General features: G+C 38.7%; 12 protein-coding genes, 2 long non-coding RNA genes and 1 pseudogene across 19 annotated transcripts; 6 read left to right on the top strand and 9 right to left on the bottom strand.

Annotated features, from left to right (window-relative positions):
• The first annotated feature begins 13,843 nt into the window (after positions 1–13,843).
• Positions 13,844–16,582, top strand: LOC121748634 (guanylate kinase 2-like). The gene is made up of 11 exons (XM_042143108.1): positions 13,844–14,035; positions 14,285–14,320; positions 14,432–14,533; positions 14,629–14,705; positions 14,795–14,924; positions 15,032–15,394; positions 15,475–15,596; positions 15,672–15,807; positions 15,897–15,945; positions 16,028–16,133; positions 16,209–16,582. The coding sequence occupies exons 2-11, from the start codon at positions 14,318–14,320 to the stop codon at positions 16,324–16,326; spliced, it is 1,206 nt and encodes a 401-aa protein (XP_041999042.1). The 5' UTR covers positions 13,844–14,035; positions 14,285–14,317; the 3' UTR covers positions 16,327–16,582.
• A 5,680-nt stretch (positions 16,583–22,262) lies between these two features.
• On the bottom strand, positions 22,263–22,666 carry LOC121748641. The gene is made up of 2 exons (XR_006039502.1): positions 22,566–22,666; positions 22,263–22,433 (listed from the first exon to the last, which is right to left on the bottom strand). It is a non-coding gene; the product is annotated as an uncharacterized LOC121748641 (long non-coding RNA).
• A 617-nt stretch (positions 22,667–23,283) lies between these two features.
• On the bottom strand, positions 23,284–26,433 carry LOC121748635 (bromodomain adjacent to zinc finger domain protein 2B-like). 2 transcript variants are annotated; one of them, XR_006039500.1, is made up of 4 exons: positions 26,132–26,433; positions 25,982–26,021; positions 24,084–25,883; positions 23,284–23,646 (listed from the first exon to the last, which is right to left on the bottom strand). XR_006039500.1 is itself a non-coding variant. In XM_042143109.1 (3 exons), the coding sequence occupies exon 2, from the start codon at positions 25,175–25,177 to the stop codon at positions 24,419–24,421; it is 759 nt and encodes a 252-aa protein (XP_041999043.1). In that variant the 5' UTR covers positions 25,178–26,021; positions 26,132–26,433; the 3' UTR covers positions 23,284–23,646; positions 24,084–24,418. The 2 variants fall into 2 exon arrangements, 1 of the variants encoding a protein (XP_041999043.1); XM_042143109.1 differs by having other exon boundaries at positions 24,084–26,021.
• Positions 26,434–27,534: 1,101 nt separating this feature from the next.
• Positions 27,535–29,494, bottom strand: LOC121748633 (alpha-1,6-mannosyl-glycoprotein 2-beta-N-acetylglucosaminyltransferase-like). Its single transcript, XM_042143107.1, has one exon. The coding sequence runs from the start codon at positions 29,176–29,178 to the stop codon at positions 27,877–27,879; it is 1,302 nt and encodes a 433-aa protein (XP_041999041.1). The 5' UTR covers positions 29,179–29,494; the 3' UTR covers positions 27,535–27,876.
• Positions 29,495–36,201: 6,707 nt separating this feature from the next.
• Positions 36,202–38,954, bottom strand: LOC121748632 (adenylosuccinate synthetase 2, chloroplastic-like). The gene is made up of 4 exons (XM_042143106.1): positions 38,575–38,954; positions 37,084–37,776; positions 36,653–36,964; positions 36,202–36,565 (listed from the first exon to the last, which is right to left on the bottom strand). Exons 1-4 carry the CDS (start codon positions 38,896–38,898, stop codon positions 36,395–36,397), a joined length of 1,500 nt encoding a protein of 499 aa, XP_041999040.1. The 5' UTR covers positions 38,899–38,954; the 3' UTR covers positions 36,202–36,394.
• Positions 38,955–43,882: 4,928 nt separating this feature from the next.
• Positions 43,883–45,686, top strand: LOC121746613 (small nuclear ribonucleoprotein SmD3b-like). The gene is made up of 5 exons (XM_042140513.1): positions 43,883–44,218; positions 44,861–44,913; positions 44,989–45,055; positions 45,142–45,198; positions 45,377–45,686. The coding sequence occupies exons 1-5, from the start codon at positions 44,060–44,062 to the stop codon at positions 45,437–45,439; spliced, it is 399 nt and encodes a 132-aa protein (XP_041996447.1). The 5' UTR covers positions 43,883–44,059; the 3' UTR covers positions 45,440–45,686.
• A 620-nt stretch (positions 45,687–46,306) lies between these two features.
• Positions 46,307–48,597, top strand: LOC121746520 (H/ACA ribonucleoprotein complex subunit 4-like). The gene is made up of 2 exons (XM_042140398.1): positions 46,307–47,077; positions 47,440–48,597. The coding sequence occupies exons 1-2, from the start codon at positions 46,364–46,366 to the stop codon at positions 48,421–48,423; spliced, it is 1,698 nt and encodes a 565-aa protein (XP_041996332.1). The 5' UTR covers positions 46,307–46,363; the 3' UTR covers positions 48,424–48,597.
• Positions 48,598–49,852: 1,255 nt separating this feature from the next.
• Positions 49,853–52,217, top strand: LOC121749718 (H/ACA ribonucleoprotein complex subunit 4-like). Its single transcript, XM_042144317.1, has 2 exons — positions 49,853–50,594; positions 50,923–52,217. The coding sequence occupies exons 1-2, from the start codon at positions 49,881–49,883 to the stop codon at positions 51,943–51,945; spliced, it is 1,737 nt and encodes a 578-aa protein (XP_042000251.1). The 5' UTR covers positions 49,853–49,880; the 3' UTR covers positions 51,946–52,217.
• An 8,323-nt stretch (positions 52,218–60,540) lies between these two features.
• LOC121749701 (serine/threonine-protein kinase Nek6-like) lies at positions 60,541–64,572 on the bottom strand. The gene is made up of 14 exons (XM_042144294.1): positions 64,303–64,572; positions 64,099–64,223; positions 63,553–63,619; positions 63,351–63,416; positions 63,223–63,269; positions 63,088–63,133; positions 62,921–63,001; positions 62,796–62,838; positions 62,651–62,703; positions 62,268–62,349; positions 62,144–62,193; positions 61,955–62,028; positions 61,799–61,850; positions 60,541–61,718 (listed from the first exon to the last, which is right to left on the bottom strand). Exons 2-14 carry the CDS (start codon positions 64,215–64,217, stop codon positions 60,759–60,761), a joined length of 1,740 nt encoding a protein of 579 aa, XP_042000228.1. The 5' UTR covers positions 64,218–64,223; positions 64,303–64,572; the 3' UTR covers positions 60,541–60,758.
• Positions 64,573–82,031: 17,459 nt separating this feature from the next.
• Positions 82,032–84,514, top strand: LOC121748442 (zinc finger A20 and AN1 domain-containing stress-associated protein 8-like). 2 transcript variants are annotated; one of them, XM_042142808.1, is made up of 2 exons: positions 82,032–82,160; positions 83,703–84,514. In XM_042142808.1, exon 2 carries the CDS (start codon positions 83,714–83,716, stop codon positions 84,233–84,235), a length of 522 nt encoding a protein of 173 aa, XP_041998742.1. In that variant the 5' UTR covers positions 82,032–82,160; positions 83,703–83,713; the 3' UTR covers positions 84,236–84,514. The 2 variants fall into 2 exon arrangements, with proteins under 2 accessions (XP_041998742.1, XP_041998743.1); XM_042142809.1 differs by lacking the exon at positions 82,032–82,160 and adding an exon at positions 82,167–82,394.
• A 310-nt stretch (positions 84,515–84,824) lies between these two features.
• LOC121747276 lies at positions 84,825–86,428 on the bottom strand. The gene is made up of 2 exons (XR_006039171.1): positions 86,293–86,428; positions 84,825–85,023 (listed from the first exon to the last, which is right to left on the bottom strand). It is a non-coding gene; the product is annotated as an uncharacterized LOC121747276 (long non-coding RNA).
• Positions 86,429–102,157: 15,729 nt separating this feature from the next.
• Positions 102,158–104,618, top strand: LOC121748579 (zinc finger A20 and AN1 domain-containing stress-associated protein 8-like). Of its 3 annotated transcripts, none has more exons than XM_042143029.1 (2): positions 102,158–102,292; positions 103,835–104,618. In XM_042143029.1, exon 2 carries the CDS (start codon positions 103,847–103,849, stop codon positions 104,339–104,341), a length of 495 nt encoding a protein of 164 aa, XP_041998963.1. In that variant the 5' UTR covers positions 102,158–102,292; positions 103,835–103,846; the 3' UTR covers positions 104,342–104,618. The 3 variants fall into 3 exon arrangements, with proteins under 3 accessions (XP_041998963.1, XP_041998965.1, XP_041998964.1); XM_042143031.1 differs by having other exon boundaries at positions 102,194–102,292; positions 103,838–104,618; XM_042143030.1 differs by lacking the exon at positions 102,158–102,292 and adding an exon at positions 102,334–102,524.
• Positions 104,619–104,743: 125 nt separating this feature from the next.
• Positions 104,744–107,154, bottom strand: LOC121748578 (annotated as a pseudogene).
• Positions 107,155–107,437: 283 nt separating this feature from the next.
• LOC121748626 (transcription factor bHLH48-like) lies at positions 107,438–111,353 on the bottom strand. Of its 2 annotated transcripts, none has more exons than XM_042143095.1 (7): positions 110,387–111,353; positions 110,088–110,222; positions 109,912–109,977; positions 108,504–108,581; positions 108,149–108,220; positions 107,859–108,051; positions 107,438–107,775 (listed from the first exon to the last, which is right to left on the bottom strand). In XM_042143095.1, exons 1-7 carry the CDS (start codon positions 110,834–110,836, stop codon positions 107,738–107,740), a joined length of 1,032 nt encoding a protein of 343 aa, XP_041999029.1. In that variant the 5' UTR covers positions 110,837–111,353; the 3' UTR covers positions 107,438–107,737. The 2 variants fall into 2 exon arrangements, with proteins under 2 accessions (XP_041999029.1, XP_041999031.1); XM_042143097.1 differs by having other exon boundaries at positions 108,504–108,572; positions 110,387–111,351.
• Positions 111,354–126,127: 14,774 nt separating this feature from the next.
• Positions 126,128–129,676, bottom strand: LOC121749649 (protein cornichon homolog 1-like). Its single transcript, XM_042144232.1, has 4 exons — positions 129,445–129,676; positions 127,913–128,094; positions 126,960–127,082; positions 126,128–126,607 (listed from the first exon to the last, which is right to left on the bottom strand). The coding sequence occupies exons 1-4, from the start codon at positions 129,517–129,519 to the stop codon at positions 126,535–126,537; spliced, it is 453 nt and encodes a 150-aa protein (XP_042000166.1). The 5' UTR covers positions 129,520–129,676; the 3' UTR covers positions 126,128–126,534.
• Between the last annotated feature and the right edge of the window lie 1,139 nt (positions 129,677–130,815).

The following is a 130,815-nucleotide window of genomic DNA, read 5'->3' as shown; positions in this document are numbered from 1 at the left end:
CTGGGCTCTGATACCACTTGTTAGGATCGTCGACTGCAACATTAGTTTGATATTGTCCGCTTTGGGTCAAGCCCGCACGGATTTGTTTTTGGGTCACTCCCAAAAGGCCTCAAACTAATTGGGGTTGGACAGGTATTATATGCACCTTCCAACTTCCCTCACTCATCCGATGTGGGATAGGTTTGTAACCCAACATCTAGCACCGGCCAAGTTGGCGACAATGATGAGGAGGAGGCCGATCCTCCTCCTTCCGCAGGACGACAAAAGAAAAAGATGCCTCCCAAGTTGAAATCCGAGATTTTCACCAAACATTTCAAGAAGGTCCCGGTGGTAATTTCAAATCCTAATGATCCGACCACTACCGTAGAGACAAGTGAGTTCAAAGCATATTGCAACTATTGCGATAAAGTCTATCCATTTGTTATCGGTGGGGGATATGGTACTCTCCATCGCCATTTGAAGTCAAAACACCCCGTGGAATATGGGCATACTAAGTCTCAAAGCCAAATAAACTTCCCCGCCGGCTCATCGTCTCAAACAGGTACGCCGCTATTTAAATATGATCCGAAAAATGTTACCGATGCTATGGTAAGATGGGCGGCAATGAAACATTTGCCGTTCAATTTTTTTAATGACAAAAAATATGAAGTTAATATGCAAACCGCTTTTAATGTTGCTACAAAGAGAATTCCCCCCTCTACTGCTCAAAGATCTAACAACCGTCAGTTTTTTGACAAAAAACGAGAGGTTGGAAAATTCCTCTCCACCTTGGGGCACAAAGTTAATATTTGCTCCGATGTGTGGACGGATTCTTTCCAACGAAATTCTTACATGGGAATTTCATGTCATTTTATAGACAATAGTTGGTCTTTAAATAAACGTTTAATTGGTTTTAGATAATTTCCTTCCCCACACACCGCACAAGCAATTGCATATTTAATTATTCAAGTTTTGAATGAGTATGAGTTATGCAACAAGATATTTTCGGTTGGTTTTGATAACGCAACCGCTAACACCGCAAGTATAGCCGATTTAATTGCGGCTTGCTCCCCGGTGATAAGTGGTAAGTATTTTTCACCAACGATGTATTTGTCATATTTTAAACTTATGTGTACAAGATGCTTTGTCTTTATGACAAAGACATATTCAACCTATTACTACAGTTGTATCCTTGATCCACTGGAAGCCTCAAATTGGCAAGGCGTGGAAGAAGTATTGCCACTCGAAGAAAATAAGGTACACAACTTTTATTTTAGACGTGTCTACTAGATGGAACTCCACATATGATATGTTGCAATCTACATTGGAGCATATAGAATATTTAGTTGATTTTTATAGAACTTACCATGTTGATGATTTATATCTAACATCTTCTTGTTGGGATCAAAGCATGAGCTTGTTTAAGTTATTCAAAGGTTTTCGAAATGCCACTATTGAGTTATCGGGTGTGTATTATTGCACATCTGTTCGTGTTTTAGAACATTGCATGATCATATCACTTGGTTTTAAAACTACAATGAAAAATTCCACAAACAATCTTGAGTTAATGTGTGTTTTATATTATATGGTTGAAAAATGGCTCAAATATTTCAACGAGATCCCCACGGTTTTTTTGCTTGCCAAAGTTTTGGATCCAAAGTGGAAACTTGTTGGTACTTTCAAAATTTTAGAATTTTATTACAACAATTTGGCTTCTATTGATCTTGAACCACTCCGAGCTTTGCAAACTGACGAGGACGACGACAACTACATAAACCTAGCCCAAACATTCCAAATAAACATCCCCCACCTCCCAAGCCTCCAAAGAAGTTTTGAGTTTGACTTGCGGGCTCTCTTTCACGATTACGAAGCCAAGTACAACCGTACCCACCAAGTGAGACCTAGACCCCCCGTCAAACACATAACTTTGGCTTCTTCCAAGTTGATGACCCCGACGCCCAATCCCAATTGACCTATACGACTTCAGCAGCGGAGGAAGGACGACAAATTCGACAAGTGAGTTAGACTTATATTTTGACTCACACTTTTCATTCAATGAAGAAGGAGGTCCCGTTCCCCAACAAATCGACGTCCTAGATTGGTGGGGATCACACGAGAAAGATTTTCCCATCCTTGCATCAATGGCCAAGGAGATCTTTTCGGTTCCGGCTTCCACTGTCGCCGTCGAGTCCGCCTTTAGTGTTGGAGGCAACGTCTTGGACGATAGAAGAAGTAGACTCACCGTGCAAAACATGGAAGCCACCATGTTACTTGATGATTGGTGCTCCGCCGAAATTAGAGACCAAGAACCGGATTGGAACAATCAAGTAGTACAACCCGACCAAGACTACTTCCCCGACGAAGAAGAGTAGGCGCGCCGCCAATTCCTCCGATCAAGCCAAATAGGTAAGCAAGGTAAGAGAACTACGTGGACTTTGATTCCAAAATGCAATTGAGCATTGAGGATACGTAGGCATCTCAACTTAAATTTTAAATTTAAGTTGAGCTCGAGTCCTTTTCCGTTATTTTTTTTCTCCCCTTTGTTTCGAATATGCAATTTGTAAATTGTAATCAAGACTAGGGGTGTGCATTCGGGTTTCGGTTCGGTTTTTTGCCAAAACCGAACCAAAACCGAAAACCGAATTTAGTTCAAAATCCAAACCGAACCGAACCTGAAAAACTGAAAAACCAAAACCGAAAAACCGAAAACCGAAAACCGAACTTAAAAACCCGAAAAACCCGAACAAAACCGAAAAACCTGAAAAAAATAAATATAATATAAATATATATTTATATATGTGTATTTTATTTTATTTTATATATACTAATAGAATATTTATATATAATATAAAAGTAATAATACATATAATATATATTATATAGTAGAATATATTAAAGAATATATATATTATATATAATATAATATATTAAATTAATAGAATATATATATTATATATAATATAATATATTAAATTAATAGAATATATATATAATTCGGTTTTTCAGTTTTTCAGTTTTTTTCTTCGCCCGAACCGAACCGAACCGAAAAACCGAAATTTTTTTTATTTTTAAAACCGAACCGAACCGAAAAACCAAAAAAACCGAACCGAATTTCAAAATTTCGGTTTGGTTCGGTTCGGATATTCGGTTTCCGATTTTTTTGCTCACCCCTAATCAAGACTTTAAGTCTTTTGTAATTTATAATTTTTAAGTTGTAATTTGTAAATTTTAAGTTGTAATTTATAATTTTAAAGTTGTAATTTGTAAATTTTAAGTTGTAATTTGTAATTTTAAAGTTGTAATTTGCAATTTTAAAGTTGTAATTTGTAATTTTGAAATTGTAATGTGTATCAATAAAATTGCATTTGTACATCGTTTTATTCTAATTTTATTTATGCAAATATATTTACATTTTTTACATGAATTTCAAATTTACAATTAAAAAAAATCGAACCGTCGAACCGGACGAACCGGCCCGGAACCGGATTTGCACGGCGGTTCCGGCGGTTCACATGAACCGGCGGTTCACGGTTCACGAACCAGAACCGCCGAACCTTGGCCGGGCCGGTTCAGGTTCATCCAAATCTTGAACCGGAACAGGCGATTCCGAACCGTGAACCGCCGGTTCCCGAACCGTGGTGACGTCTATTAATGGGGAATAATGTCCAAGTTGTAAGAGATAAAAACTTTTCGAAAATAGAGGTGGGCTAATTTTATTGAACGGATCAAAATGGAAAAATAGACTATTGGGGACGAAAGAAATATAATAGTATATATCATGTGGAATGATTTAATGAATCTGTAGGTTGATGGCTCAATTGCATCAGCACAGATCAAGGAAGAAAAAGAGAAGCTCAATCGAGCATCACAAACTCAGTAACACTCAGCAGCCGTCCGATGGAGTGTTAGTTTGAAGATTAGGTCGTAGCCGTTGGATCTAACTAGCCGTTAGATTTGTTAGGTTAAATAGTGGTTAGTTCTGTTCTTCCCTAAGTTTTTTCCTTTCTTGATTGTAGCTCGTTTTTTCTCTCCAGCAATATACAATATTTTTCTTCGCACATTTCTCTCAACCTTCTTCAACTTCATACAAATTGCTCTCAATCCTTACAAATTGGCGCCGTCTGTGGGAAGTCGAAGTAAAGTTCTTGAGTTTGAGCTGATTTTACGTCTTTGGAAGCGAATCCGCGAAGATTGATGGCCTCTAGGTTTGAGGCGGAAAAGTTCACGGGCAAGAATGATTTTGCCCTCTGGAGAATGAAGATGCGAGCCATGTTGATCCAGCAAGGCTTGGCATCGGCGCTTGCGGTCGACGATAAGGATGAGAAAGGGAAGGAGGTCTTAGATGAAAAGGCCATGGCCAAGAAGGCTGAGATCGAGGCAAAAGCGCACAGTGCGATTGTGCTTTGTCTCGGTGATAAAGTGCTGCGTGAAGTGGCAAAGGAGAAGACCGCGGCGAATATGATGACTCAGTTGGAAGATCTTTATCTCACGAAGTCTCTCGCGAACCGGCTGTTTATGAAACAGCGCCTCTACTCATATAAGTTCTTGGAGGGAACTGGGGTTTTGGAGCAATTAGAAGAGTTCGATAAAGCGGTTGATGATTTGGAAAATATCGATGTATCGATAGGTGATGAAGACAAGGCGATCTTGTTGCTCAATGCCCTGCCGCATTCCTATGATCAGTTTCGTGATGCTTTCTTTTATGGACGGGACAGAACTATTACATTGCTTGAAGTTCAGACGGCTTTAAGAGCAAAGGAGCTTCAAAGGGGTGAGTTGAAGGCCGCGGCATCAAATGCAGAGAGCCTCACTGTAAGAAAGTTGAAGCCGAAGAAACCATTCAAGAAGCCTCAAGAATTCTTCAAGAACGCTTCTCCTGGGCAGAAGGAAACCCGCTCCTGCCATTGGTGTAAGAAGCCGGGCCACTTGAAGAAAGATTGCTTCGCATGGAAGAGGAAGCAAGAGAGTGAAGGAAAAGCGATCAACTCGGCTGAGGGGGTAGAAGATGAGGAGATCAATGAGGTTCTAAACGTTGTTGATGATCGAGTTCTGGGGTCTTGGATCATGGACTCCGGTTGCAGCTTCCACATGTGTCCAAACATTGAGTGGTTTGAGGAGATAGAAGAAGCCACTGGTTCAGTCATTTTGGGAAATAATCAGGTATGTTCGATCCAGGGGATTGGCTCAGTAAGGTTGAAATCTGATGATACAAAGGCTTCAATTGTTCTAAGCGGCGTAAGGTATATTCCTGATGTAAAACGGAACCTAATATCACTAGGATTCCTGGAAAGAAAAGGGTGTTCATTCAGGTCTGCCAATGGAAGGATGGAGGTGTGTAAAGATGGAAAAATACTCATGAGAGCAGAAAGGAGAGGAAGTCTTTACTATATGACTGCATTGATCTGCAACAAGAGATCTGGGGAAGCACATATGGTAACATCTTGCACACTGAGTCAGTGGCATACCAGATTGGGCCATCCATCAGCCGGGAGTGTGAAAGAATTGGTGAAGAAGGGAGTTCTGAGATGTTCGGACAGTAATGAGACCATATCTTGTGAGGAGTGTGTTCTGGGAAAGGCCAAGAAATTGCCCTATCCTAGAGGCACTCACTCATCCTCTCAACCTCTAGATTATGCACATAGTGATCTTTGGGGACCCGCTCAAGAGAGATCGATTGGAGGAGGCAGGTACTACATGAGTATAATCGATGACTACTCAAGAAAGTTATGGCTGTACATATTGAAGGAGAAATCTGAAGCCTTCAGCCGATTTAAGGAGTGGAGTGCAGAAGTAGAGGCAGAGAAAGGGACATGTTTGAAGTGTTTCAGAACCGACAATGGACTTGAGTACTTATCTAAGGAGTTTGATGAGTATTGCAAGTCTAAAGGCATCAAGAGGCATAGAACGGTGCCATTGAACCCCCAACAAAATGGGGTGGCCGAGAGGTTCAATAGAACAGTGTTGGAAAGAGTTAGATGCATGCTTCTTGCTTCTGGATTGGGAAAAAGATTCTGGGCAGAGACAGCTTCTACCACGGCCAAGCTCATGAATAAATGCCCTTCTTCTAGCCTGAATGGGGAGACCCCTGATTTCAGATGGTATGGGAGCTATGGTGGTTACTCTGAACTTAGAACTTTTGGGTGCAAAGCCTTTGCTCATGTGAAGCAAGGCAAGTTGGAAGCCCGGGCATTGAAGTGTGTCATGCTCGGGTATCAGCCAGGTGTTAAAGGATATAGGCTTTGGTGTATAGAGCCTGGGAATGGTAAGATTGTAATTAGCAGGGATGTGATTTTTTGGGAGCATGATCTACCATTCAAAAGAAAAGACACACAACAGTGACAGTGCAGTAACTAGTTCCACTTCAGCTATTGAGGTGGAGCCTTCAACTAAGGTGGAGCTTGAACCATTAAATGATACTCCTGAAGCATCTAATGATCCAGTGATAGATGGAGAAAATGCACAACAACTAGAGCCAGCACCAGCAAGTCTGGAAAATTGGAGACTTGCGAGGGACAGAACCAGGAGAACTATCAGGCTGCCAGCTAAGTATTCAGACGCTGAGTTCCTTTTCTATGCTCTGTTGGTTGCGGAGGAGGTTGAGTATTCAGAGCCTTGCTCCTACAATGAAGCCATGGAGAGTAAGGAATGGGAAAGGTGGATGCAAGCTATGATAGAAGAGATAGAATCTCTGTTAAAAAATGGCACTTGGGTATTGGTGGAGAAACCGGATGGAAGGAGAGTTGTGAGCTGCAAATGGATCTTCAAGAAAAAGATTTAAGCTTCAGAAAATGAAGGGATAAGGTTTAAAGCTAGATTGGTGGCTAGGGGCTTTACACAAGAGCAAGGGATTGATTTTGATGAGGTTTTCAGCCCGGTGGTAAAACACTCATCAATCAGAATATTGCTGGCTATTGTGGCAAATAGAGGCTGGGAATTAGAGCAGCTTGATGTAAAAACCGCCTTCTTGCATGGTGATCTTAGGGAGACAATCTACATGCAACAGCCTGAGGGCTTTATCAAACCAGAAAATAAAGGAAAGGTTTGTCTCCTTAAGAAGAGCATATATGGATTAAAGCAAGCTTCGAGGCAGTGGCATAGGAAATTTGATGATCACATGGTTGCTACTGGTTTTGTGAGTTCCAGATATGATGAATGCGTTTACATCAAGAAGGTTGGTGGAGTTGCTGTGACTTTCTTATTGCTCTATGTTGATGACATGCTACTAGCCGGAGCATGCATGAAGGAGGTTCAAAAGGTCAAAGATGATTTGAACTCTGCATTTGAAATGAAGGACCTTGGCCCAGCCAAAAGGATTTTGGGCATGACACTGACAAGAAATAGAGAAGAAAGGAAGATTTGGCTGACTCAATCTGATTATGTATTGAGGATGTTGAGAAAGTTTGGCCTCGACAATGCAAAGGAAGTTTCGGTTCCAATGAGCCAGCATTATAAACTATCAATGGATCAAGCGCCTAAAACTGATGAAGATGCAGCAGAAATGCAGAAGATCCCCTATGCTAGTATAATATGGAATACTATGTATGCAATGATTAGCACGAGGCCTGACATTGCACAGGCTGTATCTGCAACTTCCAGATACATGTCAAATCATGGGAGGGAACATTGGTCAGCCTTGAGATGGTTGATGAAGTATATGAAGGGGGCCAGCAACTTGGGAATTCTGTTTAATGGTGCAAGGGAGTTAGCAGATGAGCCTCTAGTTGGCTGGTCAGATTCTGATTATGCAGGGAACATGGACACTCGAAGGTCCCAATCAGGCTACATTTTTACACTCTTTGGATCTGCTATAAGTTGGAAGAGTAGCCTTCAAGCTGTGGTTGCTTTGTCCACCACAGAAGCCGAGTTCATGGCTCTTGCAGCAGCTGTCAAGGAGAGCTATTGGCTTAAAGGGATACTAAATGACTTTGGAATAACTCAGAGCTCGGTGGCTATTGGTTGTGATAACACAAGTGCAATATGTTTAGCTAAGCATCCGGTGTATCATGAAAGGAGCAAACACATAGATGTGCGTTTGCACTTCATCCGAGAGAAGATAGAGGAGGGTGAGGTGAAGATATTCAAAGTGGACACGGCTGAGAATCCAGCGGATATGCTAACAAAGCCGTTGCCCAAAAACAAGCTTGAGCTATGCATGAAGCTTGTGAATGTATGCAAGATGGACTGATGGCATTCTGAGCAATCAAGGTGGAGGTTTGTAGGTTGATGGCTCAATTGCATCAGCACAGATCAAGGAAGAAAAAGAGAAGCTCAATCGAGCATCACAAACTCAGTAACACTCAGCAGCCGTCCGATGGAGTGTTAGTTTGAAGATTAGGTCGTAGCCGTTGGATCTAACTAGCCGTTAGATTTGTTAGGTTAAATAGTGGTTAGTTCTGTTCTTCCCTAAGTTTTTTCCTTTCTTGATTGTAGCTTGTTTTTTCTCTCCAGCAATATACAATATTTTTCTTCGCACATTTCTCTCAACCTTCTTCAACTTCATACAAATTGCTCTCAATCCTTACAGAATCCATGAATATCGCTTCCTAAAATTGTCATTAAATAGTACTACCATAAATGATAAATCCATAATCATATGATAAGGCAGGAGGATTAATTGGACCCAATTGGTATTTCGTTAGGTCACATGAAAATCATACATTTGTTGGGCTTAAGCCCAAAATACGATTAATTTGTGCTGTTTATATTGATTAAAATGTGTCTTCATTCGATGCATGAATATATCTCACCTTCCTAGAAGTTTCGTGCCACGCCTTTAATTTTCTATGTAGTTGCAAACTTGCAAAATCTTACCACGTTACATTAAGGACCCGTTTTATTGCTTCGTAAACCCAGGTTAAGGTGTGAGGGTCCCACCACAATGATACCTTTGTGCTGATTTCCTAAGGATCCGAGTTTATTATTTATGACCCGGTTTTATTCACTGTTGGGTTTGGAAAAAGTGGCAAAATTAGTCTATCACTTTTTTATGGATTTTAAACCCTAGTCACCGCCTCCATCTGGATTAAGGAACAAAATGCCAATCGTGCCCCTCCAATCTGTAATTTCCAAACTTAGAGAGTAAGGAGGCGATTTCCGGCAAGATTCGAACCAGTTGGTAAGCATTTCGTAATTATCTTACAAAATTTGTTACCCCACTATCTTATTTTTTCGCCATTTCATTTTCTATGAATCTTCGGTGTAGCCGTCGAAATTGGGGGTTCTGCGCTGCGAGTTGCAGATTAGAGGATACGATTCATCAAGACGGCTATGGCGAACAGGATTATAAAAAGTGTTGCCACGCTTCAACAAGTGGAAGAAATGGTCCAAATCCTACAATCCGATGTAATCATTGCTATTTTGTTATACCTGAGAAGGAACCGACGGCGTGGGCGTGTGAGTAGGCTGCTAAGAAGGGCTCCATTTGGTCATTCAATTCGAATTCCTGCACAAGTGAGGCACCTAAACCGACTTACGGGAGTATCAGATATTTCATGTTTTGATAATCTTCGTATGGATCGAAACACATTTGGACGATTGTGCTTTCTTCTACGCCAAACATGGGAGTTGGTTGATGGTAAGTATGTGAAGATAGAAGAACAAGTTGCCAAGTTCTTGTCAATTCTTGCACACCACAAAAAGAACGAAATCGTGAAATTTGACTTCTTGAGGTCCGGCTTCACAGTTTCTAAATATGTTCATGCTGTGCTACGGGCTGTGCTTCGGCTTCATCGGTCGTTTCTTGTTGTTCCTGATCCCGTGGCCGAAGACTGCAACGATAACAGGTGGAAGTGGTTCAAGGTATTCCCAACGATTGTAGAAAATTTTATCTATTTATGGATACTATATGTCGTGCAATTCAACTAATGAGTGTTATATTGATTTATGTGTATATGGAGGCCTCTGTAATTGCTATGTGAAATTTTGATCGATAACTTCCTTGTAGGGATGCCTTGGTGCATTAGATGGAACACACATAAATTTACAGGTGCTCAATGTCGATAAGCCTCGTTATCGTTCCAGGAAAGGTCAAATTTGCACCAACACTCTTGCGGTCTGTGATAGGCGGATGCGATTTGTATACAAATATATACCGCAAAAGTGTAATTGGGAAATATATATACGATGGCGGTCTGTGATAGGCGGATGCGATTTCGTTCAATGGGACAGCCGTGTGCTACGCGATGCTTTGAGTCGTGATAAGGGATTGAGAGTACCGAAAGGTACATTTGCCAAACTCTTCCATTAATGAATGCAATATTTTCTCATTTCAAATACCTTACTTAGGCAACTATTACCTATGTGACAATGATTATGCAAACTGTGAGGGGTTCCTAACACCATATCAAGGAGTTCGTTACCATTTAAAAGAATGGGGTCCTGCAACGGAAGCTCCAAAAAACTCCCAAGAAATTTTCAACATGCATCACACTCGAGCAAGGAATGTGATTGAACGTGCGTTTGCAGTATTGAAAATGCGGTGGGGGATCTTGCGAAGTGCCTCATTTTATCCAGTCGGGGTCCAAACTAATATCATACTTGCCTGCTTCTTGCTCCATAATTTTATACGCTCGGAGATGGAATCAGACCCAATTGAACTGGCTGTCGCTCATGAAGGAGATGGAAATGAAGAAGATGTGCAGGAGGGTGATTTCGTGGCTGGTGTAGATCCTTCCCAAGGCTGGACCAATGCACGGGATGCAATGACAACATCAATGTGGGAAGCGGTGAGAGTTTTATATGCATTTTCTAAAATGCACACTGTTTATATTGTCATATAAAAAATATGTTGCATCATCTTCATTCTGAATAATATTTATTTGCTTATTTTGTGCTGCAGTATGTGGGAGGAGATGCATAAGAATCAGAAGAATTTGCGAAATGAAGCATTACTTTTGGGACTAGTACCGTGTGCATTTTGGAGCATATGAACTATTGTATTTTTGAAGTTTTTGGACAAAATGTAATCATTACTATGCCTAGCTTTTATGACTATTTTGTAATATGCTTTAATGACATATTTGGTTTTGTGGTTTTATGTTTCGATGACTTATTTGTGTTTGGTGATATGCTCTATAAATTAAACCAAGCAATATTTAATTAGTAAGTGCTTCACTGATGGAATTTTTTAATAATTCACATTAATATAAGCACCATAGCACATTACAATTCATAATCTCCCATATTTTCCTAAGATTAACATAACTTTCTTACATTGCCAACCTCGTAGATATAGTAACACAAAAGGGGTGGCGTACATTTTGGGAAACATATACCTAGAAGTGTAATTGGAATGGCGAGAATCAATTTAGGGCAAAATTCGCTTCGTATATAATGGAAATGAAGAAGACACAATTCCCACAAATTTGAGGACAAAATGGTAAATACAACTTAATACTCCTCAGTGCATAGAAGACACCAAACGACATAAATGAATTATCCAAATATTTAATCCAATCCATCTTTTTTCAATTGCTATAAAACTCCCACACATCTTTTTTCAATTGCAATAAAACTCCCACAGGTGGATAACTTCAATCTTGATTAAAGCCAAAATTATTCAAATAATTAATCCAGTACATCTTTTTTCAAACCAACACCCGTTTCAATAAAACGGGTCCTAATAGTAAAAACAAAATTGATAAAAAAAATAGAGTAGCATATTAATAGCCAATTAATGCTAAATTTCGGTTCACAACAATGATGTGACATGCCTTATAGGAGCCAGGCTAGCAAAAGTGTAATTATGCGGCCAAAAATAGGATTAATTTCAAATAATTTGACATATCATTATTGCAACGTTTTAACTTTTAAATATAGTGTATGAAAACAAAATGAGTGATTTATTGTGTGTGACAACAATTCACGTGACAGTTGAAACAAAAACAACGTTGTGTAGAATTTGGGACCTAATTGATTTGTTCTAATCACATTTGTCACGTAATTGAATTCCGGGCATCCGTGAGGACTAATGGCCAAGATTTAAATTTGGGATGAATTCAAAAAAATAAATGAATACTTCTACATACCTCCAAAAACTAAATAAGAGTATACTGTATAAATAATTTTTTTGCATTGTACTATTAATGGGATCTAAGTTAAGAGATGAAAAGAGACACTGCAATATTCTCTAATAAAAAATTTAAACATCACATGCCAATAAAACTTAATCTAGCAAAGTTGAGACATTGAATTGTTAATAAGAGTGGTTTTGGATACAATCTACATAAGATAAGCACTTGTTTAAAAAATGTCATTCAAAAGTCAATGGAGTATACCTCGGATTTATTCGTAGATTTCTTAAGAGAGAAACACCTTTTTTGCAAAAGTAAGATATAAACTGGACAAGTCGGCTAAAGAAATATTTTATTTAATTTTAAAATTTCAAATCATACTTATAGTAGCTACCAGTCACTTTATAGATCGGTGGATAATGCAGTTTAAGAGATTGTTATATGATGTATTTTAATTAATTTAATTGTTATCTAATATAATATGTCACGTCACATGAGCCAAAGTCATGTGATTATCAATACTTTGTCTAGTCATAGTGTGCTAAGCCTAACTTTATTGTCCAGTCCACATTCAACAACTTTTATTTGACTGCATTTATTGGCGCCAATCAAGAAACAAATTTTTTTGAAAATAGTAACAAAAAATTTAAATAATCTAAAATTTTGATCAATGATTGATTTCCAAATTTCTATATTAACGTTTTATGTCCCTAATTTTGTGATAATTGTTTAATTTGTAATTTTAAAAAAAACTAAGTATCGAAAATGTGATTGTGATGATATGTAAAATGAAGTGAATTTACAATTTTCAAGTTTGAAACATAATAGTAATGTATCTGTGGACTCTAGTAACTCCATAGATTCTGCTATATCAATTTAGTGGGGTCCAGTTGAATTAATATACTGAAATAACTACCAAAGCCGCTTGGAGCTAGTATTATACTCCCTCCGTCCCAATAAATATGAAACGTTTGCTTTTCGGCACGAGATTTTATGTAGTGTTGTTTTGTGAGTTAAAGAAGAGAGAATAAAGTAAGAGAGAGAGAAAAGTAGAGATAAAGTTATTTCTATTTTAGGAAACGTTTCATTTTTAATGGGACAACCCAAAAAGGAAAACGTTTCATTTTTAATGGGACAGAGGGAGTATTATTTTTTATAATTTCATGCATACTCTACTAATAGTTTCAGTGAAAATAAATAAATAAAAACACACATTTAAATTTATTTTGGATCATAAAACTCTAAGATAAATGATTTATCATCTTACCGAATTGTCCTTAAATTTATAATTACTATTCGAATATTTACCTATTAATCGAATATTTACCTATTCGATTCATTTTAATAAATGTAAGTTATTTCGATCATGTATATTGTTCAGTTTTGTAAATAAAATTATATCCATAAGATACAAAATTGAATGACTCATAAACTACTATTTTTAGCAAAATTATCTTAGGAATATATTGGACCGAAGAAATACATTTTCTGATTCAATAGACCAAAACCACAAATTCACAGAAAACTATATATTCTAGTTTTAGCATTATTTTTTATGCTCATATATAAATACTTAGTGATGACGATTTTTTAAGAAACGAACAAAGACAGCAGTTAATGTAATGTTTTTTTTAATAATTTAACTAATGGAGTATAATGAAATTTGTTCCAAGATTCAAAATAAATAAAAACCAATTCAAGAATAGTTCGATTTTTTAATTTCAGATGTTTATTCCAATCAAAATTTCCCAACTTGTGGAGAAAAAAAGAATAAAAAAAAAAGGAGGGAAGAATTCTAGAATGAATGAATCTAGACCTAGAAAGGGACATGACGCCGTCAAATTGCTCAATTCGAAATCCACCTCTTTCAGCTGCACTGCACAGTTCATTGTTATTATTAGTCGCCTTTATTTTCTAAAATGGGAGCCTCTCTCCCTCCCAAAATTTCTTGCAAACTTTCACACTTTCTCATTCCCATGTCTCCCCTGCCTCCAAAATCTCATCTTTGATTGACCATTTGCACGCGCATAAATCAAGTGTACGAGGTAAGGGAAAATAAAATAAAATTATATGTGATGAAATTTTGTTTTAATTGCTCAAATAATGTGGCGGGGAAGTCGGCTTTCTGTTATTTGAGGCTTTGATTTATGCCAATATTTAATCTTTTTTATTCAGTAGATCAATCAGTCTGTGTTTGTGTGTAGTGATTTTATGCATTCTGGCGAGCAATGAGAGCTGTGAGCATTGGAAGTATATTTGGATCTCATGTCTCCTTACGTTTTCTCTTGTAACAGATTAGTTGTTGATTGATTGGATCGCCTCTATCAATGGTGAGTGCTCATATTTTGATCCGTTCTTGTTCTCTTTGGGGGGAATGAAAAAATAAATAAATTGATTTTGTGAAAAATGGGCTTAATTGTGTGTGTGTGTGTTATGATCAGGGGGAAGCTCCAGCTTTCATTGCTGATGATGATGTTTCAAATGGGCTTCTCTTGAAATCCAAGGGCTGCGAAACAATCATCAACATGGGCTGCAATAAAACAGTATGATGATTCAATATCTTGAATGAAATGCTATGCTTCAAGTATCCTTTGTTATGGATAAATCTTGGACCTTTTTTTTCTTGATTTGAATTCAGTTTGCCATTGGTGCAATGGGAAATGGATCTGATTCCTCCATTGGAGTTCGGATTTTAGATAAATCAACGAGCGAATGGTAACAATCTCTTGAGAATCCTGATGTTTAGTTCAGTTTTCTTGAATTTGAATAATAAGGCAGCTCAGAATCTTGAATTGTGTTGTTAGGGTGATCCCAACTGTGTTTGGGACGAAGCCTGCCCTGTCAAAGGGACACTCGGCTATAGTCTTGGATGAAGATCGGATTTTGGTCATCAAGAGTAACTCGACCTCAGATGATTGCTTTTGGTTCCTTGAGGTTTGTCCCTTTTAGTATCATTTGTGAGAAGCTGATGATTTGTAGGGTATGTATGTACATTTGCTATATAATTAGTTAGTTTTGATGCCTTTGACCCAACGTTTTAGGTTAACACTGCGTTTGTGAGAGAGCAGAGAGCTCGACTAGGGACTGAAGTGGTTGCTTGGAGTAAAGGTGTGGTGGGAGAGGCTCAAATACCCGTAGTCATAAGTGGTCCTTCGGGAGTTGGTAAGGGCACCCTCATTGCCAAACTGATGGAGGAGTTCCCAATGCTGTTTGGGTTCTCAGTGAGCCACACCACCCGTGCTCCAAGGGACAACGAGCAGAATGGCTTCCACTATCATTTCACGGAGCGTCATGTGATGGAGAAAGATATACAGGATAGAAAGTTCCTAGAGTTTGCAGCGGTTCATGGGAACCTCTATGGAACCAGTGTGGAGTCGGTTGAGATCGTTACCGACCAAGGAAAGGTACCAAATCGTCATTTCATTGATCAGACATGATTAGCTTGTAGTTTGAATATGAATTTATGATTCTCGATTTTTTGTAGAGATGCATTCTCGACATTGATGTTCAAGGGGCTAGATCGGTCAGGGCTAGCTCTCTCGAGGCCATATTGGTCTTTATCCGCCCTCCTTCGTTCGAGCAGCTCGAGAAACGCCTTCGTGCTAGGTAGGCTAAGCCTCGTTTCCTTTCTATGCATCAAGTCTAGTGTTATTGACGCAAAGCTCTTTTTATTTTATAAAGGGGGACTGAGACAGAAGAGCAGATCCAAAAGCGACTGAGAAATGCTAAGGCGGAGATTGATCAGGGAACCTCGCCCGGGCTCTTTGATCATTGCTTGATCAACGATGATCTGGAGATGTGTTACGAGAATCTTAAAGTGATTGAATCTTACTATGATTTTTCTCTGTATATGTTTTTTCCTATTTTCAACATGATACTGAGATTGAATCTCACATAATCTTGCAGAAACTATTAGGCCTAAGTGATGGGAGTGGCAAAGCTACCAATTTATCAGGTGAGTTTTTTATCCTATCCAACTACATGCTGTTTGTGCAATGTGTTGCTAGTAAAATGAGATTAACGCGCTCGTTTTTCAGTTCCAGAGACGGTCCATGTGCCTCTGGAACACACCATCTCAAAAATCGACAAGAAGATCCTCATAAACTGCACTGCTCCACAGCAAGAGAAACCGGCTAACAACATGTAATTGCCTATTGAAATGAAGTTACAAACATAATTTCATGATGAAATCTTGATTACTCGAGCTTTTTCTTGCAGGTTCGTGCTGGACTTATCCTCGATCAAGGGTGGGGCCCCTGGCCGGACGAGGGGTCTAAATTTCTATGCGGCTGGACCATCCTTGACCGGCACCAATGGCTTTAAAATGGCAAGCTAACATCACCTGTCTGGCTCTCTCACCTAAACACATTTCGTTTCCCTTACTTTCCTTCATAAGCTTACTTGCTTACCCAGTAGTTTGCTTACGGCTTTATAGACGGTCGTATGCAATAGCTAACATACTATTTCACAATGATGATTCATAGGGCTGTAACCTGTTATTCACTCTTTGAATTCTCGTGAGGAGAAAAACGAATATTGATTTCCCCCATTGTTGGGATATGATAAAAAAAATCGAAATGCTTGATTTTTAACCTGTCTACACACACTGATTTCCCCCATTGTTGGGACACTGATCATTTTGGTAGCTGCACCATTAAATTTGAAGAGTGCATTATGGTGGAGTCGAACCTGATATAGTGATATGTGTTCGTTTAATGGCTTTTTTTTGTTCCTCACAAGACGGGTAGGGTATTAGGGCGGGTCTGATCATCGTCTACTGTGAATTCTTGCATGTGCAGAGGCACCTAGTGTGAGGAGTCCATTTCTTCAAGGGATGAATTGTCGAAATAAAAGCAATCAGTGTGTGTAGACAGCTCCATGTTGTCTGTGCACAAACCACATGTTGGTAGCTGTGATTCTGTGCTTCTAACAAAGCACATGGTTGCCATCAACATGCTGGGAAAATATTTGGACCACCTTTGTTGGCAAAATCTAAGTGGATTGCAACCATTATTTGATTTCTTGTCCATTTTTTTCCTGTCAGAATGCATCATACTGAATTCGTCCAATATTTATTTTGTCACACACGTCTCATAAATCTTACACGACACTCTTTCAAAATTGGTACATATACACTCTTACATAATGAGTTTTTTATTTGCTTTTTGTGATTTTTTTTCCTTTTTTCCCATCGATTTTACGAGTTTGTAAGTTCTGCAATACCATGCAATTCGCCTCCGTCGGTGTATTCACATATTTTGAGATATTAAATACAATATCCAACATACTGTCGGCGAGCAAAATTTGTAGTATTTCTCTTTTATTCCAAAAATTGTATTTGTTCATAAATTAAATTAGATTTATTATTTCTTCCTTTTGACGTTGAAAAGAGAAAGATATGGGTACTTTCCCCTCTCATTCATAATAACTACTTTCTTGAATCATACTCCTTCCGTCCCTTAAAGATAAGGAGTACGAGTTTTAATACATAATTGATAAAATAAAATATAAAGTGATTGAAGTATTGTTAGTGGAGAAAAAAAGTTCTTAGATGGCTAAAAATGAAATAGTTTGTATTTATATGTAACGGATGGAGTATTGGATTATAGGTAACATTTTTTACGTATAAGTGTAATAAAATAGAGAGAAAAAAGTGTGAGTATATGTGTTGGCTTAGTGGTAATATGGTTACTGCCCGATGCTAAAGGTCTCGGGTCCACTGTGACGCAACCTTTAAATTCATGGTCATATATCAATAAAAAAAAGTATAGAAAAAAAGTTATACACCTATTAGATTTTGATTTTTAGACGGATAAAATATGCATGTGAAAATCCCAATATTGAACAAAATGCCATAGAAGCAGAAAGCTCAAAGTATATGTGGAATTCAAAATAAAGCAGAGACAGTAAGTTAGGTATATGGTCTTAAAATAAGCCAATTTATTTTTTAAGTTTTACGTTATACTACATCACTCACCCCAAATTCTAGAGCTTTTATCGTTGTTAGACAAGTACTACTAAATTTTATTTTATTTTTAAATACACTTCCAAGTCCTAACCAGTACTCCATATTTTATTTTATTTTATTTTAATTTACATTATATATCACTCACCCCAAATCATGTTAAATTATATCTATAATTAAATTTCACTTTTTTTAAATGCATTATTTGGATAAAGGTAATAATATAGTTTTCCATATTAAGCACAAGCTGCCTCATTTGAATTAGCCCCCGCATCTACATTTTCTTTTCTCAAATGTGTCATCACACTTTTTAGATTGAATTAATTCATAATTTTATAAAAAATATAAAATGAGAATGAAAATCACTTTTCAGTTTGGTTTATGAGTGTGAATCTGTAACTTCAGATCGGATCATGAGTGTAAATCTGTAACTTCAAATCGACTGCATATAATTTAAAATCTAATGACGAAATAAATGTGCGATTTGTTTTCATATCTGGATTTCGTCAGCACTTTCTAAATCGAGTTTATTCAAATAAAATGGAGTAAATTATAATGAAACTGAAAATCACAATTATTTTAAATTGTTTTCTTAAATCTGAATTCCACATGATCAAAATATTGGATAAGATAAAACGAAATGATTATATTTCCGTTCGTCTAAAGAAGTCATAATTAGTGATGTGGTGGTGCCAACCACGATTTTGTTTCTTCATTTCTGGTGAATGAACCAAATAATGTGTGATATATTATTGATTGCCATATGTGTACTAAATTAGATTTCCTATAACGTGCGTTACTCATGGACAATACCATAATGAACTAAATTTAATATTCTCTTTTCTAAAAAAGTATTCATCACTTTTCTTCCATATAGACTCTAATATTCTAAATAATAACATAACGAGAAACATTTTACTAAATAAGTTATATTTTTATTATCAAAATTAGAACTGATATATGTTAAGTAGGTCAATAGATTTAATTTAATTATATTCTAGTCGTCACATAAAATTGAAATAAGAATATTAAATCACGAAATTTCGATTTCTCTCAATTGTCTTATTTATATACAAACTTTTATGTTTTTTTATAATATTCAACACGACATTGTTTCACTGAAATAAGAGGGGATGGGGGAAATTAAAAAATTACGGAGTACTTATTTTGATTATATATAGATAAGAAAATTAAGAAAAACTGAAACTTTGTAATTTAATATTCTGATTTCAAACATTATGGAATTAATCAGAATTTGACCATGTTTCATCATTTAAATTGTTATTGTTGTGTATTTCAATTTTAATTAGTTAATTACATCCCAATATTTTAGGACTGTAATTTTTTGTTTTTTAAGAGTTTTAATTTTAATACTCCTATTTTAGTGAAGTATTTCCTTTAATTATATTGTTGTGTATTTCAATTTTAAAATAGTACTAGTAATTGGTAATATGTAAATAAAATTTTAAAAATTAAATAGGGTATGAGAAAAAGTATGAATTATAAGTGTTGTGATATGATGACACAAAATTTAAAGACAACGATGACATAACAATGATTATATATAGTGAAAGACATTATGGATGAATGACCTTATGTCTTTCCGTGAAAGAGTCCTAGTTTAGTAGTATTTGGCTTTAGTATTACTTGTCTTTTAGACTTACAAACAACAAACACACATGTGAAAAGCTTGAAAATTAATTATAATATGCTTTTGGCCAGCCTATTAATTGAATTTGACACATATTGACATATACCAGTTCGATTAAAATATTTCACAATCAGGCTCAACCAGCAAATATGTTTGTGGAAGGACTATTTACCCTGAAATAAAAAGGGTAAAATGTGAAAAAAAAATTAAAATGAAATAAACATATAGAAACCTCTATGCTATTTATTTTAATGAGATATCTTAAATATGCATTCATAATTTCATATGTTAGCATAGGAGTGGGGGTAATGTCGTCATTTCGGTAGCCATCTGGTTCTATGCCACGTTGACTAGCCAAAAAACCGCCACAATTTCAACGGCCCCACGTTTGTTTATTCACTTATCTCCAATTTCCATAGCTCCCCCAAATTAATTTATTCCAAATCCCAATTTATGCAAATTACTCCATTTCGATAGAGAGGAAAACAAACAAACAAACAAACAAACAAACAAACAAAGATGCTACAGCTGTTCTTCACCGTGGCGTTCTCGGTGGCGCCGCTCATTCTCTACGTTCCGCCGCTCCGCAGCCTCAATCTGTTCGTCGAGACGGCCTCGTACCTCTTCAGCGACGTCCTCTCTTACTTCCACAGCGTCTCTCCGCGCCTCCGTGTCGCGATCTCGCGATTCCTCTCCCCGCACATCGCAGCCGCCGGAAGATAGAAGGTGGATATTTCGATTGCTTAATTGATTCTCACCGATCGCTGCTGTAATGGACATCTCAATTTGTGATTTGTGAATTAATTTTCGATTGTTTTTTAATGTTGGAGACGTGTGTAGATTTGTTCGGTGTGCTTTGATGCTTGTACCTTTGACTATACAAATACACAGGGAAGTTTTGAATCGAATTACAGCTTCTATTGTATTCTAATTTCTAGGTTTACACTTTACAGGTTACAGTGAATGCCTCTTAACCACAATTTCAATTTTTTTATTAATTCATCTTCTTCCTTTTTGATCTAGAGTACTAGGTGGTTTCATTAGAATTGGACGTCGGTTGACAGTGAAAGCTAACAATAATTGTGATAATAATAATAATAATAATAACAATTTTGTGGCTGTTTGAATTTAAAGATTCTAATACGTTAGTAATTTTTATTTAATAGTAGCTATTTAATTCAAATTAATTCATTTACACCACCTCCAATCCTCTATGCCCTCTCCGCCTCACTCTATAGCTCATAGTAAAAAAAGTTGGGCGTTGACTCACGCTGATTGGTTGCTACTGTAGCAAGGTACTAATTTCGTTAAATATCTTCATTATAATTATTAAATACTCCATGCACACATAACTGAGAAACACAAGCCTACTGTTTACTTATTTTCCATATAAAAATAAAAAATATAGGAAGGGAAATAGAATCAATATAGAGAATAAATGCGTTATTAATATTGGATTTTAAAATCGTGTTTAACATTAAAGAGGTTTAATAGATCAAAAAAGACTTCAAGAAGGAGACGAGGAGAAAGGATTTTTTTTAAAATATTACTAATAGTCTAAGAGAGTCCGCATCGCCATCTCAATGCGGGCTCGGACTCGTCTCGGCGAGACGAGCCAGCATCGAGATAACGATGCAGCCCTCTCGTCGCGTTGCGTGTCCCTCCGCCTCGATGAAGCTGGCGAGCTTTGGCTCGAGGCGTGACGCCCACTCGCCGGCCCGTGAGTGGGCGTCGTCATGCCGACGCAATAAATATTTTTTTAAAAAAAATCGATTTTTCAGAATTTTTTTTTTAAATTTAAATTTTTTAATGGTAATATTACCGTTTGAATTTAATTTTTTTGTATTTTTTCTTTTTTTATTCTATAAATACTCGCATGACCTCTTTCATTTTACACACAAACGTAATTATGTATTTTTTAAATTTTTTTAGGATTTTAAATTGTAATTTTCTTTTATTTAATGAAGTGTGTTTTTATTAATTGAATTTGTTGGAAATAAAAAAAATGAAATTGAATAAATAGTTAAGGGGTGAGATGGTTAAGAAATGAGGGTTGCATGTGTTGTCTCTTAGTTAAGAGATGAGGTAAAAAGTACAGTGGAGCTCATGAATAGTTAATGGATGAGACTGTATTGAGACATGGATGTAGATGGCCTAATAGTTTATATGTTCTTAAAGCAATACAAACTTTTACGTCAGATTAAATTTTTTTTGTCATGGTTTTGAAATAAAGAAAAGAAAAGAGCGAGGACTTTGCAAATTTTCATGGATTTTGGTTCTTTCACATTTTGGAATAACTATATATACTACATTACTACCATTCTTGTTCGTTAAATATTTAGATACATCAATTTTAATTCGATACATTTGTAAGTAGTAAAAGGCTATTGCAAGCATTATGAGGTCAACTAATTTCATTATTAGAAGTGCAAAGCAATTAATTAAAACTCACTTGCACGAATATCTGGATTTACATATGAACATAACACAAGAGGAAAAACAAGACTCTCATTCTACTTTTGAATAATTCTATAAGAAATAAAAAGAAAAAATTGAATGAATCAGGGTCCATCATCTCCATCTCTAATCAAGTTACAAATGTCAGAGCATTCTGATAAACTGCATAAAATCATATATCAATGTGCATAAAAGTATAAATAAGGATGAGGAATTAAATTACATTACTAGAGAAAAATTTGCGTACTTTATAATTAAATCAGTACAAGTGAATTGCAAATTGAAGTAATACTAGTAAATTGAGATTCAATTGAAAACAACTTACCAATATTTTCGACTACGAAATCCATCTTTGAAAACAACTAGTGGTCTGCAGGTATAAATTGAATTGCATCAGATGGAAAATCTTTGTAATCTAATACTACTAATAGTAATTTTTATTTAAAGAGTCCAAATTAATAATAGAGAAATTATACAAATATATTTCATCAGATGTAGTTACCTCCGGATATTAAACGGGCCTTCACCGGGGGAACCGTAACCGCCTTGCATGCAAGTCGAAGAGCACTTACTCGTGCAAGCCTCCGCCGCCTTCGACTTCGGCCTCTGGATTTTATATCGTTTCCTGCAGTCCTTTTGCTCGGGGCCGCAGACGCTCGAGAGCGTCTGCGGCACATTAGATAGCGTCTCCTCCGGCACCTCTATGGCGCCCGCAGACAGCACAAGCGCTGCCGCCGCGGCCGTTATTGCAGCGGCCAAGGAGTTTCCTGCGGTAAAATTGAGACCGAAGATTGGAGTTTTTCTGAGGAGGAGTTGAGCTTGGCGATCAAAGGGGAGTTTCATCAAGCATCTGGTGGAAGTTGCTCCGACATAGAGGAGCATCGTTTTTTCTATGAATTTTTATTTTTGGGGGAATTTTGTTTTGGGTGATAGGTTTATCCATAAGTTTTATTTGCTTTGTTTTCTGCCCCAAGTTTTTGTGTACACGTCATTTTTAATCTATTCTTATATTGAAGCCAATGTGTAAGAAAATGTAAATTTTAATCAATTTAATATTAATTCTTATCAAAATGTCCCCAATAATTCAATATCTAAAAGAATTCAAAACTTAAAAATAATCTAAAATCTAAACAAGCATTCACTAAATGGCTGATTCACTTGTTGTACATATGAGTATTTTTAAATGATCACCACAGACACATTCTAATCGTAAACATGCATTTAAGTAACTTGTCATTCCAGATATTAAAGCAATGAGGAAGTAAATAAGAGGAAGGAGAATCCATAAAAAATCTCAAGAAATCAAGTTAAAAAAACCATTATTGAATAACCCCATTAGACCATGCTAGTTGAATAAAGGGAACTAACATTCTTGTCCTCATTCTGAGCCACTCGAGCTCGAGCTGAAAACTCCAACACATTTTTTCGAACTTTTACCCTCTCCGAAGCAGTTGTTTGGTTGCGACTCCTTCAGAAGCAATGCTGTGTTGTTCGTTTATTCCCGATGAAGCCTGCGTTTCTGGCTCTACGCTCGACTCATATAGTAGTAGTATTTCTTAATGAGCAGACGAGGTTTCCCGTACCTGCATTATGTGTATTTAGCGACTGAAGCAGCACGTTTATGTCGATTATGTATAAGGGGTAGTTGGGTCCAAATAAGAAAACTTCCATCCAATTTTGATTTTGCACATGAACTAAAAATTCTTAGTACCCAATTGTTGTCAATGTCATGATCTAGTTGAAGTGTCGTAGACATTCAATGACATCGGTTGTTTAAGCTACGTAGACATTTTTGACATCCACGTCAGCATTAATTCGGAGACAATAGACAACTACTATGAGAAAATCAAAACAACTGAAAGTTCGGGCATTTTGAGGCAACATTTTTGGTTCATGTGCAAACCAGAATTCGGTAAAATTCACAAGAAGGATAAGCATTGATTGATGAAGTAATAATATGACCATTTCCTTTTAAGGTTAAAATGAGAATGAAACATTGCAAGAGAAAGGAATCAGTTACCTGCATTTCATCATCATCTGGCTCTACTTCTAGTTGAGCCCTCACAGTGGGGCTCGTGTCGGTCTCGTATGCAGGCTCCCTGTTCGGACCCTTGTCCATCTGGCAGCTCGTATCAGCACTTTCTTGATCATTGGAGACCCCATCATGATTCTTCGACGGATCATCTTCAATGTCTTCATCAGAATCGTCTCCTCCCTCGTCTTCAAAATACTCGACTGAGCCAACCGAATCCGTTTCCTCCGGACCAGAGCTGTGCTCGCTCGACTGCCGTTTAAATGGTGAGTAGCTTGACTCATCAGCAACCACCTGCTGTGCAACAAAGAAGGGTTTTATCTTCACCGGCCGCCCCTCTTGCCTATTCGGGGAAAAGATCGAGGCCTAGTGGAGAAATTGTCGCGTCTTCTAAGGAAGGGGCGTCCAGTTAGCGACGGCCTAAGCTCTATTCGAGACCTGTCCGCTATTTCATTCGGATCCTCTTCGACCAAGTCGTCAGGCAGCTCAAAAGGGTTCGTTCTCCGTCGCGATAGAACCGAAGGAGCCGAGCCAGGGCCGGAATCTTGAGGGAGATCAAACGGATTCCGTCTTGCTGTGGATATCGGAGCGATTTGGATCTGGAATTCAGAGTTTTTGTACTCCGACAAGTTGATCTCAGGCACCATACTCCGATTCCTTCTCCTCGTTATAATCCTCTCCAACCGTCGATTCCTTTCGATCTCCGAATTCCTGACTTCCATTAGATTTTTCTGATCCTCCTCTGTCCAAGTGATCACAGACTGGGTGTGATCCTCTGTGTCGTCCGCTTCGTCGTCGTCATCATCATCTGCAACCTCCAATTCTTGTATGTCCGTCTCATCAGCCGACTCAATGCCATCATTGCTTGAGCGCTGAGAATGCTCATTTAGCGATGCCTCGGAGTTGGCATGCGACATCTGAGGCTGCGGAGCATCCTCATCCAAAAGTGGGTGGAGCTCGTGGAGCATCGTTGGCATTATGTCCTCAATCGAGGTGTCATCTGGAGACGAGTTCTCGGTCGCCTCGGACCCTGAGTCTGAACTTTCTCGGCCTCCTTCTGCCTCATTCTCGTGGCGATCCATCCTATTCTCCCTCTCTGAATCACCCGAATCCCCGTCGGATTTCTCGTGGTCCAGACTCCGATTCTAGTAGATCACCAACCACTTTAGAGATTATGGCATACTGATCAGCCATCACCTCCCCCTCTCCCTCTCAATCTCTCCCCCTCTCTTCTTCCTCGTGCACCCGATGATCGCCTAATCCTTCACTCTCCTCCCCACTCTCGTCATTCTCCGACCCAATCTCACTCGATACACTCCCCTTACTCGATCCATCCATGCCTACACTAATCCCCTCACTCGATTCATCCACGCCTACATGAATCTCGTCTAGCCTATGCCCTACCAAGTTCGACTCCACACTATCACCACATTTTTCAACAAAATGCTGCTCATTGTTCTCAGCAACAACACTAGCAGTATTAGCATCTACAAACTTGTGATTCCTAAGCGAAACACCCTCATATTTGGACTTCATTCCTATCTCGGTCTCGTGTATGCTCTGCTGCCCGCAATGCAATAGGGTTCCGAGCAAGACAGCCGAGCAAACTACGACTGGAGCCGCAGGAAGCAACAAGGAAAACATGAAAGGAAATGCCCTCGAGATGTATATCATCCCCCACACAATAAACACAAGGAATGGATGATGCAAACACCCTCTAATTGTAAACATCACACCATTCCTTATATCATTCCCAAACCCCATTTTTCTTTTTTCACCTCCTTAAATCTGCAGTTTTTTATATAAATTCATGAAATTGAGGCAGTGTACATCATCAAATGACAGAACATAAACAAAATTAATTAGTACTATGAAGTAATACTCACCATACAATTAGGATTCGGAAAATGAGAATTCAAATAGCATCTGAGAAATTCAAACAACAAAGTAAATCAAATTAATCTGTACACACAAATAAAATAAATAATCAAGATTGAAATGGGAAATTGCTATATTAGCTGAAACAGAGATCAAACCTTCAAAAACACGTTCTTGAAAATCTCACTCTCACTCCCACTTTTTCAAAAGAGGAAAAGGAGAGATTTTTCATCGAATTATTCAAATAGGCTAGATTGATAATCATGTATTACAAAAATGTTTGAGGGTTTATAGCTCATTTAATTATGTGAGACTGAGCCTTTCTGTGATCAAAGATTGCATATTTTTCTTGTGAATTTTGGGGTGGTGGCGGTGGGGGAGGATGAGGCTGATCATTGCTTTCGTGAATTTGAAGATTGTTGAAATTTTTGTTTGATTTTTCACAATCCTAGTTGTGAAGCAAAAGATGGGAGCATACCTTTTTTTAGGTTAATAATATTCATTTGTTATTTGCAACATATTTCGAGAAATTTTCATGAAAATAATGGATTTAAGAGTTGCATGAAGCTTCATCCAACTTAGAGCACTACTACACTCGGAACATATTTAAATACACGTGGCACTCAATTAGCCACACCCATCTAAAATTCACCCGACAAAATTGAATCTTGTACGTGTCATGCCATATCATATCATATCAATTTCGCTTGGGATTATATGACAAAGTCAAACACATCATTTATTCGGAAAAATGTTATAATAAGACTTCACAAGAATTGACAGATTACTAAAGATTTTGGATCCGTGAAGTTGTTATTTTAAGGTACTACTACTATTTATTCAAATTTCACGACTAGCTCTTGTGATTTTATCGAGCACACGATATTTATACATTATATTTTGATAGTCAAGAGCATTTTACAAAAACAAGTGCTTATTCGTTGATAACTGTGTAGCTACTGGGCTGGGCCTCGCACCTCATGGTCATCGATCGACCGCGAGCTGATGTGAGGCACGGTGTGCTAATGTCGCGTGGCCGTGAACCGGCTCACGAGCAAGGTGGCGTCAGTGACATTTACATCCCTATCACAATTGGTAGGAAATTACAAACCTATTTGGCTACATAGAAAAGGAAACAGCTTTTCAAGAATGCAGAAATCAACAAACACAACCTTTAAAAGCTCATCATCCATAGCCATCTCCTAAGTTTAGAAGCTGCACCTTGTCAAGACTCTCTCGATTTTCCCTCCGAAGGCTGCTGCTGCAACGACCTCTTGTTCGTCCTTTGAGTCGGAGTGTAGGATGAAACACATCCTAGAGCACATCAATTTTCTCCCAGATAGTGAAAACTATCATTGCAACATTGTGATAACATTGAGCAGTAACACATCAAAGATCTCTCTATTGCTACCAAAATACGAGAAGCATATACTAAGCAGCGTGCAGAGGTGAGAAGCGATGATTCGCTAACACAACCGAAGCTAAAAAACAAATCAAACCATAGACAACAAAAAAAAAGTATCACTGGACAACAGGAAAAGAACGAAACAAGTTTATCAGATGATGAAAATGGTAACTAAGTACTATGATTTGCAATGAGAAACTAATAAACCGTGTATCAGTACATTAGACGTGTGAAATGATGGGGAGCTCGTACAAATTTGGGTAAAAAAGAGAAAAGCATAGCTTTTTATTGCTTACATGTCGGGTAATGAGAGAGCTCGTCTCTGCTCTATAACAAACAATCAACGGGTAGCAGCTGCCCGTGCCATCTATTGTAAACATAGGAGCATTCTGATGATTTGCTCAAGAAGGTCAAGCAATCCCGATCTTTTCACTAAAGAATACAACATTGTGTTAAAGTTCACATGTCTTAGCCGGTTGTAGAAGAAACGGCACCCAATCACACCGCATCAGCCTTTGAAGTCGAATACATTTTGGCAAAGTCCAAACATAGTTGACGGTCCCTTTTATCTCCCCAGCCTCCCCATCCCCTAAATCCAGCTTGATAGCCGGATTGGTGCTTGTACACATGCAGCCCCCAATCTGATTTAATATTAGGAACCGTATCTGTTTCCTCGACATCAAAATTGAAGACACCATTATCAATACAAGCCGCATTCTCCCTCTGACCTTGATGCAGACCACACTTCCCAAAGTGGACAGCGCTCGTCCTAGGTCCCCTCAAAGAGTAAACAGGGCTCCCAAACGATGGATAAACGGTAGCCCACATTGTTATATCCCAGTTATAATCATCAAATGAGCAAAACTCCCTAGCCTTCCTATGAATCATCCGCCACACTGTCCGGTTGAAAGAGTACCCCACATTTCCCATCCTCTCCGCTATCAAACTCTCCCACCCTTCCCCCTTCGACTTCACATCAGACGGCGCCAGATTCGCAGCATAGCAATCCGGGCACTTCTTAGGCTTCAGCTTCACAAGCAGCTGCAAGTTTTGGTATGCGTTAGGGAAAATAAAGTGATCCTCCTCAATAAAAAGGATATGCCCCGAATGCTGACTCGTCTCCTTTAAACCATCCCACACCGTATTCATCATCCACCACCAATGATGCTTCAACGACACAATCTTAGGCGACCTATGGTTGCCATACTGATCCGGAGTCCCCACACATTTCTTCACCACAGCATCATCCTTATCCCTACAATCACTCGAGGAAACACCGGGGAATCCATCAGGAAACAGATGGGGCGAAAACGGGGCAAAGATCTGTTTCACTTGGCAAAACTTGATGCCCTCCACAACCTTGTTCATCTCATCAAAGTAACCATCATGGCTAACAATGAGGAGAGTCTCACTAATCCCCTTGACCTTCGAGAGGCTGTCTACGGCCACACGAAGGTATTGAGGCCGGTTATGCACATACAACACAATCACTATGTGATTCTTGGCTAGCTTAGGGTACAAATCTAAGTTCCTAGGCAACATCTGATTACGCTTTTCTAGTGAAATCGACAGCTCATTCTGCCGAGGAAGCTTCAAATCCTTGCTAAAACTGACACTGTAGTTATAATTCGCTTCAAAACTCTCATAATCGTCACTCTCAACTGAATATCTACTTATTAAATCTGTAAAAGTATTGGCCCTCAACAATAACAGCACGAAAACAGCTCCAAAAATAAGAATCAAAATCAACCGGCAAAAACCCAAATTTTTCATCCGGGATTTTTTGTAAGAAACCGCCATAACCACCAACCACTGCTGAACACTACAAAATCATACAAAGATTAGATCTTTACCAGAATCTGGACCCGAATGAGGAGTCTGCGAAACGGGTCGGATCCTACGACTTGCAGAGTTGACTTGAGTGATTAGAAGAGCGATTCGAAACGAAGTGGGAGAAGAACAGTGAAGACAAAAAGAGGGAAATGGATTTCCTCTAATGCTTGAGGAATGAATCTATATAGAGAATTATGAAGCAATGCTTTTGCATTGACTGGAACGAATTGAGAGAGGAATCGGGAATTTGTTGATTCGTTTAAATTTCAGCACGACCGGCCAAACGCGGTCTTGACTTGGGTTATTGATGTGAAACTACAATCAAACTTCTTTGTAGCCATGCACACGGTTCCAAAACCGCCGGTTCCGGTTCAACATTTTCATGAATCGGAACCGGCCCGCCAAGGATTTCGGTTCAAAAAACAGCCAGTTCATGGGGCGGTTCAAAACCGCCGGTTTTTGGCCGAAACCGCCGGTTCCGGGTCGGTTCGACGGTTCGTAAATTTTTTTTTTTTTGCATTTTCTTATTTATTTATTTATGAAATGTGCTTAAATAAAATTAAAAAAATCACGATGAAAATTGCAATTTTATTGAGATTACAAGTTACAACAATTACAAATCACAAAAAACTTGAAGTCTTAAACAAAAAATTTAAATACAACAACACTACTAGTCTACAACGAAGCTAATTACAAATTACAAAAAAGACTTGAAGTTACGAACAATAAATTTATAAGTATATATCCTCTTAGTCAGCGAATGAGATGTTTCTACATGACTAAATTGATGACACCTTTAGCAATTCAACTTTAAATGTTGAGTTTAGTCTAACAATCAACAATTATAGTAGAATTGTCAAAAGTTTCTCGGATTTAGCCTTATAGAGAAATCTACTTAACCGACTAGAGTATATACAAATACAATTATTTAATTGTATTTGCATATTTTTAAAGTAGAAACAGATGAAAAAAAAAGAAAGGAAAAAGGACTTGACCTCAACTTAAATTTAAAATTTAAGTTGAGGTGCCTACGTATCCCTAATGTTCATTTGCATTAGGGAATCAAAGCCCACGTAGTTCTCTTACCTTACTTACCTATTTGGCTTGCTTGGCCGGCGGTTGACGGTTGGCCTACGATTCATCCCCGGTGAATTCTTCTTGTGATTCCTCCTGACGATCATCCCAATCATTTTCTTGTTCTCTGACGTCAGCTTTGGCCTAATCATCAAGTAACATCACAGCTTCCATATTTTTCGCGGAGAGCTTACTTCTTGATTCATCCAACACACGTGATCCAACACTGAAAGCGGACTCGACGGCGACAGTGGAAGCTGGAACCGAAAAAATTTCCTTAGCCATTGACACGAGAAAATCTTTCTCGTGTGTTCCCCACCAATCGATGACGTCGATTTGGGCGGGAGGAGTAGGACCTTCATCACCAAAGAAAAAGAGTGAATCGAAATATAAATCTAACTCACTTACCATACATGAGGTCGACCTCCCGCCGGTGCTGTAGCTGTATAGGTCGGCTAATTGGGATTGCGCGTCGGAGTCATCATAATTAGTTTGAAATGCGAAGCCAAAATTATATTGTTGAGGAGGGGTAGGTCTTCTGACTTGGTGGGTACTGTTATACTTGGTTTCATATTCGGTGTTGAGAGCACGCAAGTTAAACTCGAAGGTTTGTTGGACAATTGATCGGTCCGGGAGGTTTATTTGAAATGTTTCGGTTAGGTTTACTCCCCATTGGTCATTGGTATCCGCTTGCAATGCTTGAAGTGGACCAAGATCAATAGAACTCAAATTGTTATAATAAAAATCTAAAATCCTGAAGGTACCGGCTAATTTCCATTTTGGATCCAAGACCTTTGCAATCAAAAACACCGTTGGAATCTCACTGAAATACTTAAGCCATTTTTCAATCATATAATATAAAACACACATCATTTCAGGAGGAGAAGAAGCATTTTTCATCGCAGTTTTAAAACAAGTGATATATACATGCAATGCTCTAAAACACGAACAACAGTGCAATAATAAACACCCGATAATTCAACCGTTGCATTTTTGAAATATTTGAACAATATAAATAATCTCACTCTACGATCCCAACAACTATGCGACAGATATAAATCAGAAAAGGGATAGGTTCTAAAAAATCACACAAAGAATCTTTATGCGTCAAAGTAGAATTCAGACAATCATATGTCGAATTACATCTATGAGACACACCCATGGTAAAATTCGTATATCTTATCTTCTTTTGATGGCAATACTACTTCCAAGCTTGCCAATAGGCGGCTTTTGATGGATTAATCTAACTGCAGTTCTAATAGGACTAACATGCTTTTGTCACATAATTCAAGCTCATCTTGTACACATAAATTCAAAATATGATATATGCATCTTTGATGAAAATACTTACAACCAATAACCGGAGCACAAGCCGCAATCAAGTCATTAATACTTGCAGTGTTAGCAGTTGCATTATCAAAACCAACAGAAAATATCTTATTGCATAATTGAAATTCATTCAAAACTTGAATAATTAAAGAAGCAATTTCGGGTGCAGTGTGTGGTGTCTCAAATTCTCTAAAACCAATCAAACGCTTGTCCAAAGTCCAACTATTGTCCACAAATTGAACCGTAATGCCCATGTATGAATGTCTATTAAAACAATCAGTCCATACATCTGAGCAAATGTTCACTTTGTCCCAAGTTGAGTAAATAACGTGATAATTCAACTTTTTTCTCCAAACATTGTCGAACGGTAGATCGTTGAACGGTCATTCGACCTACTCTTTTGACATTACGTTCAAACCACTTTGCATAGTAACCTCAATTTTTTTGTCATCATAAACATTAAAAGGAAAATGCTTCATTGCAACCCATCTAGTCATAACGTCAGCAAAATTTTTAGGATCATATTTAAAAAGAGGCGTACCTGACGAACCCGAGCCACCGGATTGGAAGTTTAGTTGGGTTTGGGTAGAGGCAGTGCCACATTCTACCGGATGCTTTGTCACCAAATGACGACAGAGGGTGCCATCCCCCACCACTCACAAATTTGTAGACTTTATCACAATAGTTACAATATGCATGAAACGCCGATGTCTCTTCTTGAGAGAGCGGATCATTAGGACTTGGAATTACCACTGGGACCTTCTTGTAGTGTTTAACAAAAATATCAAATTTCAATGCTTTTTTAGTGGGTGGAGGGGGAGGCATGTCCTCATTTCCGCCGGTGCTAGACGGAATACGAGAATGAAATCTATCATCATTGTTGTCCGAGTCCGACGATATAGACACGTCGTACTCATCATCTTGTTGTTGGGAACTACCACCACCCCTCCCCCCACCTTGATGCATTTCAGCGAGTAGCATGATCATCCTATGATCTTCTTCTATCTATAAATATTATATAAGTTGAAGTTTTAATTAGGAACACAAAAAAAAATTAAAAAACAGAATCTTAAGAAATTATGAATTGTAAAAATAATTTTATTTTTTAGAACTTACTTGAATGCGTTCAGCCGCCACTCGGGAAACCTCTTCCACAACTTCTCGACGACTAAGTTGCTTTGATCTTTTGGGACGACTACTTTGATCTTGGGCAATTCCTTTGCCCCGATCACCACGTCCTGGTCCACCACGAGAAGAAGACATAATGCAAAATGAAAGTAGTATAGAATATGGAGTATTGAATAAATGGTAAATTACGAACACAACAACAAATATAGTAGTAAACAACTTGAGCAATTAGAGAGAATGGGGATAGAGAATAGAGAAATTTAGACTGAGAATGAAATCCTTGTTAACACAAGAATGGGGTGAGTAAAAATGATGGGGGAAGTGGAGTATTTATAGGAGTAAAATTGGAAGAAAAAAAAATTCAAATTTCAAATTTCGGTCGGTTTACCGCCTGAACCGGCGGTTCAGTCCACGGTTTCTGACCGGTTTTCAGGCCTATACACTGCCACCTATACGCTGCCACCTGAAAAAGGTGCTGAACCGTTCAAACCGGCGGTTTACGTCAGAAACCGCCGATTTTTCTGCACACCTAGCCTGAAAACCTGCGTCCTAGCCGGAATCCTACCGTTGGAACCGCTGAACCGCCGGTTCAAACCGGCGAACCGGCGGTTACGGTTCATGCTTTTTTTGAACCTGAACCGCCATCCGGTTCGAACCTCTGGCGCCGGTTCCGGTTTGTGAACCGGCGGTCCAGTTCGGTTTGTGCATGTCTACTTCTGTGTACTGAATGGGGAGTAATTATTTATCCATATTTTGGGAGGTTTAATTTATGATTTTGCTAATTAATGACTTCATTAGAGCATCTCCAATGGCGGACGTCCGGTCGGACATCCACGACGGGCGACCGGGACGTCCGCCATTGTGGCGTTTCAACTCAGATACGGACGTCCCGTAAGGACGTCGGATGTCCTCGGACGTGGGGGCGACGGGCGGGCGGACGTCCGCCATTGTGGCGTGGGTCCGACGTCCGATATTTAATTTTTTTTAAACTCTATATATACGGCTCGTTGAACTTCATTTCATTCGCACCACTTGTGTTAACAAGTTTTTGTCTGTACATCTCTATTTTCAAGTATATCTAAAATGGCTAGTGACAGTGATAGCGAGGATGAATTGGAGGTCGCTGTGGAAGGTGTGATAGATAGGCTGCTACACCAGAGGGAGCAGCGGCGGCAGCAGGCGGCGGTACATCGACCGATCCGTCATCGAACTATATTACCCTGTGACCACATTGCTGCACATATTCGGTTGTATCATGACTACTTCGCTCCGCAGCCGCGTTTTGGGGATGCCTTATTCCGGCGACGTTTTAGGATGCATCGTCCGTTGTTTATGCATATCGTGGGTGCTTTAGAGAGAAGATACCTGTATTTTAGGATCAGGGAGGATGCAGTTGGCAAACCCGGACTCATGCCCTTACAGAAGTGCACTGTCGCAATCAGACAACTGGCGTACGGAGGCGCGGCCGACATGTTCGACGAGTACCTCCACATTGGTGAGTCGACAGCCGTCGAGTGTGTGCAGAATTTTTGCGCGGGCGTGAGAGCGATATTCGGGGAGCGGTATCTTCGGAGTCCGAGCCCCGAAGACTGCCAGAGGCTGATAGATATGCATGGGTCGGTGCACGGGTTCCCTGGGATGTTGGGCAGCATAGATTGTATGCATTGGGAGTGGAAGAACTGCCCCGCCGCCTGGAAGGGGATGTACACTACCGGCTTCAAAGCCAAGCATCCTACGATGATCCTTGAAGCTGTAGCTGACTACCGGCTGTGGATATGGCATGCTTATTTTGGAGTCGTCGGGTCGAACAACGACATCAACGTTCTCCAATCGTCGCCCCTGTTCAACGCTCAGTGCAATGGCGTTGGTCCCGCCATCAGTTTCGTCGCCAACGGCAACCAGCACAATATGGGATACTATTTGGCGGATGGGATATACCCAAACTGGCCCGTCTTTGTGAAGGCAATCAAGCATCCGCTCGGACAAAAGAAGTCATACTTTGCGAGCCGTCAGGAAGCAGTGCGCAAGGATGTGGAGCGGGCATTTGGTGTGCTCCAGAGTCGATGGGCGGTAGTAAAGGGTCCTGCACGGCAGTGGTATATTCCCAACATCGGCGATGTCATGTACGCATGTATCGTAATGCACAACATGATTGTCGAAAATGAAGCTGCGGAACTGACTCAGTGGACCAATGAAGATGATACGGGTGCAGGTCCAAGTCACGGCGTGGCCACCGCGAATGTGAATATGGGGGTACCTCATGGAGAGGTCGAGCGGATGCGTGCATTTTCCGACATGCGGCAAACAGATGCCCATGTTCGACTTCAGCACGATATTATCGAAGAGGTTTGGACGCGGAGGGGTTGACGTTGATGTTATTACTTTTTTTGTTTTATTACTATGTAATTTTTTTTTTCAAATCATGTATGTTTTTTTAATGAAGTTGATAATTTTTCTCGTTCATATTCGTGTTGAAATTTTATTTCCGTAAACGTAAATTGCTTTATTTGTGAATTTGTGATTTTTTTATTACGGGAAGTCCTGGTGGGAAGGGCGGATTGTGAAGGAGATGTCCTAGTGGTGTGGCAGTGGGATGGGAAGTCCTAGTGACGTGGCATGAGGTGTTTTTGGGAAATCCTAGTGGATGTCCGAGTGGGACATCCGCCCACTAGAGATGCTCTTGGCTCCGAAAAATCTCAATTTTGAGCCGTGTTGATTTGATAATGTTTAGATTATTCAACATTAAAATAGTCCAAGACTCCAGAATTAGTTGACTTGAAATTGATTTTATCGGGGGTATATAATACGTGTAAACGATAGTCCAAATTTACTTGCCTTAAAATTGATGTTGTCATATAAGTGCCAACATTCATAGTAAAAGATGTATCGAACAGCACATCAAACATCAAAGGTAAATCTTGTCTAAACTATCGAACTAAGCACAAGGACACATGATTGTTCATATCATGACACTAAATTTTATCCACAAAAAATTGGTTATACTATACGTCTAATTTACCAAACCGAACACCCTTAATTTACATAATCAAAACAAGGTTTTATGAAATTATTTATATTCTTCACAACACTAGTTGGCGTTCTTAAATGGAACAAAAAGCCGCGAGTTTTCACAATATTTTAGAAGCAATAGCAAAATTTGTTAAAATTTTTGGTTAATATTTAGGGAGATCGAGTGATTTATGCACAAGTAATTAGACTTTTGGGTTGGACATTTTTACTTGAAACTACACCGACAAAAATGTTATCCACTCCGCCACAGCTGAAAATTTGCAAATTAAAATCTTAGGTTCATTTTGCAAGAAAAGTGAAAAATCATTATTATTCTATATTTCTATTTGGTCCTACTTTTCTGGTAAGGAAGTTAGAATGTCACAGTTGAATACGGTTCCCACCTGTCATAACTTCAATCTTAAATTTTGCTCCCACAAGAAGATGAGATTTAACTAACAACAACACACACCATCTACTACTCAAAAATTTGGCCCGTGAGACGATCCGACAACCATACAAACCAGAAAGAGTTATAGCAGACCTCAATAGTTGAGAAATCTACACAAATTTCATGTCAGCCGATCAAATTTTTGCAGAAATTTCCAAGGGAGAGTTTACCCTCACAAGGGTCCCTGAATGTTTACTTGTATATGAGGGCATCACGGCCTGGTCCAACGCCTATGTAGTGGATGGGTACGCCTACAAGCTCTTCTATCCTCTCTACGTAATCGCGAGCTGCCTTTGGTAACTGGGAGTACTCTCTGATGGAAGAGATGTCGACCTTCCAACCAGGCATAACCTCGTATTCGACCTATAAAAAGAGAGCAATATGAGGTAAATGCACGATATGTTTGTAAGAGCGCAGCTGATTCTAAAGATAGCAAGATGACAGGCTTACTTGGATCTGCTCCAGGAGACGAAGATCTCCAGGGAATGAATGGACTGGTGAGCCATCGGGTAGCTTGTAACGAATACCCAACTGGATTTCCGGTAGATCAGACAATACATCAAGTTTGGTAAGGTTAAGAGACGAGAATCCATTTATCTGAGAACAGTACTTTAGTGCAACTATGTCCAGCCAGCCACAACGACGAGGGCGACCAGTAGTAGTGCCAAACTCCTGTCCTGCAAACCTGAGAACATCGCCGTCTTTACCCAGTATTTCTGTTGGGAAAGGACCTGAACCAACTCGCGTTGTGTATGCTTTCACCTGCATCAATGTCAAAACTGAGGTCAAAGAACAATTCAGAGTACAAGTATCGAACACTTTACAAAGTATTTCTAGAATTTTGACAAATTCATGGGGTACTAGAAAAGCATTTTTCTTACCACGCCTATAAGATCACCAAGGGCTCTAGGAGCAATACCAAGACCGGTGCAGATTCCTCCAGCAGATGGACTAGAAGAAGTCACGAAAGGGTAAGTTCCAAAATCTATATCCAGCATGGTTGCCTGACCACCTTCTACCAAAATCTTCTGTTTCCGCGATATGGCATCATTCATGAAATGCACAGTATCAGTAATGAAGGGTTCCAACCTCTCGGCAAACCTCTTGTACTGTTCAACTTCATCCCTGAGCATTTCAGGGGTATAGTTAAAGTCCTTGAATCTTGCCGCAGCGTCAGATAATAAAATATCGAGCTTCTGAGGAAAAGTATCCATGTGCCTCAAGTCACCTACTCTTAAACCATTCCGAATAACCTTGCTCGAATAGCAAGGACCAATACCTCTCCTGGTAGTGCCTATAAATGACTTAGCAAGTTCAGCTTCCCTAAGCCCATCCACAGCCTGATGAAAATCAAATAACAGGTGAGCACGGTCAGACACAAGTATTCTTCCTTTGCAAGAGACTCCGTTGGCTTCAAGCCCATCCACTTCATTAAATAATCCTGGTAGATGCACCACAACTCCATTACCAATCACGCAGATAGTTTCTTCATTCAGGATCCCGGAGGGAACAAGGTGAAGTGCAAACTTTTTGCCCACTGAGTTGTAAATTGTGTGTCCTGCATTAGCTCCACCCTAACAATAAATGGTATTGAAGATTTCAGAAAAAAAGTAAGCAGCAAAAATGAATCCACAATCTTCTTTCGTGCAACTCAGACATTTTATATTCAAATAAAAACTAGAGACATTCTGTCTCTGCACTAAATGGTTAGACGCAGTCGAGTAGTTTCTACTGTGCATCTAACAATCGTAAACAGATCTTTGAATGCATTTACACAACACGCTAATCAGTATATTCATCTATTGTTTCCTCACACAAACCATCTAATTGGCATAATTATTCATGAGACAAACACTTCACATTAAAGGAAACTCTAAACCATACGCACAAGATTCGTGTTAGATGGCACGCCCGCTAAAGTGACTCGAACTCACACTCGCACACCCTAAGTGACCCAAACACACACACACATTCACACACTAAGTGACTCAAATCCTGGTCTATTAATCGTTACAATAGGTATAGATTTTTGCCCAATAACTTAAATTTAGCAAAAGAAATTATTATTTAGCCAATTTAACCACAATGGACTAAACTATTAACAAGCAATTCTAGCAAATTACCCAAAAAAACAGCACATGACAGTGAAAGGAGTAGCAATAGGAAACTCGACACATCAAAATTTTACATTCTCCACTAGTTTTGTTTTCTTTTTAATCATCAATTAGATATTAGTAGTAATAATGAATGCAGTAACAATCCAAACGAGAGCTTTAGACACACATCACATATCTACAAGCCCTAAATTTGAAAGAAAAAACTACTCCAAAATCCAACCTAAAATTGGAGCGAGATTAAACTCGCACACATACCTGACAACGAGCGACGATCTCGAAATGCTGAGCGAGAATATCGACGAGCTTTCCTTTGCCCTCATCCCCCCACTGGCTTCCTAGCACGCCGGATACATGGCTAAGATCTCCGATTCGGTTCGTTTCCGGTCGAGAGTCGCCCAGACCTTGCTCGATCACAGTGGAGCCGCTCTTGGCGGCGGCTGAGCAAATAATCGTCTTCTGGTGGTTGAGCTTGAGAGTGGGGATCGAGAGACTGAGTTGGGGGTGGGAGCCACAGAGCCTCCCGGAGCTGTTCCAGGTCCGCGTGGTGGAGGAAATTGAGGTGGAGGAGGAGAGGTTCATGGCGGCGGAGAGAGAGCGTGAGGATTGTGAGGGTTACAGAGAGCGACACTGTCAAGTTGAATTATTAGTTATTAAATATGCAACATTTGCTTTTCCGCACGAGATGTCATGTAGTGTTATTTTTTTTAAGTTAATGAAGAAAGGATAAAGTAAGAGAGAATATTATTTTTATTTTTCATTTATAATGGGATATAGAGAGTATATATTAGTAAAATAATATGTTATGAGTGTAGAAAGAGTAAATAAATCGATATATATATTAGTAAAATAATATGTTATGGTGATGTGTTTATAAAATAAAAATAGACTAATTTTTGTGTTTATTTTATTAAATTAAAGTCTAGTGATCAATTAACATTTTATGAAATTAACTTAGTAAATACTCCTTCCGATCCGATGATGACAGTAAGGATTAGCTTAGTATGATTCAATTGATTTCCACACTGAATGAGTAGTACTTTTTTTTAATAATCAATTAGTTAGTATTTAACAAAAACTTTAAAATTTTTAAAAGGATTCGAAAAATAAAGAGTATGAAGATCATTCTGTATATTATCTTTATAGAATGCACGGCTTACATGAATTGTCGAGAAGAAAAACAACAAATCATGTATATTATAGGGGTGTTCGGTTTGCAAGATTGTATCCGAGATTAAATTTGAAGTGTGTTCGGTTCATAAGATTCAACCTCACAACTCAATCATAGATGAATAATCAGATGGGATAATTAGTCATAGCTAACCCCTATGACTAAAATAATCTCACAACTCAATCCTATATTGTATCTTGATATTATTTTATCTTAAAAACTGAACACCACCTACGTGGAGTAATACAGAATAATACACTACCCGTGCGAAGTGTTGCAAAGAATCTATAAATTTGAGATTTACCCTAATATGTTTTCAATTCAATATCAATCTCATTCCCTTGTTCATCCCAACACATTCCAGGTGTAAATTAACCATTGCACACTTAAGTCACCGTTTGAAACATGAAAAAACAATTATTCTCATTGTAGAAATGGCACCAACAATTATAGGTTGCTATCCTTGGTGGAATGGCATATCAGTTGATGTAACTTTAGCTTTATGTTATGATTGAGACATTGAATGTTCGATGTTGGTCTTCAACTACTAGGGGTGATGGAAGACAGTGTTATGAGGATACTGTTCGACTATAACACTGGAGTCTTAATTTGTTCAAGTGTGTGGATGTAATTGATTCAAATTTAAATGACAGAATGGGAAGTAATTTCGTTGAGCATGTTTATGTTGTTACTTCATATCTTAGCTAAAAATTATGCTGGCAATGATGAAACCAATTTCACTAAGTGCTGGAATTTGTACCTACACATTACAAGTGTGGCCAGTCAAATGTAACTAAAACCATCTTCATTATACGAGTATGCAGTAGACACTGCCTTTTTAGTTGTAAGGCTGCAAAATCTAGAGATTTTCTGATTATATTGCTGAGGTGTCTTCATACGCTCATCGTAGTTTCTTTTGAACTTTCTTTCAGGGTTTTGTAACAGCAGTAAGTCAGATGCGATCATTTGTTCCTAACGGTTTCTATTCGCAAAGCATCTCATTCTCCTCAACCAACCATGCTCGGACTTTTTAAAGGACAGTCTTCAGTGGTAAGCCCGTGCCGTGAATCTTTTTTACTAAGAACTTGGCGATGTGTGGGCTGGCAATATTCTCTGATTTTTTATGTGATTTGTGGACATCATATTGATTCATTGTAAGAACACCTCAAAATCTTTATATGTTAGTATGATACTACTTTTTAAGGTTCATGTACACCTCAAGCGACACTTGATCAAGGATTTGCCAGAAACTGATGAAGCAGTCCTCAATCTTTTCGTCTTGGAAAGGCATCACATTTTCATCGATTTGTTTAGAGCATCCACAACCGTGCTCTTGCCAGCGGCACGGTTGTGGGCCCGGGCGGTACTATTCATGCCTGCTCTCTGGCAAGAGCACAACACCCACAACTGTGCTCTTCCGCAAGGACGAGCACAATTAATATAAAATTCAATTACACAAAAACATTTCCATAATATTAAAATTCATTTAAAACCCACAATAAATATTACAAATGACAAATAAAATTAAACATTGCATAATTAAAATCCTAAAAATTAAAAATTACATAATTAAAATCCTAAAAATTAAAAATTACATAATTAAAATCCTAAAAATTAAAAATGACACTACTCGTTGCCGAATTTCGCCCACATGTGGTTGATTAGGTCTTCTTGTAGTTGATTGTGGATTCGAGTATCGCGCATTGTGTGTCTTGTCTCGATCCTCTCGCCAACCGTCGTATGCTCGCCTCGGCGTAGGGGAGACCTCGCTGTTGAGCTTCCGGCTTCGTCCTCGTCGTAGAAGCTAGCCGCCCTCGGCCCTTCGTCGGCTATAATCATGTTGTGTAATATAATACACGTGAACATGATGTCGGCGATATTATTCACGTACCACAGCCGAGCCGGGGCCTTCACAATGTTGAATCGAGCTTGAAGGACCCCGAAGGCTCTTTCGACATCTTTCCGCGCTGACTCTTGACGCTGCGCAAAAAGAACCCGTCTCGGGTCGTGCGGGTTGTGGAGCGTCTTCACGAACGTCGACCACCTTGGGTAGATACCATCGGCGAGATAGTAACCCATGCGGTATATATTTCCGTTGATGGTGAAGTCGATCGCCGGTGCTACACCATTCATCACATCATTGAAGAGTGGTGACGAATATAGCACATTCAAGTCGTTGTTGGATCCAGCAACGCCGAAATATGCATGCCAAATCCATAGGCGGTAGTCGGCGACCGCCTCAAGGATAAGCGTTGGGCCGCCGCCTTTGTGACCGCTCAAGTGTTGCCCCCTCCAAGCAGTCGGACAATTCTTCCACCTCCAATGCATGCAGTCAATGCTGCCAAGCATTCCGGGAAAGCCATGGACTGATTCGTGAAGACGAAGCAACCGTTGGCAATCATCAGTGGTGGGTGCTCGAAGGAATTCATCCCCAAAAGCAGAACGAACGCCCTCGCAAAAATTCTTTAAACATAGGATTCCAGTGGACTCACCGATATGCAAATACTCGTCGAACATGTCGGCCGTTTGCCCAGTAGCGAGTTGTCGGATGGCACACGTACACTTCTGCAACGCCGTGATACTTTGCCGGCCGGCTGCATCTACACCTGTTTGAAAGTATTCAACACGTGCGGACAATGTGTTGACAATTCGCATGAACAAGCGCTTTGACATGCGAAAACGGCGCCTGAAGTAATCTGCCGGAAACCGCGGCTGGTCGGCAAAGTAGTCGGCAACGAGCCTTTCGTGGGCTCCCTCCCGGTCACGATGGATGTACCGTCGATTTGATCTGGTTCGTTGAGGAGGAGGAGCAGGGGTATTCGCCGCGACATATGCTTCGTAAGCGGCACGATGTTGTTCGTAGTATTCTTGTTCTTCGCGTTCCGCTTCCGCCATAATATGGGTGAAATCCATTTGAGATTTTGAGTGGGGGATGAATGTGTTGATAGTTTGTATGAGAATTATGAATGAGAGATGAATGAGAGATGATTTGATGTGATAAATGGATGATGAATGTGTGTATTTATAGATGATTTTGGGGAAAAAAAAAATAAAAAAAAAATCAAAAAAATTCAGAAAAAACGGGAAAAAAACGGCCATATTTTTGGGATTTGGAAAATATTTTTTTTTTATTTTTTAGCATTATTTATAATTAAATACCGATTTTTAAAAAAAAAATAAAAAAAAAGTTTAAACACAACGGCTATGCCGTTGACGAATGGGAGCGCGCCACGTGTGCGTCCGCTGGCACGGACGTGCTCGATACATCGAGCAGCGCCGTGCCAGCGGCGCGGCTGCAGCGGCGGCGGTCCTGCGCCTTGCCAACGGCGCGGACGGCGGTGGCGTCTTTCGCCACCGCTGCGGATGCTCTTAGCCATTGTGACAGTCCTCATGCAGATATTGATTCAGTTCTCGAAAGCTGAGAAGTCGACCCATGCCAGAGTCGCCCCGGCAAGAGGGGGAGAAGCCTCGACCACACAGCAAAAACAGCAGTAAGCGAAAGAGCACGCGTCTCTCTCTAAACATCCTGATCCAGCTGAGTTATCTCATCCATTTTGTATCTTGTCATGACTTGGGAGAAAAACTGGGGTTTAAATTCATTTGTTGATTTAACTGTGATGTGATACAGGGCCAAATTTTGTGGTGAAACAAAGAGGGATTTTCTTGTTTTTTGTCTAATTTTCTATCTTGCTCTCTAAAATGTAATGTGAACATGCGAGCTTACATTCTTGTTTTTTATTGTTTTTGTTTTTGGGGACAAATTTTTGATGAATGAATATGAGTATATTGGGCTTTTTGTAACATTCAAGAAAATAAATATTTATTTGATGGAAAATCAGGTAGTGAAAATTTGGGTACAAGACCATGGAATATTTTCTCTTCTACATAGATAGGCATTTTATTTTGTTTTGCTCTGAATGCATTAAACACAATTTGTTGTAAAATCAACATCTTTATAAAAATTGAAAATGGTAATAACATTATATCAATATTTCAAGTAATATGAAATTAGTCAACTACGGTGGCGTTCGGTTGCCATGACTAATATCATGAGACTATCCATCTAAGATTAAGTTGTGAGATTATTTTAGTTGGAGGGGGAGACTAGGACTAATTATCATGAGACTATTTATCTAGGATTAAGTTGTAGGCTTCAATCTTATGAACCAAACATGATACATATTTAATCATGAGATTTAATATTGACAACCGATAATACTTTTCTAGTAAGAAGAGGATAAATTTTCAAATAAGATATCACTGGAAACAAATACCTAGAAATTATAGGGGTGCCTCTACAATTAAGATAAAGCTAAGATTAAGTTTCTTAATTTACAAATATGCCCTTTGTATATTTACACACATATATAGGTCCTCGGACCTCGCAGTCAGCGAAGCTCCATTTTTCGACTGTGATTTTTGCCCTAATTTAGGGTACGTGTAGAGAAGTCGATCAATCTCGAATTTGCGTGGGATTCATAGTGTTTTTGCTGCATTTTCTTTGAATATCGCGTGAAAAAAGATTTATTGTTAGCATTTTATATATTTTTACATAAAAAAAGTAGAAGAGAAATGAGTCGAAGCTTAGGGATTCCGGTGAAGCTGCTGCACGAGGCGTCTGGGCATGTGGTGACGGTGGAGCTTAAGAGCGGAGAGCTCTACCGTGGAAGTATGATCGAGTGCGAGGACAACTGGAATTGCCAGCTCGAAAACATCACTTACACTGCCAAGGTGTGCACTGTTTTCCCTCTCTTTAATTTCCGACATTTTTAAAATTTTATTGATGGAATTCTGTGTGTTTGATGTTGTTTGGATTTTGATATTTGTGGTTGCGATGTGCTTGTTGAGTTAAACCCTAATACCCTAATTAGATGATAAACCCTAGGAGGGAACTGGTAGTTGCATTTCTGTAATTTAGGTTGTTAGTCCCCCCATTTCAGAGAAATTTGAAGTGACTACTTTATCATTTTGTACCCTGATTTTAGGTGAGGGTTAATATGTATAGTTAAGTGAATTTTCTAGTGGAGGAGTGTATTGACTGAGTTTACATGAAGATGTAGCTGAATAGCTGATGATACTTTTATTTTATCCTGATAAAGGGCCTGTGCTGATTATATAAGTCAAGTGATGATGTTTGGATATCGGAATATAAAAAAGATAGATACCATCAAATTCTTGCCTGGTTACAAAATAATTGAGCAGTTTTTAAAACCTTAGATATCTTTGCAAATGCACTACAAAATATTGCGCGTGTATCACCTCACGGGGGTTTTCATAATCATCTCTTGAATATGCAGATGCCCTCATATTTGCAGTTGTGGTTACCAAATACATTTCACTTATTTCAAATTGATGTTATTCAACCTATTGCAGGATGGGAAGGTCTCACAACTCGAGCATGTTTTCATTAGAGGCAGCAAAGTCAGGTGTGTACACCTTTTCCGAGTGGGTGAGTTTTGTTTGTGCCGAATAAGTTTGAACGATACTGTGGTTTGTTGCAGGTTCATGGTCATCCCAGATATGCTTAAGAACGCTCCCATGTTCAAGCGTTTGGAAGCTAGAATTAAGGTTCTCTATCTGTTGCACCTCTCTATTTTTTCTTCACATTGGCTTTTATATTCTTGATGTTGCTGATCATCTGTCTAATTATGAAGGGCAAGGGTTCATCTCTTGGAGTAGGACGTGGGCGTGCTGTTGCAATGCGAGCCAGAGTATGCACTTTCCTTTATGTTTTAATGATATATAGTACTACTATGGAATATTTGCGTATGCCATCTTTTTTTGCAACAAGAGTGTAATGGTCTTCCATTGTCGAGTTGTAAACTAAAATTGTCATTGTGAATATTCTTGGATTTGGCTGCCCCTGACTCTTGATATTCCTGTTGGCAGGCTCAGGCTGCTGGTCGAGGAGCACCTCCCGGTAGAGGCTCTGCACCACCAGTACGTAGGTGATCATATTCTGGCAACTGGTATTGAATGCTGCTGTGAAGTGGGAGTATCCATTGTTGTCATATGAGCTACACTTGGTCTTTGCTTTCTATTTTCCATTTGTCTTAATGCGAACTTGCTATGAGAGGACTCTGTTTTCGGATTTATTTGAGTTGTGGTTTCATAGTTATTACTCCTTTAGTGATTGAAATGGTTCAAAAACAGTTGCGGAAACCAAATACTATAATCCTAAGATTTGGTTTAGATCAAATTCTAACTTTATTTTTCAAATTTGGGCCAAGTAACCATATTGACTAATGGAACATCAACATCCGTTTGTCAAAAAGAAATATTTTTTGGGGATTATAATTCCTATATTAATCAAATTGAAAATTCATGTATTTTACATTACAAATGACTTTTGAAGAACGAATCAACTTCAAGTTAAAAAGTTTTTAATTCTAGAATAAAAAGTAGAAAATGTTTAAAGTTTGAATATTTAGATTAAAAAGGGTTAGGAGAAAAACTGTACTGTAAAATATAGAAAGTTTGTGTATATCAGGAAAGGTAATTCTAAAAAAATGATTTGACTGATAATATTTCTTATTTTCCTGACAAATTGTATAATTTTAACATATGATTTCAATATAATTTCAGCTATATAGTGGCCCAATATATTTTTATGTTAGAAGGATTTTCTAATAATATATCGATCATGTAATTAATTAATTAACTAATCAATCAAAATATCAAATGGTGTCATTATAATTTCTGTACAAGGTCCAGGCAGTTAATAACATACGTACAAAATGTGAAAGACCTTAAATTAAAAGCCCAACAGGCCCATGAAACCCATTTAACAAAACCCTAAACCCTTCCATTTTCAGATAAATCCCTAATTTCTCTTCGCTGAAACCCCAAACCTAATTCGAAATCTGCTCCACCGCCATGTCCGAATCTCAGCACCTCTCCTCCGTGAAACCAAAAAAGAAGAAGAATGCTGAAGAAAATGACGGCCAAATCGAAACAACCGATTTTCTGATCAAGCCGCAGAGCTTCACCCCGGCTGTGGACACCTCTGAATGGCCGATTCTCCTCAAAAACTACGACAAGCTCAATGTCCGCACCGGCCACTACACGCCGCTCCCGTGCGGCTACTCACCGTTGAAGCGGCCGCTGGCGGAGTACATCAAGTACGGCATCATGAACCTCGACAAGCCGTCGAATCCGTCGTCGCACGAGGTCGTGGCGTGGATCAAGCGCATCTTACGGGTCGACAAAACCGGGCATTCCGGCACGCTCGACCCTAAAGTCACCGGTAACCTAATTGTCTGCATCGACCGCGCCACTCGGCTGGTTAAATCGCAGCAGGGTGCTGGGAAGGAATACGTCTGCGTTGCTCGCCTCCACTCCAAGGTTCCAGACGTTTCTAAAGTGGCTCGGGCGCTGGAGACGCTCACGGGTGCTGTTTTTCAGCGGCCACCGCTGATCTCTGCTGTGAAAAGGCAGCTTCGAATCCGGACGATCTACGAGAGCAAGCTGCTTGAGTATGATGCTGACAGGCATTTGGTGGTTTTCTGGATCTCCTGTGAAGCTGGGACGTATGTGAGGACAATGTGCGTGCATTTGGGGTTATTACTGGGCGTGGGATCGCATATGCAGGTTATTGTTTAAACAATTCAAAATTCGATTCCATATACGTGACTCCTGAAACTTCGAATTGACATTCTGAGTTATCCGTATTCACCAATGTCGAATTGATTGATGCAGTTTAATATATATAGGAATAATAAGTAAATAAAAAAATATGAGTATTTGAATTTGAATCATAAATATTTTAATACTAATGTATATGTTGGAGCTTTATATGGTAGTAATTCTGAATGATATTTGAATTGAATCGATAATTGAATTCTGATTCTATTTGAATAACAAGTACTATATAGTATGTACATTATAATAATTGATTCTTGAATAGAATTTCATAAGTTTGCATTTTTATTTAAATACAAATATATGTGCAGGAGCTTCGTAGGGTGAGGTCGGGGATAATGGGGGAGAAGGACAATATGGTAACTATGCATGATGTGATGGATGCACAGTGGATGTATGATAATTTCAGAGACGAGAGCTACCTGAGGAGGGTGATTATGCCGTTGGAGAAGATTTTGACCAGCTACAAGAGGCTTGTGGTGAAGGATTCAGCTGTGAATGCGATTTGTTATGGGGCGAAGCTTATGATTCCTGGGTTATTGCGGTTTGAAAATGATGTTGAGGTTGGAGAGGAAGTGGTGTTGATGACAACTAAAGGGGAGGCAATTGCGTTGGGGATTGCAGAGATGACGACTGCGGTGATGGCTACATGTGATCATGGGACGGTGGCAAAAATCAAGAGGGTGGTGATGGATAGGGATACTTATCCTAGAAAATGGGGTTTGGGGCCGAAGGCTTCGATGAAGAAGAAGCTGATTGCAGAGGGGAAACTGGATAAGCATGGTAAAGTGATTGGGGCTGCTGCACCTAGTGAATGGTCCAGGAATGTCGTGCTGCCTGCTGGGGGTGATTCCGTGGTTGCTGGTGAAGCAGCTACGCCTGCTAAAGTGGAGGAGGGTGCTGTACTGGAGGAAAAGGAGAAGAAAAGTAAGAAGAAGAAGGAAGGAGGTGAAAGCGAGAAAGGACATAAGAGGAAGGTGGATGCTGTTGATGGGAGTCCGGTAGTTGAGGGTGTTGTTAAGAAGAAGAAGAAGAAGGTTGAAGCAGAGGATGATGCAAATGTGGAGGTGGAGACGAAAGAAAAGAAGAAGAAAAAGAAGAAAGGGGGTGGTGAGGTAGAGGCAGAAGCTCCGGCCTCGGATGAGGAGAAGTCTGAGAAGAAGAAAAAGAAGAAGAAAGATAAGAGTGATGATAATGGGGTATCTGTTTCAGCTGCTGTGGAGGATGAGGATAGTAAAAGTGAGAAGAAGAAAAAGAAGAAAAAGAAGCACGAAGATGGTGAAGAAAAAGAGTAAGGATTACGGGTTGCCTTATTTGCTCAGCTCTCAACTGTCTAGGGGCTTTAGTTTTATAATAGAATTTGAGCTTTGTTCTGGATCAATCTTTGTGTAACTGTTATAAGTACTATATTTGGCAGAGGTGTTGTACCTTATTATCTGCTGTATATTTGAATCGCCAGTTTTGCATCAGTCTATTTTGTCCCACAAATTCTCACATTTTGCGTAGAAGATGCTCGTTGGTAGTAGTATTTGATTCCTTGTTGAGTAAATCTATCTATAAATGCTCCACATAAAATGGAAGATCGATACAAACGTACATGAATGCTATTCCTAACATTATTGTGCACTATATACGAACAACTCCTCCAAAACGTTTATGACTTTTGGTCCAATTTAAAACACTTTGGGGGTATTTGGTTTGCAAATTGTATCTCGAGATTAAATATGTGGTGTTTTTGTATGCATTAATTGATGTAAATAGTATATATACCAAAGAAGTACGGAGTACATGGTTTAACAATTCACACGCTTATATAATTTAAGGGATGGAATCAAATACAAATTCTAAATATCTTACAAACTATGATCTAAACCGTTAGAAAATGTCAACAGATGACAAAATTATATCAACAGAAAATGTTAACACAATGTCAACAGTTGATGTTGTGTTGAAATTGTGTTGACATTTTCTGTTGATGTATTTTAATCATCTGTTGACATTTTCTAACTGTTCATATCATAGTTTGGAGTTTGTACAATATATAGGTTTGCATTTTATCATTACCCTACAATTTAATATGTATAGGTAGAGAATTTTTAGCTATATATTGATATTTGCATTGTGTACTCTGAAATACTTGGTAGTACTACATTGTAAATGAAACCCGAATCTTGTACTTTCACTCCCTATTGTATGATATTTTTAATTATGGATCAACTTTCCATTTAATATTTTTCATTTTATCTTTGTATATTTTCGTACAAAAAATACTAAATTGATTTGTTCATTGTAAATTTTTTTCATATATTGCAAATTAATTAATTTGTATTAGAATATTTTACTTATATTCTGAATTTTGAAACCAATTGTACGTTCTTATTTTCATGGCAAAATGTTTGAAAATGATTTTAAAATATGATTTCAATATTATGTAAACTATACGGTGGTTCAATATATTTTATACTAGAATAAAATAATAATAATAATAATAATAATAATAATAATAATAATCTAACATATATTAATTGTTTTTATCAATTAATAAACCATAAACTATGATCTCATTATAATTTACTCCCTTACTTTAAGAATATTAAAAACCTCATGTAGACAAAGGCCCAAAATTTAAAACATAATAGACTCATCGTTTCCAATATTTATAAGCCCATTGCCCAAAACCCTAAACCCTTTCGTTTTATATAAAACCCCCAAATTTCTCTGGACATAAGCCTAATTCAATTCCTCCACCGCCATGACAGAAGCTCAGCTCCACTCCTCCGAGAAACCGAAAAAGAAGAAGAATACTGAAGAAAATGACGGCCAAATCGAAACAACCGATTTTCTGATCAAGCCGCAGAGCTTCACCCCGGCTGTCGACACCTCTGAATGGCCGATTCTCCTCAAAAACTACGACAAACTCAACGTCCGCACCGGCCACTACACGCCGCTCCCGTGCGGCTACTCGCCGCTGAAGCGCCCGTTGGCGGAGTACATCAAGTACGGCATCATGAACCTCGACAAGCCGTCGAATCCGTCGTCGCACGAGGTCGTGGCGTGGATCAAGCGCATCTTACGGGTCGAAAAAACCGGGCATTCCGGCACACTCGACCCGAAAGTCACCGGTAACCTAATTGTCTGCATCGACCGCGCCACTCGGCTGGTTAAATCGCAGCAGGGTGCCGGGAAGGAATACGTCTGCGTCGCTCGCCTTCACTCGAAAGTTCCAGACGTTTCCAAAGTTGCTCGGGCGCTGGAGACGCTTACCGGTGCTGTTTTTCAGAGGCCACCGCTGATCTCAGCCGTGAAAAGGCAGCTTCGAATCCGGACGATCTACGAGAGCAAGCTGCTTGAGTACGATGCTGACCGGCATTTGGTTGTTTTCTGGATCTCCTGTGAAGCTGGGACATATGTGAGGACAATGTGCGTGCATTTGGGGCTATTGCTGGGCGTGGGATCGCATATGCAGGTAGTTCTATAAACAATTCACTATTTGTGAGTTGTTAAATCTAACTGATATTCTGAGTTATCTGTAATCAATTTGATTATTCACGAATGTCGAATTGATTGCTCCAGTTTTATAAGTACTAAATATGAATAAGCAGTTTATGCATTTGAATCTTAAATATTTGAAATAGCGATATATATGTAGAAGCTTTGTAGGATATTAATCTGATTCGTTTTTGAATCGAATCATTGTTATCTGATTATAATATTTAGGAATAATGAGTATATATGTGCATTATAATAATTGAATCTTGAATTGCATTTTGATTTAAATATAAATATATGTGCAGGAGCTTCGTAGGGTGAGGTCGGGGATAATGGGGGAGAAGGACAATATGGTAACTATGCATGATGTGATGGATGCACAATGGATGTATGATAATTTCAGAGACGAGAGCTACCTGAGGAGGGTGATTATGCCGTTGGAGAAGATTTTGACCAGCTACAAGAGGCTTGTGGTGAAGGATTCAGCTGTGAATGCAATTTGTTACGGGGCGAAGCTTATGATTCCAGGGTTATTGCGGTTTGAAAATGATGTTGAGGTTGGAGAGGAGGTGGTGTTGATGACAACTAAAGGGGAGGCGATTGCGTTGGGGATTGCTGAGATGACGACTGCGGTGATGGCTACATGTGATCATGGGACGGTGGCAAAAATCAAGAGGGTGGTGATGGATAGGGATACTTATCCTAGGAAATGGGGTTTGGGGCCGAAGGCTTCGATGAAGAAGAAGCTGATTGCTGAGGGGAAGCTGGATAAGCATGGTAAAGTGATTGGGGCTGCTGCACCTAGTGAGTGGGCCAGGAATGTCACTCTGCCTGCTGGGGGTGATTCCGTGGTTGCTGGTGAGGCAGCTACGCCTGCTATAGCTGAGGAGGGTGCCGTGTTGGAGGAGAAGAAGGAGAAGAAAAGTAAGAAGAAGAAGAAGAAGGAGGAGGAAGGAGGTGAAGGTGAGGGTGAGGGTGAGGGTGAGGGTGAGAAAGGACATAAGAGGAAGGTGGATGCTATTGGTGGGAGTCCGGTAGTCGAGGGTGTTGTTAAGAAGAAGAAGAAGGTTGAGGCAGAGGATGATGCAAATGTGGAGGTGGAGACTAAAGAAAAGAAGAAGAAAAAGAAGAAAGGGAATGAAGAGGTAGAGACAGAAGCTCTGGCCTCGTCGGATGAGGAGAAGTCGGAGAAGAAGAAAAAGAAGAAAAAAGATAAGAGCGATGAAAATGGGGGATCTGTTGCATCTGCTGTGGATGATGATGATAGTAAAAGTGAGAAGAAGAAAAAGAAGAAAAAGAAGCACAAAGATGGTGAAGAAAAAGAGTAAGGATTACAGTTTGCCTTATTTGCTTACCTCTTCAAGTATCTCTAGATGAAGATGCTTTAGCATTTGAGCTTTATTTTGGATCAATCTGTGTAACTTTTAATGAGTACCATGTTTGCCAAAGGTGTTGTACTTTATCATCTGCTGTGTTTTTGAATCGCAAGTTTTGCACCAGTCTTTTTTCCTACAAATTCTCATATTTTGGGGAGAATTAAATGTGAAATGATGTAATAATACACTTAATTCTTACTGAATGAAAACTTGTGTTAGTTAAATAATATCAATACAATGTCAACACAATTTCAACACAATATCAAATATTTAGAGTTTGTTTTTGATGAAATTCCACTCCACTATTGTTGAATTTGTTTTACAGAAACTCAGAGTTGAAACTTGTACAATAATAATCGAGAACAAATTTATTGCAATGGAATGTATAGTCTAGGAATACAAATGAATGATCACAACCAAAATAAATCCCTAACTAGGAGTAAATAATACTAGGAAAAGAAAACTCCACGAGAAAGGAAACAAACAGCAATAAACAAATTCAAAATCACTGCCACAACAGCGCGGCAGCTGATAGGAGAACTGACGCGGCAACGGCGGCGCTGGAGACTGACAATGAGAATGCATCTCCGGTGTCTGGCGACGGTGCGGGAGCCTGAGCGGAAGCGGTGGCGGCGAATGCAGAGACCGCGACGGCGGCGTAGGCTAGCATTGCTGCGGCCTTGTTGAAGCTAATTTGCGCCATAGGTCTAACTTAGAAGAATATGAGAGGCAGAAGATTGAATTAGAGAAGAGGATGGAGGAAATGTACGAGGATTGTAGAGATTATATAGAGGGAGATGATAGAGGGACAGTTGGTGACAGAGAATAATACGCGGAAATGATTGAGGTGTCGGTGACGGATACGTTGTGGTTAGGCGGTAAGGTCATCTGCATCTCTTATCCGTCTCTTAACAGTCTCATCTCTTCACTATTCATGGGTCTCACTGTACTTTTCACTCTATCTCTTAACTAAAAGACAACACATGCATCTCTCAATCTCTTAACCATCTCATCCCTTAACTATTCATTCAATTTCATTTTTTTTATTTCCAACAAATTCAATTAATAAAAACACACTTCATTAAATAAAATAAAATTACAATTTAAAATCCTAAAAAAATTTAAAAAAAACACAAATTTAAAATCTAAAAAAAATAAATAAAAAAGACATAATTTAAAATATTAGAAATTAAAAATTACACAATTAAAAACTACTCCGCCGGCGAATCATCCCCTGAATGCGGTGGCGGTGCACTTAAGCCACATGTAGGCGGAATACCAATTTGTCTTGTCATATACTCAATTCCGGCAAGATGGGCTTGATATTGGGGAGGCGTCATGCGGGAAGTGTCAGCCATCGTGGCGGTCAAGTACATGGACAATAGGGTGTTCGAGCCCGCCTGACTTGATTCGCCTCGGCCCCTCCTCCCTCTAGCCGCCTTGGTCCCTTGCGGCCGACGACGCCCACTGGAGGAGCCCCCTGCATCGGTGGTCGTGCCCTCAACCTCTTGTGAGGTGTTGCCTGACCCACCCTCACTAGACGAGTATTGTCCACTGCCGTGTGCTTCGTGCGTTTCAAGCTCGAGCCCGTGCTGAACTGGACACCACCAGCCCACCTTTCAACGTCTTTGACCGTGTTTGAATTCTTTGTTGTTGTCATAAAAAAAGACTCGCATAGCTGCTCTCAGAATGTCGGCTCCACTAGCTCCGCTTTGGTAATTCGCCGCTTCATTCTTGTAGATCCGGCAAATTTTTTTGACATCTCTGTCGACTCGGTCAATATGACTGCGGAACATCTTCATGGTGCGGCGGCGGGACCCCTTTGGTTTGTTCTCGTTGTAGGCGTCGGTGACCTTTTCCCAAAAACACTTGCGGGTTTGTTGATTCTCGACGATGGGATCGTACGAGACACTAACCCAAGCTTTGAACAGAGTCATCGTGGTGTTGCGGCTGTATGGATGACGGCCTACATCCTTCTCCTCCTCGGCCGCCTCCTTCTCATCCTCCATGGCGTCGAATGCGCGACCCCCGGAGCTTCCACCGCCTCGTCCTCCTTCCGGATTGGGTTCATCCGGAAAATCCTCCATAATTTGGGATAATCCCTGCGATTGCTCATACCTCGGGGCGGAGGGACGGGAGTATGCATCCACATCAAAATAGGGTGGTTGGTACGCCGCCGGCGTCGACGAGCCTTGGGTGCCCGACATCGACGAACCGGAAGCACCCAAGACATTGTACATGCCCCCCAGTCGCCAAACGTGTTCAAGTCATAGCCGCCGGAGCCGCCAGAGTTTCCGTCGCCGGACATTTTGAGATGAAAATTGGAGAGAAAAGAGAGATGAATTGAGAAGAATAGATGTTGTTTGTGTGTATAATGAGAATGAAAGAGGGGTATTTATGAAATAAAAAAGAAAAAAAATTAAAAATTAAAATATTACCGTTGAACGGTAATATTACTGTTTTTATTTTTTTTTCTATTTATTAAAATCAAATTTTAAAAAGTTATTTATTGCGTCAGTATGACGACGCCCACTCGCGGGCCGGCGAGTGGGCGTCACGCCTAGCGTCGACGCTCGCCACGTGGCGCTGGCGCGTGGCAAGACGTTTCGCCAACCTACCCTCCGGGCTGAGACGCCCGCCGAGACGAGATAGAGACAACATCGAGACGCGATGCGGATGACCTAAGGCTGTGGGACTATTCCATGTGCGCCGCTTTCTTTTTTCTTCTTTTTTTGGCCGTCTACCTATCTGTATTTCATACTCCCTTTTTATAACTCCATCTGTTCCATAAAGATTGTCTCACTTTGACCAGCACTAGTTTTAAGAAATGTAAGAAAAAGTGAACTGAAAAAGTTAGTGGAATGCGATCCTACTTTTATATATTATTTTTATAGTAAAATGTGAGTATGAATGAGTTAGTGGAATATGTGGTCCACTACTAAAAATGGTAAAAAATTGAAATGAGACGAATTTTGTGGGACGAACGGAAATGAAAAAATGGGACTATCTTTGTGAGACGGAGGGAGTATTTTGTTTGAAATATTTACTATTTTATTTGGCAAATAATATTAATTACATAATGAATGCGATCACTTGGATTTGAAATCATATGCGTACTATAAAATAATTTATTACACACATTTAAAATACTAGCAAGAAAATTAAATATAAAATGAACATTGTTTAAAACAAAAAATTTTGTACGAGAAATGATAAATAAATTCTAAATGCATCTCTAAAATCACAAACTTTGATTTAATTTGCTTTATTTTCCATGAACTTAAAATTTGGACACAAAAATCATGAACTTATTTTTAGCGAATTTTTCATGAGTTGGGAAATAAACTTATTTAATAAGAAATTCACTACAAAATATAAGCTCATAGTTTTGGCTACCAACTTTAAAGTTCACGAAAAACCTCAAATTTCGATCAAAGTTTGTAATATTATCGATTAACTGAATTTAATATAATTATAATTAACAATTTCAATAAAAGTTTGTAGTATTACGGATTAACTTAACTTAATGTAAATGAAATTAACAATTTCTGCTTGTATGAACTGATTTGGTAAAGTTAAGATAACTGTAGAATTAAATTATGAAAATGAAAATAAGATTATTTTAATATTAGTAATATAGTATATCATTGTTTGGTAAATTAAATAAAATCAAGATAACAAAGAATCACATGTGAAAGTCACAATTCATAGACGCATGGATCTTACTAATATTGTTTAAAATATTTTCTTTCCCTTCCTTTTCATATTTTATCAAATTTACATTAAATTATTATCTCAATGTTTTCCTCAAAATACTAAGGAGATACCACAAATTTTGAATAATTGAGAATATACACAATAATGATAACATATCTTGTTTCCTCATAACAAATCCAGAGCAAGACGCTTTGCTGGAAAATCAAGGGACATGCATCATTCCATAAAGTGACGCATATCCCTTGTCAATTCTCTCCGTTCATAATTTAAAGATTCATTTTGTCATGTTGAGATATTTATGATTTAAATATTTATTTACTTTTTTATTTCATTTTTGGTACGTGAACTCTGCATAATTTTTTTCCCTCATATAATCCAATATAAAATTAATAAAAATCAGATTCATATTCCCTTCAATTTTGTCATTAAAATAAATATTTATATAATGGACTTTATATGTTTCCATTCCATGCCGTTTTCAAACAACGGCTTTGGTAGCCCAAGCCGCAATGGGTTGGCGTGTTGTGGGCGGAGCAGGGATATTTGGTTTGAATCCAATTCTAACTTTTTTTTCATTTCACTTATTTTGTTTTATTTTATTTGCTTCATTTAATAAAAAAAACATAGGATTATAAATAGTTAAGAGAAGTGGTGGTGGGTTGTAGGTAATATTTAAGTAAGGAATAAAAAAAGTGTGTTACTCATGAATAGTAAAGAAGAGATTTACTTATTTTATTTGTTATCTTTAATAAAAAGTGGACTCATAAATAATTAATGAGCACCTAAAATACAAATTAGTAGTCCTATAATTTAATTTATGAGATTGATTTACAAAATTCGTTAATGACATCGCTTATTTAACCTATGGCGATTTTAGAATTCTCGCGTCTCAAACATCGCCATTTATTCGTCATGTATAGGGCTGGGGAAAAATACCGAAATACCGGCCTTATCGTACCGAAAAAATATCGAAAATACCGAATTTTTGGTATACCGTGACTTTCGGTACGGTATGATACCTTACCGAAAAATTTCGGTAAGGTAACGGTATGGATTTTCAAATACCGCGGTATACCGCTCCATACCGAAATTCGGTATATACCGTAAACTAAGGTATATACCACAAAAATATAAGCAAAATTATATATAAAATATATTTTATATATTTTTAAATTATAAAATCTATTGTGAAATATAAATATAATTATGAATAAATTATATTTAATTTATTTTTAAAATTATAAAATATAAATAATATTCTAAAAACTCTAATTTTCTATTTTAATTGATGTTGAAAGTCAGGTATACCGAACTTCGGTATGGTATACCGAAAATGAGGTACGGTATCGGTAAGGAAATTCGTCATACCGAAAATAAGGTATACCGAAGTTCGGTATACCGAAAACTTTGGTAAGGTAAAGGTATGATTTTTTCGCATACCGTATTTACGGTAAGGTATACGGTATGGTGGTTTCGGTAAGGTATACCGTACCTACCCACCCCTAGTCATGTACATCAATGGGACATCTTCATCTTCTTCATGTGCATTATATTCAACTTTTCCAAATTTCAAAAACCAACCTAACAACTATAATTATTAAAAGAGTGAACTACAAAAACAGTCCCTAGACTATGCGCTTATCTCGCCATTAGTCCTTAGACTTTCAAAATATCCACAGAAAACTATGGACTAAGCGTTTATCTCGAAAATGATCATTTTCACTATTTCGGGATGAAAATACCCTTTTGGGGGGATTTTGGGGGGTTTGGACAATTTGGTCTTTTTACACTTTTAACATTTTAAATCTGATATAATTTCAGTGATGTACTAAATATGATATTATTTCAAAATTATCATTCTTCTTCCCTTTTGTCATCATTCACTTTGTTTCTTTATTTCAATATTAGATTTAATTTTATAAAATTAAATTTTAAATTTCAATTTTTAAATATCAATAAATTTTTTTAATTAAACTATTAATTCATGGACACTATATATATATTGATTAAAACTATTAATTTTTATTCTTTAATATAATATTCAGCTGAATTGAAGAAGTACAGATTAATCATGATGGAAAAATAAGAGCTATTCTATTTAGTCTTCGTTCGGTTGGTATAATTGCTTGTGATTAAATATTATAAAGTTGACTAAAAATTTGATACTATTAAAAATTTGATGTCGGCGAATTTTTGTTGAAATTTTCTAGTTAATTTTGATTTTTTTTAAATTAATAAGCGAAAATTATATTAGTCTTACATTAGATGCATATTTATTTCAGAATAAATCGTGTTATATGATCTATTTATGATTAAAACTATTAAATATTGATTAAAACTAAGGCGTCGTTGTACCTTATTGATTAAATATTAGACACTATCAAATATTGATTAAAACTATTAATTTGTTATTTAATAATAATTTTAATAATTAATAAAATTTATTGATAATTAAAATTTGAAATTTAAAATTTAATTTTATAAAATTAAATCTAATATTGAAATAAAGAAACAAAGGGAAGGATAGTAAAAGGGAAGAAGAATGATAATTTGGAAATAATATCAAATTTAGTACATCACTGAAATAATATCAGATTTAAAATGTTAAAAGTGTAAAAAGACCAAATTACTCAAACCCCCAAACCCCCAAACCCCCAAAAGGGTATTTCCATCCTGAAACAATGAAAAATGACAATTTTCGAGATAAACGCTTAGTCGAGAGTTGTCTGGGAATATTTTAAAAGTCTAGGAACTAATGGCGAAATAAACACATAGTCCAATTCCAGTACTGTTTTTGTAGTTCACTCTCATTAAAAATATATGAAGATACTAGTATGTGTTTATTTTGCATATGTGAAGGGGTCTATAAATAATTACTATGTGTCCCCCACCTCATGTTAAGTAGGGTCACCTTTCCCGTTATCTCTACACGCATTGTAGGGGACAGTTGCTTTTTAAATTTCTTAACTTTTCTCCCTCAATTTTATTAATAATCCAATTCTCCTATGTTTTAGTCTTTGCACTAAATAGGTTAATTAATTGTCACATTACTCTAATTTTTGGATTATTTAATAGTTTAGCAGTAAATCCGAGTTAAAACGGTGTATTCTGTAATGACAGATAGCGTGACATTAGATTTTTTTATACTATCTCCGTCCGCCATTAAATGTCCCATATTTGATCGGCACGAGTTCTAAAAAATTGTATGACTTTATGAAATAAAGTGGGTAGAAAAACGGTAAGTATGATCCATTTACCAAATATAGTAAAAGTGAAATGAGACATATGATCCATTTACCAAATATAGTAAAAGTGAAATGAGACATTTATTAGCAACGCCGAAAAATGAGACATTAATGGGAGAGGAAGAAATATATTCTTTGAATGCAATCTTGTTGTTGATCAATTTGATATTGATTTAGTGCTTTTGATTATAAACTAAATGAGGAATCCACAAATACGATCATTGTCAAATTCAAAATTACGAAAAACATGAAAAGAAAATAGAAAATTCAGTTTCACTAATAAGCAAAAGATCACATTTTATTCCTCAGAAATGAATAAAATACAAAAGAATATATCAATAATACCCAACCTGCCAACCACAACAAAGTCGCTACTACTACTAATGAATCATAAAAATCCACACATAAAAGGGGGGAAATACATCAATTCTAGTTTCAGGGATTCAAATCACTCAATTCAATGCCTCAGCAGCGCCGCGGCGGAAAGGAGAACCGATGCGGCGACGGCAGCTCCGGAGATCGACAACGACAATGCATCTCCGGAGACGGATTCTGGAGCCGGAGCCGGTGCCGGAGCCTGAGCTGCAGCGGTGGCGGCGAATGCGGAGACCGCGACGGCGGCGTACGCCAGCATTGCGGCGGGCTTGTTGAAGCTAATTTGCGCCATTGGGGGAGCGGTGTAGGTTAGCAAAGTAAAAAGAATAATTTAAGAATTTGAGCGTGAGAAGAGCTGTAGTGGAATGCTTTGGGGATTGTACACTAGTACAGATTATATAGAGGTAGGGTGGGTGACAGCTGGTGACAGTGAATGATATGCTAAAATGGTTTGTGTGTGGTTGGTAGTGTCGGCAACGGCGTCGTATCGGCTAGGCTGTATATAATCAGCCAACGGTCTACAAAATATTCTTACTATTTCACATTAATTGAATTTTTCCAAAACCTATATATTTATAAGAAACCATACAAATATTAGCAAAGAAACATTGTTCTCCGCCTATTTCCGATTATGCCTCATTTTTACAACAAAACTTGTTCCAATAATGTCAAATTTCAAAATTTGACAAAAAGTTTTATCATATTTGGAGGAGATAATTATCTTTTTCAACTATTAGGCCAATTAATATCTTAAAATAGACCCCATATTTTACTTGAATCAATCTTGATGTGACTAGCCTCCCAACTGTATATTTATTTGGACAATGAAATACTAATAGCTAATTAGCTTAGAAAATTCTCAAGTCATACATGTCGCCCAAAAAAAGAAAAAACAGAACTCATTCACACTTTAATAAAAAATAAAAAATGAAAGATTAGAAATGATCCTAATTATATGGAGTCAGTAAAAATTGACGGTCAAACAGATATGAGTCATTTTCTGAACATATTAAAAAGTGACTTAATTATAGTTGACGGGTTAGTTTTTACGTCTCCGTCCAAAATGACAAATAATAGACTGATATCATATATTTGGGATACGAATGTACAAAACATAATTATTTAGATCAAAATCATAAAACGATAATATATTTAGAATCAATTTGGACTTTAGTCAAAAATAAAAATAGTTACATGTACTATATAAGAATTCGTGACAATTATAAGTACGACATTTTTATTGAACTTGATACATTCAAAGAAAGGCAAACGAGAAAAAGTAACACATGTTTCCTGACAAATCAAAAGATAAAAAAACAACACCAATCTTTCAGGCAAAGTAATTACACATTCAAGCCCAGAAACACACACACACTTCTAAATAATCAGAAGTCTCAAGTTCTTGATCATGTCCCAATGCTTGAACAATCAAGACTCCTTTGGCAAATTCTGTGCATTCATTAGGCTCTTTGTAAGCCAGATTGCTGTTTCTCTGGAAGACACCATGTCTTCCCCGAACGGCTTGAGCACGCCCGAGAGCTCATCGAACTTATCTTGCTTGAGCAGACGCGCGCACAGCTCAAGCAACGACTCCAAGGCATCGGCTCTTCGAGGCACAGCTGCCTCGGGATCGCCCTTACCTTCCTCTACTTCAGCTGCAGCTGCCGCATCATCGCGCGGTGATGCTTGCCCTACTACGTGCTGTGTGCCTTCGTTCTCATCTTCCTTCGTTTTGCTTGAGGGCTCCGCCTTTATCTCAGCAACGACGTTGGAGACCACAGCTTCTTCAGTTGATGGCTTGTTTTCTGCAACGCCTACATCACTAAAGGAAACCGTGTTGGATTCAGCTGTTTCGCTGCATATCTTGACTGCAGCGTCGTCTGCATTTGTGTCTGCTTCTGTCTTTACACTTTCACGAGCTTCGCCATCCTGTTGAGCAGCGCAACTGGGGGAATGCGCGTCTTGCTCGTGTGAACGAGCTTCGTTTGGTGGCATTTCCAGATCATCTCCGTTGCAAGCTGTGGTCTCACAGCTCGCATATCCGCTCTTGGAGTCTTCACTGTCGTGGGAGATCTTCCCTGAATAGCTCGTGGGGTCGACTCTCTTTGTCTCGAGTTTGTATTCCATCAACGCGTCACCATCTGATAGTTTCGGATAAGGCATATCTGCATTCACATCGAACAATGGGAGCAGCTCTCTTTGTTTCATTTTCAACTCTCTTCCCCTAGGCTCTTTCCTAGAACCGGACGAGCTTCTAGGCGAGGATTTCGCCGTTTTCTCGTTTGCCTTGCTCGGAGACGGGGACTTCACTGGAAGAAACACTGTTGACGGATTGTGACAGCGGAGGAGGAAGGGCTGCAAATGCGGGTGTCTCAGCAGCTCCGCAGCCTAAGACGAGCAAACACATAGGATTAGGATCGTGATGCTTTCAGCAGCGAGAGCAACAAGATTAAATGAGTATGAACTACCGTTGGCCGGTGCTCCGGGCTCTTCCTCAGCATGCTCTTGATGATCTGCTTTCTGAGATGATAAATAACAAGAAACCAATGTCATTTACCCAGTTCCATTTCTTGATATTCGTGTCGACGAAATTTATATAAGCGCAGTCGATGTAAAGGACTTACAGAGTGGAAGAGTAGATAATAGGAAGTGGAGAGATCAAAGATCTGTTTATCTTGTTTATAAGTCCAGCCATATCCTATTTCATTTCATTCTAATATTAGCAACAACACATGATATCAATAGTGAATAAAATAGATCACAAATTTCTTCTTTTTTTGGTACTGATTTATGCAAATCAAGAATCAACTTACAGTAGCTTTGAAGGCTTGGTGGTGTGCACTAATCTCAAACATACAGCAACCTATGAAAAACAGCAATTTGTCATTAACTAATCGAAACACAACTAGCTAAGATCGACTCGATCAAATTCATTACCTAGTGACCATATATCTGATTTATAGCCATATGGGATGTCTGCAAGAAGCTCTGGGCACATATAATTGGGCGTTCCGACAACCTAGAGGGTCAAATACGTTAATCATCCACAAATTCAACGGCCAAGCAGTATGAGTAACTTTAGAATACATAACATCATCACCCTAATACATTACACATGACTTTATCGTCTTCCTACTTCTCGATTCACTCGCACTATTGGTCAGCCAAATGAATCGAGCACAGCTCTTTCATAAACCCCGGTATGTAAGCACAGCTCAAAACTAGTCATTCATAGGTAAAATCAAGAAGTTTTCATAATAAGCTGTATATCCATGTTTCATAAACAATAAAAATGTCTAGTCTCGCAGAGTTATAACTACCGAAGAAGCAAGGCCTTCCTCCTCGTTGAGAAGTTTTGCCAGCCCAAAGTCACCTATAAGTCAAAACAGCAAAGCAAACATCAGCAACTTTAATCAGTTATGTGGAGTCCAAGTTTACTCGACGAAACTTGCTTTCCCTTCTTACCAACACGGATATCATTTTCCTTCGTCAGAAATATGTTTGACAGCTGAAAGAGAACGAACAACAACAGTCAAATTACAAGGCCATACTAATATACATCTTTGCTTTATGATGAGCACAGAACTAACCTTGAGATCCCTATGAAGGACTCGATTGGAATGCAGGTAGTCGATAGCCAACAAAAGTTGGGTAAGCCACTTGCATATTTTCTGAAGCAAACAGAAAAATTCCAATACTTGAGATGAGTTTGCAAACAGAATTAAATTTCCTCAAGAATTTTGGCAAATTTAGTCACCTCCTCAGAGAAATATGATCCTCTTGCCCTCCTTATGATCCCATACCTGCATAAGTGGAAAGATGAATACAGGAAAGGAGAGAAATCAACATGACTCAAAGAAACAAAAACGATCAGTTCGTCCGCTCTACTCACATGTCTCCACCTTCACAGTAGTTGGTCAGAATGCAAATGTAACTTCCCTACACAAATACAGACATCAACTTCATGAAAGGCGGAGATAGCTTTCAATCAACATAAAAGAACACGAAACTACAATGTACCTTTTCCACCCAAGCATCCTTATATTCCACAATATATGGATGTTGTAATTTTGAGATTAAGTTCATCTGGAATGACAGCAAGCAAACATCATAAATATAGAGCAAGACTCACATGATATACATGCAAATTGAATCAATTCTAGGCAAAGATTATATCATGATATAAAAAACAGAGAAATCAAGAACTAAGTTTTGCAGAAACCTCTTGGTGAGCCGTGCGCTTGAACTTCTCAGTCTGCTTCGCAATTCGAATTTTCTTTAACACATACCTAATTAAGTGAGATTTATAAGTACAAGTTAGAAACTTCAATTTCCTTTCGCTTACAATGCATTGTGTTTTTAATTCTTGAACACAAATGCGGTTCTGTTTTGTAATTTTGTTTCTTGCAAAAGAATTGCACTCTCTAATAAATATGATCTCTCACAGACAGATACTCAAGACACACACTAAGGACAAAATCAATGAATAAGAAGTCAAGAAAGTTGCATTCTAATTAGCCCAGATAAACATGCTCTTATTATTCCTCTCTCTCAGCACACACACACACACACACACACATACAGGGACAAAATCAAGAACAACAAATCAAGAAAGATGTATCCTTTAATAGGTTCATGAGCCCAAGTAAACATGCCCTTCTCTCACTTTATCTATCTCCCTCTCATACACAAAATCAAGAACAAGAAGTAAAAAATCTACATTATGCATGCAAAGCCATAAATGCAGCTGAAAACATAGAGCTCTTACTTCGTCTTCTCGGTCTTGTGGAGCACAAGAAACGCAGCTCCAAAAGCACCCCTTCCAATCTGCTCGATGACTTCATAATCCTCCATTCTCGACTTGGAATCCCAGTTCTCCGGCTCCATCAACCCCTTCAAATCCGACATGGGTCAGTCCTTTTTCAGCTAAAGATTCAATCTTTAGCCAAAATCAATACAGTAATGCACTCACCCTGCTTCAATTCGAGCTGGAAATCTCTGCAAAAGGGGACCCGAAATCGTGGGTGGTTTTTGCTCGCGGCAGCTTCAAGCTGGAGAGCCCTTCAAAAGATGGGTTCTTGAATTTAATTGGCAGTAATTATAGCAATGGGGGAAGTGAAGGTGTAAAGTTACGTGATACAATTATGGCAACAAATATAGTGTGTGTGTGTGTGTGTGTGTCTGTGTGTGGGTTTGGTTAGAGAGAGAGAATGCAACACAGGAGACAACAATATTGATTATTGCAAAAACCCAGAATTATCAATATATTTCTATTGAATTAAATAATAAAGTATGGATTTTTAATAATAAATTTGGTTGATCAAGGTAGATAAATATTGGGAATTTATTGCTGTAGGCTCTGTAATTAAGACCTGCAGAAAAAGTAACATGACTATAATGAAACGTTGAAACTTACGTTTATTTTTACTTTTTTTTTTTAATAATTTTCACACATAATTTTTGTGTGTGAGAGAGAGGTGAGATGGGAAATGAATGATGGGTGCAGAAGAGCAAATTGGGAGGGCCAAGAAAGTTTGCTTGCATTTTACATAATGATGGAAAATTGATTATTTTATCCTACACTGTTAAAAGAATGGAATAAATCACTCAATTGAGAAGATGAAATACAGTTATTATGTCACCATCCCTACCTAAAGACATTCTCTCTAAATTTGGGAAAATACCCAATTTTGTCTATTTTAAAACTGTATATCACCTATGATAAGAAAAACACTAGAGTTTCTATCAGATTTTTTATCCCAAAAAAGGTTTTATAAATCTTCTCACCACGTTGAAGTCTTTGTTTTATTTATTTTTTTTTATTTTTTTACATATTTCTTTGTTCTATTATGTTGTTCCCTGCCTATCTTTGTAGATTGTAGATACGAACCATGTATTTTTTATTTTCTAAGGCCATCCACAATAGGAATAGCCCAGGAACAGCCCAGGAATAGCCCAGCCACAAACTTATCCTATCACATCATCAACACTAAAAATCCTCCTGCCACATCATAAATAGTCTAGCCATAGCCTAGCCACATCATAAATAGCCCAGTCACATCAATAGCCACATTACTCAAAATTATATAAAACAAATAATTAACAATCACACAAAATACGCAATTTAATTTACGAGACATATACGAGAAAATTCAATAATATTATTAAAATTTAAAAATGACATTAATTTAAAAAAATTACATAATTAACAAAAAAACTACTGTCGTGCAGTCCTTCGCGCCCATAACTCTTCAATTAAATCCTTTTGGAGTCGAATATGAGCCTCCGTTTGGCGCATGTCGGCATGTGCTTGGAGGCGGCCGTCTTCATCGTGAGGTACCCCACTCCGTACGTTGGGGACGGCCACGCCGTGGCTTGGACCGGCTTCATTATCATCGTTGGCCCAATCAGTCAGTTGTACACCTTCATCTTCGACAATCATGTTGTGCATGATTATACATGCGTACATTATATCAGCAATGCAGTCGACTTGCCACAAACGCGTTGGCCCCTTGACTCTACGTCCTTGCGCGCCGACTCCTGTCGTGCCGCAAAGTAGGCCTTCCTCTCATCTGATGCGCATCGGATCGTCTTCACAAAGGCGGGCCACCTAGGGTATATCTCATCCGCCAAGTAGTAGCCCATATCATGCCGGTTGCCGTTGGCGACAAAACTGATGGCCGGACCGACACCCTGGCACTGCTCGTTGAAAAGTGGTGACGAGTTGAGGACGTTGAGGTCGTTGTTCGAACCGGCTATCCCAAAATACGCATGCCAAATCCACAGCCGGTAGTCAGCTACGGCCTCGAGGATCATCGTGGGATTCTTTTCCTTGTAGTCGGTCATGTAGAACCCCTTCCAGGAAGCGGGATAGTTATTCCACTCCCAATGCATACAATCTATGCTGCCTAACATTCCCGGGAACCCATGCTTCTCCCCGTGCATCTGCATCAGATCCTGGCAGTCTTCGGGGGTAGGGCTTCGAAGGTACTGATCACTGAATACTTCAATCACGCCCTGACAGAAATACTTCATACATTCCAGGGCAGTCGTCTCACCGATGTGGAGGTACTCGTCCCACATGTCTGCCGCGCCTCCGTAGGCCAACTGCCGGATTGCCGCAGTGCACTTTTGAATAGGCGTGTGGCCGGGTCTGCCAGACGCATCGTGCCTGAAGCGGAAATACAGATATCGTTGCTCCAAATCGTTAACAATACGCATAAACAGGGACCTGCTCATCCTAAAACGGCGCCTGAAAAGGTTGGCGTTGAACCGCGGCTCCTGTGCGAAGTAGTCTTCGTATAGGCGCTGATGTGCAGCTACGTGATCACGATCAATCACCGCTCGGTGGTGTACCACTGGGCGAGGTCGAGGTACTGCCGGCTGCAAGGCCCTCTGCATCCATTGATGAATCTCACAGTTCGTATAGGCCTCTAGCGCTTCGTTCATTAAACGCTCGTACTCCTCAGCATCCCCACCACTACTACCACCGGCGTTACTCATTTCTAGGTGTTGATCTTGTACAGAAATTAAGATAGAGAGAGTACTCGTTAAAACAAGTGGTGCGAATGAAAATGACGTGCAAAGCGCGTATATATAGTGTTTCAAAAAAAATTCACGGTAGGCGGTGCACTAGGCGATCCGGACGCTGCAATAGCGCCGAGCGGATCGCCCAGCGCACCGCCTATCGCCACGGAACCGCCGAGCGCTAGGCGGTTTTTAAATCCGGAAATGGCTAGGCGGTTGCAATAGACCGCCTAGCGCCGGCGCTCGGCTAGGCGGTGCGCTAGACGCTATTGTGGATACTCTAATAATATTTTATATTACATGATTTACAGATTATTTTATGAGATGAGTCACCTTAAACGTCATCATTGTCACATGACTCACTACATCACATGAGATATAGTAGCATCATATTTATAACTCAACATTACAAATTTGAGTTTTTAATTTAGTTTTTTACTTAGAGCATCCACGGTAGGACGGATGTCCCGGCGGACATTCCAACTGACTTCTCAAAAACAACTCATGCCACGTCATAAGGACATTCCACTGCACTTCCACGTCATCAGGACATCTCACTGCATAATGGCAGACATCCCAAGGATATCCCGACGGACATCCATAATAATAAAAATGCACAAATTCACCAAATTAAACAATTTACGGAATTAAACAATTTACGGAATTAAAATTTTGACACGAATACGGACGGAGAAAGTGCAATGATAATTTCATTAAATAAAAAAAAAGTACATTTCAACAAAAAAAAGTCTAAACAAATTACATTATAAATATCAACGACGACCTATCCGCGTCCATAGCTCTTCAATTATATCGTTTTTGAGTTGAATATGGGCTTGTCGTTGGCGCATGTCGGCAAATGTACGTATCGGTATCCACATACGTATACGTACATTGGCGGTGGCCACACCGTGGCTTGGACCGGCAGCATCAACATCATCATTGGCCCAATCAGTCAGTGCTGGATCTTCATCTTCGACAATCATGTTGTGCATGATAATACATGCGTACATGATATCAGTGATGCTGTCAATATACCACAACCGTGATGGACCCTTCACTGCCGCCTATCGAGCCTGGAGCACATCAAATGCCCGCTCCACATCCTTGTGCGCTGCCTCCTGAAGGCCCGCAAAATAGATCTTCTTTTCGTCTGTTGGGCATCTGATCGTCTTCACAAAGACGTGCCACATAGGGTATATCTCATCCGCCAAATAATAGTCCATATTGTGTTGGTTGCCGTTGGCGACGAAACTGACAGTCGGACCAACGCCCATGCACTGGTTGTTGAAAAGGGGCGACGACTGGAGGACGTTGATGTCGTTGTTCAACCCGACTAGTCCAAAATACACTTGCCAAATCCACAGTCGGTAGTCAGCTACCGCTTCAAGGATCATCGTGGGATTCTTGCCCTTGAAACCGCTAGTAAACACCCATTTCCAGGCGGCGGGGCAGTTCTTCCACTCTCAATGCATACAATTTATGCTGCCCAACATTCCCGGAAACCCGTGCTGACTCCCGTGCATATCCATCAGAGCCTGACAATCTTCGGGGGTAGGCTTCCGAAGATACCTATCCCCGAATATCTCCCTAACGCCCTCACAAAAATACTTCAGACATTCGCGGGCAGTCGTCTCGCCGATGTGGAGGTACTCATCGAACATGTCGGTCGCACCTCCGTATGCCAGCTGTCTGATTGTGGCAGTGCACTTCTGTATGGGCGTGTGGCCGGGTTTACCAACCGCATCTTCCCTCATCCTGAAATACTTGTATCGACGCTCTAAAGCGCCCACGATGCGCAGAAATAGCGGACGATGCATCCTAAAACGTCGTCGGAACATGTTCTCCCCAAACCGCGGCTCCGAAGCGAAGTAGTCCTCATACAACCGACGGTGTGCAGCGATGTAGTCCCGGGGTACTATAGTTCGACGATGGATGGGTCGAGGTAGGCTGCTGCTGCTGCAAGGCCGCTTGTATCGCGTGATTTATCTCCCTGGACGTAACGGCCCGCAACTGTTCTTTAATTCGTCGGCGTACGTCATCAGCACCCCTACCACTACCGCCCGCACCACTACCACTAGTCATTTTGGACATATAAAAGAAACTTAGAGAGAGAAACTCGTTAAAACAAGTGGTGCGAATAAATGAAGTTCAACGAGCCGTATATATAGAGTTTTTTTAAAAATTAAAAATCACGACGTCCGCCGGGAACCCGCAATGGCGGACGTCACGATCGACGTCCCCACGGACGTCGGCGGAAAGTCGCTGATCTGCGGTGTCCACAGCGGATGTCCGCATCCGTCCCTCCCATGCCTAATGGCAGACGTCTCGCGCGGACATCCAGCATGCCGGAACGTAGGCAGATGCTCTTACACGTGATTATTTCTCTCATAGTTAGTTAAATTCAACTTCCTGTTAATCATTTGCCCCCTATGCTAAAAGTGGCCGGGAAAAGATTCCCCACGAGTGAAAAAGAGAGAAAATTATGAAATTTTAATGATACTATTATGATTTTGTTAAAGGCTCTTTATAAATAATTAAGCAAACCCCGCCACTAATTCAACCAGTAAATAAATTTAATAAAGTATAAAGGTGGACAAATATGCGTAATTATTTATTAATAGTGGATGTTAAGAAAAACAAAAAAAATTGTGATAAAAGGCAAAATTCAAGGACCACATGCTTAATTATAGAAAAATATATGTTAACTTGCAAATGATGCATGTAGTTGTACTAATTCTAATTAAATGCTACTCTATTAATTTAATTATCATCAGCAACGCTGTCTCTTATCCGTCTATTAACCGTCTAATCTCTTAACTATTCATGGTTCACACTGTACTTTTCACTCCATCTCTTAACTAAGAGACAGTATCTGCAACCCCCCATCTCTTATCCGTCTCTTAATCATTTCATCCTTTAACTATTCATTCAATTTCATTTTTTATTTTTATTTCCAAAAAATTCAATTAATAAAAACATACTTCATTAAATAAAATAAAATTACAACTTAAAATCCTAAAAAAATACATATTTAAATTCGTGGCAAAATAAATAAATAAAACATAATTTAAAATACAAATTTATAGAAATTATAAAAACTACTCCGCCGGCGAATCATCCCCCGAAAGCGGTGCGGTGCACCGAATATAGGCGGAATACCCGCCAGATACACAATGTCGGCATGATGGGCTTGATATTGGGCGGGTGTCATCCGGGAAGTGTCCGCCATCGTGGCGGTGAAGTACATGGACATTAGGAAGGAGGGCAGCCCTTGGGAACCCGTCTGGCTTGATTCGTCTCGGCCCCTCCTCCCTCTAGCCGCCTTCACCGCCTTGGTCCATTGGGGCCGACGGCGCACACGGGAGGACCCCCCTGCATCGTCTGCCGTGCCCTCAACCTCCAACGAGGCAACCTCTTGTACGGCGCTGCCTGAACCGACCCCACTAGACGAGTATTGGCCACCCGTCGTGTGCTTCGTGCGTTTCGAGGTCGAGCCCGTGCTGGATTGGACACCGTCGGCCCACCTTTCGACGTCTTTGACGACCTCCCAAATATCGACATGTTTGAATTCTTTGCCGTTGTCGTCGAAATAGACTCGCAAAGCCGATCTCAGAATGTCGGCTCCAGTGGCTCCGCTTTGGTAATGAGCCGCTTCATTCTTGTAGATGCCGCAGTATTTTTTAACCTCTCTGTCGACTCGGTCAAAATGACTTCGGAGCATTTTCAATGTGCGGCGGCGGGACCCCTTCGGCTTAATCTCGTTGTAGGTCTCGGTGACCTTTTCCCAAAAGCACTTCCGGGATTGTTGAATCCCGACGATGGGATCGTACGAGACGCTGATCCAGGCGTTGTACAGAGCCATCGTGTCTTTGCGGCTGTACGGATGACGGCCTACATCCTCCTCCTCCTCGGCCGCCTCCCCCTCTTCCTCCACGGCGTCGAATGCCCTGGAGCTTCCACTGTCTCGTCCTCCTTCCGGATTGGGTTCATCAGGATAATCCTCCCTAATTTGGGATAATCCCTGCGAATAACTCGAGGTGGAGGGACGAGCGTATGCATCCACATCAAAATGGGGTGGTTGGTACCCCGCCGGCGTCGACGAGCCTTGGGTGCCCGGCGTCGACGAACCGGAACCACCCAAGACATTGTATATGCCCCCCAGTCGCCAAACGCGTTGATGTCAAACCCGCCGGAGCCGCCAGAGTTTCCGTCGCCGGACATTTTGTGATGAAAATTGGAGATGTTAGATGAAAATTGAGAGGAAATGGAGATGATTTGAGAAGAATAGATGTGTGTATAATGAGGATGAAATATGAGTATTTATAGAGTAAAAAAATAAAAAATAAATAAATAAAACAAAAAAATGGTCTAGAACGGTAACATTACCGTTTGAATTTTTAATTTTTTTATTAAATTCGAATTTAAAAAAATGATTTATTGCGTCAGCGTGACGAAGCCTACTCGCGGGCCGGCGAGTGGGCGTCACGCCTAGCGCCAGCCGTCTCGGTGGGATGGGCGTCTCGGCGAGACCGGGACGAGACGAGACGCTGCAACGCGTCTCGTTGCCGTCTCGTCTCATAGGGACGAGATATGAGACACCCGCGCGACGCGTTGCGGGTGCTCTTAGTACATTGATTTGACATTATTTGGCTTGCTTGGATCATTATATCAATTTCATTAATTAGATACGAGGCACCGACGCATTGCGGGTGCTCTGAAGAGGTTCGTATACGGAGCGCCGGGAAATAATACCTGGAGCGGGAGATTCAATTAATCGAGATTCAGCGCAATGCTCTTAGTACATTGATTTGACATTATTTGGCATGCTTCGATCATTATATCAATTTCATTAATTAAATTTTACAAACAATGTTTATCCGATTGATGACATCAATTATATGTGTGGTTCGTATTATACGGTTTCTTTTTAATAATTTGATTAAATCCCAAAAATTGTTTTGCTACCTCATAATAGATGAGCCCCGGTACTAATGCGTAGGTGAGAGAAATAATTAAAATAGGGCAGGTTTGATCTAACTTCGACCTAAGTTTTGAGCGTGTAAAATGGAAATATATTGAGACAAAAAAAATCATCTATATGAGTGGTTATTTAATTAGCAAGTTATTCGTTAATTTTCATAGATATTAATTTGACTGTTTTCTTTCGGTTTTTCCTTCTTTTTTTAGCATACAAAATATTCTCAATAAAGATCTTTCGTTTCTAAGCTCGTCAAAGGATGTTATTCGCTCTTTACATTTTATTTTATTAGATATTGGCGAAGACATTTTGACACATTTTGTTGAGATTTTTTTTTGAAAAGTTTGAATTAGTTTATGCTACAAAGTATTATGATGAGGCATAAAGATAAATAGTAAGTATGAAAACTAAGTGAGAATAAAATAGTAGTAATTAGTACTCCTCGGTATATACTAACGATAAGATTGAAGCTCTACTGATGAAGTTTATAGTAGGAGTATTATATTTAGATATTGGGATTAACACTAGGAAAATCCAATCAATCCAATAATAAATAAATAATTCCCTCATCATACTAATTTCTAGAGTAGTAGTAGTAGTAAATTGTAAATGAGGTAAAATGTCAAGTTGAGCGACAAAAGAGTTGGTTTTTTCACTATAGAAAATATGTTTTTTTTAACTTTCATATAAATTGGTGGGGCGCAATTATATTGTGGATTGGCCCTTCAATGTCTGTTGGTGTGTTTTTTTTTTTTAACCAAAAACCACGAAAAAAATAAAAAGAATTTTAAGATTGTCGGTGGGAAATTAATCGGCAGCCGGCCCATATTTCACTTTATTTTATTTTTATGGGTTTTTCAAAAAAATAATAATGGGACAACATAATAAACATATCTTCAACGAAACAACAGGTTGCTTAACTAATAAACATGTAATATTTATAGTACACATAATTCCTCCCAAAATAATCCTTCGTTAATTCTGGTAATTAATAAAAAAAATTATAGTACTACTTCTAAAATCTACAGTCCAAATTGAGACTTGTAGACTGTAGTAGGCTGAAATAGCTTTACCATGAGGCAAAGCGATTTATTGCATAGAAAAAATTATTGCTGTTGGTACAACTATTATTTATGGTATTATAACGATTATTAGATATCACTAATTTATTTACATGATATAATAACTGTAAAATTCGCAATCTGAGTTTTGCTGCTTGCAATGGTCTGACTTTTCCTTTTATTGATAAAATAATTATCCGAACCAATGGCGGAGCCTAGCTCTGAAGCAGGGGCCTGAATTTTGCGACTACAATTGTAATTTTTTGGTGGGACATACCTTAATATTTTTGTATTTTATACATAAAGTAGGATGATTAGGGATAAATTAATTCAAAGAAATTGTGGTGAGGTTAATAGCCCCACCACTAATAAATGTGGTTCCATTACTACTTCGACCTCTACTTCCTCCGTTTCTTTATAGTTGAAGTAAAACTTTTCATCACAGAGTTTAAGAAAGATATGTTAAATGTGTTAAATAAATAGATAAAAAAGTAAGAGGGAAAAAAGTAGAGAGAATAAAGTAGAAAGTGAATAAAGTAAAGAGAATAAAGTAAGAGAGAGTAAAGTAAGAAAGATAAAAAAAATTACTATATAAGGAAATGACTCAACTATGAGGGAATTTCCAAAAATGGAAAAATGACTCAACTATGGAGAAACGAGGGAGTATTTGATAGTATAACTTTTCAAAGTACTACTATTAAGTAACTTAATTTATCGAATATTTATATGCGATCCGCTTCAAAATATTAAAAAAGCCGTATCTTAATTCACCGAATGTTATTTATCTATAAACTTTCGTAGTTGTTCATTCTTGAGATACTTCGCATATTGAGACTATGACCAATTATAAACATCTAGTCACACATGACCTTATTTGAGCAATTCGACTCTATAGTATTTTGCACTATATGTAGTTCAACTTTAAACATCGGTGATATTTTAGTTGTCACTTTAATTTGGCGCCATTAATATGAAATAACCAAATAACTTAATGGATGGGCAATAGGCCAAAATAAGTTGGTGTTTTTTTTTTGCATTTGGCTTCAATTTCTTCATTGCATTTCAATCACTCTGTCCTGACATTTATATTAGTAGATTGAATTCATGAACATTCCCTCATTCATCTCTCCAAAACATGTTGGCTAACACAAAGGGTGTAGTTGCGTGGTATGAGATTCATCTATTTTTGATTAAATAATTTAAAAATCAATCTCTATCTTCTGATATAGAGCAACTTTAAATTTTTCTCCCGTCTACTCATCCTTCGAAGTGCCTGAAAATTCGGTAGGAATCACCTAATACATTTTCTACTATAGTAAAAAGAGGATTCCATTTTCAACTGTCCTAATACATCTCCTACTATACAAATCGAAAAGCCATAGGGATCACCTAATAAATCCCCTAATACATTTTCTACTACACTAATAAAAATTAGACATGTGAATATTCATTATAATAATAGAACGAGGATTAAAATTTCTTAATACATTTCCTACTACACTAATGGAAAAGCAGTAGGATCACCTAATAAATGCCCTAATACATTTTCTACTACACTAATAAAAATTAAACATGTGAATATTCATTATAATAATAAAAAGGGAATTCAAATTTGAACATTCTTAATACATCTACTACTACACTCGCTAATAAAAATTAGACATGTGGACATTTATTATAAAAATAGTATTCAAATTTCAACTTTCCTAATACATCTCCTACTACATATTAAACATCTCCTACTACACTTTAAATAATTTAAAAAGGACTCAGATTTTTCGTTTTCGTTTTCGTTTTCGTTTATTTATTTTTACTTTTAAGTAGCCAATTCTTCAAAGAACGACTTTACACTAATCATATTTTTATTAGTGTGGGAGTAAAATTTTAATATTTTTTATTTTTATAAAAAACTGCTCACACCTCTATTTTATACGTATAGTATATTAATAAAAATCAAGTTTTTTTAAAAAATGGAGTAATAAAAAGAAGAGAATCCGTATGCACGATGTAAATTAATGTATTTTAAATGAATTGTTTTAATAAAAGTGATATGTAGTCAAGCTTATACAAATTTAACTTCTAAAACAAATATATAGAAATATATGTATGGAATATATCACTAGAATCCTGTATACATGAGACACACCACTATGTTATGAAGATAAATCTTTATCATAATTCATTTCATTTTTCTTGTATTTTAATTCAAATAATAATGAAATTTGGGAAAATTGAAATTTTATTCCTATTATATTAATAGTATAGTAGGAAAGTTAGAATTAAAGTTCTTTTTATAAATTTTGTAAAAACACTCCACATGTCTTAACTTTTATTAGTATAGTAGAAACTGTATCGAGGGATGTTTTAACTTTTAAGTGATCCTTACCACTGTAAATTCGCAAGAACAATATTATAGATCTTTCCAAATTTACCTGTTAGAAACGACAGGGTAACATTATCCAAAATAATGTAGTCCCCCATCTTATATTTTCACTTTCACCATTCCCTATATAGATCTTTAACCTTTTATTCACCTTCGAAGACAAGATAAAATTTGTAGGGCAATTAACATCACTTCGTACGATAGCAAAACATAAATTTGATTACGTGATTAGAGCCTCCACAATTGGGACGGATGTCCTAGCGGACACCAAAAAACACCTTATGCCATGTCATAAGGATATCTCACTGCACTGCCACGTCATAAGGACATCCCACTGTACAATAGCGGACATCCCCAAGGACATCCCAACAGACATCCACAATAACAAAAATCACAAATTCACAAATATGCAATTTACGGAATTAAAATTTCGACACGAATAAGGACGGATAAAGTGCAATAATAATTTCATTAAATAAAAAAGTACAATTCAACAAAAAAAAGTTTAAACAAATTACATTATAAATATCAACGTGCACCCCTCCGCTTCCATAGCTCTTCAATTATATCATTCTGGAGTCGAATATGAGCTTCTTGTTGGCGCATGTCGGCAAATGCACGGACCCGATCGGCCTCTCCATGGGGTATCCCCATACGTACATTGGCAGTGGCCACGCCATGGCTTGGACCGACAGCATCAACACCATCATTGACCTAATCAGTCAGTGCTGGACCTTCATTTTCGACAATCATGTTGTGCATGATAATACATGCGTACATGACATCAGCGATGCAGTCAATATACCACCGCCGTGTTGGACCCTTCACTGCCGCCCATCGAGCCTGTAGCACACCAAATGCCCACTCCACATCCTTACGTGCCGCCTCCTATCGTTGAGCAAAGTAAATTTTCTTTGGATCTGTTGGGCATCTGATCGTCTTGACAAAGACGGGCCACATAGGGTATATCCTATCCGCCAAATAGTAGCTCATATCGTGTTGGTTGCCGTTGGTGACGAAACTGACGATCAGACCAATGCCCATGCACTGCTCGTTGAAAATGGTTGACGACTGGAGGACGTTGATGTAGTTGTTCGACCTGGCTACTCCAAAATACGCATGTCAAATCCATAACTGGTAGTCAGCTACGGCTTGGAGGATCATTGTGGGATTCTTGCCTTTGAAGCCGGTAGTGTACACCCCTTTCCAGGCGGCATGGCAGTTCTTCCACTCCCAATGCATACAATCTATGCTGCCCAACATTCTCGGAAACCCGTGCTAATTCTCGTGCATATCCATCAGAGCCTGGAAGTCTTCTGGGGCAGGCTTCCGAAGATACCTATTCCCGAATATCTCCCTAACGCCCTCACAAAAATACTTCAGACAATCGCCGGCAGTCTTCTCGCCGATGTGGAGGTACTCGTTGAACATGTCGGTCGCGCCTCCATATGCCAGCTGCTTGATTGCGGCAGTGCACTTTTGTATGGGCGTGTGACCGGGTTTACCAACCGCATCCTCCCTGAACCTGAAATACTCGTATAGACGCTCTAAAGCGCTTGCGATACTCATAAATAGCGGATGATGCATCCTAAAACGTCACCGAAAAAAGTTATCCCCAAACTGCGGCTCCAGAGCGAAGTAGTCCTCGTACAACCGACGGTGTGCATCGAGGTGGTCCCGGGGTACTACAGCTCGATGATGGATGGGGCGAGGTACCGCCGGCTGCTGCTGCTGCAAGGCCGCTTGTATCAGTCGACTTATCTCCCGAGACGTATAGGTCCGCACCTCTTCGTTAATTCGCCGGCGTATGTCATCTGCATCCTCACCACTACCACCAGCACCACTACCACCCGTACCACTACCACCACCACTAACCATTGTGGATATACCGATAGAAACGTTGAGAGAGAGAGAAGAGAAACCCGTTAATACAAGTGGTGCGAATGAAATGAAGTTCAATGAGCCGTATATATAGAGTTTTAAAAAAAAATGGGGACGTCCGTCGTGGCACCGTAATGGCGGATATCACGACGGACGTCCGCGTCCGCCTCTCCCGACCTAATGGCGGACGTCCTGTGCGGACGACCGACACGCCGGTCCGACGCTCGGCAGGAAGTCCGTCATTGCGGATGCTTTTAATTTCTGTACATATTTATAAATAAGTATATAGTGAGCATAACAATTACGTCAAAAAATTGTTTTAAAAAAAATTGCTCCCTCCTCCCTCCATGAAAAATAGTCTCATTTTGTCATTTTAGGATGTCTACAAAAAATAGTCTCATTTCTAAAAATGGAAAGTTTTATCGGAAAGTTTCTCTTTCATACTCTATCCACTGTTAATGTTCTTTCTCATATTTTCTCCACTTTTTCTCCATATTTTTCGTAAATTACCTCTTTTTTAATTTCTTTCTTATTTTATCAAATTTTAATTAAAATATATGTCAAACACGAATGAGACTATTTTTTTTGTTGAGTGAGGGAGTATAAAATTGTAAAATAGAATGAAATTTTTGTGAAATGTGGTGGATTTAAAAATGAGCGTTGTGTCATAAATGAGAAATGTGAATTCACTTGAATATACTGTGCATTCCACAATTTAAGAATTGAAAATGATTCCTAATTAGATATAGTCGTTTTAATGGATCCCATCCCCATAAACGATTCCTTCTTCCTTGTTTTAACCCATGAGTAGAATGCCACGTCGGAGAAATGATTCGTGAGAAAAATAATTAAGTCCCATACATATATAGCCAAACATATACATGTACAGTAATATAATGACATAAAAAGATTAATTAAATGTAATTCTCATTTTTATGCAAGCTCCATCTTCTAAAAATAAACCGGTTTTATCATTTTGGGTCGTTCACCAAAATTAGACCAAGTATAAATATGAAAATTTTTTAATAAATGACAATCATACACATCATTTTTAATATGGACTTCAATCCATTAACACTCCTTTCACTATTTTTTTACCTCTCTATTTTACTTTTTTCCATTTCTCTCATACTTTACCATTTGCACATTAAAACTCGTGTTATTTATAAGTTTGTTTATTCTTTTAGGATGGATGAAATATATAAATATTAATTTTACAATAATAAAATATGAATAAAATGAGTTATTTATCATTGTATGATAAAAATAAAATGAGACTTTTAATTGTGAATAGACTGGCATATCAAAACTCTTCATCGTGGATGGAGGGAGTAATTGATCTATTGCACTAGCCTATATCCTAATCTAATAGACTATTACACGAATTTTAATAAAAATAATCGATATATAGCGTGTGATAAAAAATTAATTTATAAATCGTTATTCTATTGATGTATCAAATGATAAAATAGACTATTACTCTTTCCGTCCCATAAGAATATGGAGTGGATTTTAGGTTTGAAATGAATATACATGCATAATTGACAAAATAAGAGAGATAAGAAAGAAAAAATAATTAAAGTATTATTAGTGGAATATGAGTTCCTCAATAGAGATAATTTTTTTCTTTCTAAAATTAGAAAATAGAGATGAGAAAAAAAAATAGTGCATATTGTTACATGAGAGTGGCAGGGGAGAGGATATCGTTTGAAGTCTGAACCTCAAAACATGATTTTATATTTTTTTATTATAAAGGGTTTCGAAATTTATGGAGTTTTAATTTTTGGTCTCTCTTATCCGTTCTAGTAATGATGTAGTGATACTCAGTGACAGCGTGGATGAAAATTGTTTCATTGTGGACGACATATTCATCTCTTGGAAACTTACTTTATCTTGTTTTGTTATTAAATATAAATTATATACGATTTTAATATTCTTTTCTTATATCAATTACGATTTTTTAAATTTATTTGTTGTCTAATTAATTTCCTTTTTAATTTTATTTGTGTATATGTCAAGAATTAATTCCTATATGAAGTTATTTATAATTTTAATATATTTTCTTATATCAATTACAATTTTTTTAATTGATTTCTTTTCTAATTTATTTCCTTTAAATTATATTTGTGTATATGTCAAGAATTAATTCCTATATAAAAACTTCATATGTGATGGAAGAAATAGTCTCTACTTTGATCAATAATATTTTTGTGAGTTATTCTATCTTGAGTTCTCTGGAATTTTCAATTTATTGGTATATATTGTGTTCTGCACGTCTCTAAGAAGAAATTTTTGCCATTCAATCAAGCAACTTCTGCAGCGTTCCTAAGCAGACACCATATTCAATTAAGCGACAAAGATCATACTATCAAGTAAGTTGATTGAGTTTTTAATTGCATTTAGAAAATAAAGTTTAATAATATTTATAAAACTCTGAAATTTAGACAACTAACTATAGAACATAGCAAAAGTTTTAAGTTCCCACTACTACAAAATTCAACATCTCAATCCATTTAATTTTTTTTCAACTCTAGATTCTATATGAAGTTCTCAATCAAGATATCACCTATAGTCTCATCATGACTTCTTGTTACAAATAAATAACCAATCAAAAATACTTGTTTATCTCTTATGACTTAAGTCTTGACAAAAAAAAGTTGGGTTATGAAAAGTCTTAATCATCACTATAGGTATCTTTGGTTGGCATTGTAGAAGAAAAATGATTTAACTCTTTTGTATATGACACTTATTGTGCTTATTACTAATTACTTATAAATAATGCGTTGGAGATTCAAGTTTCATAAATGTTTATTAAATTGGATGAATCACAAAATCTAGCAAGCAAATGGGCCTCGCCTATTTCTCAAAATATAATGCCTAAATAGTATTTCAGCCCATTAGCCATAAATTCTTAATCATGAAAATTAAACTCCATAACGCGTTTTAATTAGTCAAGGTCAATATGAATTAAATTTTACTGCACTGTATTGAATTTGAGTATATAGGGTCGTGACCAATTGAGATTTTTTAGCATAATTAGAATTGAGATGCATTTTCAGCCATTCATTTTTATTAAATGAGTAGTCCAGAATTTATCAGGAAAATATTTTTAGATTAATTAATTATGATGCTTCCATAAAAACTCTCACTCCAGCCGCATGAATGACTTCGGATCCTGTGCGCGAGCTCTGGCCGTCTTCCACGCCGGAGGTGTCGGAGCGCATCCATCGGTGTGATGGAGTATGTATCGCCTCGTTCCGCCACCGTACACGTGCAGGCTCAGTCCATGTAGAGGGAGAGAGAGGATAGAGACGCAGAGACGGACGACGAGGGTGAGGTAGTCGACGGCAGAGGAGCCGGCGGCGAGAATACACCGGCAGGAGAAGGAGCAGGCGCCGAGTTCGACTGCGCAGGAGCGTTGAACACCGTCGGGGCGGGGCTAGGGCTCGCTTGACTCGGCGCTGCGCCAGAGGCGAAGGCGCCGGTGGTTTCACAGCTGGCGACGGTGATGGAGCGCCGGAAGGCGATTGCGCTGCGGCGGAGGCTAGCAATAATGCAGCGATCAGGATTGTGAAAATTTTGGAAACCGCCATTGCTGCTGTAGATCGAAGGTGGAGAGAGATGGTGTAAGGGTTCTGGAGAGTAAATTGGAGGAAAATTTAGCGAAGGAGGAAGAAGTTGATTTCGGTGGGCCATTCGAAGGTGGTGAGGTCGCAGCTGATTCTGCGAGATTCGGAGGGGGAGATGTTGCGGGAATCGGATGGGGTGTTGGAGTTGGTGCAGGGGGCGGTGCGCAGAAGGTGTTCGACCATTTGCCTGCGAGGGGGGAGGTGGAGAGGGAGGAGTTTGCCTTTGTAGAAGAGTTCGTCGGCGGCGGATTCGTCTGGGGTGGGAGCGGAGAAGAATTGGAATCTGCTGTGGGGATTTGGCTCCATGTTTATGTACCAAATTAAGATAAAATAGTCATTATTTTTTAATTATAAGATTTGTTTTTGAGTTGTTGACACTATATACAGGCGGTTGACATTTGATATACAAGTTGTTGACATTTTGCTATAAGTTATTGACATTTGATATGCACGCTATTGACATGTGTTATATGATCATGATGCCAGAACTTGTGTCAAATAAAAAAATTAAGATAAAATAGTTGTTAGTTTTTAATTGCAAGAATTGTTTTTGAGTTGTTTACATTTTATACAAGTTGTTGACATTTTAATACGAGTTGTTGATATTTGATATATTCTGGCTATTGATATGTGAATTATAAGTGTTATTTTTTAGTTGTTGACATTTGATATTCCGTCATTTTAGAAATGAAATGCTTATAATACCCCTAGTTGACATAATCTACTTGCAGTTGATATTTCGAAAATATTGTGAGGAGTGACTGAAAATGCATCTCAATTCTCAATTAAACTAAAAAAATATCAATCTACCTATATAACTAATCATGTAAGAAAATGTCATAAATGATAAAAGCATAATAAAATGTAATTAGCATTTTAAATTTAAAATCATACCCGCTTAATTGATAATGCCCAAAACTTTCAAAAATATTGTTTTGATTATCAACATTTAAGATATACTATTATTGTAATTTTCGAATTTTAATTTCTGCCGAAATGGATCTGACGTGGCACCACCTCAAATAAAAATATCTAATAGAATACATATTTTTAAAAAACAAACAAAATCAAATTTAATTAAGAATATCTAATAGAATACATATTTTTTAAAAACAAACAAAATCAAATTTAATTAAGACAGATCATCAAAATACGTCCAATGGCAAATCGGTAAAATGAGAGTTTGGTGAGGGCAGAATGTACGATTCTTCTCCCATTTCCTTACCATTATTTCAAAACGAAAATAAAATTACAATCCAATAACAAATTGAAGGCCTCATTTTCGTCTCTCTCTTCCCACCCCTGTGTTTCTCTCTTCACCTCTCAAATTCATCCAATTATCTGTTAAATTAAGCTATTTAGATTAAGGTATTATTTCCTCTTGTTTGTTGATTAATTGTTACTCTTTCCCCCATTTTTATTGGACTCAGATCCACTGATCTGCGCAAGGGTTCTTTGTAATTTATGTGAAAAGTTGAATCTCTTGCCTTCCGCTCCCTTCCTTTTTGTTGCTTTTCTTGTGGGTCAGGATAAATATCACAAAATTTCTTTGATATTTTCATTAAGATCGCCCTAACGCCTCTTTGTTTGTCATCTCGGAAGGTGAAAATTCCCGTCTTTTTTGCTAAGGTTTTTTCATTTTTTTTGTTAGGAATTGCCTTGATGATTAATTGATGTTGTGAAGCTTTGATTGATTCGGTATAATTATTGATTAATGTCTATGTTTTTGAGTTTATTTGGGAATTTTAGGTTTAGGGTAAAGGAGTTATACATGATATATATCAATTGTGGTTTTTTCTTGTGACAAGCTAAATAGAGTCCTGTCGTTTTCCATATGGAATCGTGTATCCAGAAGACTTTATTTGGTTATGTTCTCAATTTTATTGCTGATATTTTTCTTGATTTGTTTATGAAGGTATTATGTTGTTCCATAGTTACTAGCTATTTGGGATGAATTCTGTTGCTCCATTCTCATGCTCTCGAATAGATGATTATATATTTGGTATTGAATGAAATGAATAAAGCTTATATATTGAATTGTGAGAATAGTAACTGGGTGAGATTTATTTATGCTCGTGGATGACTCTAATTGATTATTTGTAATGAGAAATCATATGGGAACACTAGGTGTGTAGCAGACTGGTCAATTTCGAAGGTTATGATTATTGATGTGTGCATTTTAATTGATATTTCACTTGCATAATACAGAGTTGGTCCTTTTGTTCTGATGACCTTCGTCCTATGGCTATCCTCTATAAAATGTTGTCAATGTTGCTCACTTGTCACTCGTAGAGGATTTCATGATTTCATCTCACTGGGGGGTTATTTTTTCTCATCTTGTTGAAATTCTGTAAATCGGGTTCATCTTTGTTTTTATTTGAAAAAGTATAGTCTTTTCATGGTACTGAACTTAATGCTCAATTGATTAAGCTGTTGGGATCCTTTATATGGTTGAGGATGTGATTAAACTTCCCGCCTCAAAACCCGTCTTATACTGCAGTAACTGTGAGATGGGTTGAAAAGGAGACTTTTTTAAGCTAGTTTTGATAATAAAAAGTGACCTTTTAATGACTTCTTTAGTGCTGGTTGTCTAATGTTGTTTGAAAAAATTTCAAGCTACTGCTCAATGCATAAATACATGAGATGTGTGTTACGCCTTGGTGCATAAATTTTCCAAAGTTGGTATAGATGTTTTGTGGTCTTCACTTACGAGTTAGGTTTATTGAGCTGTATTTACGAAGTTCTAAAAATTCTTAGGTGATGGTTTTTTGCAAAATGAAAAAATGAAAGTGAGTTTGAGCTGGGCTATTTGATGTCTTTAGCTGTGTTATTATACTTGGCTTAAGGTACATGATCCCGACTACCATTGGATTTTGAGACCTTCTTCACATTTTTTGCTTGCCTTTGTAGGAATTGGATCTATGGAATCCTCCAAGGAGACTGGCTGCCAAGCTCGAGAAGGCCCAATTCTTTGCATCAACAACTGTGGCTTCTTTGGCAGTGCTGCTACGATGAATATGTGCTCCAAGTGCCATAAAGACATGGTCTTGAAACAGCAGCAAGCCCAGTTTGCCGCAGCATCCATCGAGAACATGGTCAATGGCAGCAGCTCAAGCAGCAATCTGATCGAGCCTCTTACTGCTGACGTGGTGAACGTGAAGGCTAAGCCAGTTGTATTAAAAACTGACGCTCCTCAACTGACCCCTGATCTGGCATCAAGCCAGAGCTCGGAGCCTAAGCCAAAGGAGGGGCCAAACAGGTGCACTACTTGCCGCAAGCGCGTGGGATTGACTGGATTCAGCTGTAGGTGTGGGGACCTTTTCTGCTCGGTCCATCGCTACTCAGACAAACACGAGTGCCCGTTCGACTACCGGTCGGCTGCTCAGGACGCCATAGCAAAGGCGAACCCGCTCGTTAAAGCTGATAAGCTGGACAAGATCTGAAAGGTCACTGGGCCCTAGTATGATAATTTGCTCTCTTTAAAATGTCGGTGGTTCGTCTATGCCGATTGTGCTGTGTCTCTAGACTTGTGTTGGGTGGTGTAGGGAGAAAAGAAGGGAAGGGGGGAGGGTTGATGGTGATTGTGGTTTGTTGCATATTCTAGAGTCGTGCTTCAATTGGCTAGGGTTACTTTGGTTTGGTTGCAGTGTGCAAGTTGTTATTTGCTGTTCTTTGTTGAATAACATTATTGTGGAATTTGTAAGTTGCCCATCTTTTCCACATCTTGCTGCATCATTTTATTCTCGTGTTTCTGCATTTACTCATTACAGATCATGCTACAGTGGACCTCGTATAAGGTTCATACAGTTCTTGCTCGTTGTTCGCCCCTCGTAATGAGTTGTGTTCGAAGTGAATTCAAACTCATATCTAATGGCATTACTTTGTAGTGTTTGGGTAATCTGATACAAGATTCACACATTGGATAATCAACAATTAAGTGATATAAGTCATGGAATGATAGGAAATATTGATGTGTAAGGTGCTAAAAAATTGATCATAGGGAGAAACCACACTTGTGTGTTAGTATAATCGTACATGAATAAGAGAATGTTTGAAATTAGTAAAGTTTGCTTACAATATTTAAAGAAGTGCATATATTCAATAAACCCTACAGAGCTATCGGCACCGTAACAATTTTGTTTCTCACACTTGCAAGTTGCAACGATGCAGAACGTCGACGGGGTCGGGTCTGCACGGCTGCATCTTACTAATAGCCAAACTTCAATGACAACTGCAAAAAAAGGAATATTTCAATAAGTAAAAGACTAAAGTCCAATTTTGCTCCCTTACATTTGCCCTAAAATTCTTTTTGATCCCTAGTTTTGGTACATTTTAGCTCATAACAGTCTCGAGTCCATTTCAGCTCATCATGGAGACTTGTGTAGTGCTTCATTGCTTCGACGAAATGGTGAAATGCAACGGAAACTCAAATTGGCCAACAACAGCATTTGAACAAGAAAACGCAAATTAGAAAATATGCAAGGGATGGAAGCCAAAGAAGAACAGACATAAAAAGTAAAACACAGCCACAAGTTGATGTTCGTTTTCAAAATTCTCTACCTTGTGTTGGTATAATCTAGGCTTCATTTAAGGCATGCTAGATGCAAGAAAACAGGAGTTAAGATATATGTAGGGGAGAGTGAACATCAATATCAGCCCCAAATACTCAGCTTGGTGTCCATTTATGAAATCTCTCTACCCTAATGTTGGTATTATATCAGCCACAAGTACTCATGCTGAGTTCGAAAACTCTCTGCGCTAGTGTTGGTATTATCTAGGCCTAATTTTGAGATACACACGGACAATGAAACACGAGGTAGGAAATATGAGGGAGACTGCAGAATATCAGCCCCAAGCACTTAGGTTGATGTTTGTTTCCAAAGACTCTAATGTTCGTATTATATAGGCCGAACCAAACACATACTACATAAGAGAGAGAATGCAGCAGCAGACTTGCACAAAAACAAAGACTTTGAGCTGATAACAAAGAAAGACGCCAATTGAAATGCAGAAGCACAAACAATCCATCTGGATACATTTGTACGTAAGAGGCCGATCAAACGACGTATACAACGGACCTTTCAGTCAAGGAGTCGGATGTTGTGAGAACAAAGCATGTTGATACATTGCTTTGGAATCACATATTAACAGCAAATTCAATCACATTACTCATTCAAACCCCAAATATACGAGCTCATATAGTTCTGATACCCCATAATAATCAGATACTACAAGAAACTAACAAAAACCTAGATGTTCAAAATTTCAAACACGCCCCTTGCACATGAATTAAGAAGCCGGTGTTTCATGTATGTATGTATGAAGGTATCAACCAATTCATTAATCACGATTCCATTACTTTCCAGTTGATCAACAATATTGCAGAGAAATAAAAATACGGAATTTCACCAATTTGAGGCTCACTAAACGATTCCACCAAATTATTACTTGAAACAGCCAACTGCACATTAATCACTCCATAAAGCTGGGAGAAACATACCTTTCTTCCAAGCATCCACTAATTAGAACCGAACAATCATCTACACCGTCTAGAACCCGATTATACGGTCTGAATCGGGATTGGGGCAGCTGCTGCCTCCATATTCCGAGCTTCATTTTCAGCTCAATTGCTAGTGTTCATATCATCCTTGGGGTCTTGAAATTACGATTATGCCCTTGCTGTGGAGTGGAGGTATATGAACCACCTTATTTTATTTTACTTTATTAAATTAGAAGTTTACTATTGGAATTCAAATAATCAATAAATATATTCAGTTCGATTATAATATGTTTAAAGGGTTCAATTAAATTATAAAATCAAATTAAATTAAATATCCTTATCCAAAAAGATACATTTATGATTTATCGAGTATTCACATATTTATATATTTAGTATATTTCGTATAAAATGTCTAATTCATGACATAATATTTTCAAATTTAAGTACCATATTAAAATTTTAATTGATCAATAACTTGCTAATCGTAAAATTATTTTTTACATATCATACATATCAATTTTATATCGTTTCATGATATTCTCATATAAATAATCGTATCATGATATTTCAATCAAAATGCATGATACATACATACTTAGAGCATTCGCAGCGGTGCTCTTCCGCAAGGACGGCGTCCGTGCTGTTGGCATGGCACACCCATGTCCGCCGCTGTGCTCTTGCCAACGGCACAGCTCTGCTCGATAGATCGAGCACGTCCGTGCCGCTGAGCAGGGCGACGTGGCTGTTGGAATTTTCTTTTTCTTTTTTTTAAATCGAAAATAATACCAAAAATAAAAAAAATATTTTCGGATTCCCAAAGATATAGCCGTTTTATTACCGTTTTTTTGAAATTTTTTTTAAAAAAATTTAATCCCAAAATCATCTATAAATACACACATTCATCATCCATTTGGGCAGAATTCGGCAAAGAGTAGTGGGTTTTTTTTATTTTATGAATTTAATTATGTAAATTTTAATTTTTTGTAATTTGTAATAGTATTCCGGGTAATTTTAATGCATTTTAATATTGTGGAAATGTTTTTAGTAATTAAAGTATTTAAACTAAATAATGGAATGGTGGGACCCTTGAGCATGTCTTTGCGGAAGAACATGGATGTGGGTGTTGTGCTCTTGGGAAGAGCAGGGAGTAAAAAAGTAATAAAAGTGGGTTCGGGCCCACATCCATGCTCTTTGGCAAGAGCACATATGAGGATGCTCTTAGTATTTCTCAAATACTCCCTCCGTCCCGGGCTACTCGCTCATTTCTTTTTCGGCTCGGAGATTAAGGAATGAGTGTATAGGAAAGTAAAAATGACGGCTGTAGGTGAAATTTTTTACTAAAAATGGAAAGAGTGCAAGTAATTTGGGACGCCCAAAAAGGAAATAAGTGCGAGTAGTGCGGGACGGAGGGAGTATATTTTTGTATTTTGGTCCTATCTAATTGGAATATAGTATTTGCATTCACTACAAAAAAGGTGTTTTGCAAGCACCAAAATGTTTGCAAGTAACCAAATATGTTTGCAAAACGTCATTTTCGTTTTGCAAGCACTTTGCGAGCACGAAGGGTGCTACCCATTCGGCTCGTTGCAAAAATTGCAAGTACTTTAGTGCTCGCACATGCTGAAAACTTGCGAGCACATTGACCGGTGCTCACAAAATGGCTTTCAAAATCTGGTGGTCGAATTATTACTTTGCAAGCACATTTTTTGCTCGCAAATATCCTAGAACATCTCTTGTGCTCGCAATGTGCTAGAAATTAAACCTATTTTCTGGCTTATTTGCGAGCATAGTTGTGCTCGCAAATTGATATTTTTTTCAGAAAATTCTATAATTTTTTTATTTATCAGTATAATTTTTTTCAAATTAATATTAGTGTTTATTTTTTTAAAATTATATGAAATTAATCAAAAGAATTAAAAAAATTCAAATTTTACGTAAAATAAAAAATAACTATTTTTTTACAACCACACGAATTATTTGAATCTTCAAAATGATAACTAACAGGCCACAGTTTCACAACTTAGAAACCATGAAGCTAGAATAGAAAATATAAATGTAAAAACCTAACACAAGCTAAATCTATTCACTTCTTCTCATCTCTTGAACTTTTTGACTAAGGACCTTTACCAGCTCCCGCAATTCTTTGATTTCCTGCTGTATTAACATAACCTAAGTTTAGGATCAAGAAAATACTTCAGATGCACATTGATGTATTTCTTGTCGTTATTCTAAGCGCAACTCCTCTCGTATTTCCCATGATAAGAAAATATTTACATCAACAAACAAATGCATGAGTTGATGCAATATAACTTGCTTACATCAACGTTTGCAGTTCTCTTATATGTATACCACTCATCCTTGAACGTGTGTATATTATGGAACGAGTCATACACACAATCTATCGCTGAGACTCCTCTCTCGGCAGCCTATTTATCCAAGTATCAGCAGTTAACAATTGCATAAAAATTAGCATGACCTCAGATACAAGTAGGAACATTTGAGTAATGAAATATCCAATGTAGAATTAAAAGATTGTGTAGAAGAGTAAAGTGTCATGATATATGAATTATGTGCCGTCTAACTCTAGCTTGTCCTCACTTTTGCAATTTTTTTTACTACATAGCCAACTGAAATAGCAACAACTGAAAGACAAGTGGGAGGATAAAAGAGGAGTCAGACAGAGCTAACAAGATCTACAAAGAAAATGACATTTTAATTGAACTATGTATAAACAAGTAGCAAAGGTCATTGTAACTACAAGATTAGAATAAGATTCAAATGAATACATTTGCTATACAGCTATAGAGATCAATATTGCATCAAACATAAATATCACTAGTTAGATAGTATGTGGACAGAGTTAAGGGAGAAAACTTCATTTGCTATACATCTATAAAGATCAATATTGCATCAAACATAAATATCAGGTGTAGGTCTCAACTAATTTAGCCCTAAACAAAATATAGAATCCAAAATAACATGTGTTTCCATGAACCAAGGATGTTAAAGCATGAATACTAAAAAGATTTCTATGTTTACCTGCAGTGCGAAAAATGGCTCCAAAAAGCAAGCTGCAAAACAAAGAAGATCAAACACTTAGCAACTGTAAAACATGAAATAATGGAAGCAACACCTCAAAGCTAACATCAACAAGTGATATTACAACAGAAAAGGCATAACCAAGGATCCGTACTACAACAGTTCATATGCAGTCAAATGTTCAAATCAAGACGTGTGGTAAAACTATACGAGAAGAATTTTATTTGGTGCCTGTCCTTTTAAGGCAATATGGAGAAGAACAATCATCATGAACTTAAATCTACAATAAAGTAGTGAATAGTAGGAATTATTCATACCAGTAACATATACTCTATTACTATATCTGGCCAGCTTCCTTCATTTTCAGTTTCTTTTTCTCTACTAATGCTTGGAAAACTAATTCTAGCACTATGTTTAATGAGAAACATTTGCGATATACCCAAATAACTAACTACAGGAATGTGCTCTATATATTTGTATTTCAATATAACTACAGTGAGATAAAACCAATAACATAGCACAAAACTACTTTCATGTTGCACAATATACCAAAATAGCAACTTATTGTTCCCTTATTCTCCTTTTTTCACTTTTCATTCATGTCGTATTGGTATAATCAAATCAAGAAAGAAAAAGGAGAGCACCAAACACACACTTGTTGTCTCAATTATAATCCTGAGGTTTATTAAAGGCTGATCTACTTAACTTTTTTTAACAATAGAAATAGTGCTGACTTAAACTTTGTTTATCCAATTAAGCCTTCTTGCTCTAATTTCATCCACCTTCTGTTGCAGAGAAAAAATCTACTATTATCTTAAGAAAAATTCTACTCATTTACTTAGCTTGTCAAGCATAGCAACAAAATAAACACTAAAATGCTTAAAAACTAGAAATATCAAAGAAGATCTAGAACACCAGCAGCAAACACCTAGAAAACACATATCGCATAAGCATATTTTCCACTCAATAATACAGTATCCGAAAGACAAAAAAAAAGGAAAAAGAAAACACATACACACTCACTGCATTAGAACACACATACATACATAATGACAATGAGGTGAAATGAATTGAAATTTACAGCCAACACCGGAAACAACTATGTGACCATTAAGAATGTAAATTTTTTTGCGATTACAGCTTACTAGGGCATCCAATGATGCTGGCATTGGCGAGGTTACAAGCAGTTTGCTGAATATCAATCAAATAAAACACATTGAAAGCAGTTTATGAATGCACTTCTTCGTGCAGCTCAATTACCTCAGCACGTGTTTATGAATTCGAAGAAAATCCAGAGAAAATCATAGAAATGTGATCGAACGAATTGGAGAAAATCCAGCAAACCTTGCTACTGAAATTAGAATTGAATTTGAAGAAACGTGAAGAATTGTTAAATTCTATAAATTCTGTCCCACATCGACTTGGTGAAGATCCCATCTAATCTATATAAGTGTGGATAACCCTCCCCCTTATGAGGCCTTTTAAGGGGTGAGTGGCCCATTTCTAATATGGTATCAGAGTGGGCCCAAGTCGATGATGGTTTTCTCTTTTGTAGAAATCATGGTATTAAATATGCCCGGTCAATGGATTTTGACCAAATAATAAATGTGACGAGACATTTAATTTTGTGAAATTAAATGACATAGCGTCGATCTACATTTTACGTAGATAAATGTAGTATATTCACTTCTTTTGTAGAAATCATGGTATTAAATATGCCCGGTCAATGGATTTTGACCAAATAATAAATGTGACGAGACATTTAATTTTGTGAAATTAAATGACATAGCGTCGATCTACATTTTACGTAGATAAATGTAGTACTATATTCACTTTCTCAAATCCGATTTCCGGTGAGTGAGAAATAGTGGATTAAAGTTGGGCATAATTAGCTTTTAATTAAAGCTTGGAGTTGGAGCTTAGGGAATAATTAACTAGTGTTAATTATCCCACATTGGAGGATTAACACATCTTTTAATGTGTATAAATTAAGTGACTTTATGTTACTTAATAATTATAGTGGACCAAGATGGGTGAAAGAGCCCACACGCGCGCACACGCGCGCGCCGTCGCCGCCGCCCGCCCGAGCCCGTGCTCGTGCACGTGCTCGCGCTCGCGGCCGCGGGCCGCGGGCCCCGATCTCGATCTTGGGCTTGGACTTGGACTTGGACTTGGACTTGGATCTTGGCAATTGGTCTTTGGGCTTGGGGCTTGGCCCAAACTATTCTTTTTGGACCACCGCCGAGTCAGCAATCCAAGTGGCTTGACACGTCGTCAAGCGAGGCACAGTCACGGCTGCCACGTGAGAAATCCACACGCTCCACATGCGAAAGGCACACGCCTGCCGCACGCTCGTAACCGACGTCGGTTACGAATCTGCCATGATGAGCCTCCATGGCTCGGTTGACCCTGCATGGTGGCTTGGCCTATAAATAGGCTAGCCATACCACTGCATTAGGACACACAATTCCAAGCATTCTCTGCATCATAAGCTCTCTCCCTCTCTGCATTGTCTTTCTGTCGAAGCTCTGCCCTCTCCTCCATCCAGTTCGCCGGAGCTCTACTGATTGCGGTGCTGCATCAAAAGAGACGTAGTCGTTTTACCTTTGGGGACGAAACACCAAACCGAAGAGCACTACCGGGGCGTATCTCGTCTTGCGGGAAGAGGCCTCCTCGACTCGGCTAAACATTCACGGTTTATTTGTTTCATTGTAATTCAGTTCAGTTTCGTTTCTTGTATTCCTTCTTTTGGGTTGTATTACGCCCGGCTTTTATCTCTTGTAATCCTTAGATCCAACAATCGCAAGACGAGATAACTTGCTTTTGAAGGGTTTTTGACCTCTAAACTGAACTTAAAATTTCGAAACTTAATACACCTTTGCTGGAGATGTCGACGGAATCCAACACCACCGCTGCCGCCACCACCGCCGCCATTCCTTCAACCATGGCGACCACTGGACCTGTCAACACGTCGTCGATTCCGACGATGATGCCCACTCCCGGGCGCTATCCTTCTTCCTCAACAACCCCTTGGGAGTTCGTTAACCCCCTTGGGCTCACTGGTGGATCCACTTCGAGTGGGTCGGTTGGTTCCACTTTGAGTGGTTCCTTCGGGTCCTTTAATGGATCGAGTGCTGGGGCCTTCGGGTCTCACACGGGTGTTGGGGCCTTCGGGTCTCACACGAATGCTGGGGCCTTCGGGTCTCATGCGGGTGCTAGTCCCTTCGGGGCTGGTACGACCATGGCGGGCTCTATGCCTAACGTGAATGGTGGGGGCTCTATGCCCAACCACGTTGTTGGCTCCTTCGGGGGCAACGGAATTGGTTCCTTCCAAGGACCAACTGCGGCACCTTTGGCACCAAGAATGATGCCACCTGCCGAGAAGCCACCAAAGTTTGGAGGATCTGACTTCAAGCGGTGGTATCAAAAGATGTTGTTCTACTTGACAACATTGGGCGTCGCCAACTTCCTCACGGAGAACGAGCCGCCCGCGCCAAGCGACCAAGAGACTAGGCTCGAAGTCATGGCGGACTATGAAGCTTGGAGAAAAGGGGATTATCTATGTAAAAATTTTATTTTAAGTGCATTAGATGATAGCCTCTATAATGTATACTCCAATGTAACCACATCTAAACAAATGTGGGAAAACCTAGAAAAGAAGTATAGCATAGATAATGCTGCAGGGACGGAACAAGTTGTAGCATCCAAGTTTATGGACTACAAAATGGTCGACTCTCGACCCGTCATGGAGCAAGTCCAAGAGCTCCAAATGATCATCCACTCATTAGTGACTGAAGGGATGACCTTGCCCGATAAATTCCTAAGGTGCACGATCATTGACAAGCTCCCTCCAAGTTGGAAGGACTTCAAGAGTTATCTCAAGCACAAGCGAAAGCAGATGACCCTTGAAGACTTGATCGTGAAGTTGCGCATCGAGGCCGACGTGCGCAAAAGTGATCAAAAGGCTAAGGGATTCGCCCCAAATGAAGCCAAGGCCAATCTGTTGGAGCGGGGCGGGCCCTCCAACAAACGCCCTCGCCCAAACCGTCCAAATGACAAAGGGAAGGGAAAGCAGCCTTCAAAGAAGTTTGAAGGCGACTGCTACAAGTGTGGCAAACCAGGCCACTTTGCTAAAGACTGCCGCAGCAAGAAGAAGAAGCCGGCTGCCCACGTCGTTGAGAAGGAGTTCAAGGACTGGGATGAGAACGACCTCATTGCTATGGTCACTGAAGAGGTCAACCTTGTTAACAACAACAAGGGTGGCTGGTATATTGATACCGGCGCTACTGCACATGTTTGCGCAGATAGGAGTATGTTCTCCACATACAACAACATTGAAGGGAGAAAGATAAACATGGGGAATCAAGCCTCGTCTGAAATCCTCGGAGTTGGTGATGTAATCCTCAAGATGACGTCTGGCGTCTCAATCACCTTGAAGGATGCGCTGCACGTTCCGGACATCCGGAAGAACCTAGTTTCAGGATCAATACTAGTGAATAAGGGTTTTAAACTTGTATTTGAATCCGATAGGTTTGCATTGTATAAGTTTGGGAAGTCCCTCGGAAAAGGTTATGTAACCGACGGACTTTTCAAGCTTAGTGTAGAAACACTGCGTGTTCCAAAGCCACTGGCTAATAAGAATAAAGCATCTACTTCCTCTTATTTGATTGAGTCTTCAAATTTGTGGCATTGTAGATTGGGTAGGGCTGGCAAATCGTGCGGATTGGGTTGTTATCGGGTCAACCTGATAATGACCCAACCCAATAAGGCCTAACCTGAACCCGACCTGTTAAGAAAACTGCAAATCCGAACACGAACCCGACCTGCTACCTTCAAATCCGAACACGACCTGCACCCGACACGAACCCGTTATCGACACGATATAATATGGGTTGACACGACACGATAACAACCCGAACCTGATATTACACGATTAAAACATAATATTACACGATTAAACCTTAATTTTTAACCTATCCAAGCCCCTTGGCCTAGCGGTAAAGGGTGCTGGATACCGCGTCCATCCTGGAGGTCTCGAGTTCGAACCTTGGGTGGCGTAATTTGTCTTTCCTCCTTGTTATAGGAGTTGATTTGTAATTTCCTCCTTCATATATATGATATAAATATATGAAGTTAATTTTTAAAAAAAAAAAAAAAAAAAAAAACCTTAATTTTTAACCTAATTTACACAATTAAAATTCATTTTATACTATTTAAACCTAATTTATAAGAAACTAAAACATTAAAGTAATATATATATTTTTAAATAATAATAAAAATATTATTATTATTTTTTAATGGGTTACCCGTATCCGACCCGAACCCAACCCGAAATTATCGGGTTCTTAATGGGTCAACCCAGTAAGGACACGGATCCATTAAGACTTGACTCCAACCCAATAATTTCATGCGGATTCGTGTCGGATTATCGTGTCGTGTCGAAAATTGACAGCCCTAAGATTGGGACATGTTAATTCAAAAGCTATTAAAAGATTAGTGAATTTAGATTTACTAAAGACTAATGAATTGGATACCCAAGATAAATGTGAAATTTGTCTTGAAGCAAAAATGACTAAGTTGTCGTTTCACTCGGTTGAACGAAGCACAAAAACCCTTGAATTAATTCACACGGACGTATGTGATTTAAAGATGGTGCAAACAAGAGATGGTAAAAAGTACTTTATCACTTTCATAGATGATTGCACAAGGTATTGCTACATTTATCTTTTAAGAAGTAAAGATGAAGCAATAGAAGCGTTCAAAAATTATAAGAACGAAGTTGAGAATCAACTTGGTTGTAAAATCAAAATGATTCGAAGCGATAGAGGAGGCGAATATGTAGCCCCGTTTGAGGAGTTATGCAACGCAAGTGGTATAATTCATCAAACAACTGCTCCATATTCACCACAATCTAATGGTGTTGCAGAACGCAAAAATCGAACTCTAAAAGAGATGATGAATGCACTGCTTCTAACTTCAGGATTACCACATAACATGTGGGGGGAAGCTGTTTTGACAGCCAACTATATCTTGAATAAGATCCCTCTCAAAGGAAAAGATGTCACTCCTTATGAGTTGTGGAAGGGAAGGAAGCCATCCTACAAATACCTCAAAGTGTGGGGGTGTTTGGCAAAGGTGATGGTTCCTCCGCCCAAAGAAGTTACAATCGGACCTAAGACGGTTGATTGCATCTTCATTGGATATGCACTTAACAGTAGTGCATATCGATTTGTTGTTCACAAGTCTGAAATATCGACTATCACAGTAGGAACAACAATTGAGTCGAGGAATGCTGTATTTCTCGAAAATACATTTCCTTGTAAAGACAAGGAAAAAGTCTCAACCAATTCTGAGACAAGAATTGAAGAAGTCACTAGTTCTAAACAAGTGGAAGAAGAAGCCACTAGTTCTAAATCAGCAGATGCGGAACCTGAATCGCCAAGCGTGCAAGGCCCGATCCAAAAGATACAGTACTAAGACGTGGTAATAGAGTCAGAACACCAAAAACTTTTGGTCCTGACTACATTGCTTTCATGTTGGATGAAGAACCAACATTGATAAAAGTAGCCTTTGCTGGCCCAGACGGGCTGCATTGGAGAGAAGCTGTTCAAAGCGAAATTGATTCAATTTTGCTAAACCACACATGGGTGTTGGTTGATTTACCCGAAGGTGCTAAACCTTTAGGATGCAAATGGGTTCTTAAAAGAAAGTTTAAGGCCGATGGAACAGTTGATAAGTATAAAGCCCGATTAGTAGTAAAGGGTTTTAAACAAAAGGAAGGACATGACTTCTTCGATACCTATTCACCTGTAACAAGGATTACATCTATACGAGTGCTTCTCGCTATTGCTGCATTGCACAATCTTGAGATTCATCAAATGGATGTAAAGACCGCGTTTCTAAATGGTGAACTAGAAGATGAAATCTATATGGAACAACCCGAAGGGTTTGTAGTACCTGGACAAGAGAAAAAGGTATGCAAGCTCGTAAAGTCCCTATATGGATTGAAACAAGCGCCATTGCAATGGCACTTGAAGTTTGATAATGTGATGTTATCAAATGTTTAAAATCAACGAGTGCGACAAATGTGTCTACATCAAGAGCACTAATAACGGTCATGTTATAGTGTGTCTCTACGTTGATGATATGTTAATCTTGGGTAGCAACACTCAAGTAATTAACGATACAAAGGCCATGTTAAAGAGAAACTTTGACATGAAAGACATGGGCCTAGCCGATGTAATTCTTGGAATGAAGATTCTAAGAACGAATGATGGAATCATCTTAACACAATCACATTATGTTGAGAAGATATTGAATAAATTCAAAGCCTATGATGGCGTGCCGGTTAAGACTCCAATTGAACTCGACGTTCACTTGAGCAAAAACAAAGGCGAGCCCGTTGCACAAGAAGAGTATGCACGGGTCATCGGGTGCATTATGTACTTGACTAATTGCACTCGACCTGACATTGCTTGTGCCGTGAACAAGTTGAGTCGTTACACGAGCAATCCAAGCAAAGAGCATTGGAGAGCTCTTGTGAGGGTTTTGAGATATTTAAAACACACTCAAAATCTTGGGCTACACTTCTCGAGATACCCCCCGGTACTTGAAGGGTACTGTGATGCCAATTGGATATCCGATAATAGAGACTCACTTTCAACAAGTGGATATGTCTTTACTATTGGGGGTGGTGCTGTATCGTGGAAATCCACAAAACAGACCTGTATAGCCCGATCAACAATGGAATCGGAGTTCATTGCCTTGGATAAGGCTGGTGAGGAAGCCGAGTGGCTTAAGAACTTCCTTGAAGACATTCCATGTTGGTCTAAGCCAGTGCCACCAGTGCTGATCCACTGCGATAGCCAAGCAGCTATTGGAAGGGCAAACAATGGCTTCTATAACGGTAAGTCTCGACATATACGTCGACGACATAACACCGTGAGACATTTGATCACAACAGGGGTGATTACAATTAACTATGTGAAGTCAATAGATAATCTAGCGGATCCGCTAACCAAAGGGTTAAACCGTGATCAAATGAATAAGTTGCTAGAGGGAATGAGTTTGAAATCCACAAACTAAAGAACTATCATAGTGGTAACCCAACCATGATGACTGGAGATCCCAAGAACTTGGTTCAAAGGGACAACTAAGCTATGAGAGTTCATGAGAAACACTCAACTATATCTATTCCCTAGAGAGCAATAGAGTGTTGGAGAGCTTGTCTAGTGGTAAAGGCTAAGTCTATGACTTTTAATGGTTCTTAAGGATCTCAAAGAGATGGAATTCTCAAAGAGACCAAGTATGGCAAGGTACTTGACTAAGAATCACCTATGTAAGTGCGAAGTGTGGTCGCTTCATAAAAAATGCACTTATGAATCCAAAGTGGTGTCCAAGACCGCAATGGACACAAAACGTGAGAACGGATGAGGTTGAGGTGTTTAAGCGTTAACACCATTGTCTCGGTGCACGCCGTGGGGGATTAGTTCAAAGCATCGCGCTACTAAGCCGCCTGTGTATCCGATGGTGTCGACTATGGAGGGTTCAAAGTCAACAACTACCTATCCTTATGCTTATATACCTCTCGAGGGTTGAGCTTGTGTCTGCATGCATATGCATTCGGCTATTTCCACTCATGTCGGGGATTGTAGAAATCATGGTATTAAATATGCCCGGTCAATGGATTTTGACCAAATAATAAATGTGACGAGACATTTAATTTTGTGAAATTAAATGACATAGCGTCGATCTACATTTTACGTAGATAAATGTAGTATATTCACTTTCTCAAATCCGATTTCCGGTGAGTGAGAAATAGTGGATTAAAGTTGGGCATAATTAGCTTTTAATTAAAGCTTGAAGTTGGAGCTTAGGGAATAATTAACTAGTGTTAATTATCCCACATTGGAGAATTAACACATCTTTTAATGTGTATAAATTAAGTGACTTTATGTTACTTAATAATTATAGTGGACCAAGATGGGCGAAAGGCACACGCCTGCCACACGCTCGCTGCCACACGCTCGTAACCGACGTCGGTTACGAATCTGCCATGATGAGCCTTCATGGCTCGGTTGACCCTGCATGGTGGCTTGGCCTATAAATAGGCTAGCCATACCACTGCATTAGGACACACAATTCCAAGCATTCTCTGCATCATAAGCTCTCTCCCTCTCTGCATTGTCTTTCTGTCGAAGCTCTGCCCTCTCCTCCATCCAGTTCGCCGGAGCTCTACTGATTGCGGTGCTGCATCAAAAGAGACGTAGTCGTTTTACCTTTGGGGACGAAACGCCAAACCGAAGAGCACTACCGGGGCGTATCTCGTCTTGCGGGAAGAGGCCTCCTCGACTCGGCTAAACATTCACGGTTTATTTGTTTCATTGTAATTCAGTTCAGTTTCGTTTCTTGTATTCCTTCTTTTGGGTTGTATTACGCCCGGCTTTTATCTCTTGTAATCCTTAGATCCAACATCTTTATCTCTTATCTACCTCACGAGTGGAAGACCGATGTCCTTTCCCTCACGAGTGGAAGACCGATGTCCTTTCCGGCCACATCGATGATGGTTTCTCTTGCATTGCCTACCCACGTGATGGAAGACCGGCCTTAACTTGCATTGCCTACCCACGTGATGGAAGACCGGCCTTTTAAGGGGTGAGTGGCCCATTTCTAATAAGAATCAATATAAATTAGAGCGATAAGCAGCTAAATAATTCAGCAAGAGAGAGACCTCACCGAAGGAAAGCTGAAAGCTGTTGCTGGCGGAGCAAGAAGCCAGCGGTGGAGCAAGGGCAACCGGTGGCAAAGCAATAGGCCGGCGGTAGAGCAAGGGCAACCGGTGGCAGAGCAGGACATCGGCGGCACAGAACGAGAATTTGGGAATTTGAGAAATGGAGAAATGCGAAGAGAGAATTTGGAAATTGGAGAAATGGGAAACATAATTTGAGGCAAAATAATTAGTGTTTGAAATGCATAGACTTAGGATGTCAGCCCAAATAATTGGCGGGGGGATTTAAAATATTTGCGAGCTCAACTCATAGGTGCTTGCAAATTATCTCGCAAATTTCTATGAAAAAAGAAAGCATACGTTTGCAAGCACTATTTGCTTACTATATTGCGAGCACAGAAATAATTGCTCGCAAATGCACTCGAAATATATTTTTCAACCAATATTTTGCATTTTGCTCGCGATTTTGCTTGCAGTTCTTCCAGAATTTGTAAGCACTACATGTGCTTGCAAATTGATGCTTGAAAATAGGCATTTTTTTGTAGTGATTTTTCGTTTAAATTTCTTTTAATTAAAATATCATTACTATACCTTGATTTTTTGTTAACTAGTATTAGTATTTTCCATTCTAAAATATAGTAGATACATAATTTTCACATCCTTTTGTAAGTATATTAATTCTAGTATTTACCATTGTCATTATTTTTGTGCAAAAATTGATATTAAAGGATAATTTTAATGAAAAACATTTAATTAAAGGAAGTCATCTATATAGCCTAAATTAAATGAGACACACTTCAATATAATTAAAGGAAATAGTAGTAATATTTATGCACAATATATATGTATCTACGACTTTTACGTAATTAATTATGCATTGAAGTGAAATAAAATAAGGGAATTCAAACATACGATTGGACTTAGATTAGATCGTTGAAGAATATATATGATTCGTCGTATTTTAGAATTTCATAATTAAATCTTATTATAATCTTTATAGATATTTAAAAAGTTCATAATTATCTGAAAAATAAAAAATTAAGAAATAATTCTAAATTATTATCTTACTGCAGCAAATACATTATGTTTCTAAATCACTGTTCATTAAACTCTACTAGCAAGCATGCCTGAAAATAAACCAATTAACTCAATACTGAATTTACAACAATTCCTTAAAAAAAGTTGATTTCGATGATCATATGTACTCCTCAAACAAGCTAATAATAGCGAAATTTGACTTGATTAGTTGTTCGAACAAATAATAGTTGAGGTAAAAAATGCATTCATTTGTTATTTAAATGCACATAAATTCCATTAATTTAGACTGCAAACAATTAGTACTATATGATGAGTAGTCATTATTGCTAGTCCAAAATGCATTCATTTGTTATTTAAATGCACATAAATTCCATTAATTTAGACTATAAAATAGAGGAAAGGCCAAAATTGGTCATAAACATATGATCATTTTACGATTTTGATCATAAATATTACGTTTTGAATTATTTGGTCTCACACATTTCAACTCGGGCCAGACTCAGCCTAAAATGGATGGAGCCGTTAAATAGTAACAGTCAACATGTGTTAACCCGATTTTGACCGAAATTAAACTCTTAATTTTGATTATTAGCACCCTTAATTTTTATTAGCAACTAATTAATTTAAAATACTGAACAAATAAATTACAAAAAACGTGTTTTCTCCTTCCCTCTTTTTGATTATTCTTGTTCTTCTTTCTCAGTTCTTCTACTTTGAAGAACCCTAGATTTTGCAGCAACCCAAAATTGCAAGTGCCCTTCGTTCGTCAAACCCCCCCCCCCCCCTCATCAAACCATCACCATTTCTATCGTAGTATATGCCTTCTACCGGCGCAATACTAAGAGGCGCCTCTCATCGTTTGCTAGCCTCATCAAGAACCGGTAGCAAGAATTTAAAGAACAACTATGATTTATCCCTGAAAATGCAGCACCGTAAATAGCAATTCCTAAGCAAGTGCCGTTTATTTCTTGATCCTTGGTCATTACCAAACGTAGAAGCATCTATTCGAACGCAAAGCCCTCCAAATTTACATATTTTGTCATCAAACCGGCGATTCTCTCCAAACAATCATCTGGGCTTTGGGATTCCCCATCTTGACAAAAGGATTCGTTTTTTACTCCTAATTGAGGTGAAAAGGTGCATTCTTAAGAAAGGTTCTTGAAAACGTGAGCGAAGCGGGGCGAGGCGGAGGAGGAGTCCCATGAGTAATTAGGAGAGTTGGAGACGAGGCGGTGTTCACCGGAGGAGGAATGGATGGCGGAATTATCACCGGAGCAGTTGAGCGAGGAGTTGGGACATAGTGGGAATTATCGCCAAAATGGGATAAGGGATGCCGAGGAAGGGTGGAGAAGCAGCCGGAGCAATGGAAGCTGAGGGCGGAGTCGTGGAGGACGACGGCGAGAGGGCGAAGGGGTAGAGTGAGGTCTTCGCCAACACCGATATCCTGGATTGCTCTCATCTCCATTTTTAGATTTGTAATGTAAAATTGAAGAAATTGTTACTGGCAAAAAAAAAAGATTTCTAAACATTTTGAGAATATTTGATAAATGAATTATGACAAGAGGGATGAGTTCTTTTTATTTTGGATTTATAATAATATAGTAATTATTTTGGGTTGCTGCAAGAACTAGGGTTCTTCTAAACCCTAAGTAGAAGAACGGAGAAAGAAGAAGAATCCAAAAGAGGGAATGAGAAAACACGTTTAAAGAGGGAAGAAGAAAGAGGAAAGGATTACTTTTATTTTGGGAATTTAGAATAATAATTAGTAGTATTATTTAAAAATGTATTATTGAAATGATTAATTGGGTCAAAATTGAGTTAACACATGTTGGCTGTTACTATTTAACAGCTCCGTCCATTTTGGACTGAGTCTGACCCGAATTGAAATGCGTGGAACCAAATAATTTAAAAATGTTTAAGACCAAAATCATAAAATGCATGTCAATTTTGACCCTCACTCTATAAAATATTAGTAATAATAAATTAATCCTAGAGCGATGGCAAAATGGTAAGAACAAAGTTTGGTGAGGGCAATATAAGTAAATGGCACCGACTCTCTCTCTAATTCCTCACTGTCACCTTTTTCCTCTGTTTCGAATAGAATAAATGCAGATACAACGGAATAATTTAAATCATAATTCAATATCGAGGTCTCTCCCCACCTCTCAAATTGCTCCATTTATCTCTTTGATTAAGGTATTATTTATCCCCGTTTGCATTTTTCGATTGTATTAGACTCAGATTCAGTGATCTGCGCAAGGGTTCTTTGTGTTGCTTCAAAAAATTGAATCTTTTGCGTCTTCAACCTTCTCTTCTATTGCTTTTCTTGTGGGTTAGGAAATACATATAATTAAGTTATTGCTCGTTTATTTTGATTTTTTTTCTAACCTACGATCGCCCTAACGCCTCGTTGTTTATCAATTGGAAGGTCAGATTTTCATTTTGATTAGGTTTTCGAATTCTTTTTGTTGTGGACCTGTAATTGATTCCGGAAGATTGAATTTTTATCGATTGATTTGGGGTTTTAGGAGGTTATTAGATGTTTGAAGCTTTTTAGGTCTAATTTTATTCTGATTTAGGTTTTATTGTGATATTTGGCTTCTGCAAGTTTTATAGTGCATGCGTTTTATTTGTGCTAAATTTGATTGACTCATGAATTTTAGATCGATTTCTAAAAAGAGGATGAATTTGGTTTTGTTATCAGCTATGTTATTCATGTTTTTTCTTTATTTGATTGTGAAAGTGTATTTTTTTAGTGTTTATCAGATGATGATGATTTAGGTGTGCAATTTCAGAATAAATTGGTGAATATCATTGTATTCCTGCCTTATTGATGATGATTTAGGTGTGCAATTTTAGATGATTTAGATATATGGTATTGAAGAAATAATTTGGAATGATATTGATAGGGTTGGTGTGGGGTGAGGAATCACATGTAGATGAAGGATAGATATAGCATCCAGTGAATATCTCAGTTATTTTATCAATATTTCAGGTCCCTTTTGTTGTGATGGTTTGTTTTGCTATGCTTGTGCTCTTGAAATGGTGTTGAGGTTATTGAACTAGCCGATACTAGAGGATTTTCTCTTATTATTACAATGCAACATAGTTTGAAACTATTTATGGAGTATTATTAAATTTAGACAGGTAACTGCATCGGAAATATCATGCTATTGAAGTTGTTAATATAGGTAGTGTGGGCTGCCTTCGATCAAGGATTTTTGAAGTAGCTTTCTGAAAACTTGTTTCCTGATGCAGTATATATGTGTGAAAATGAAGCAACTTTTGGTTTGATAACAAGCTGTAGATTTCCCCTCGGGTTGTCTAATATAGCTCCCACTGACATCCTGTCCATGTTTTGGGATTTTTATTTGATTGATTATTACAAAATTGTATGATTATAGGGTGTTTAAATTGGTTTTGTGCATGTTACTCAGGCTGCTTTTGAGAAGCTTTCCACATTCTTGAGCATTTTGTCGAAAATCTTGAAATCTATACTCTAGTCTCTTTCTTGTTGCATTCTTGTAATTGGGGGTGAATTCAGATATTACAAGTTTGAAATTCTCCTAGTGATGGAAATTCATCCACCACTGACTGGGTTAAGACGGGATTGAATTTGAGCATAGTGTTGATGATGCTTGTAATACATGCTACTTTTGTTGTCTTGATGTGATTTGCGAGCTCAATTAATATTAAGAAAGTCTTATCGCATTGGGCGCTTGTGTTGGTGCATTGCAGAAGCTTGCATAAATGGAGTCCTCCAAGGAGACCGGCTACCAACCTCGAGAAGGCCCGATTCTCTGCATCAACAACTGCGGCTTCTTCGGAAGTGCTGCCACGATGAACATGTGCTCGAAGTGCCATAAAGATATGGTCTTGAAACAGCAGCAGGCCCAATTCGCCGCGGCATCCATCGAGAACATGGTCAATGGCAGCATCAAACAGAAGGAGCCCCTCCCTGCTGATGCAGTGACTGTGGAAGTCGAATTAAAACTTGACTCCCCTCGTCCGACCCTTGACCCGGTGCCAAGCGAGCCGAAGCCAAAGGAGGGACCAAGCAGGTGCACCACCTGCCGCAAGCGTGTGGGCCTGACCGGTTTCAGTTGCAAGTGCGGAAATCTCTTCTGCTCGGTGCACCGCTACTCAGACAAGCACGAGTGCCCGTTCGACTACCGGTCGGCCGCTCAAGATGCCATAGCAAAGGCTAACCCTCTGGTTAAAGCCGATAAGCTCGACAAGATCTGAGAGGCTTTCGGAGTGGTCTTCTATCTTTATGTATTCGGTGATGGTTCGTCATGTAAGTCTTGCCGATTGTCCGCGTTTCTAGAGTTTGTTGGGTGGTGTTTGGGGGGCAAAGATAGGGGGAGAGATTGTGGTTTGTGGAAACTGTGGAGTCGTGTGTCAAATCGGCTAGGGTTGATTACTTTGGTTTGGTGCAGTGTGTAGAAGCTGTTGAATAACATTATTATTGTGGAATTTGCAACTTGATCATCTTTTAATGTTGTATTGCTGAATTTACATACTTCCTCTGCCCCAAGTTAGCAGGTTAGTTGTGGCGTTTCTACCTTAAAAAATCGGGCTTTGGGCTTGTCGTTGAGCCCGAGTCCGTGGATAACGACTGTGAGGAAGCTAGTAAGACTCCAAAAAGAAGTTGGGAATTTCTGTGTCATTGAAAAAAGAAGTCTTACCAATAGTCTCTACAAGAACACTTCCCATTTACAATATGATGAAACCTGCTTATTTCTCTAATTAACAATTCCCTGCTATAAACTTGGGATACAAACTTTGCAAAGCTATGGCAATCAACACAAATCCTCAGATTCTTCATTATGCGTATAGGCTTTGCTTAACAAACATTCATCATACCAAAAGCTAGGGCTAGTTTCTCACTATGCCCAAGCAAGGCTCTCCCCTTCCGCTCGTCGTCCACATCGTGAAGAACGGAACTCAGGTCCGGAGTGTATCCGGCCGCCTTCACCCGATCGACATCTCCCCTACTTTACACAGCAGCACCTCCTCACTGTCAGGACGAGATCGATCGCCCGCATAGAACGTGTGAAGGGTTTGCCCCAACGTGATCCAGCTCTTCCCCGGCTCCTTCACCACCGCCTTCTCCTTCATCAACCGCCTCACTTTCCTCACCTCGTGCCACCTCCCGTCTAACGCGTATACATTACAAAGCATCACGTAGTTTCCTGCATTCTCTGGCTCTATCTCGAGAAGACGATCCGCGGCAACTTTCCCAACTTGGAAGTCCCGGTGAGCCCTACACGCGCCCAGAAGTGAACCCCAGATAGCAGCATTCGGTTTGAGAGGCATTTCTTTCATGAAATGCAACGCCCTCTCTAGCTGACCAGCACGCCCTAGTAAGTCGACAATGCAGCCATAGTGCTCAATACCTAGATCAACACCACCCGCCGATGCTGCCTCATCAAAGAATTGGAGGCCTATTTGTTCCATTCCTCCGTGACTACAGCCGGATAGTACTGTCAAAAGAGTCGTGCCATCGGCCTTGAACTTATTCTCTTCCTTCATGTTACTGTATAACTCAACTACAGATTCCTCATCTCCATGTCTACCATACCCTCATTGCAATCCACGAGATAACACTTCTTTCGCACATTGCATCAAAGATCCTCCTAGCGTAAACTAGGTACCCACATTTTGAGTACATATCAATTAAAGAATTCTCAACAGCAATGTAGAAGGATTGGTGAGATCGGAGGACACGGCCGTGCATTTGCCTTCCGTACTCGAACACAGCAAGCCCCGAAAGTGCAGTCAAAACACAAGCATAAGTAACATAATTAAAAGACATTCCTTCGCTCTGCAACTCACAAAACAGATCAAGAGCCTCTTGATCAAATCCTAGTTGAGCATAACCCGAAACGATAGCAGTGCATGAAACCACATCTCTCTCCGGTAAACCTTCAAACACAAGCCGCTCTTCATGGATATTTCCAGATTTGGCATACAAGTCTAGAAGTGAGCTACCAACATATATATGGGATTCAAAAGGGCTCTTAACTATAAGTGAGTGGATTTGTCTTCCACATTCGAACTGGGAGGCACTCGTGCAAAGAATAACCACTGTAGCGAAAGTGTACTCGTTTGGATTGGTACCTGAAAACTATCACAACATATCATCTTTCATAACTATAAGGGAAAGACAAGAATGCCAAAGTGTGATCATGTTTGAAGAACTACAAAAAACAAACTTAGAGGATATTTGGCTGAGCTTATAATCCATTTAAAATAGCTTTTAAGTTATTTACGAGATTATAAACTCTGGTAAAGTGTTTGGTAAATCTCCTAAACAGCTTATAAGTATAAAAATAAAAATTTAAGTTCAATAATCCCTACTTAGTTTTTCATAATCTTATAAGTAACAATCTATTTATAATTCATCATTTCAGAATACCTGATCTTAGCATTTCCAAAACGAGATGCAAAGCTTCGTTGAAAACCCCGCTCTTGGTATACCCAGAAATCACCGCGGTCCACGACACTACATTTCTCTGTGGCATTTCGTCGAACACCTTCTGCGCGTCATCCAAACATCCACATTTCAAATACAAGACGATAAGCCTCCCGCCAAAGTAGACACGGAGAGCATAACTGGTTTTAATCATGTGGGATTGCGCCGTTTGGCCTGCTTTCACATGCTTCCGACTCACGCAGTCGCGTAGCAGAGCATCATACTCCATGAATCTCATGTCGTGGTCCTGTCCGTGAATTTGTTGCGCTGGCGCATGATTTAGGTTGAAACTGGGTGCTGCGATGTTTGAATTAGGGGAATTGGGAGGGAAGGAATGGAGCTTTGCTGATTGGTGGATTGAGATGGATATAAAGGTTTGGATATTGCGGTGATGGATAAACTTAATGATTCTTCTCAACATTCTTCTTAGAGCTGATATTTATATCCTATTTATAATTGTAAATTATCATCAAATAAATTGATCTGATAATAGTAATACTACCTTGGAATTGCAATTTTTTTTACACTTCATATAACAAAGTCATGCTCAGGAGTACTTCCTCCACCGGAGCAACCTGAATCACCGTTGCCATCGCCGGATACCATTTGGAATGAAATTTGTATATTTATATTCTATCCACCACTGCTTAATATGACGTGTCCATCCATATAGAATAACAAAGAGGAATAAATACATCACTCATACAAAATGTTTCACATTTATTTCATATTAGTACAAAAAGTTTAAAATTTACATAAATCATACAAAAAGTTTCATTCATGTTTCAATTTAGTACATTTGTTATATGTATTTAAACGACGTTAACTCTTTGCCTATGCGAAAATAGAGAACAAAAGGGAAATAGTGCAGATATTATGATATATATAAAGATTGAGATCTACAAGTCATGCATGATGTATGGAGATTGAATGACTTAAAAGTTAGTAGGTGTTAACATACAATATTAATCTATACTAGTATTATACTCCATATAGCAGACTAAAGTCTCATTTTCATCTATTCCCATCCAATGCCAATTGATCGGATGGAAATCGAACCTCAATGCCGAGATACTCTTCCTTCCTCATCTCCACCTAAATACGTGCTAATATATCTCGTATATACATAGCTAAAACCACGAGAGAGCGAACCAGGTTTCGGTTCAAAGCTCCATTTTCAGCTGGCTCGAGTGCAGAGAAGCTGTGTCAAACCAGCAAGATAAGGTTGATATTAGTTGCACAGAGCATGTATGGAAATATGCATTGGCAAGGAGTGTGGTTTACCTGAATTTGGAGGAGAGTCGTAGCTTAGCAATGAGTTCTCCTGGGTAATGAAGTTAGATGTGTCATCTACTCTGCCAGGGTGAAGTCCATCGAGGAGCCATGGCTGTTGTTGTCTGCTGCTGTTTAGTTGTCCCTCCGGCCAAATGGATGGCGGAAACATGCCTAGGTAGCTGTTATCAATGGAGGACTCGCTCTGCAGGAAAAGAGGTTCGAGAGTTTACATCAATATGTATTAAGTACTAAAATGTGGAGCATTTTCACCTTTTTCAGCGAGTTGATTATAGACTTACTTCTACAGCTAAAAGGGCGTCGAGGTTGAAATCAATTCTTGGATTAACAGCAGCAAGTCTCATGGATAAAAACTGAAGCCAAAGAAGCATTTCCAATCAGCTTGTTTCAAAATGAGTAGAGGGCAAAAGATAGAAGAGGCGTGGGGACGCCTCAACTCCTTTGTGGTCCAGACTTGTCACATTAGGATATGATAAAATAATACTATCTGTTTCTATTATCCGGATCCAGGTTTCAAAGTATTGAACATTCAAATCTTTAGGCCACAAGACTTACTCAAAAAATCAAATGCTTATAGCATGAATAGGAATTCAATTCTATCACCGTAATAAAACAGGTAGAAGAGGGACAGCTAACCTCCACTTGGCGTTGGAGAGCTTGCACGTGATTTATTATCTCATCGAGCACCATTGCAGTACCTGAAATCTGTAAGGACTAACCAGTAATTTTATTACAACACATCCCTAATTTTTTCTTCAATGAGTAAAGAAAATGTCCAAAAAGAAAAGAGGAGCAGGAAGAGGAACATTCTGTATTGCATTTATCAATTTCATTGCCGAAGCCTTTCAAACAAACTCTTATCTTCTTTAATACCCTTAGTTTCATTAACTCTTCAGGTGCAGCTGCAATTTGTTCGTAGAGTTTTCTGTTATTGTACCTATTCTTAAACATAGTACAGTGGAGTGAAGGGACAATAATGGCCAAATGTATAAGAAAAGCCATAAACTAACGTAACAGAGCAATCCAACCTGACAAGTCGATTTTTTTAACTAGAATCGTTCGTCAGGGTAATATTGGAACCATTATTGCTGGTTTCATGAAAAAAAGGCCAGTACTGGTGAATGACATAAGGTTTTCCTTTGCCTGATACAAAATGTATTGATCTGATGGTTCATCTGTATCAATTCGCTCTGCACATCCTTATCAAACTTTCACATGTAGACGATGAAAGTTTGTTGCTCATCGAATGTATCATGAACAGAATAATTTATAAATTTTTATTATTAATTTCACGAGAGTGGTATACACAGAGAGAGACCTAAGAAACTGTGTGGGAACGGAGAAAAACAGCCAAACAGTCGGAAAGAAACACCGCTCAGAGTTAGAAGCGTCAATATCTAACACCTGGGGAGTCCAGAAGCTTCAGTTTAAAGCAACACTAGCATAATTTTGTTTATCAATTTTCCTACATCTAAAAGGTTTCGTATGTTATAGGTCCACATATTGAACGAAAAACTAGGTCGTGATAAGATACCTCAACTGCTCAACTACAAAACTAGAACATCCATGGAACAAATATTTTAAAACAACCCAAAAGCATTTTGGAAATGATTCCGGAAGTCATTTCCAAGGCCAAACCCAAAATCCGATAAAGTGTCAGTTACTATCAACGAAGAAGTGGAAAGAGAGATAATGCAGAAATTTACAAGAGTGCCTTGGAATGGACGGGTAACGAACCAAACAGATGGTAAAAGGCAAAAAGGTGAAGACGAAGCGTAGGAATTACGAGAGGGACGCTTCAGCAGCGGCCCACCACTTTTCTTCCCTAACTAAAAAGATGACTGTGGACCCTAAACGTTCTTTTGCAAAACAAAAGGCATATGTAGCCTCCAGGAAATTAGGCAAGCATAGTAAATGAAAGAAGAAGATTATGCAATCCAAAAACCTAACTAGCCGTTAATCACAACATAATTGGTTCAATCATCGCAATTAGCTGGTGCAGAAGTTGTAGTATTAATGAAACGATAGCGTATTGACAGCTGACCTTGTTACATCCTGGGACCAGGTCCTGTAATAGCTTCATCCTGGCATTGATTTTCTCTCTCCGGGCCTGTGAACAACGACATGTGAGTAGTTGAGGGTTTGAAACGCAATAATTACGGATACTAATCTTGATCAAGGAGATAATTAGTGATTACTCATGAGATTTTAGATAATTACTCTTTCAGCTAAGCTATGGCTATCAGTGGCCTGGCCACGGCGAGCTCTGACATGAACGTATGGCAGCTGCTCGCCACTCCCATCAGACGCTTCATTTGCTTCCAGTTTTTTGCTCTTTTTGCTTGATTCTTTAACCTGCGTATTCAAAATCAACATATTTGGGAAATGTTCAATTTTCCCCCAAATTTTGGTCTCGAATTAATCATCTCGTTTATCAATTTACATCACGATAGTTACAAACTCAGATTTAAATCCAGTTTAGATTTGCAAATTGATGAGACGAAGGGGTATGAAATTACCTTTTTCTCCCTCTCCTTTCGCTTGATGGACTTCAAGCTCTGATTCGAAACTGCCGGCGATGAAGAATTCCGGTGATGCTCTGACTCCAACGGCTCCTGCTTCACCGAATCGGTCTTCATTGAGCTCGAAACCGATAAAATGTTCGTGCTCTCCGGCGGATTATCCGCCGAAGCAAATACAGAAAACATCGAGGCGCGGTCAATTAAGGCAATATTGGAAGGAAAAATTGGCGGCGGCATAGATTTCGCCGGAAAATCCTCCTTCACAAGGAGCTCCACAGCTTGCGGCGGCGGGAGCTCGAGAAGCGCCGTGAAAGATGTGCCGTCCGTTTCCGGCGGACCGGGGATCAGGCCGTGGATGTCGTCGAACACGAACCCCATTCCTCCTGGTTTCGTTCCGGATATTCCGGATCTAAATTGCGGTTGAACCGCTTCAACATTTGGCTCCATAATTTGAGGAGTTAACAGACGAGGACACAAATACTACTAGCAAATTGTGGTTGGCGATTCACATTGAAGCTCAGCTCAGCTCAGCTCCGCCACCAAAATCCGAACTATCCTAAGAATGAGTCAAAAAATTGGAAGGGGATAAAAAATTCCCCAGCCGAACAGAACAAACACTCACTCACTAAGCACAGACGAAGCTGAATTTGGAACAGCTAGAAGATTTTCCCGCCATTTCGCACTAATCCGCAAACGGTTACTCCATTGCTAGGTTCAATTATCAGAAGCGAAAAAGGGGGAAATGTGAAGACGCGTCAATTTGAAATGTACAGCAGCGGAAGGAATTGAGATAGTGATAGCCGCAGTTGAACACTGTTCTCTTCTTCCTTTCTATGACTGTTTTAACTTTTTGTTCGCCTTTTCTTGTGAGAGGAGAAAGCTACGCTATCAATGGCGGTCAAAGCGCAATGCTTGTTACTTTCTCTCTCTACAGTGCGTGTTGATTGTAAAATGGATTTGCCTCTATTTTTTTCCTTTTTTTATTCGTTTTCTTTCTTAGAGCATCTTCATTCTTCAATAGCAATAGCAATAGCAATAGCAATAGCAATAGCAATACCTCAGCCACAAACTTCTTCTGTCATATCATCAGCACTAAAACTCCTTCTGTCACATCACCAGGACAAGCAACTTAACAAGCAATACTCAGCCATAGCCCAGCCATAATAAACAAAATTTTAAAAATAACAATCACACAAAATACGGAATTAAACTTACGACACAGATACGAGAAAATGCAATAATTTCATTTAAATTAAAAAAGTACATTAAAAAAATTACAAAATTACAAAATTACAAAAAAAAACTATCGTCGTGCAGTCCTCCGCGCCCACAACTCTTCAATTAAATCCTTTTGGAGTCGAATATGAGCTTCCACTTGGCGCATGTCGGCATGTGCTTGGAGGCGGCCGGCTTCATCGTGAGGTACCCCACTTCGTACGCTGGGGGTGGCCACGCCGTGGCTTGGACCAGCTTCATTATCGTCGTTGGCCCAACTAGTCAGTTGTACACCTTCATCTTCGACAATAATGTTGTGCATGATAATACATGCGTACATCATATCAGCAATGCAATCGACATGCCACAAACGCGTTGGACCCCTAATTGCCTCCCATCGAGACTGGAGCACACCAAATGCGCGCTCCACGTCCTTGCTCGCCGACTCCTGCCGTTCCGCAAAGTAGGCTTTCCTCTCATCTGATGCGTATCTGATCGTCTTCACAAAGACGGGCCACCTAGGATATATCCCATCCACCAAGTAGTAGCACATATCATGCTGGTTCCCGTTGGCGACAAAACTGATGGCCGGACCGACGCCCTGGCACTGCTCGTTGAAAATGGGCGACGAGTTGAGGACGTTGAGGTCGTTGTTCGATCCGGCTACCCCAAAATATGCATGCCAAATTCACAACCGGTAATCAGCTACGACCTCGAGGATCATCGTGGGATTCTTTCCCTTGTAGTCGGTCGTGTAGAATCCTTTCCAGGCAGCGGGGCAGTTCTTCCACTCCCAATGCATACAATCTATGCTGCCTAACTTACCCGGGAACCCATGCTTCGCCCCGTGCATCTGCATCAGCTCCTGGCAGTCTTCGGGGGTAGGGCTTCGAAGGTACTGATCACGGAATATTTCAACCACGCCCTGACAGAAATACTTCATACTACTTCATACATTCAAGGGCAGTCGACTCGCCGATGTGTAGGTACTCGTCCCTCATGTCTGCCGCGCCTCCGTAGGCCAACTGCCTGATTGCAGCAGTGCACTTTTGAATAGGTTTGTGGCCGGGTCTGCCAGCCGCATCGTGCCTGAAGCGGAAACACAGATATCGACGCTCCAAAGCGTTAACAATATGCATAAATAGGGCCCTGCTCATCCTAGAACACCGCCTGAAAATGTTGGCGTTAAACCGCGGCTCCGGGGCGAAGTAGTCGTCAAATAGCCGCTGATGTGCAACTACGTGATCCCGATCAATCACTGCTCGGCGGTGGACGACGGGTCGAGGTCGAGGTACTGCCGCCTGCAAGGCCCGTTGTATCAGCCGGTCAATCTCTCGGGACGTATAGGCCTCCAACTGTTCGTTCAAACGCCGTTCGAACTCCTCAGCATCCCCACCACTACCACCACTACCACCACTACTACCACCTGCGTTACTCATTTCGCGTTGTTGATCTTGTACAGAAATTAAGATAGAGAGAAAACTCGTTAAAACAAGTGGTGCAAATGAAAATGACGTGCAGATCGCGTATATATAGTGTTTCGAAAATTAAATAAAAAAAATATCTCGCTCGCCGATCTGGCGCATGCAATGGCGGCCAGGAGATCGGCGAACGCATCGCCGAGCGCTCAGGAATCGGCGTGCGCTCGCCGTTTTTCTCGCCGATTTGGCGCTCGCCGGCTGCAATGGTTCGGCGAGCTGACCGGCGAGCGCCAAGAATCGACTAGCCGTTGCGTTCGTCGCTATTGGAGATGCTCTTATGAGAACTCGGAAAATTGTACTGACAAGTGCGAAAGTTAATAATTCTTTATAATAACCTATTTTATTCTATTTTTTGTATTTATGTCATTTTAATTATTGTTTTAATATCCATATATCTTTCTCCATTAAAAACTAAAAAAAATTTACATTAAGAAAATCTCAAATCAAATCAAAGTGAGTATTTAAATACTCCTTCAATCCTTACAAAATAGACTAGTTTTACCATTTTAGGTTATCCGCTAAAATTAGACCACATCTAAATATGGAAAAAAATTTAAACGATTACACACCATTAATAATATGGACTCCACAATCTTAACACACTACTTTCACTACTTTTTTTTCTCTATCTCTTACATTTTCTTATATCTTTGTCTATTTTTTGAAAAAGATCCATAAAAGTAAAAAATGAAATTAAAAAAAAAATTGAAAGAGTGAAAAAAAATTCATACACTTGCACCTCTTTTGTGTGACACACGGAGTTCCACTTTACACTAACGCGTGATGTTCATATGGAATGCATGCAAGGATGTGCATTTGGTCCTTAGTTGTTGCTAGTGATCATAGAGGTGTTAATTTCCCACCTACGTCAAAATTCCGTCTACATTAAAATGAGATAGATGTTGAGTTGACAATTTTATTTTTAAAATGGCGTCATCGTTTATCAAATTGTTAGGAACATCGACCGCACAAGTTTTATTTATATTTAAAAAATTACATTTAATCACAAATATTTTTTTAAAGTGTAGGTTATAATTTTCGGATTAACATACACAAAAACGCATTTATTGAGGAAAGCAATGGGTCCATCACCCATGTCTCCAATTTTTGCTTTATCAATAACTAATGTTGGGGCAAATCATTTTCCTTCGCCCAACGAAATGATCATACAAAATGCAATGCCCAACTATACTTATTTTTGCAGCCTATATAGATTGGCAATCAAATTATAACCTCTTTAACATGCTAGAAAGACATAATTTCATCTGGATTTATTTATAAAATTTTGAAAGGCAATATTTATGTATAAAATAAATACAGCAAAAATATGATTAATTAGTAAATGTAGGTCAAGGCAAGAAAGTGATGCGATGCGGTCTACTGCGTACGAAGTGGTTCAGTATGGGCGACAGGCCCATTGTGTAATCGTGTGGGGACAAGTCCACTATTCCTTTGCAATTAATTGCAGCAAAAAAAGCGGGTCCGTAGCCTTGGCGGCCCTCACACTCCGGCCCAACATCATGTGAGAGGGTTCAATCAGGGTACGCAGTAGCCCGTTAAGGGAGAGACCTTAACTCATTGCAGCAAGATCTGCCCCTCCGTTGCCAACTGCGCTACGCCCCTGCGGGCAATTTTCCTTTGCAATTAATATTAATACTCCTTGTAACTTATACATGCACTGAGCCCGGGTCAAGTTTGATCCGAATTCGAGTTTGACAAAGGCGGAGGAGGAATATGTGCCAACTTTGTACGATAACAATGTGAAGAGGAGATGGCGGAAGTAAATGGAGAAAGGTTGTGCAACCTCTGTATGGCAGGCAGCGAGTGAGGAGGCATGAATGGATTAGGACAATGAGGATACTGATCGAGTTGGAGAGGAAGAGTCCAAGGAGGACATTAAGGTGGCGTTTGGTTGTCATGACTAATATTATGAGACTATTCATTTAGGATTAAGTTGTGAGATTATTTTAGTTGGAGGGGGAGGATATGACTAATTATCATGAGACTATCCATCTAGGATTAAGTTGTGGGACTCAATCTTATGAACCAAACATGATACACATTTAATCATGAGATTTAATTTTACCAACCGAACTCTCCCTAAGGGTACTGGAGGAGTTGGAGGTGTGAAAGATGCGGATATGCACACATACAAGTGTTTGTCAATTCATAAATTTGTAGACAATAAATTAAAATTTTGTATGTGATTAAACACTTTTGTAAATTGTTACCTAATTATTTTTGGACAGCTGGAGGAGTTGGAGGTGTGAAAGATGCGGATATGCACACATACAAGTGTTTGTCAGTTCATAAATTTGTAGACAATAAATTAAAATTTTGTATGTGATTAAACACTTTTGTAAATTGTTACCTAATTATTTTTGGACAGATGCTAGTATTTTTCCATAGTTTTGAAAGTAGTCCAAGAAATCATAAATTAACTTTGGACAGATATGCTAGTATTTTGTGCCATCTTAAGTAAGATCGAGTAGTGAGTACTATTTTGATGAATTTCTATTTTAGTAGTAGTATACTTATAAAATGGAGTATAACAACATCGACCGCCATTCATTAATAGTGGGTAAACCGTCATTTTCTTTGCATTTACTATACCAAATATTATAAATTTAGAATTTCACAAATATATATCAACAAAAAGGTCATAAGAGTAGTATACCTTATGAGATTTCTTCATATGATTTAAAATAGTTATGTACTTATACACACATAAGGTCATGTTAGATTTAACAACTATTTTAAATTAATAATTATATCAATAATCTACTTTATAGATGTCAACATGAAGATATTTGTATGTCTTCTGTTGACATGTAAATAACTAAACTCATGGTGTATAGTTGGTTTGATGATAGAAGAAGTGGATTCAAAATTGATTATTACTCGTTCTACCGAAAATGATACATTTTCCATTTTGGTTTGTAATCAAGAAATTCATTATTAAAAATAACATTATTTTATATCTATTTTATTCTTTTTTCATTAATAAATAAAATAATAGTAATAAAATCATGTATCATCCAAATAATGAATTATATTCTTCGGAATGGAGAGAGTATATGTGACAGTCTACCATCTATATACAGTAATCCTAGTATTTTTTCTTTACTAACTCTCTGACATCAATAATTTTTTATACCATTTTTAGTCTAATAAATAAAAAAAGTTGTTAAAAATATTAACTTAATAGTATATTATACAAAATACTTATTTTATTGTGTTTGCAATAAGTAAAACTGATTAATAATAAATAACTCTAATTGTCATTCTAAAACAGTAGTAATTGTGATTGTGAAGATGGTCAAAATTGTCGGCACACTACTTAGATTTACTACATAGATGAGCTACTGCTTTTACCATTTAAGCATTAATTTCTCTAATTAAGTCCCTGATAATAACTTCGTAAACATTTAATAATTCTCTAAACAACATTATCATACACTTTTTTTTCTTACTTTTTTGTACATTTTGTCAGAAACAGTGCCGCACTGCTTTTGTTATTTCTTATATAACTCCCTTGCCCCCTTGGGAATAGGAGTCTATCTATAAGAGCATCTCCAGTAGGCGGATGTCCTACTCGGACATCCCGAAAAACCCTTCCGCCACGTCACTAGGACTTCCCATCCCACTGCCACGTCACTAGGACATCCCCTTCACAAACCGCCCTTCCCGCTAGGACTTCCCGTAATAAAAAAAATCACAAATTCACAAATAAAACAATTTACGTTTACGGAAATAAAATTTCAACACGAATACGAACGGGAAAAATTAACAACTTCATTTAAAAAAAACATACATGATTTGAAAAAAAAATTACATAGTAATAAAACAAAAAAAGTACTAACATCAACGTCAACCCTTCCGCGTCCAAACCTCTTCGATAATATCGTTCTGAAGTCGAACATGGGCATCTGTTTGCCGCATGTCGGCAAATGCACGCATCCGCTCGACCTCTCCATGAGGTACCCCATATTCACATTCGCGGTGGCCACGCCGTGACTTGGACCTGCACCCGTATCATCTTCATTGGTCCACTGAGTCAGTTCCGCACCTTCATTTTCGACAATCATGTTGTGCATTATGATACATGCGTACATGACATCGCCGATGTTGGGAATATACCACTGCCGTGCAGGACCCTTGACTACCGCCCATCGACTCTGGAGCACACCAAATGCCCGCTCCACATCCTTGCGCGCTGCTTCCTGACGGCTCGCAAAGTATGACTTCTTTTGTCCGAGCGGATGCTTGATTGTCTTCACAAAGACGGGCCAGTTTGGGTATATCCCATCCGCCAAATAGTATCCCATATTGTGCTGGTTGCCGTTGGCGACGAAACTGATGGCGGGACCAAAGCCCGCGCACTGAGCATTGAACAGGGGCGACGACTGGAGAACGTTGATGTCGTTGTTCAACCTGGCGACTCCAAAATAAGCATGTCATATCCACAGCCGGTAGTCAGCTACAGCTTCTAGGATCATCGCGGGATGCTTGGCTTTGAAGCCAGTAGTGTACATCCCCTTCTAGGCGGCGGGGCAGTTCTTCCACTCCCAATGCATACAATCTATGCTGCCCAACATCCCAGGGAACCCGTGGACCGACCCATGCATATCTACCAGACTCTGGCAGTCTTCGGGGCTCGGACTCCGAAGATACCGCTCACCGAATATCGCTCTCACGCCCGCGCAAAAATTCTGCAGACACTCGACGACTGTCGACTCGCCAATATGGAGGTACTCGTCGAACATGTCGGCCGCGCCTCCGTACGCCAGTTGTCTGATTGCGAAAGTGCACTTCTGCAAGGGCGTGAGTCCGGGTTTGCCAGCTGCATCCTCCCTGATCCTAAAATACAGGTATCTTCTCTCTAAAGCACCCACGATGTGCACAAAACAGCGGACGATGCATTCTAAAGCGTCGCCGGAATAAGGCTTCCCCAAAACGTGGTTCCGGAGCGAAGTAGTCTGCATACAACCGAATATGTGCAGCAATGTGGTCACGGGGTACTGTAGTTCGACGATGGATCGGCCGAGGTACCGCAGCCTGCTGCCGCCGCTGCGCCCTCTGCTGTAGCAGCCTATCTATCGCACCTTCCACAGCGACCTCCAATTCATTCTCGCTATCACTGTCACTAGACATTCTAGATATACTTGAAATTAGAGATGTAGAGAGAGAAACTTGTTAACACAAGTGGTGCGAATGAAATAAAATTCAACGAGCCGTATATATAGAGTTTAAAAAAAATTAAAAAAATTTAAAAATCGGACGTCCGACCCACGCCACAATGGCGGACGTCCGCCCGCCTGTCGCGCCGACGTCCGAGGACACCCGAAGTCCTCACGGGACGTCCGTATCCGACCTCCCCTGCCACAATGGCGGACGTCCCGGTCGCCCGTCGCGCACGTCCGACCGGACGTCCGCCATTGGAGATGCTCTAAATAAGTGTTCTAATTCATAATTATTATCCTCACATTTCACTAATTTATTCAAATTATAAATGAGACTCACATTTTACTAACTTTATTCGATCTATTTTTTTTAACATTTATCAAAATTCATGCCGAAAAGAAATATGACTCTAATTCACGGATGGAGGGAGTGCAAAACAAATAAAGCCTTTTTTATTTCTTAATATCAAATAGAGGAGTGAACATCTTTTTAGGTTCACGAACTTTGCTAAGTATCATTTTAGGTCCCGTAAACTTTGAAAATATTATTTTGGGTCCGTCAACTACAAGTTAATATCATTTGAGGTATTTTGAACTTTTTCCGGACGAAAATGCCCTCAAAGCCTATGTCTCTGACGCAAGATGAGTGGCGAAAGAATTTTCCAAATTGCCATTTGAAGGCCTTAAGGGCATTTTCATCCTGAAAAGGTTCAAAATACCTCAAATGATATTAACTTGTAGTTGACGGATCTAAAATGATATTTTCAAAGTTCACGAATCTAAAATGATACTTTGGCAAAGTTCGTAGACCTAAAAAGATGTTCCCTCTAAATAGAGTACACAAAAATATAGAGTATGTTAAGTTATCCTAATATATCGGTTAATAATTTAACAATTTTTATGGGCTTATACATGGGGTTGAATCCTTTATTTATTCAATAAATTTTTAAAAAGTTAATAAATAATTTTAATACCAAAATGGAATATCTTTTTTAGTATTTTGTATTAAATACTAATAAAATAGGGATATCAGTCAAGAGGGGGACGTTTTCTGACGAAAATAATTAATAATCTACAATAATAATTATCTTAAACTTTGATAGGAAAATAGCTATGATAACCCTACCTTAATCTACCATAAGACGTGTCAATCATATAAATCGAAATAAACTTTATTAGAACAATAATCACCACTATTATCAAAACAACATAAATTAGGCTTCGCATCTACTTCGATAATTGGAAGACCTAGCTAGGTCATTAAATTTAATTTCAGATTTCCAATTATGGTGTAATAATAATGCACCGTTGATCACATAATTGCTAGCTAAAAATAAACGATTTTATTACAATATGCTACTGTATTTGTAGTCTATATTTAAAAACTTACACAGACAAAAAATAAAAATACGATGCTAAACTTTTTTTTGTAAAGGAGAATAAAAAGTAGTACTACTATAATAAATGAAAAAATCGCATGGAATATAAACTACTCCATATAAGGTGTCAGATTGTTTAAAATGTCGGTTGTTGAAATTAATTTACCGCAGTATTTGTTGACATATCTTCCCCCATTAAATACTCCTACTATATAAATAAACAAACAAACCGTCGACATTGTTGACCCATTTTTTATAAATTTAAAATTATTTTGTGGTAAATTTGAGTTAAATAAAAAGCAATAATGCTATTTTTCGATAAATTAGTATACTGGTATTATTTCCATGAAAAATAAATAGAGTACTTAAAATATCATCGATAATTCATAATGAAGACTTTATTCAATAAAAAATTCAACCATATAGTAGTACTACTAAATGCCCTATTGTTTTAGGATAATGTAACTTCTTTACTAGTACTCCTATTAATTTACAACATACTTTATCATCTAGATGCCTTTTTTTATTAATGCATTTTTCATTACATGGACCACTAAATAATCGGCCTTCATTTTTTTTTATTATGAAATTAGAAGAAAACATCATAATCATAAAATTTGAGTGGGGCTCCAGCCGCCCTACGCTCACGTGATTATTGTTCCCTCGGCCCAATTTATTTGGGCTTTTTTTCTTTTAGGGCCCACTTTCTAATTATTATTTAATAAATGTACATACCTCCATCCATTTTATAAAAATAGACACTTTTAAATTAGAAGGAATTTTAACAGTACACAGTAAGTTAAAGAACAGTGAGATAGAAAAAAAATAATTAAAGTATTACTATTATTGAAGAACAAAATTTATCTCATAGCGATTTTTTTTAAATAGAATTAACTAATTTTAAGGGACATACAAAAGTGATAAAAGTGTTCTATTAAGGAGGAGGAGAATATTTAACTATTTAAGTACTACAAAATAATCATTGCCTATGTGAAAGAACTATTTTGAGAATTTTTCATTTGCATGTGCAAATGATGAGATTTTGACAATTATTTGAATAGTTGCATCATTTGTCGAATACGTTGCGATGCATATGATATTACAATTTTTTTTTGTGTTTGTCGATGTGATATTACAAATTATTTAAGATGGAGATATTTTAATATCTTCGTTGATTTTCTAACATGCGAACCCGTGATGTAATAATTACTTTTTACCCCAGAAGACATTTTGATAGAAAGAACAGTAATATTCTAGATATAAATATAGGAAGTTGATTAATAAAAGAAATGTTTGATTATATAAAAAATACACATTGGTATTTGTTTGATGAATTATTCTCAAGAAACATTATATGTTTTTTTTTTTGGTAAATAAAAATTCTCAAAGCCTGAAAGAGAGGCGAGCCAGAAACTGCAGAATGCGATACAGAGAACAAAGAGAAATAAAAACGGACAACCAAGCAGCTAGAACAAAACCGAGGAAGGCTGCCAAGAAAGAGTCCCAACAACAACCTACAAAAACGAACACACAAATCAACAGAATACAACAACTTGCAACTCACTCAAAAATAGTGCTGTGAAACCTGAAAACAATTCCCCAATTCTTTCGAACTATAGGTTTTATCTTTCATCCTTATCATTTTTCTATTTTATTAATGTTGTATTAAAATATTTACTGTTCACTATCACGTCTATTATTAATGAACGGAGTATATAAAGAGATATTTGTGGTGATATGTCTCCACCCTTTATCGAGCTGTCATGACCCTATAAGTTTAGAGTTTGAGATGAATACCAAGTTTGACAACACCAAGGAAGTTGATGAGCCATGACCCACACATCCAACGCTAAGACAACTTCAATCTAGTTTTTGCCTCAGATAATGACCCAACACTAAGCCACAGAGTTAATACACCAAACTTAGACCCCACCTCACTCGTGGGGTCCAATTCCATTAGGGCATCGCAGTGGTGCGGATGTCCCAGAGGACATTCCAAAAACACCTCCTGCCACGTCATACGGACTTCCCACTGCGGATGCCACGTCATACGGACATCCCACCACACAGTTGCAGACATCCCCAAGGGCATCCCGACGGACTTCCCACATTAAAAAAAATCACAAATTCATCAATTTAACAATTTACGGAATTAAGCAATTTACGGAAGAAAAATTCGAAACGAATACGGAATAAAAATTTCATTAATTAAAAAAAAAGAAAAGTACATTTCACCAAAATAAAAAAAAATACATTTCAACAATTCCGCGCCGACGTCCGTGGGAGTCAAAGCAATGACAGACGTCGCGACAGACGTCAGCGGAAAGGCGCGGACATGTTGTGTCCGTATCCGCTGAACAGTTGCAAAATGGCGGACGTCGCGCACGCCGATCTGACATCCACGCGGAAGTCCGCCACTGCAGATGCTCTTACGAGATTTATCTGCTCTCGTAAATATTTCATCCGTATTACAAAAGATATCACACTTTTTATATGCCCAAACAAAAAAAAGTAAATCATCATCTATACATTCCGTTACATTTTCTCTCCTTTTATTATTACTATAGTTACTTTTCTCTTTCTTTACTAATATATCCACCACACTTTTATCTATCTACTTAATGTACGAAATAAAAGGTTAAAAAATCTCGGTGTCATCCACAATTTCTCCAAGACTAAGGGACTACTATGCTAGGCGCAGGGTTGTTAATAAACCAAGTCGCTTGCAAGCTATTTTTTAGGCTTAAGTCAAAAAAAGGTTCATTCGAACTTGTACAACTTGCTAGCTAAACGAACAAAGCTTGAATATAGTAGTAGTATTTGGCCTGTCAACTCTTGAAGAAGCTAAGCTCCTCAAGTGATTTGACTTAATATGAAATTATTTCTTTCTACAATTACTAATAATTGTATTCCATATCCGACTAATTTATTCATCTTAAACAATGAATATATTGTATCATTGTGGATAAATAACATAATACTCCTATATTTTAACAAGAAAATCATCTTAATTTAAAAAATATCTCTAAATTCCAAAAGTGCTTTAAGACTTAATTATGCTCGTGAGTCTTGACTATTGACATACACAATATTATGTACTGAACATCCGCAACGGAGGACGTCCCGGCGGACGCCGGACGTCCGCGCCGGACATCCTCTATTAGGCGTGCGAGGGGCAGATGCGGACGTCGGCTGCGGACACCGCAGATCTGCGGCTTTCCGACGACGTCCATCGTGACGTCCGTCATTGCGGTGCCACGACGGACGTCCTGACGGACATCCCGATTTTTTTAATTTTTTTTAAAAAAACTCTATATATACGGCTCGTTGAATTTCATTTCATTCGCACCACATGTTTTAACGAGTTTCTCTCTCTCTACTTTCATTTCTTTTGAAGATAAATGAAGCACGATAGTGATTCTCCCGCCACGAGCGAGTGACAAACGCCGATGGCTCGTTGAATTTCATTTCATTCGCACCCCATGTTTTAACGAGTTTCTCTCTCTCTACTTTCATTTCTTTTGAAGATAAATGAAGCACGATAGTGATTCTCCCGCCACAAGCGAGTGACAAACGCCGACGTTTCCCGTTAGAGGTGGGGGGAAACGCCGGCAGAAGTGCAGGGATGTCCGGGATGATGCTCGGAATGGCACCGATGATGCCCCAACTCCAAATGGCGGGGATGATGCCCGGGTACTACAATATGTACCCCCCTTGGTGTGCAGGGATGGGTGGGATGATGCACCAAATGCCCGGGGTGAGTGCCGCGATGACGGGGATGGCGCCCGTCCCGATGATGCCCCAAATGCCCAGGATGATGCAAGACATGCCTGCCGCTGCGGGGGTAGCAGGCTGGGGGTCCCCCAATCACCTGGGGACAATGTCTATCGCTCATACATGGATTTATTATCTAGCGATTCCCCCCCCAGAGTACTCCTCTGGAGACCACCGGCATTGAGACTTTCGCTTTTGAGGAGTTGGGGCTATCTCCGGTCAGGGAGTCTCCCATTGAGATGCCACCGACGGTAGGGAGGACGAGGAAGCAGGGCAAAGGGAAAGGCAAGGGCACTACCTCGTCCTCGCGTGCGGGGGACGAGGGTGGGGCGGGGGCCGGGGGGGGGGGAAGAAGCCGGCAGGGGAAAGAGGACCATTTGAAGCATAGGGGAGTGCGTCACGCTGGCGAAGGCCTGGGTCGGTGTAGTCGATGATCCCTACATCGGGGCTAACCAGCATATCGAGAGAATGTGGTGGCGCATTAGCCAAATCTACCTCCAATTCAAACCGTCAGGTGGGAAGCCTCACGATGGAGAGCAATGCCGGAAACAGTGGGAGCGGCTGAGGAGGCACCTCATCCGATTTTCCGGCATCTACCAAAACAACCTCCGCACGACAACCAGCGGCATGTCCGCCGAGGATGTGAAGGTTCTGTCCATGAAGCAGTACCCCGACAGTTCTTTAGGTTTCAGAGAATTCAAATATTGGGAGGTCTATCTTGTGGTGCAGACTTCCGTCAAGTTTAGTGCGGGTGTTGAAGCTGGCTAGCCAAAGCGGACGAAGATCAACGCCTCTGGCGAGTACAGCAGCAGTGCCGGTTCCCACGACCTCCCCGACGACGAGGCAGAGTTTCCCACCCCTCAATCATCTTCTCGCCGTCGTTGCCTGATTGGGCAAAAGACCGCGGTGCGGATGGCCACGAGGTCCGATCGGAAGCTCCTTCCCAGCTCAATCCCGAGCTCACCCAAACGCAGAGCCTGCTAGACACAATGGACAAGTGCGTAGCGGGTGACCCCTTATACAAGATGATGCTGAATGATGTCATCGGGAGTATGAGGCGCGATTTGGGGATGCCACCCCTGCCCGGGAGTGACGCCGGTACTAGCACCGGGGACGATGAGGAGTGAGGCGGGGGCCGCGTTTGTCGAAGCTTTGGGTTGTAATTTTTTTAACTACGTATTTTAAAAAAAATAATTATGTATGTTTTTTTACTATTTAAATAAGATCGTTGCATTTTCCCCGTATTCGTGTCAAAATTTTAATTCCGTAAATTACATATTTGTGAATTTGTGAATTTTTATTATTGTAGATGTCCGCCGGAATGTCCTTGGTGATATCCGTCATTGTGCAGTTGGATGTCTTTATGACATGGCAGTGCAGTGGAGGTCCTTATGACGTGGCATGAGGTGTTTTTGGGAAGTCCGCCGGTGCATCCACACCAATGCTCTAAGCCAAGTTAGAACATAATAGCATTGGACTCACCGTATATTTTACCACACAATCAAACATGAATATATTGTATTTGAAGGAAGGAATTATAGTTGAAGGTCACTCTCAATTTTAAGACAATGAAAATAACAATGTTTGATATGTTCAAAGTTTATTATTTAGGTGATAAGATAAAAATTGAATATTTTGATGGGAGACAAGTTATAGGGGTATCGGGCCCAATGTCCCCATGGTCCCTTCATTCAATTATATTAATAAATTGATTTAACAGTGATATGTGAAATTTCATGTCTTCTGCCCAATCAGTTGTGCCCCCCAAATTATCTGTCATTTCACAGCCTGGAATACAATGTACCCCATTTAACATAGTTATGTGTGTTTGGCCTGTTTGTGAAATGAGTCCGCCTAAAGCGAAACGTTTACTTTTCGGCACATAATTTATGAAGTAATGTTCCGTGAATTGAACATAATAAATACATGGTGAAGCATAGATGATAGTGTTTTCAATTTATGAAACATATCACTTTAAGTGATACGTTGCCAAAAAAGATGAGTCACTTAAGTGGTACAAATGAAGAATGAAGTAGTAATACTACCCCATCCACATAAAATAGACAAAATTATAGATGACACGAGTTTTAATGCGCACGCAATTGGTAAAGTAAGAGAGACTGAAAGAAAATTTGGTAGAAGTAATGTTAGTGAATAGTGATATCCATATTACTAGTAGTGTTAGTAGTGTTAATTTTTTTTTTTGTTTTTAGAATTAGTCTAATTTTTATGAACAACCTAAAATGGTAAAACTAATACTCCATCCGTCTATGAAAATAATCTCATTTTATTATTTTGGGATGTCTACAAAAAATAGTCTCATTTTATAATTTTGAGATGTCTACAAAAAATAGTCTCATTTCTAAAAACGAAAAGTTTCTCTCTCATAATTTACGTACTTATTCTCTCCATCTCTCTTACTTTACCTACTTTTTCTCGTCCTCTCCTACTTTATCATTTTTTTATTAAAATTCGTGCTGTCTACAAAGGAGACAATTTTTGTTGGACAATGGGAGTATAATTTTTGTGTGTGGGGTGTGGGTGGGGGTAGTAGTTGAAGAGTGAACTAGTATTTTGGATGGACTGCTATCTAGTTTATCACTAATTGCTACTAGTATCTAGTGTATTGGCAACTTCTTTTTGAAGGTGTTAGCTTTTTGTGTAAATGAATCAACAACATAAAGGTTAGTAAAGATAAAAGTGCAATTTCCAATACTAAGAGATCTTTCCTCATTCCATTTAATGTCTTCGAATGCACAAATCCTCAAAACAAAATACTAGTAGTACAAATTAGCCATCTATTCAACAATTATAATCAAGGTACATTATGCAGAGAAACACCAAAAAAAAAATTCAATCAAATTACAATGCATGTGAAGAAAGAAGGCTCAAATGATCACACCTTAAAAACATATGTCATCACCAACAAATTTACTAGCCATTGAGCAGATCAGACATCAGCTCTTGTCCTAATCTATGGGTAGAGAGAGAGAGAGAGAGGCTAACCATGTTATATTAAATTGGGAGACTCGGTTGCAAATGGCGTTTGTCTCACTCTCGACCAAGTCACACCATCATCAACAGGAAGAAGCCACACGACGGCTTACACAAGTTCAATATATAGTCGACCAAGCCACAATATCCTCATCGTCAGCAAATACAGCGCTCACAACAGACAATGCAAGCCTGTATATTACCATTCAACCATCAGAAATCAAGAATTATCGAGCTGGATAAGAACGGCCTCAACTATTTTAAGAAACCAGGAGTTTTAAGTAAAGAAAACATAATTAAAGAACAAAACCATTTGACCATGTAGAAGATGCAAAACCTAGAAAATATGCAATTTTTTATTACATCAACTTCGAAAATCTAATTCTTTGTCATTGGAGTGGAGGACTGAGAGCACAGAAGAAAATGTCCCCGTAGCAATAGTTCTATATCCAAACAACACATTTTTTATGAGAATGGTCACAGAAGAATTTATGCATTCATTCACCAGAAACAAAGAATTTGGAGGGTAAGTATTTTAGCTAACCTTGTAATGACTAGACCAAAGAAGATGACGTAAAACCCCAGCTTTATAAGACGAGCCTTTTTCTCAGTACTGACTACTTTGAAGACTTCAGTGACATCGACAAGATGTTTGTTTGATAGGTACCTGAAATTTAAATTCGAGAGACATTAGAGAGAAACAAGACGAGCAATCTGGTGAAAATGTAATGATGTTGCAGATGCACAAATTTAACCAAGCATGTTCACACGATGACACGTGATGATCCTAGCCAGACTCAGTCTCTCCTGGCCTAATCCGTTTCCAAGGGCAGGAGTCAGGACAGGGCATGGCAAGATATAATCACAGTTCAGATAAGAAATATAGATGCAAAAAATAAGCATTTTGCTTGGTCCATATTAAAAACATATAAATCCTAGAGAAAATATATAATTTCTTACCAAAATGCCCATAGTAATTAAAAATATGAAAGTAATTTAAGTTGAAGGCTCATGTGAAATTGTTCAATTCGCATGATTGAGTGAACCTCTAAATTTCCCATGAACATAGTTTTTTTTACAATTCATTAAAGGTAACATAGTCGATTTACATAAAAAGTGGCTATAATTTGTATAAATATTTTTAACTTTGGCAACTATATATATGTCGACAAAACAAAATGGCTATTTTTCACCATTGCCACTAAGGAAACATATGTGATATTGATATAACTCTAAACCATGTAATGCATAATGATACAATTTTTATAAATACGATGTATTAAGGAAAATAAATAATGATAACAGAATAGGAGTAGTATTATATATTAATAAAAGTTCGCACCAAAGGTGCAGCAAATATGGTTGCAAAACATGCTTGAAGCATATATTTGTAATATGAATTTAGATATAAATGGTTTATTGAATAGAAATAGTTATAACTGTATGAGTAAATCACACGATCTGCTGCAGCAAAATAATTGTGCGGTGAAAACTTACTGCTTGAGATTATAGTATGCAGTGGGAAGCGAGAGCAGGAACATGATCCAATGCCCCGTCATGAGAAAGAGAATGCACAATGCGCCATGCAACAAATACTCGGGCACAATCACATAGTTGATACGAGACGATAATTCGTAGGGATTCAAAAAGTCAGCCTCCAAATCCGAGAACCCTAAGAACTACAGAAAAGAAACAAGCTTTTGAGATCCATGTAGATGTTGGGTCGTGGCTGAGATACTTATAAGAACAAATGTGAGGATTAACTGCTGGTATTAGATTAAGAAATAGGCAGACAGACGAGAGTGGAAACTGAGGACACAGGCAAGAAACATTGATACCAAGCAAAGAGCTTAGGTGCTTAAACAAACTTGTAATATACTATCAAGAAATCGCATAACATCATAGACCGTGAGATAAGTTATGAACTAAAACAAGAGGATGATTCATGAAGTCGAGGCAGGTAAGCAAAGAGGAGTTGGATGTAAAAAAAGTAAACGATTCATTGCAGAAATCAACAAAGAACATTGAAACACTTAGTGTTTGACGTTCCTAGATTTGAAGCCAAGTTCTCTATCCTCATAGAAACTTATGCATCCACAAATGCAGCCGACATGCAAAATTTAAAACAATCTTTAAAGTAGACATGGAACTGTCTACAAATTCACAGAAAGTACAAATTTTTCACTTACACTCGGAAAATTCTGGACAAATACAGACAACTATGAAGGAAAAATTAATTCTCAGTCAATTCATCAAATCAACCATTGGTCATATTCTCTAATTTGCAACAATTGTTGTATGAACCTAACTAACACAGAAAGTGGGCCAACGGAGTTTGGTTGCTATGCTTCATAAGGACCAAGGAGCAATGCTCAATGCAGAAAATTTGGTCCAAACTATACTAATATTCTTGTCATGACGAAGCTAGGAAAACGCCTATTTTCAGTCATAAACACTGGCCAAGATTTTCTCTTTTACAGAGCCATTAGCTTTCCAAACAAGGAAGACACAAGAAATTAAAAAAAACAGAGAGATGGATTCTAATTAGCATATAAGCAAGAACCCTAGAAATAATTAACACCTTTATTCTCACAGCAATTAAACATATACTTAAATCAAGTGGGCTTTACATATCTAGAGACATCATGATTTTTCTACCTCATAGCTATCAAAAATTGCAGTTTTTTAACTAGCTCACAAATTTAATTAATCAAGCTGCAAATTTAATCCAAACTTCACATAAAAAGAAATTGCAGAAGACAAGAAATACATACACACTAGGCTGACCCAAAATTTTTCTCATTGACATAGCAATTAGCTTTTAAACTGGAATATAAACAAAACAAAATCTTTATGCTAATAGTAACTAAACAGAAGCTCAAATGTGCAATCTAAACACAAAATTCACAGCTACAAAAAGATTTAATTTTTTTTTTTACTTGGAACTGAGTATTATCACAAAAACCAAAGGGGCGATGACAAATCGCAATTAAGGAACTGTAAAATTGGGGGAAAAGGACAGAAAATACCTCGTAAAAATTTAATCCCAATAGAGTTAGGTTCATGCAAGAGAAAATTAACCAGAGAAATGGTAACCAATCCATGATTTTGCAAGGAATTAACACTGAAATTTACTGCCCCTGTTGCAAGATCCTTTCTTGGATCCTATTTCCCTGACGAGCGATTGAGGGTTAAGAAGAAGAAAAAACGATGATTGTCTCACTCTAATTCTACTCTGAGAACGTGGGTTTACTTTTTGAATATACTCCATACGATTAAAGCCAAATTGGTAATTTTTATTATTCGATATTTTATAAATCGATCCCTTTAAAAAAAGTGAAATTCTTATTTTTTTACACAAAACATAATTTTTAGGAACAACTAAAAAGAGGAAAATACTAATTTATTAGCCGTAAAAATTAATTAGGCTATATTTATTGCGACCGGTCCAAACAAAATACGACGTCGTTTACGGAGCTCCAAAGCTTGAGAGACAGAAGTTTGCTTGAAGCTTCTATTTTCATTTCAACAACAATTCAGAAGAGAGATTTCGGAAAAAGGGTCTCAATTCGCAAGCCTTTTGAAATTAGGGATTAAATTCGCTGACCTTTCGAAATACGAGATCGTGGCATGCGAATTTTTCGGAATAAGAGATTTTTGAATTTTTATCTATTTTCTCTTCTTTTTTCTTATTATTTATACTACAATATTTATAAATTGACCTAATTACCCCTAATATTTTTAACACAATTTTAATGGAATTTTACTCCAATTTTATTTTCACACAATTCTGTGTAACACCTCTGATCACCGCCGCCTCTATTGAATTTAAGCAGCAAATCAAGAATTTGATACTCATATCTCTGATGAAGCCGCGAATTTCTGATGTTTGTAAATGCTGGTAGAGAATAAAGATCACGACACAATGAATTTACGTGGTTCGATTTACTGAAGTAAATCTACGTCCACGGGAAGAAAAGAGGGCAGAGTTGTATTGCTTGATCTGGGATTACAGCTTACAATACACACTTGCTATATAATCTATTCTGTCTCTAGAGAACGAAAGAGTGAGAGAGTCCTCTTATGTCAGATCTAAGTTCTATTTATATATTGAACTGAGATTGTGGCTTGCATCACCACCCTAAGTCGTGGAGGTCATGGAGGTCATGAGATCCTGCATGGCCACTAACTAGGCAGTGGCTTACATCATCAGTAATTATGTCGTGGATGTCGTGGAGGTCATGAGATCCTGCGTGGCCACTAACTAGGCAGTGGCTTACATCATCAGTAATTATGTCGTGGATGTCGTGGAGGTCATGCATGAGTCCGCTATCTCCCAGTTCGGTCGAATACTGAGACCGAACTGCTGAATTATTGCCGAGTAGCTTTTGCCGATCTGA

The sequence above is a fragment of the Salvia splendens genome, chromosome 9, assembly GCF_004379255.2.
Source record: "Salvia splendens isolate huo1 chromosome 9, SspV2, whole genome shotgun sequence".
In the NCBI taxonomy this organism is placed as follows: domain Eukaryota; kingdom Viridiplantae; phylum Streptophyta; class Magnoliopsida; order Lamiales; family Lamiaceae; genus Salvia; species Salvia splendens.
Note: the sequence above shows the minus strand (reverse complement) of the source record. Positions and strands in the feature narration are given on the sequence as shown.

Coding starts and splice junctions, on each gene's coding strand:
- LOC121748634 (XM_042143108.1), top strand. Junction 14,925..15,031: donor ATTGCTTTTGGTTCCTTGAG/GTTTGTCCCTTT, acceptor CCAACGTTTTAG/GTTAACACTGCGTTTGTGAG. Junction 15,808..15,896: donor TGTGTTACGAGAATCTTAAA/GTGATTGAATCT, acceptor ATAATCTTGCAG/AAACTATTAGGCCTAAGTGA.
- LOC121748635 (XM_042143109.1), bottom strand. CDS start 25,177: ATGGATCGCCACGAGAATGAGGCAGAAGGAGGCCGAGAAAGTTCAGAC.
- LOC121748633 (XM_042143107.1), bottom strand. CDS start 29,178: ATGGCGGTTTCTTACAAAAAATCCCGGATGAAAAATTTGGGTTTTTGC.
- LOC121748632 (XM_042143106.1), bottom strand. CDS start 38,898: ATGAACCTCTCCTCCTCCACCTCAATTTCCTCCACCACGCGGACCTGG. Junction 36,965..37,083: donor TTGGTGATCTTATAGGCGTG/GTAAGAAAAATG, acceptor ACATTGATGCAG/GTGAAAGCATACACAACGCG. Junction 36,566..36,652: donor GTCTCCTGGAGCAGATCCAA/GTAAGCCTGTCA, acceptor CTCTTTTTATAG/GTCGAATACGAGGTTATGCC.
- LOC121746613 (XM_042140513.1), top strand. CDS start 44,060: ATGAGTCGAAGCTTAGGGATTCCGGTGAAGCTGCTGCACGAGGCGTCT. Junction 44,219..44,860: donor ACATCACTTACACTGCCAAG/GTGTGCACTGTT, acceptor AACCTATTGCAG/GATGGGAAGGTCTCACAACT. Junction 45,199..45,376: donor CTGTTGCAATGCGAGCCAGA/GTATGCACTTTC, acceptor TCCTGTTGGCAG/GCTCAGGCTGCTGGTCGAGG.
- LOC121746520 (XM_042140398.1), top strand. CDS start 46,364: ATGTCCGAATCTCAGCACCTCTCCTCCGTGAAACCAAAAAAGAAGAAG. Junction 47,078..47,439: donor GCGTGGGATCGCATATGCAG/GTTATTGTTTAA, acceptor ATATATGTGCAG/GAGCTTCGTAGGGTGAGGTC.
- LOC121749718 (XM_042144317.1), top strand. CDS start 49,881: ATGACAGAAGCTCAGCTCCACTCCTCCGAGAAACCGAAAAAGAAGAAG. Junction 50,595..50,922: donor GCGTGGGATCGCATATGCAG/GTAGTTCTATAA, acceptor ATATATGTGCAG/GAGCTTCGTAGGGTGAGGTC.
- LOC121749701 (XM_042144294.1), bottom strand. CDS start 64,217: ATGGAGCCGGAGAACTGGGATTCCAAGTCGAGAATGGAGGATTATGAA. Junction 62,704..62,795: donor GGAAAATGATATCCGTGTTG/GTAAGAAGGGAA, acceptor TTTGACTTATAG/GTGACTTTGGGCTGGCAAAA. Junction 62,350..62,650: donor AGGAAGGCCTTGCTTCTTCG/GTAGTTATAACT, acceptor TTGACCCTCTAG/GTTGTCGGAACGCCCAATTA.
- LOC121748442 (XM_042142808.1), top strand. CDS start 83,714: ATGGAATCCTCCAAGGAGACTGGCTGCCAAGCTCGAGAAGGCCCAATT.
- LOC121748579 (XM_042143029.1), top strand. CDS start 103,847: ATGGAGTCCTCCAAGGAGACCGGCTACCAACCTCGAGAAGGCCCGATT.
- LOC121748626 (XM_042143095.1), bottom strand. CDS start 110,836: ATGGAGCCAAATGTTGAAGCGGTTCAACCGCAATTTAGATCCGGAATA. Junction 109,978..110,087: donor GCCATAGCTTAGCTGAAAGA/GTAATTATCTAA, acceptor CGTTGTTCACAG/GCCCGGAGAGAGAAAATCAA. Junction 107,776..107,858: donor CGACTCTCCTCCAAATTCAG/GTAAACCACACT, acceptor GGTTTGACACAG/CTTCTCTGCACTCGAGCCAG.
- LOC121749649 (XM_042144232.1), bottom strand. CDS start 129,519: ATGGATTGGTTACCATTTCTCTGGTTAATTTTCTCTTGCATGAACCTA. Junction 128,095..129,444: donor TGGGATTAAATTTTTACGAG/GTATTTTCTGTC, acceptor TCTTTTCTGTAG/TTCTTAGGGTTCTCGGATTT. Junction 127,083..127,912: donor GCATACTATAATCTCAAGCA/GTAAGTTTTCAC, acceptor TTTAAATTTCAG/GTACCTATCAAACAAACATC.